This window comes from Toxorhynchites rutilus, chromosome 2 (assembly GCF_029784135.1).
Source record: "Toxorhynchites rutilus septentrionalis strain SRP chromosome 2, ASM2978413v1, whole genome shotgun sequence".
In the NCBI taxonomy this organism is placed as follows: Eukaryota; Metazoa; Arthropoda; class Insecta; order Diptera; family Culicidae; genus Toxorhynchites; species Toxorhynchites rutilus.
Genome location: NC_073745.1, coordinates 125982942 through 126092738, shown reverse-complemented (window position 1 = coordinate 126092738; position 109797 = coordinate 125982942). Strand labels below are relative to the sequence as shown.

Here is a 109797-nt window from a genome sequence, read left to right as displayed (position 1 = left end):
AGCTGGAATTAACAGATGATACGTTATTTTGGCGACTATTATGATATTTCAATGCAAAACAGAGTAAAAAGTAATGACTATCATTCTATCCTTCTAGGAAGTGAAGACAACCTGCGATACACACTTGCATTATGGCTCTTCACTCACTCATGGATGGATTAAAGTGGCACTTGATGTCCTTTTACTCTTAGGCAAGGCGCAAATTGAGACGCATATAGCGCGAGTAACTTGGCGCGATATAGCGCCTGTTTGTGTGGCTAATGAAAACAGATAGAACGGCGCAAATTGGCCAGATGACGCGAGATGGTGGAGCGCTCGTGAGACACGACTCGCGCGACGCTGTGGCTGAACCACAGTTCCTCGTGCTGGTCATGCCGGATATGGTAGTTGTGTTGGTGAACAATCATATAGCGCCGTGGGTTTGACACTGTATGGCTGTACTGGTCGGGTGATTGTGTTAGTAAATAAATATATCGCGCAACTCTGTGTTAATCAGTCATTGTATGCGAGTGGCATGTTATTTACGCTTACGTTACAAACGCTGTGCGATGCGATGCGATGCGATGCGGAGCGATGAATTGGAGCTCATCGCGTGCTATGACATACTGATCGCTTCAGATCGTGCGTTTTTTGATGTTTCATTGCACTCCATTCCACATGTAAACATCCCAGTACAAGGATGCCAGATATGATAACATGTCTTCATTTTGTAAACAGTTGAATTGTGAGATCGTTTATATCTGTGAACATAGCCCTTAAACGCCCTTAACGTAACGTTTTCATTAAATGCATTACGTAAATTAGAATAAAGTTATATAATTCATCGAACAAAACGAAAATAATAATTTAACAACTCAATCTTTATTTGCGTTCGATGAGTTCGATTGTGAAGATATTTATGAAAATCGTCTGGCAACAACCACTTGCGTTCAGTCGCGGCAAAACACTCCACACACAGTTTCGCCGCATTGAAATCGCGTTCGCATCGCGTTTACTATTTCAGGTCCGGGCGGTTTGCATTTGATTTCCACAGTCGTAAACTAAAAAGCTTTCCCGCAAACGATCCCGCGCTCGCGCTCGCGCTCGCATCGTGTCGGGGCGGAAGAGTCGATTTGCACCCCACCACCTCGCTAGAAAAGGAATAAATCATATTTATCCAATTTATTCATAAGTTCGACCCATTCTGCACCCCTAATGTCGTGCACCCTGGGGCGGTTCGCCCCCTCTGCACCCCCCAGTTGACGCCACTGTTTATATGTTCTAGTTAGGCAAACAATCCTCTTTACCTCTTTCATAAATGTGATTTCTTCGATATGGTGAAATAATATCCACAACACCATATCAAACATTTCGTATTCTTCACTGTCAAAATCATAGTCAATGGCACCCATCGGAATCGAATTATCACCGATTCCTCGATTTCCACTAAATGCACCAGAACGGCTGCAGAAAAGAAATGGAATCGGGATCCCACGCAGAATGATTAACGCTTAACCTTTTCGCGTACGATTTAATTTTCAAAAGATCGGACCAAATGCAAACGCTTCGATGGGCACGCATCGAGTAATTTCACTGCTCTGCAGAGTGTCTTAACGCCTTGTGATATGCAAGCGCACCACGAGAGAGATTCGATGTTCTAAGTTTTGGCACAATCATTTCACATCGAGTGACACTTGATGTTGTACGTGAAAGGGTTAAGGCAGTACAGTAATTTACATTTAATGCGACATTTTGCTAATTGGACAGACTTGTAAGGGCATCCGCACCAATGCGTTGTTACGGACATTTTGACAACCCTCACCATAACGCAGCAACCCCACTGGTGGTTGCGGTTCAGGTGTGGGAAATAGTAATCGGCCTCTCGGTGAATAGTGAGTTAACAAATTTGGCAACGCGATAGCAATCGAGCCAAGTGTTGCTATTTTCAACAAACGTCAAACATCTGTTGTGGGTTTCATTCGTCTTGTGTTCGTTTTTTTGTGATTTTGCTCTGAAATATTATTACATTTATCTACCAAAAAATGAACGCGACGAAAAGAGAATTAACTGACACTTGTCATTTCTTCTAGTAATAACAATCGTATTTAGTAACCTGCGGTGCGAAAAAGAAGTGATACTATAGCAACCGCGATAGCAACGACGGGTGCGCAAATCGATGAGTTAATAAATTGGCAACGGCTGAAACTCGAGACTAGAAACCTTGAATAGTAACGCATTGGTGCGGATGCCCTAATGCGACACGTTTAGTTGGACATTTTTACCTCTAATTGGACATTCAATGTTTACAGAGTTCGGGGCCCAAATTATGGCCCCACATTGAAAGTCGTCACCAGACGCCGACACTGTACCACTCTCATCGCCAATTAAATGCATTAAATGCAAATTACTGTATTCTAGTCTAGAAACTTGAAAAAAATCATTTTTTTCTTCATATTTCTGATATTTAGGCATACAACAATATACTCTAGAAAGGACTTTTCGAAAATAACATTATTTATCGAGTTATAGTCATTCTTGTGATGCGGTATTTCATCTAGTACGGCCATAACAATTAACTTCGAGCACGTTTTTCTCGAAACTAGTTTATTCAAACTGGCGTACACGATATCTAAAGTCCTACTGAACCGATTTATGTCGAATTTATATGAATACAATCTGTATGCATCCCTCTATCGCATGAACCAATAAAATTTATAGTTTTTCAACGTTAGAAGTAAAACGTTAAACACGTTAAAGACAGCTTTTTACTTTTAAAACGGCCGCCATTTTTTCAAAATTCATCGTTTTGACTCATCCGAGGTTCATGCGATAGCGGCATCTTTACTGATTCAGAATTTGTCCGACTTTTTTGTTTCAGATAACCAGAAGGAAATCGTGTACGCCATGGCACAATATTTTTTTTAATACCCTCACTTTATCAGTTCGTTACTACACCCGAATAAAAAAATAATACTCAAAATGACCGGAGTGCGACTTCGTGTTGTTTTGATTACTTTGTTACTTCGGACGTATCAAGCGTCAGAGGAAAGTGGTGTCTGACGTAACAGCCGAGTGCTTAAAATTCGAATATGTATATTGGACATTTTTTGTATCGGCGATAAAATGGTGGAAAGGATAAATACTTGAACGATTGTTTTCTCAATACATTCAATGATGAGAACTAATAGAATGCATCCATTAACTCGATTTGTTTACATTTGTTACTTAGGACCTTTTCAAGAGTTACACGAGAAATATTCACAGCACAGCATAATGCATAAGCGTGACCTTCCGCATCTCACATCGCAAATTGGTGCAAATTGAATGGATTTCCGAGTGTGCGCTAGCTTATATACGGATTTATGTGATTTCAATAGCCTGTTTTTAAAGCTATTTTAAAGTTATTTAAACAAGTTTTCGGGTCAATAATTAACAATCATAAAACACTTGAACATTGCGTCGATGTTAATACAAAGGGGACCAAGTCGCAAAATTAAAAATTTCGAGTTATTGATTGCATCAAAATTGTTACGAATGCTAAATAGAAACCCCTTATATAAAAAATGAAATTCGTTTTTCTCGAAATTATAAAAACAGGAAGTGGGTTATATCTAGGGTATAACCGCAATGGTGACGTAGGACTGTCGTTGATTCAGTGATCATTTGTTTGAAGTTGAATCTGAATCCAGTCTGAATGAATGAATAAATGAATATTTGGGGGACTTCGAAAACGAGAGCGTTACGTTGGAGGTAAAAGGTTTTATGCATCCAATATTGGATACGAAAATATCCTACTGATGGGGAAGAATAATCTTCAGAAGCTTTCCTGCTAATTACACTTGATTGAAAAATCACAGAACCGAATGTATTTGGTCGCAGTGTTATATGGTTAGAAAACATTAAAATAAACTCTTTCGCTTGCATGTTATTTTCAATGCCAAGGGGAACTGGCAGATTATTTTGCAGCAGCGATATCTTTCCGGATTCTTCTCGAAGTCCACCACCAGTGGTTAATGCTAACTCGATAACCACCTGTTAATTGCACATGATTGAAAAAACACAAAACCAATTGTATTTGGTCGCAGTGTTATATGGATAGAAAACGTTAAAATAAACTCTTTCGCTTGAATGTAATTTACAATTCCAAGGGGAACTGGCAGATTATTTTGCAGTAACGATCACTTCTTTAAGGATTCTTCTCAATAACCAGTAAACGTAAAGAGTTGCGCGCGTGTATGTGTGTGTGTGTGGCGGTTCCTTCGATGTCTCAAGCGGAACCAATTTTCGATGCTGGTATTCTCTCGGTCGTCTTCTCTTCTTTTTCTGATGGATCGAATTTTCTGCGCTCCGTCACAGTCCTAAACAAACTGAACGCGTTTCAGGTTAGGTCAGGCCAGGTAATGAATCCCTTGATCCCTCACCATCCAGCTCGTCCAGCTCGTTCAACTCGTTCAGTAACGATGTTGTCTTGTCGATGTCCTCACGAAAAATGAATGCGTTTCAGGTAAGGTAAGGTATTGTATCATAGAGACTTTAAACTTTTTCAGTTCATTCGTCTCTAGCCATGAGATAAACCCTTTGAAAACTCTACTCTACTCCAGCACTACCACCTCCCCCCTCTTGCCCGTCCAGCTCGTCCAGCAACGATGTTGTCCAGTCGGTGTCCACGCAAGATGGAGGCTGATGCGTTTCACCACCAGAATATCGCTTAAGTATGCTTTTTGCATGTGACTGAATCGAAAGAAGGTGTGGTTTACGATGGCAATTTGGAAAGCAAACTAGAGGCGAATGAACTCTTTGAGTTTGAAACTTTCGGCGACTGAGCAATAATTGATTGAAAATTTTATGATTTTCGCGACGCGAAACATTTTCCATTGCGCGCAAACTGTATTTGATACGAAAATATTCTACTAATGGGGAAGAATAATCTTCAGAATCTTTCCTGCTAATTACACTTGATTGAAAAATTACAAAATCAAATGTATTTGGTCGCTGTGTTATATGGTTAGAAAACATTAAAATAAACTCTTTCGCATGAATGTATTTTTCAATTCCCAGGGAACTGTCAGATTATTTTTCAGCATCGATCAGATTATTCCAGATTTTCCTCGATACTCAAAGCCCACCAGTGGTCAATGCTAACTCGATAACCACCTGTTAATAGCACTGGATTGAAAAATATTTGGTCGCAGTTTTACATGGTGTGTGTGGCGGATGATCCGATCTCTTCCCGGGGAACCGTATGTGGCATCACTCTCCTCCTGATGGATTCTCTTCTGGCCTAAGGTGCACAAACAAGCTCTTGGTGACACCGTTCATTCGCGCTTTCATGAAAAACGAAGAGCTTCACCACAACAGCGACAACATGCTCCAATCGTTGTTTAATTATAATTGAGTGGATTGCCGAGCGGCGCTCGCTTATATGCCGATTAGTGATTTCAATAACTTGTTTTGAAAGCAATTTTAAGACAATTGGAACAAATTTTGGATCAAAAAGTAACAGGTATATAACGCGTAGACATTTTATCTTTCGAATGAAGTGTTCATCATACCATTTCGTTCAGTTGTTTAGGAGCTATTAACGCTCAAAATCTCGGTCTCCGGCGTAACGCTTTCGTTTTCGAAACTTTGATTTTACACCCCGGTATAGAAATGAAAGGCGTAGTCCTACGTCAAAATGTCACATGGTCCGTTCAAAAATGGTCCGGGCAAAAATATAATCGTTCAAAATCTCGCACTCCAAGCGTCATTCTTTCGTTTCCGAAACTTTGAACTTACACCCCGGTACCGAAATGAAAGACGAAGTCTTACGTCAAAATATTTTTTAGTGTATACTCGAACATATTCGATTATTCTTGGTGCATCTTGCAACACACACAAAAATTTTCCTTGCGGTTGTTTTCGTCTGTCAAAAATTTGTTGTGCCTCTAGCGCAAGCAAAGTAGTAAGAAAATCCCATATTCTATATAACGCTGGGATTATAATAATTTTCTAGTTTGTTGTAGACCTGATAAATTAGGTTTGTTCGATAAAAACATTTGTGTAAAAATGGTGCCATAAAGGGATCTGGAAAATTTCAATTTTCAACTGATGCATGTAGCAATACAGAAACAAAGCCGCCGCTACAACAGACGCACAAACGAGGAAGCGCAGGAATACTGCTTGCCGAAATGAGTACAAACTCCAGTGCAACTGCTACCGCCAATATAGGTCCAATGAATAGTTCAGCCATTCAAGACATTGAGACGGTCACCATCATAAGCGATGATTCCGACGTCGAAATGACGGATGTAACCCCGAAAGGGAAGTCCCGTCCAGGTCCGGGACAAAACGACACAAAAGATGGCGATGAACTTGAAGGAAGGCGCATCAGTCGACGGAAGAAGCCTAAGGTGGAATATTCCGACAGTAAACCAGTCGGTTCTGCTGATTCCTCAAATAACGATAAGAAGCTAGAGACAAAAATCGAACCAAAGGTAAAAAAACGAGAAACTGAACCTACGGTCAAGGACGAAAAGGGTGAGACTGAACCCAATCCCCATCGTGAAATATTGACAGGTTTGGAAGGAGCTGCATTCCAGTCCAGATTACCATTTGAAAAAATGACCGCGTCGGAAGCCGTTTGTTTCCCGGAAATTACTAAGCATGGTCTCGTAGCTCAAAGGGTTTTCCTAAATGTTCGCAATCGTATTCTGCAGATGTGGATCGAAAATCCAACCGTGCAGTTGACGGTAGAAAATGCGCTGAAAAATATTGAGCAACCGTTCGATAGTGACCAAAATTTGGTTAGGAAAGTTCACGCATTTCTGGAACGACATGGTTTCATCAATTTTGGAATTTTCAAACGCTTGAAGCCACTGCCTATTAAGAAACTAGCAAAAGTAATTGTGATTGGGGCTGGCATTTCTGGCCTTTCGGCGGCCCAACAGTTGCAACAGTTTGGGTTCGATGTGATCGTCCTGGAGGCAAGAGATCGGGTGGGAGGCAGGATAGCAACATTCCGTAAAAATTCCTACACGGCTGACTTGGGAGCTATGGTTGTTACTGGCATTTGGGGTAATCCAATAACCATCCTCAGCAAACAAACAGGGATGGAGATGTGTCCCATAAAGACTGCATGTCCTTTGTATGGAGCAGGAGGTAAACCAGTTCCTAAGCATAAAGATGACATGGTTGAGCGGGAGTTCAATCGATTACTGGAAGCTACCAGCTATCTTTCGCATCAACTTGATTTCAATTACGCCGGAAATCATCCTGTGTCGTTAGGACAAGCCCTAGAATGGATTATAAAATTGCAGGAAAAGCATGTCAAAGAAAAACAAGTGCAGCATCTAAACAATATTATAACCTGGCAGCAGAAGCTTGTCGAAAATCAAAAAGCCATAAACGATGCAATAAACCGCATTCAAGACTTGCAAAAGAAGCACAAGGAACTCATTAGCACTAAGCCTCCTAAGCCGGTCGAAATCGACGCGAAATACATTGAGCATGAATTCAGTATTCGGGTTACAGCACGCGAGGAACAACTCGCTTTGAAGGAAATGGAGCGACTTCGGACAAATCAGGATGAGATCGAAACCAAGCTGAAAGAGCTAGAAACTGAGCAGGTTAGCGAGGTATATCTTTCCTCTAAAGATCGCCAAATTCTCGATTGGCATTTCGCCAACTTGGAATTCGCGAACGCTACTCCACTTAGTAATCTCTCCCTCAAACATTGGGACCAAGATGACGATTTCGAGTTTATTGGCAATCACACAACGGTCAAAAATGGTTACTCCTGCGTTCCGATAGCTCTAACAGAGGGGCTCGATGTTCGGGTGAATACGGCTGTGAAGGGCATCAAGTATTTCCCCGGTGGAGTCGAAGTGACTGCTGATCTCAAATCCAACAACTCTAGTGTTCACTACAAAGCGGATCTCGTGCTGTGTACGCTTACACTGGGCGTCCTCAAGGTAGCGATTGCTGAACAATCGTCCCAAATGAATACGGTACGCTTCGAACCGCCATTACCAGAATGGAAGCAATCCGCCATCCAACGGTTAGGGTTCGGAAATTTAAACAAAGTGGTTCTATGTTTCGATAGAATCTTCTGGGACCCAAATACCAATTTGTTCGGTCATGTTGGAAGTACAACGGCCAGTCGAGGGGAGTTGTTCTTGTTTTGGAACATCTCGCAATCGCCGGTACTGCTTGCTTTGGTTGCCGGCCAATCAGCTGCCATAATGGAGAATGTATCCGATGATGTTATCGTGGGTATGTTCCATTCATCCGTTCACTGAATATATTTGTTTTCAGAATATCACGGCGTATCTTTTCCGCTTTTAGGCCGCTGTATTGCTGTGCTGAAAGGTATATTTGGGAATTCGGCTGTTCCTCAGCCCAAAGAAACGGTCGTAACCCGGTGGCGGGCGGATCCTTGGGCGCGGGGCTCCTATAGTTTTGTTTCGGTCGGATCTTCGGGTAGCGATTATGATTTGTTGGCAGCACCCGTTACTCCCCATTTTGAACACGCTGTGAATGACGAAGGTGTCAGCAGTTTGAATGGCACTGCCAATTTGACGTCGAATAGCAACGGTAACGACGACGAAGACGACAGCAAAGCGGACATTCCACGGTTGTTTTTCGCTGGCGAGCACACGATACGCAATTATCCCGCTACGGTTCATGGTGCGCTTCTCAGTGGGCTGAGGGAAGCCGGTCGAATAGCGGACTATTATCTAGGTTTTCCGAATACGTATCCCGATGCTCCGAAGGAGGAGCCGAAGAAGTAGCGTGAGTTATTTTAGTACAGATTAGAAAAATAAGAAATAAATTTTAAATTATTGATGATTGGAAGAACCTTTCACTGTGGTTTTCTGAGTCGATAGCACACGTACACATGAAAGAGCTTTAAAGCAATTACATATAGAATGGGAAGAATAATTATAATGAGATTAGAAAGTTACATGCAGTCATTCAATTAAACAAAGGTAAATCTAAAGACAGAGTCAATTTTATTTCGATCACATTGGGCGCCACGGTGTTTTTTTGTTGACTTTCATTTCTGTAAAGTAATTTATGTCAGTCAGAGGGGACCAAGTCGCATAATTGAAAATTTCGAGTTACTGATTGCATTAGGTTAAGCATTTTTAAGCTACATATCACATTTATCAGATTTGGAAAATCATGCAGGCAGCAGGAAAAACGTATTGAAATTGTTTAGAATGCCCAACAAAAACCCCTTATAGTACCAAACTTCTAGCTCGTTTTTCTCGTAATCATAAAAATGCCGCATGGTCCGGTCTAACTTAACACCTACCAGTTGGGAGAATTACTTTCAAGAATAATTCCTCTGTTAAAAAAAAAATAATAATTCGAGAGGTTGTATCCGGGACACGACCGTTTAGGTCGTAGGACTACGTAATCTTTTTTTTTTGAAATTTGTTGGTTTATCATTTCGGATATTATTTGCGAATACGTCGAAATATCATAAATAACTCTTCCGGGGACTTTGAAATGGTTTAATGGCTTGCGTGGATTTGTAGAATTATTTCGAGAAGCAACGAGTCTTTCTTGCCTTTGCATGAACATACACAAAACACAAAAAGAGCAGAAAAAGCGATCTTTATTGTTTCGGGCACAGAAAGATTCTGAGAACTTTCCTCAGAGGAGATGCAATACTTATACGCTAGCGACAGCTTACTTACAATGCAAGAGTGGAGTTAACTTCGCAAAAATTTTCTTTTCGCTATCCCCCTTCGTTGTTTCTATTCTACTGGCTGCATAAGTTGCCCGTTATTGACAGCTCTGTTCGGGAAAGCACACAAATGGACAGAACAAATGTATGTGGAAATGAGAATGCATCCAATTTTCATCAATTTAATCCATATACAGGCTATGGGATTGTAATGTTTTAGCATATCAAACAAATCTTAGAAAATTTCGGATTCAATTGGTATGCAAATCGTTAGAATCCGTTCGCAGCAAAAATAGTTATTAACGTTAACTATATTTCATAAAAACGTGACTTGTTTTCTGATTTGGCATCCTTAATGTACGACGTAGTTCTACGTCAAAACTGAACCTGAGTCTCCCACTACAATATGGGTAACTCCAACTTCTACTATATTTCGCTTCACGGCCTAGATACAAGCCGTACAACGAATCAATCATTCTAATACGAAGTCATACAAAATCTATTAGATCTATTAGATTTCAAATTTATTTAACGAAATGCCGCATAAAGAGCGACCGTATAGCGAGGTATGGGTGTACTACGCCATGGGAGGCATTAGCCCTTTGCGGTCGGAATTAATTTCCTTGGAAAGAGTTCGCCTCATCTTTCCACGTTTATAATCTTTTGTTTATACCGAGTACAGTTATCTATTATTCATAGAATCGACGTATTAATTCGTGAGCATGATCATTCTACATTAAAATTCGTTTAGAAAAAATGTAAACTGTTACATTGTTGAATAAAGTATTCAGTATAATTCGTAGCTGTGGTGGCTGAGAGCAGACATACGACCACAAAGGGTTGATACAGTATTCGTTGAGGAAGCTCTCGGCAGTCTCTCTCTCTCTCTCACACTCCCTTTGGAATTACTTCCCATACCATCAAACTTCCGCCTCTTATATTGCGAGTCAAAAAGTCCCTCCAATATGAAACAATACTGTCCAGGATGAGTTTCTTTTGATCATAGATGAGCAGCTGAACTTGTGAACCGGACGGGATTTGAAGCGACGTTTATTTTTTCATTCATTTATTTATTGCAGGAGGGAAAAGCCTATTTAAGTGTCGCTTATTCATACCTTTTTTCTTAACCCTTTAACGGGCCGTGAAAACTAAACATGTATTCAACGCAAACAACAATACAACGACATGTTTACATGCTAAAATACACAAAACAAAAATTTAATGATTGGTGGCAACATAGTTCTCACATATAGTTGCCACCTGCCCATCTAACGATTATTTTTATTATATTTGAATTTTTGATGTTGGTTTCAACAAAAACAACTAATAAAGCTGATCAGACTCAGCAGGTCCTAAACAGTTCATATGTATTGAAAATTGCAAAAAATTGACTGTTTTTGAATCACCTTTCGGGAAATTTGCCCTTGCTGCTCTAAAATGGGAGTTGGTACCACGAAAATGGCTCCAAAATGAATAGTTATCAGACCTAGTTACCACATGAGGCTAGAAATGATAATTTAGGCGTCGTACACAAATTACCTCCATTTTTATTCCTAAATAAATTTACGTGCCCCAATATGTTTGAGCAACTGGCTTCAATTCTGGGATTGGGAAGGGTGTGTTTTCTGAGCCAAGAAGATAAAGCACTTGTTGTAATGGGCTAACCAGCAGCCAATAGGCAGGCATCAATTAATGCATCTCGAGCATTTTAGCGTTGCGTAATTTGTGCACCACGCCTTATTCTTAAAGAAGGGGAAAAATTAAATTCGTTGGTGGCAATATAGTTGCTACTACCTTTAAAAGGGTTAAATGGGCATAAAACCTCCTCATCTTTTCACATAAACAGATTATTAAAGTCCTAATGATGCACACAGACTAAAATATAGTAGACTTTTCTCCAACCAATCAGAACGAAGCTCGGGATCAATTGCGAAATAGCGAAAAGAGATAGCACTTCCCATATACAGCGGATAATCGAGGTTCTACTGTATACGATACATCCTTACATTTAACAGCAATATAGCTTATTCTAATTAATATATACTAATCTAAATGAAAGTCAAAAACAATATAACAACCATTGAACACACGACACATGCTACTTATCGGTTCATTTTGCGAAATGAAAAAATCTTTCGAACAGAGAGTTCGACGATGAATATCCAAGTTAAACGTGATCAACAAAGCAGGGCAATCAATGTGCGATTGTAGAACATCAGATACAAAACAAACCTTGGAAATATTTCTTCGGCTCAAAAGAAGATTCAGATCGTTTAGCTGGCAACGGTCCTCGTATCTTGGAAGATTGAAAGGATCGTTCCAAGTCAGTCGTCTAAGAGCAAAGCGAATAAACTTGCGTTGGATTGCCTCCACATGTTTTATACTGCTTTGATAATATGGTGCCCATACAACTGCTGCGTTCTCCAGTGACGATCGAACCAACAAGCAGTATTGAACTTTCAGGCAGTGAACGTCAGTAAATTGTTTTGTTGTACTCTAAAATAAGCCTTTGAATGAGGATTTTGTAGTTAAATATCCTACGTCATCTCTGAAGGTTAGACTAGAATTTAGAAGAATACCCAAATCCTTAACCGTGATATCACTTTTCAGAGACGTATTGGCGAAGGTATAATTGAAGAGATTTTGGGAGATTTGGGATTTATCGGCGTACGAAAGCTTGAAAATTTTAAGTAAAAGTTCACATCATTCACATACAGCAAAAATAAAAAGGGTCCGATATGGCTGCCCTATGGAACACCTGACGCGACTGAGAATGGTTTCGATATACTATCTTCATTTTTACAGACATTGAACGACGAACCAGATAGGAATTGAGCCAGCCGAGTAGCGTATTATAACAACCGAGACAAGTTTTGCTATCAAGATGTCATGATTGAGTTTATCGAAGGCTGTTGAAGCTTCAGATCATCAATGGTTTTAATGATGAAGGATGTGTATGTGAGCAGATTGATACAGGTTGGTCTTTTGGGCATAAATCCATGTTGAGTATCAGAAACGTAGTGAATGTCCGCCTCTCTGAACAACGGTTGGGCGTCAAGCGTTTCATTTGTGAACACGGATGAGAATTGTTACTGCAGTTGGCCGGAACTTTTGCAATTGCTGTCGAAAACTTATTTGTTGGCATGTTTTTCAGTTCCCCGTCGTTCCAGGTTTGTCCAGAAATTCTCGATGAAACGTAGCAGACTACGGAATGACATCTCTCTTCAAGCGGATCATCTCCTCCAGCGACTTTGCCTATTCGGCGGAGGCCGGGTACGGTCAAAATACGACATCTTCGTCCGCATATTTTTGAATGAAAGAGGCAAATTTAGGCATGCATTTTGTGCTGTCAATCTTCACGTTCACTGTAAGTCCCGAACGGAAAAAGAACGGCTTTGACACCCCCTTTTCTCTGATGGTTAGCTACAGAAGCATCTTCTTTGGGAACTTGGTGTGGGAGATGTACTTCACGTCTGGACTTACCTCCTTGGTGGGGAACATTAAGTAGCTGGTTCTCTGACAGTCGTTGCCATCCAGCGTTAAATACGTCTCGTCTCGTCTCGTCCATGATGACCGCGACGTTCCACTTCGCCATAAAAATTTTGTTCTCCGCCACTTTCAGCCTTTGTTTCTGTGTCACAGTTTGCTTATCCGACATGGCCGGTCTTGACCTACGTTTCCGCATCTCCACTAGGTATTTTTTCACTGTTTGGCCCGTTGCTCCGACCTCCCGGCCCAAAGACCGGAACGATTTAGAACCCTTTCCCTCCATCTTCTGCTTCATCATCAGCTGCAGTTTAAGATTGCGTAGCACCATCGACCACCGGAAGTACATTACATTACATTACTTCCAAAAGGAATGCTATATATCGTGGAATAACTGAATACGAAGCCGGGATCTCCATAATTCTCCTGATTATTAGACAGCAGAGGTGAATATGAGTTCGATCATTCTAGACGTCGTTCAGAATTGTGATAATCACTGGTTCTCACGATCGAATTTGTCGTTCTGTTTGAAAAAGGCAGCAAATTTCAAAAAAAGAAAAAGGCAGCAAATTTCATCGGAGAACTCTCGAGCACAGTAACGGCGGGATAAAACAATATCGGACATTCGAGAAATATCAAGAGAAGCAGGAGTTGCGTCGCATTTTTTTCTCGTTGAATTTGTGAACATGGATTTGATGTAATAATCGCTGATTTGAAAATTTTAGCGAAAATCGACATTTTTTCATGAGCTCCAAAAAAGCCGACTCAAAGGAAAGGTTCAATCACCGTCACCCCGACAACGGACTTAAGTTGCATCCAAGGTACAAGGAACAAATTCTTCTCATCATGTAATTCAGAACTCGAGTTTCTCTGTTGTAGTAGGTTCTTTGAAAGATTTCCAGTCGAGTTATAGGCGTTCGAAATCCTTCTGGTAACACATTTGATCATAATTGAGGGGCTTAGAATGAGAGGGGTGTAAGTGATTTGATCGATTTCTCTACATCGACTCTCTCTTTTGGTCATAACTTAAGGCTGATTTAGACGATGCCAGTCAGCGCTCTAGTTGAAGTATCCAGTGAATAGAGAACAGACACTTTGTTTAAGTTAGAGGCCAATTACTTGTTTGATACTGGTACAAGTAACTTGAACAGAGTGTCTGTTCTCTGTTCACTGGAGACTTCAACTAGAGCACTGGCACTGGCATCGTCTAAATCAGCCTTTAGCTGCAAACTCATTCCCAGCTGTATTTGACAATGAGGAAGGTAGAAATCAACACATTTTCGAAATGAAAATTATCAATTAAAATTAAATTTATTGTATCAAATAAACATCTCCATTAGTAATTTGAAAGGTTTCCTGTGAACAATGAAAAAATCTTGAATGAAATTTGTTTCTAATAATGATGTCTAATTGTAATTTCAACAATTTGATCTGTTCTTATAATGTCCTTCAGTAATGGATGAGGAAGGTTCAAAATAATATGTTATGAGCGTTCAATGAAACATTTTGAAATTCTTTTCATTGATCTATCAACAATTTAAAACTGTATTTTATCATAATAATCTTAAAAGCTTATGCTTCATTCATTACCATTTAATACCTTCGTAGATTTCGACACCATATCTTACCAGTACGTGTACGTGTACACCACGAATGATAGAGTCCCCGCCCTATTACAGAAACGATGGAGCGAGATAAGAAAATTCGGATTTGCATCATTATTACCCGTCATATCAATTTTGTCAACTTTACAGGATCATTTTTATTGTCGTTCTGATGAAGTTATGTCGTTACTAATTATCGTGTATTGAAAAAAGGTGTCTTTCTTAAGGGCCCCTAAGAAAGACACCTTTTTTCAATACTGATTTTTCATTCTTTAGCATAATTTATATCCCCATTCGAGTATTACCAAGAAACCCTGCATTACCGACCGATATATTTCCCATTCATACATGGTTTGTTTACATGGACTGTCACATTCTGTGATACATATGTCTCGTTCCGAAGTGAAGTTGCGTCCGATAGAAAATTCGAAATAGTGTGCAAATCCTCAATACCCCGTGAATTTCACGATCAGCATTGCGCGCTTTGCAGTGTTTGCAAAGTACTAAATTTTAAATATGGAAGGTTGATGCGAACGCAATGATGATCTGATTATTGTGATCATATGCTTTCCTATTAATTTCAGATCCAGACGAAAACGATTCACAGAGGGAAATTGTACTGAAAATTGAGAATACAGCTGATTCTGATTCTGAATATTATGAATATATAGAAGAAGCCAATATTATCAGTGAGGATCGTACGGTTCAAGTAGATTACATAGAGGTACTCGATCGCAATGAGGTTACAGTATACAATTGCAACTCATGTGACATGACTTTTCAATCTGTTGAAGACCATATCCGGGATTATCACAAAGACGATGAAGTTCAAATCGAATTCGCTGAAGAAATGTACAACCCAGCAATGATTTATGGGTTTAAGGAAATTATTGTTGAGGAACAAGCAAACTTGTCATTTTGTTTTAAATGTGATATATGCAACACTGAATTGAAAAGTGCAAGGAGTCTTAAACTTCACATGAAAATGCATGAGGGAAAAACATTGGCCAAAACTGTCGAACGTAAAAATCATTGCCATGATTGTAATCGAGTTTTCTCGAGCGAGGAACACTTGCGGCTTCACCTTGACGCCCATGATAACGAAAATCACCAGAAAAAATCAGTGATCGATAGTGTCCCGGAACACATAGGGAATGGTTATCCATGCAGCTTTTGTGGGAAGGAGTTCAAGCGGCCACACGAAAAAGTCAAACACGAGCGAATACATACAGGAGAACGACCATATTCATGTCAGATTTGTGACAAACGATTCAGAGTTTCCAGCTGTTTGGCTATCCATCGAAGAACACATGAATCCATTCGGCCTTTTGTTTGTCCACATTGCAAAAAGAGGTAAGTCGGTACTTTATTCAATAACTTGGAGAAAATGTTCAGAATTTTGAAGGAAACTTTTGTTGTTAAATAACATTCAATATTGTGAGCATTTTATTTGATACTAGAAGGCTCGGGAATCTTTGTACTGCTACAGATTAAATTGAATGTTATTAAATTGGATTTGCGATTACCCTTTAGATGCAAATGAACTGCAAAATTTAAAGCCTCTTTAAAGCAAAGAACGAAACGAATTATCCTTTGATATATCAATCATATTTATGTCAAGGTTGGGGCTTCAATCTGATTGCTCATCAGATAATCATATAATTTCAACGGTCAATTCCAACGAATATAAAAATTCCGTGAGACAGTAAACGACATCATCTTGACTCGTGACTGAATCCACCATTTTGTATGTGTGAAATTGTCCATCAGTTTCACTTCGGATTGTGTAATTCAATTCAATTTATTTTTTGGACTGATATCGCTGTTGCATCTCGTATTCGTGCCGAGGGTTTGGATAAAGAAATTTGTTTTTGGTGACCACGCGATTTTTAGAGCTCATCACTCGAAGAATACTTCGTATGCAGTAGTCATAATGCTTTTTTAAAATATCAAGAATCCAAATTCCCAATCTCCAGTTCAAGACAAAGTGAATTGGTTTCATAATGCTTTAAAAACAGGGCCTTAAATAGTCACTCTTGTTGACAAACCGTCACTGAATGATAAACCTACTGCATTTCAAGTCGCACCTTGTTCATGTTGAAGCAGTATGTTGCTAGTCTCTTTCTACGCTCAATGATGAACATGAATGGTGATGAATGGAGTGTATAATACCAAATTTTATGAAGTAGATTGTTTGGAAACGAAACCATGTTGTTTTTCGGAAATGGTATAAGAGATGAAATCAAAAACTACATTTTCAAATTCTGACGAAACAGAACAATGACTGGCGATTCCTCTATAGTTTGCAAATCTTTCCTAATGCCCTTTTGAAGACTGGGAAAGCACTATAGCAGTTTTTGAATATGATTGATGAAATATTGTCTGGTCTGGAAAAATCTTAATTTCAGAACAGGCAAGTTGGACTCAGCTAAAACTGATTATTGGGAGGCTACATTGAAATTCTGTCATGTATACCGGGAATTTGTGTTTTAAAAGAAATTCTTTATTCATCACCTAAATGATGTATGAGGCCAACTATTCTCTATCAGATTAGTCGGCCCTAAGGGAGTTTTAAATTGCTAAAATTTGCATGAAATTTTTTTCTTGGCGGTATTTATCTACTAGAAGTACGTTGTTCTGAACCTAATTTAAAAACTGTTTTCTATGAATTTTCAGATATTCTCATCAAAAGTTACCATTATTATATGAAATTATCTTTAGACACAATTTTTGTATGATATTTTTTCACTACTTGCAAGCAAAAGTGATTTACATTTACATAGAGTACTAAGAGCACTAATTTGATTTCGTAATACGAAGATCAATGCCATCAACGCGGATTGTTCAGCAGACCGGACAGCCAAGCGAACTAACAGTAACCATTCCAAGCTGCAGTGCTCTTTCGCGTGTCAAAATTTATAATTTCAATGTTTTGCTAATAATTGTTATACCAAAATGTCGAAACATACAGGAGAAATATGTTATACCATGTTTCTCAACAAAACTATATAAATCGAGTCATTTATTCACTAACTATTTATAAAGGGTCACCTGACCCGCTGTGGTAGGAATAGGTATGCATGAAACATCAGTAGGTTTAGTGTTAATACCTCATCAAATTAGTGTTTGATTGTTGTTACCGATAGAGCCAGTATCAACAAAGATGAGATGGAAAGAGCTGTCGAACTAGTTTCGATCGGAACGTTTTCATGATTCTATGCTCACAGGTGGTCCAAATGGGTCCGTTGGCTTTGCCAATTGCGCAACAAACGGTTGGATAACGGGAAAACTTTCTCAATGTTCTGGAACATTTGAAAAAGGTAGCAAAAAGCAGTGTAAACGAATAAGTTTTGCTATACTCGTATACCTTGTAGGTATAATTGCACAACACATGGGGAACATTCGGACAAAAAGGCAATTTTCAAAAATTCGAATAAACCATTTGTCATTGCACCAACGAAACCTCTAACGCGCTTATGTGATACATCGATGTCCAAATAACAACCAGGATGAATTCAAGATTGTTTCTGAAGTTTACAAAAAATAATAAAAATCAAGGGAAATGTACCGAATGTGCCCCACCCCCCCCCCTCTCCCCTACTAAGAATGTCGCGTGAGAAACAAGAGTACAAATATTTGGATACACCTTGAATCCAACTACTTCTTCAGCACTCAGATGAAATCTCTTTGGCCAAATAACACGCTTTGAATTTATTCTGATTGGCAGGTTTTAGAATATGCTCTCTGAATCCAGGTGAATTGAAATGACCAATTAGAATGATGTTATATTAGCAATGGACCGACCTAGACGATACACAACACACGAAGAACCGAAAAGTTGTTGTGACGATGTGTTACCATTGAGCCACGCGTGCAAACACAGATTTTAGTAAAGAAGTTCAATGATGACACCGAAAAGCGCGTTTTTTTCATTTTATGTTACGAAACAAACATGATCCTCTCATCAAAACATATTCAAACAAAAAAAATGTATCTGGCAACATTGTTTTTGCCAGTTAGTTTCAAGCTATAAAATATTGAATGCCATTTGTAAGGTTTCTTATCCATCGATAGAACCAAAATTCAAGGGTACTATTATATATACTAAAATTCTCACAAGAAAATCGTGTCTTTTGAAAGGAGAGCAGGTTAGCACTCCCCTTGACAAGGATGGAACAAACCTGGGAAGGAAGGCACAAATTTCCTTTCCCATCACTTTTTTTTACTCAATTATTTCTTTTGTCATTCGAATTAATAGATTTGCTTTTATTCAGATTCAAAGTACAATCGGCGTACAACCATCACCTCAAAACGCACTCAACGGAGCGCCAATACAAGTGCCCATTTTGTCCGAAAGCGTTCAAAACCGCGGTACAGCTGGGTGGCCACAAGAAAAGTCACACAAAACCGTTTTCATGCTCGGAATGCAATCGTCCGTTCGGTTCTTTGTATGCAGTTCGTAAGCATATGCAAGTGCACCAGCGGGTGGACAATAAGCTAAGTTACAGCTGCGACATGTGCGGTGCGAACTATGCGCGAATATCGGCCCTACGAGATCACCAAAAGGATCAGCATCAGGTAGACGGGAAGTCCGAAATGGAAGTCAGCGGTAGCGGCACAATGATGGAGCAGAAGGTAGAAGCGGAAGAGATAATCGAGGAGGAAGATTTGGTGTTTTAATCAAATCTAGAATGTGTATTATACTAATTCTTTCCGATAATGAAAGACAGATGGAATTTTCTACGTTTATTTTACCTCATTGAAATATTTGTTTTTCTATTAACTGTTATTTTTTCATTACACGAGCAGTAATTCAATAAAACATGGCTTACGCGGTAAGAGCTATTGTATAATTGTCTCATAATCGATATAATTGTGTTATCACATTTCACTAGTAACGGAAAACTGCGATAACAATAACTGCTTAATGAAGTCATAACAGTGTATACTTGCTCTGTACAGATCTAATCCTGATTGATGATTATTTTTCTCACGATGATTGACAATATTAACTAATAAGGAACTGATGTTCCGCTAGAATTAGATATACCATGTAAAATTATTGGAGTGTTTATAATTTAAATAAATAGAAATATACACATGCAGCCGCCTTAGATTTTGTAAAAAAAACTAACGCCAATAATAATTGGAATGTATTTGCCGAGTTCTTCTACTTGTGACTATATACTTAATACGTAAAACACTCAGCTTGCAGTAATTCCTAAATAATATTAAATTTCTGATGATTTGCTTTTTTCCCGGTGATAAGTCAATTTCCTATTTCAATATTTGATAGATCTGTGATCGTGAATTTCCATTTCCATATTTATATCAGTAATGATAAACTTTTTCATTGTGTGTGTGTGTGTGTTGGTTTGTGGATAGACATTGTTCGGAACAAAAAATACTTAGAGTTCGCTGTTTATTGATTATTGGGTCTAGCTGGCAATGGAGGAGCTCCACCACTTCGATTTGGTATCGGAGGAGGTGCGCCACGTCTCACGGGCAGCGGAGGCGGATTGGTCTTCGGTACCATGGGTGTCATTTGAGATGGCATGCCGCTGGCGGCAGGCATAGAACATTGCGGTGATCCAGCACCAGAGCTGCTCGAAGTGCCAGGAGGAGATGATTTGTTGGTTTTGTTGCTGCTTATCACGTCTAGATCGTACACATCACAACGAGGAGGAGGTGGCGGTGGTCCTCGTGGCTCGGGGATGGCCTGAAAAAAAAAATCAATTATATGTTTCCGGTCATCAATAGAATCACAATAATTAATTGGTGTAGTTATTGATTGTAAAATTAAAAAAAGATAAGGGTTTACCCTAATTCCCCTACAACAATACAATACTTCGGTTAGAAATTCTAAGGTCCTTTCCGAAATTTGTAAGTGAGTGATAGGATCTTGACCTTTTGTTTTGGTCATTGCTTTCGCATTATCTGACTACTGATGTACACGATAGTTTAGATATGATGATAGATGGACAGTCTGATGATTTTTGTATTTATAAAACATAGTTTTCATTCTTTTATATTATTTTTTTCGTGTTTGCGTCTCATTTTTAATCCTTCGATGCATTATTCGCGATTTCTGTTATCCGTGATAATCTTGCCGGACTATTTCGAGGATAATCGGGATTTTCACTACGGTTCTGTTCCTCAACCAAACCAGATGCATATTAATTTTACACTGCAAAAGGTTATGGGCCCAGAAGAACTGGTCCGAGAATAAATGAGAAGCTCAAAATGAAAGGGATGTAAGTGACATCATCGATTTCTATACATCGACTCTCTCTTTTGGTCATAACTTAACTGCAAATACATTCCCAGCTGTATTTGACAATGTGGAAGATAAGTCAAAAACTCATCTATCGGATTCTATAGCAAACTCCAATTGAAACGGGTTTGCAGTTGAGTTATTAACTAAAGAAGATCGATCATATCACTTACACCCCTTTCCTTCTGAGCCCCTCAAAATAAATCAAGTTTGGGAGAATAATGAGCCTTAATCCCTTATACATTTCACGGTGAAACGGTATACGGTATATACAGGGTGGTCACTCAATTTGAATTTTGGAATTCCCGCATGATTCTGCGAAATTCACGACTCTCAGAAATGGAAATTTAAAGATATTGTGTCGTTAGTTAAAAACTGATTTTTGAATCCCGAATTGCGAAGATATGTTTACTTGTTTTGTCCCACATGTGACAAAAAATGGTCTGAACAATAGGGAATGCCAGGTGATTTTTTCAAATGTCTCCACATGGTACGAAAAAAATGTCTTCAAATGTCTTCACATCTGAAATTCATAAATTACTTTTGAACAAAGTTGGATAGTTAATTCAATGTTTTTACTAATTGGTATTGTTATATAGCACATTTCATTAAACTTACCTTGAGATTTTGCAGTCTATTTGAATAACAAAGAACAAATAATATATTGGCTTCATAAACCGTTGATTGAGTAAATATAGCTCCAGTTCTTCGACAAAAACGGAACTATGATACCTTTGTTTATTTCATCTTTGAAGGATATGGTTTAAGTAAACCATATCCATAAAACTAATTATTGAAACGGCATGTAACCGATTTTTTTTTCGATTTGTGAAGCGGTCGTTTGAAAGATTCCCTTCCCAGAGAAATATCACAATCATTCGAACTCTAGAGAGCAAATGAACTAATTTCCACTTGAAGTTCTCCAGAATTTGAAGTAAAATTCACTATGTTGCTCAATTCAACATGTCGCGAAATCGATCAAAACATACTTGTAAACGCTGAAATGGGAGGTCCTACCCCACCTGCCGTATTCTCCAGACATTGCTCCGTCCGATTACTACATTTTTCGATCGATGCAACATGGCCTAGTTGACCAGCACTTCTCCAATTTTGATGAAGTCAAAAATTGGATCGATTCGTGGTTAGCCGACAAACCGGCCGATTATTTCCGCAAAAAGGACCCATGAATTGCCAGAGAAAGATGGGAAAAAGTTGTGACTAGCGATGGGCAATACTTTGAATATTAAATTTGTAACCATTTTTGCAGAATAAGGCATTAATTTTTGAAAAAAAAAACAACCCGTGCTTAATTATTTCATTGACATATGAGACGAGATGAAGTAAATAACACGAAGTAAGCAACACTTTTTAATGACCCTGAATCTGACTCCATTTTTACTCCAAGGCCTCAAATATAAGCACATGTTAAGACCCGTATCTACATTTCAACTATCAACTACAGTAATCATTCGATAACTGAACTTGGTTTAACTGGACCGCTCTTTAACTGAGCGAACGTTAACTGGGCTTTGGCCAATTCAAAAGCAGAATTACGTAAACAATTGACGCCATATTCAATTTGAAAATTTGCTACGCGGGACATTCGAATGTAATTTGAGATGTTATAAAAAGTGAAATTATTTTCGCGTGACAAAAACATTGATTAGATTACAGAAAAATATTTTCCCCAAATTATATATCATACCAATTGTCGCACTCAATGCAAAACTTCTAGTGGGAACCTTTTGTTTATCCAATTTCAAGATCAACAGCAATCAAACAATTCATTGAAGTTCCCCTCGATTTGATTTGACATTTCACATGCCGGTCCAGTTAGAAAGCGAATGTCGATAACTGAAGTTCTTTTCTGGTTCAGTTACCGAATGATTATTGTACTATTTTTTTCAAAGATGTGAATGTTCCTATTGGATGCCATAAGAGAAAAGAATGTAAATTAATTGTATTGTGTTCATTAAGCGTATTTGCAAATTCAGCTCAACACTTTTGAATTTTTGATTTTTTTTTTTGCATTTGAATTTTCTCGTCTATCATGGATGCATCTTATCATAGAAGCATCTTTATTTTTTAGCCTCATGTTCCTTCGTTTCTTCTTCTGCTTCCCGCTTTTGTTTTGTAGCGATTTCTTTCTCATCGCTTTCAGTTTGCTTCGCTTCTAAGGACTCCACGTATCTTGAATGAACATTGCACCCATAATGGATGAGCAATTTCGTTACGATAATGTTGACTCAATGGAATTGCGACTTAACTCCTTCTGCATGTGTGATGGCATCGTACACGATTCTCTGTGCCGCAAGACTTGCATCGGTTTGGTTCACTATCAAGCACTCTTCGTTGATAGAAAATCCTCTCTCCAATGATGCATTGCCATGCGATAGAATCAGAACTTTTTTCACAGACAAGGTGAAGTTTGGAAGCTCCTTCTTCGACTGAGCGATAAGTTCCATCCAAAAATTGTTCTACAACTGATTCGGATTCCATTTTCAGTCGTTCGAGCTTCATAATTTTCTCCATAACAGCTCTTTAGGTCATCGAAAAGGAATGAACCATCGATGTCTCTGTCTGATGTTCATGCAAAAACGATTTAACTGTCGATGCTGTCGTAAAACAAAAAGTAAATTTCGTTCCCAGCAGCCTATCATCCACAGCATTGGCGACAATCTCGTATACCTTTGATCGGAAAACTGGTGTAAAACTCCGTTTGAAGTTTGGATGACTTTCCTTAAGCTTTTCCCCCCTTGTTTCCTTGCCTCGCTGACAAACCGTCTGAGGTGTGGTAGCACTTGAACTGCACGTCCCGCAACACGTTCATTCTCCATTCAGGGAACATCACAAAGTATCAACGGAAATACAGTTGAACCCGTTACGGCCGTGTAATCGGCTCTTCTCAGAGAAATGTTTTTAAACAGACTGTACGATGCTGTCATTCAAATTCCATTCGGTTTTCATCAGCTCTACATTGGTAGAATTATGAATGTATACTTCCAATGTTGAGAATTCCGTACGAGTTTGATGTAAGTTCTTGAGCCTCGCTTGTAATATCTGTAGTGCCATCTGAGATACCGTTGGAGCCCCTGTGTGACATCCGAAGTGCAACACTTTTTGTCGCACACGAAAGTGCTTTAGGTTCCATACGAATGCGAATCTATTTGTTCAAATTGAATATACAATTGTTCTGCCTTACTATAACCCTTTTGATGGTCAGGACTATAGACGAGAATTCCATGATTGTTCCAATTTCTATATGAGAAGAGAGCGTGTAGAAAATAAACCAGTTCTTTTCATCTCGAACATTTACGCGTGTTATTACAATCGATTTCCGATCCCACGAAAGTCTCAATTAAAATAATTGAAGCCACATATCCTTAAAAAAAATTCTGTTTACTGCTGGGCCATCCGTGAAACATCGTATTACTTTCATCGACAGAGCAGGATTTTTTTAAACACATATTCACGCTACTTAGAGGGTCGCTAAAACACATACAGTAATATTTTAGAGCGCCAACAAAAAAAAACGCTGAGCAAAAAAATCCCGACTTCGTGAAGCAATTCCCGACTTTTTCCCGGTGGATTTTGATTCCTGACTTTTTCCCACATTTCCAGCTTTTTGTAGCATTGTAGCACACTAATTAACCCTAATTCCAATTTAACACAAAACATCCTGACCCTCATTCTTTCCTCATCCTCAATTCCGCATTCTTACTTATTTCCCATAACCACTTTCCGCATACCATATCTAACAACATATACATAATCTCCACCTAACACTTTTCCGCTTTGTTAGTCAGCAACTCTTGGGATTTCCTTACGGAAATCCCCCAAACTGACTAATTACGTAACCCCGACTGAACGCTAATTATGATGCGCCAGCCTTTCCAAACTTCCCTGTATACGACCTCGAACAACTAACAACAATAACATACCGCCCCGCTCGACGCTTGTTCTAAAGCCATAAGCAACAATAATAAACAGGCAAAAATAAAACACCCAAATGTACACAGGTAAAGAAAACATACGGTCATGTGAACCTAGCTCGTAAGTTAGTTGGTAAGAGAAATACATTGTTGTGTCAGACATCAACTAGTGCATGTCTTCTTAAATCCGAAATCCGAAAACGTGACATGCCTAACGAGCAGGCATGTAACATTTTCCCGAATGGATGGCTACCCTGTATATAAGAAGTGTCTCGAAATAGTCTTAAACTTTCAAGCATCAAAATAAAACTGAAAACGTTCAAAAAGTATTTACAAAAGTTAATTTTATGAAAGAATATTAAGTTTACATAGCAATGAAATGAAAAAATCAAGGTTTTGTTGATTTTTAAAAAAACCATCGAGCTTTAGATTTAACTCCACTCATAAAATTCTGCACAGTAGTCTTTGTGCACTTTCTGGACGCTGCAGACCAATTCTTCTTGAACTCTGACATATTTTTAGACACTGTACCTTCTTTCTTGAATTTGGCTTTGACAATTGCCCAGTAACATTCAATTGGCCTGGGGACAATTAGGTGGGTTGAGGTCTTTTTCGATGAACATGATGTTGTTTTCCGAAAACCATTGTAGAGTGGATTTGGCATAATGTGCCGATGCCAAATCCGGCCAGAATAGAGGAGGAACCTCGTGCTTTCTATAACGTGGAAGCGATCTCTTTTTCAAGCATTCTTCCACATAAATTTGAGCATTTATACTCCCTTTTGTGAAAAAAGTTGACGATCGTATTCCACAAGTGCAAATGGCTTGCCAAACGAGCCCTTTTTGCCCGAAATTTTCCATCGCAACAGTCGTATCCGCTAATGGTACACTCTCTCCAGTCGATTTGCTATAAAATTGAGGTCTCGGCAGCATTCTAAAATCTTCTCTGACGTATGCTTCGTAATCCATGAGAATGCACTGTTCAAAATTTGTTCAATTTACGCTCATATAGCTTTCGAGCTCGTGTTTTAACACGATCTTGCTGCTCCGGTCTTTGTTTGGCCACTTTTTGCTTTTTATAGGTCTTTAGACCATGTGTCTGTTTAATTATCCCAACACTGGTTTTGAAATTCTTGGCCAAATCACGAATAGATGTTCTTTTGAATATAACTTACAATTTTTCGGTCCAATTCGGTATTACTTGGTTCAGGTATTCGCCCACTTCTGCTGAGATCCTCGAAAGAACACGCATTGCCGAACCATTTTCGGGGCACCAATTGTGCAGAATTTTCTTTTTAGTTTCCAAATCAATCAGCAACATTTCGAAAACAACCTTCTGACCGAGACTAAATGACTTGTATTTCTTGACATGTAAACAAAGCGTGCTCTGATTACACTCCTTACTCCACTCCTGTATACGGGAATAAGGTCCAATTTTCCTCAAAATGACAGAGCAGCTGAACAGCGTTGTTGCAAGCGGAGTTGGTTTGACCGCTAGAAACGGAATTTGAGGGGCGCAACCGGCGCCCTGGAAATGGACGAAACAACTTGGTCCCATTCGCGATGAAAATGACGCCTATTCGCGAAGATTCATGGTATGTACTACCAACTAAAGAGGGTCAAGACATCGATGAGGTCAGTATGCGAACGATGGTCGCTTTCTGTTGTGATGATAACAATCGAAACAGAAACTAGAAGACAATAAGAAGCTAATTGGATTCGTTGCTTAGGAATGAGTGTTGTGATCATATCAATCGGTGTATTAAGCAACGCACCCTAGCAATGCATAACAACCTCAGTTGTTTATCGAAATAAAATTTTCATTACTCTTCTGATTATCAATCTTACCAGACGTATATTCTTTTACTCTGCAAAACTTTCCAGAACAGCGGGCTGACAAGATAATTCATGATTCTTATAAACTCGTCGTAGTCTTCTCAGTCACCGAATTTGATAAGTTTCCTCCCAGAGAGTGGACAGAGCAGTACTTATCTGGCCCGAACTCCTATGTGGGCGTCGTCGCCATACCATTTTTAGCGTCATATTGAAGGGGTTCAGTATCAAACAAAATCAACGTGAGCTGAGAAAATCGCCTGGAATATCCTATTTACAGCGTTCTACATTGCACATTTTACACATTTTATCCATCACTGAGGAGCAGAGACGCGCTCTACTGCCTTATTGTATGCCACAGGAACGTTCCGATAGTCTATACAGATTATACTACAACCTCTGGTTCTACACTCCTTGTCCGACTAGTTAAGCCTCGTTGATGGCCTGGTCTATGCGGCCATTTTAGTTGCATCCTTTCTGCTCTTTAAGCAGAATGTTGTACTGTTCGCAGCAAGCAGAAACATTTTCTGTTACGATGCTGCATTTTGTACAGACTCGTTAGGGGCGTCATCGATCTGTATCTTGATTGCTCTAATGTATAGAAGTACCCAGCTATTTGTGGATGAACAACCCACTTGTCTACAGGAACTCTGCAGCTTGGGATCCTAGGGCGCAACTAAAGGCCTGTGTCGCGAAACTGTGAGTTCGCTTCATCATAGAGGAATACCGTATCGTTGGTCTGGCTATGGGTCTTCTGGCCTATGCATCCTTGTTTGAAACAAATGACGTTTTGCCCACATATGAAACCAGATAGAAGATCGACTTTCTTCCCGTTTACACTCTACGGTGAAAACGAAATGAAGTGTATTCGCGATGATAGTTTTCCACTAAAATTTATCATTATAATATAAAATTATCTTCAAATTCAATTTTTGCAGGAGATTATTTTACCCCATGAAAAAAACAAAGTTTTCGATTCACATTGAACAATAATTTGATACGGAGAAGTTAATTTCCATTCATAATTTCTATTTGAAAGGTGTTCATTCTGCCTGAAAACCCATTATTATATTTGACACTAACTCGTAAAAAGTAGTTCAATAGTTGACTATTTACAAATAAAACCGAAGAAACAATAAACTTAACATTCAACCTTCTACATCAAAATGTTGATAATTCCGTCAGAAACAATCAAATAGATGATGGAAAACGATAATCCGCCTTAACCGATCCCTATGCTAGTTCGAGTGTGTTTTAATATACTCACAACATCATCGTTGATTTCTTCGTAAATTGCACCTGTATCCTGAGGCATAACATTGCCGGCAGGTGGTTGTCCATGTGCCGGCGAACCAAGTGCTGGACTAGAGCTGGCATATTCTTCGATCGTTGCTTTAGATTTAGCAGGAGACGGTATTAGCGGCGCTGGAGGAACAGCTGATTTTTGTTGCAATTTTGAAGCCATCAGCACTTCGGCCCCAAGGCTAATGACGCCAGCCTTTGGGTGATGATGGTGATGCTGCTGCTGTTGTTGTGGTTGATGTTTTGGTGAAGCTTGTGGAGATTTCGGTAACGGCGGCCGACCAGGAGGAGCAGGTCGTGAAGGAGGCTGTTGCTGTGATGGGGGACTCTTTGGACGTGAAGGAACTTTTGGAATGCCTAGGCTGTTATAATCAGCCATTTGGCTGTCACAGAAACTTACAGTATTTGGTGTGCAGAGAAGAATTTCCTTCTCCACTCGCTGGATCCATTGTTCGGTTTTCAACTTGATTGCCAAATTAACGCCACAGACTTGAACGAACTGTTTCTGGGCGGCAGTCAGAGCGGATTGCCCATCACGGAATGTAACCCACATTGTATCACCGACGAATCGAACCAATGTCACTTCGCCAATTTGGGTAAGTTCTTGGATCAGTGCACTCATGAGGTTCTCATCGTAAATACTTCCTTCGTCTTCTTCTCCCGAATCGGCATTGTTAGCTGTGTTCGTTGCTTGAATCAGTATAGTTCCGTCCGGGGGTCCCAAATCCCTTATCACATCGCTAAACACTTGCGATCTTCGTTGCTGGTCGATATTAAAAATTTCTATGTCAATTATCGCAATCACCGGTCGGTGATCACTTTGCTTCAACTCTGCTCGTCCATAATGAACCAATCTTCCAGGATTCCAGCTTGCATGTTTGTCTGCATCAGGACTTTGCTTCCGTCGTCGCCATAGCACTCGGTCCGTCCAGGCGGGAGCACGACACTTTTCACTTGTGTCGTAATCATCACTAAACAGGTCATATTTATACGTAGGAGGGAATGATATTTCTCCCTCCAAGAAATCATTGAATACACTCCCTGTGTTTTGCTGAATTCTCAATTGATCGTATTGTAACACCGAACCGATATCATTCTGCTTCAGCAGTTCTTTGAGTTCATCCTTTTCCATGTCGATGCGATAGTTGAAGTCACCACACCAAAAAATGTAATCATGAGACTTCAGCGAGCGTCCCATAGGGAACGCAATTTTTCGAGTGATTTCAGCGTAATCTGCGTTCCGCTCCGCAACCTGTGACTGTCCGGCAGCAAAATGCGCACAAACGAAGCATATCGAGGTTCCGTTGATGACGAAACGAATTGCAGCTGCGCCCTTGTTTCCGGTGGCTCCACCCAAACCAGTTTTGACACAATCAATTGCCACATCTCGAATGTGTTGTGCGTGTTGGGGTCGAATGTAAATGTACAAACATACGCCAACCAACTGTTGATAGGTAAGTAGAACATACTCTTCATCGCGACTTATCACCTTCTGTAGCTCTTCGGCCCATGCTTTCGCGTTGTCGGAACTGTAAAAATGACACGTCACAATCAGGTTGTATGCGTTATTTGAAGAACCCACCTAGCGGCCACAATATTTGATGCATTCAGATCGACAATTTCCTGGAAACCAATAGCGAAAATATCGATTGGAGGTTCTTGGGCACCCTCCTGGTGGCTTACATCAACAAGAGCTGGAAACAGAAATGAATTAAATCGTTTATCCCTAAGGGGGAGACATATTTATACAACTTACATCTTGATCGACCCAAACGGTGACAATCCAGCAACCAATCCGAGAGTGATACATCTTTGTAAGCAACACTGCGGAAATGCTTACCTCCATTAACGTTGTATGTACCACAAGCAATTCGAATGTCCATGGGGCTCACGAACTCCTCGTATCGACGACATAATTCACGAAGGACAGGTGTTGGCGCTAAATAAGAAAAAAAAATACATATACTATGATGTGATGATGATGATGGTGACCAGGTCCCACCTCATACCCCTACAAAGGTTCGAACTGGACGATTCATCTTTAAAATAATAGGATTTAAGAATATAGGGGAAAAGGGGGGATTTTGGACCACCTAAGCAAATCGCCTAATATTTCCAAACCAATACGGTCTAAATAAAAAAGGTCGCATTGTATACTGAGCTACACTTGTTTTCTCTCAATAAATAATGTTTAATCATTATATAAAGCTTCAATCTGCCAAATATATCATAAAATAAAAGAGATGATTTTTGGACATTAAAATTTGATGCGGGGTGATTTGGACCGTCTGTGGGGTGATTTGGTCCAGTATGTGTTTCATCGAAAAAAACATACTTATGTTTATGTAAAGTATTTTAGGATAATTTTACAATCAGTAACAATGTTTTGGGATCAATACCAGGTGTCTTGGCCAGATTCCAGACCAGAAAAGTTGGATTGACACCATCTCGAATTCTGCATGAATCTTTTCACTGTTGGTCGAGCATTTTCAAACACCTTTGATGCTTGGTCAAAGAAAATCCATTGTCGATGGCATGCGTTGCTCTTTCACGCTCCTCCTTCTTCCAACGTTGTCTGCCCATCCTCTTCTTGTAATTCAGCGGCATCTGGAATCAATTAGACCAAAGAAAAGTCTCAAACCTGTAGGACCAATTCACCCCACAGAAACGTGTCCATGTCACCCCACATAACACGCAAAAATTAAAATGCAATTAATTTCATTTATTGTTATCAAACTTACAGTTTCGCTACATCATATTGTTCCTCTTCTGTAGGCGAACATAACTTTACTGCACAATACACGAAAAGTTTGTTTAATCAGCGGGAAAAACCTTAAAACCACGATCGGAAAACTCACATTTTTTTACGCTCAAAGTACTTGATGTATTTATGCTACCGTTTCCCTCTACTTGTGAAGTTTTACCAAAGTTTTTTTTACTTTAGGTACATACGGTTCAACAATAGAAGGAAATGACATTACAGAAAATCCAAGTTGAGCCGTAATTTTTGAGATAAAGGGGTGGTCCAAATCACCCCATATGACCAAATCACCCCGTGTTACCCCACATGGAAACTGCAAATATAAACTTGCTATCAATAGAACAATGGGCTATAGGCGGAAACTGAAAAAAAAAGGATTCCAAGGCTTGTCAAGAAAATTCCAACCCGGGAAGATCCTTGATTGATCGGGAATTGAACCCGATATCTTAAAGATATCTATGATTTGCACTTGGTATTTTTTCCAGCTCACTTGGCATACCACTTGGTAATCGTTTTATTCGAAAGATAAAATGTCGAAGAGTGATGTAGTTGCTACTGATTGATCCAAAAAATTGTTTTTCCAGTTTTGAGGCCGGATAGCCGTATATTCTGCTTTTTATTAGCAAATACAAAATTAAGAGAAACTGCATGTTACATGACATGGTGCAAATAGAGCGTTAAATGTGAGAAAGACAAACACATTTTAAAATATATAGGGTTGGGGAAAAATAAATGTCGTATTTCTGATCGAAATTTGACGCTTTATTTAACATACTTAAAATTATCTGGAAAGGTTGTTTTAACTACTTAGAAGAAGATAAAAATTATCTGATAGCAACCTTTTCAAAGGTTCAGGTTAGACCATTTAGGAGTTCTCGAAACAGACAGACAAAAAATCATCAAAATCAAAATCATCGTACAAAAATATCTTCAGACACATTTTGTGAGAATAACAGTTCATTGCCGTCTTCAACACCTGTTAAACGAAACGGAAGCGATGAAGCTGAATAAAACGTTAATGATATGAATTGATAATAATTCAATTTTAATAACAATTTTGACATGTCAGTTATCACTTTTTATTTTTAATCACGTGTGAATTATGTTTATATGTTATTACTAGCTGACCCGGCGAACTTTGTCCCACCAACAATTGATACTTTCATTAAAATAATTTCTAACACACAAGTCCCCACAGAAATTATTTTTCTGTACGTGATTTATATTCGTGGTATACAATTTCTTTTTAGGCATATAAATCTGACGCAGACTATGACGCATCAAATCTGATACTGACTGTTCAAATCAAATTATCGAATTTTGCTCAAAAATTACTTTCCAATTTTTCAACTTCCATACAAAATTTGCTAAAAAAATTACTTTCAAATTATCAATTGAATCACATACTGAATACAAAAAAAAACAATGACTGTGAAAAACGAATGACTACAAAGTGAATTTAATAATCTGATTATTCTCGCCTCTGTTCATGGATGATTGATTGTGCAATAACCGTTCGATTAATAATCGATTGATTAATCGATTAATCGAAACGACATCACTAGTGAAATGATAATCATTTTATTCGAAAAATGATTAGAATTATATGCTTGCTACTTATTGACCCGATAATTTGTTTCAATAGTTTGGAAAAATATTAAAAATAAATTTGTATATAAACGGGAGCCCGCACTGAAATCCATGTAGTTATAATTGTGAAGCTGATGTAGAATGTTCTCAGCTCGCTCAGTAAGGCACTATTTCTCGTTTCCATTCTTCTGCCGATCTGATGTGAGCCTCTAGTGAAGAACGAAGTATCGATGGTAAATTGATATATATTGCGTGCAAATGATGTCATTGGTTATGGATTCAATATCGGAGAATACGAAAAGTTGTATGTAGAGAATATTCCACCATATCAAAGGGATCGCATTGTTTGACAAAAGCATCGAAATTCTCGATTTCATGTAATGGTTTTAGCTGTACTGAAGAAGTGAAAACCCATTATCGACACCAAGAAGTCACTGAAAACGAAACCATTTTCGGCTAAAATTCACATGAAGAAGTTCAGCAATTCATTGCGAATTGGTTCAGATGCAACTCCAAACAAATTACTACTAAGTCAACGGTAGTCCTACGTCCACCATGCGGTTATATCACAGATATAACTCATACAGGTAAACTTCGATATAACGTACATTTCACTTTCAAAATTGTACGTTGTATCGAATTGTACGTTATATCGAAGCATAAGAAAGTACTCACAAACGTAGTATATAATACTTTATTGTGTTGCTTTTTTAGTAGAGTTAATGAATAACTTCAATCAGAAAACGAAGCCAGCCTTTCTCATAATGTTTCCCTTCGTACTGTTGATTTAAACTTGATTCATTTAGAATCCGAAATCACAAAACCAGCTGTATTTCGGGATTGATTGAAGGTACAAAACTTGTTTTAGCATCACAATACAGATAATTCATTGTTCTATCAGAAAAAAAAATGGAAACAAATTTTCCTTTACACTTTGGAAATGTGTACGTTATATCGAGGTAAAATGTACGTTATATCGAGTGATGTTATATCGCGGGTACGTTATAACGAGGGTACGTTATATCGAAGTTTCCCTGTATCTAGTATTATTTTAGTATCTCTTTTTTTCCTCTTCGAAGTCCAAAGCACCATCTTGCGCACTTAATTTTTTTTAATAAACATTCATTACGTTTGTACTGCTATTAACTTTGCAGCAGTTTTTGTAAAGGTTCTATACAATATTCCCACAGATTTTACACAATAAATACTGAATGTAACGGAGCACAATTTGTACACAAGTTACCAAGTTCGCAACACAAACACAAGATACTTAGCGCATAAGCCATATCATTCTTCCACCCAGACTCACCATGTAGCATATTCGAGGGTAGCAATATTCGCGCCCGATCGGCCAGCTCCGAACTGAGTGTTGATCCGACCAAAAGCACATCGATCGCTTCCTGTTTCGAGTTATCGAGTAAATTGTTCTGAATGGTTCTCGCCGCTGATCGCGCTCCATCCATGAGCTTTGATCCTCCCTGTATAGCGCCAGTTCCGGCGTAAATTTTGCTCACCTCGTTGCCATTATTGATCCACATCTGACGAAAAACTTCCTCGAACCTGGAGCTTATTTGTTGCTTTTTGTCTGACAGTGCAGCTATTTGAGAAATTTGCTCATTAAGAATCTCCAGTCCAATGTAGGTCTGCACGCAGTTCGTACGATCCAAACAATCCAGACAGTTTGTTCGGATTGCTCCCTTCTGTTCCCGGAAAACACTGTCCGAGATGGCGTGAAACAAACCGAAATCGGAACACATTGCATCGATTTTGGCTTTGAGTTTCGAGAGTGCACTCGTGTTACCGCCACGACATTCCTGATGATAATCGAACACCAAGTGTGGCACATCCGTGTGGTTCGACTCTTTATGGTGTCGCTGGAATTCGTTACTCAGCATTGCTTCACCCTCCTTGCTGCCGATAAGGCTTGTGCCAAGGAGGTTTATTATTGCTTGTTTGCCATATCGTGCCTTCATGGTGGTCATATGTTTGTCGAAAGCAGATTTTGACGCTTCGAACCCACGGGACAATTTAACCTTGTGTGACCCAACCTGGACACCCGGCTGCTCCCAGAAAAGTGGGACACTTCCTCGAGTTTGTATGTATGATGATACCTCATTATCTAGGTAAATACATTGTTCAGTTTCAACGAAGTTTGCAACGCACCCTTCATCATTGGTGCCTCTAACGTTGAATCGTGTTCCTGCCCGTTCACAGCTTAGCCGTGAAACAATGGCTGCTCTGGCTTGTTTGCTTCCCGCGTACACAGTCCTTATCTCTACGGAACCACACATAGCTTTCAACAGCCAGAAATTGCACTCCACCCCGAATCGCAACATGTGGATAAACAACATCCGATTCCAGAAAAACCGATTATCCGTCTCCACAGCCCTCCTCCTTCGCTGAGCGGACAGTGTAATGTCGAAGGAAAATCCACCGCTGGCCGCCTGTTGCGCGTTATTGGTTGCATTTGCGAACGAGAAATAAAATGTTCCCGAGTTCAGGACTTTTCTGATTTCGGAGATGCGATCCTCGCTCGTGGGCTGATATTGCAGCGAAACAAATTGTGTCTGGGTGATACGAAAGATCTCACTGTCGAGTATTTTGCCAACGGAGAAACAGCCCGTAACCATGACCAAATATAGCAGGGAGCTGTCACCAGCGTTAAGCTGGAGCACGCCAAGACAGCCATACGCGTCCAGCACTTTGGTATACTGCTTCCGAACGATTTCTGTTTCCTGAGCGGCTGGGAATTGAAAAAAAACAATGATTATTAGTGTGCATTGATTATGGATTATTGAGGCGATTATGAGGCAAATTATAATGGGATAGATAATACGCATCGTCTGAGATATCGTACAGTGTGTGATGATGCTTGGGTGTATTTTATGAGCCGGTGGAATCATTCGTCCGCATTTCTTTAAACATGATGTCGGCAGAAGAACCAGCCCAGGAGGCTGAAGTCTCAAATATATATATATGCAGCCCCTCCATGCCAAACCGATATAGATTTTTTGAAAATTGGTAGTTTTGTTCTTTATCGCAAAACATTTGACTAGTATTTTTTTATTTTTTCATCAAGGTGCTAATTTCTATTTTAGGGTGGTGAAAAAATCCATGTTTTCCCCTTTTTTCCAAAAATGACTTTTTTCAAAAATTCATTCAAACTACTGGACCGATTTGGATGATCGATATATCAAATTGAATCATTTGTGAATATTGTCTTAAAAACCATTATAGTTGCAAAAAGTTGGATTTTGTTTTGGTAATTATTGATTGTATTCGATTTTTGATGTTTTCATGGCTTTGAACTAGAGTGTGCTTTTTTTTTTATTTTTCTTAATAATAATAATTTTTTACATAAAATATCCAAAAATCAGAAAAAAATATAGTACCCTCTATCTTTAACCGAGAAAACTATGAAAAAAACTAACACAATCAATAAAACGAAAATCCAAATTTATCGCAAATGCAAAATTTTTCCAAGAAGACTAGATCATTTGGTCGAGGTTCTGCCAAAACGAACCAAGCACCAAAAACATTATTTCGAGATATTTCAATTTGAAGTTTGGGCTCCCACTAATTGATTGTGTCGGATCAAATTATGTTTCTGCTAGACACGCAAAACTTCGTTTTCTTTGCAGCCAGAGCGAACCAAGTCCTTACTACCTATTAACATATTATCATTACATAACACATTAGTATTTTGTAACGGCTCTTGACTAATTTCATGAATGGTATATATATTGACTCACTTTTGCTGTTTATGACAAAATAATATCTTAATAAATAATAATAAATTGATTTAAGAATGCATTACACTTGGTTCGATGTGGTTGAGCGGAATTTTGAAAAATGCAGACCAGCGCTTCTACACTTCATTGCAACCCGTCCGAAGCACAAAAATCTGTTGAAGATTCGGATCTGACTTCTTGGAGAAAACGATCACTTTCATCCGATGCCATATTGTGGGTTTATTGTTCGCTTTGGTTGAATGCAATTTCGTTTTTTTACAGTCTGCTACACAGAAATTTTGTTTTGGAACTGTTGTCAATTATCCGAACGACATGGTCAATTTACAGTCGATAGATCATCATTTTCTGCATCCATTGGTGTAAGTAACTCAATTTAGAAAAAAAAGGTGCTTGGTTCGTTTTGGTAGGACCCCGATCATTTGATATGTCGATCATTCGAATCGGTGCAGTTGTTCAAAAGTTCTGATTTAAAAAAAAATCACATCTTAAAAACGAAAAAAATCACATCTCTGATTTCTGAATATGTCGTGTAAAAAATCATCAGCCGTCAAGAAAAAATTTAAAAAATATATAGCGCCCTCTAGTCTAAAGTCATGAAAACAACAAAAAACAAATACAATCATTGAATACAAAAACAAAATCCAAATTTTCGGCAAGCGTAATATTTTTCCAAAAAAGACTAGCTAATTGGCTTTCATTTGATAAATCGATCATCTGAATCGGTTTAGTAGTTAAGAAGTTATGAATTTTCAAAAAGTCTTTTTTGGGAAAATGGCGAAAAAAATGATTTTTCGGATCACCTTAAAATGGAAATGGGCACCCATTGTTTTTTGATGGGAGAAAATAATGAAAAATCAATGCAGTGGTTGACGAAATGTTATTTCACTTCTTCTCCTTCGAGAACAAGGGTTTATCGGTTGTTTAGTGAATTTAAAATGGGCCGTACAAGCACCACAGATGTATCTCGCTCTGGAAGACCAAATGAGGCTACGAATCCAGAAATCGTAAGATAAGTGTATCGACTCGTTTTGAACGATCGTAAAGTGAAGTTACGCGAGTTAGCCGAGGTCGTAGGCATTTCAAAAGAACGAGTGGGATACATTTTGCACGACATTTTGGACATGAAAAAGCAATCCGCGCGATGGGTGCCATCTCTATTCTGCTCTAGCTCTAGCTGTGAGAGAAAGTTTTTTTTTTTTTTTAAATTCGTTTATTTTTGCAGGTTCAGTTACTTAAGTTTAAAGGAGCCGAATTCTTAAATATATTTTTAAAACTATATATATATAGAAACAATTTTCTTACATCTATGGTTAGTAAGGTGGAAAACCGATTACTCGCGGTGTACTCGAGTTTAGAAGGGTGACATATTTTTAGGAGAAGGATGGGATATAAGGAAATTGTAACAATGTTGATGAGCACTCAATTCTTAAATCTATTCGTATATCTATAGTTTATTTACATTTCAACTTATTCTACTATTTATAGCAAGGGGACGAATTACCCGCAAAGGAAGGAAACGAGGGTATAAGGATGTAGGGACAATCACACACGAAGATCTATAGCTTTAAGGAAAACATATATATGGGATATGTAATCAAGGTCTAACCGAGCCAACACATCTCTCACCGGCACATTGGGCTGTCTTCCTCGGGCCCGAAGGGAGTTTTCTAAATTCGATCTGGCGACCAGATACACCTCGCACGACCAAACAATGTGCTCGATGTCGTGATAACCTTGGCCACAAACGCAGAGATTGCTGCTGGCAAGATTGAAACGAAAGAGTAGTGCATCTAACGAACAGTGATTGGACATGAGTCGGGAGAAGGTGCGGATAAAGTCCCGACTCAAGTCTAGACTTTTGAACCACGGTTTGAGGCTAACCTTAGGGATAATCGAGTGAAACCACCGGCCCAATTCATCTTCATTCCACTTGCGTTGCCAGTTAGCGATGGTATTTTTGCGAACTAAAGAATAAAATTCATTGAAGGCGATTTGACGCTGATAAATATCGCCTTCAATTGCACCTACCTTTGCCAATGAGTCTGCCCTCTCATTACCCGGAATTGAGCAATGTGAAGGGACCCAGACAAAGGTAATGACATAACAGCGTCTGGATAAAGCACTCAAAATTTCTCGTATTCTCTCAAGGAAGTACGGCGAGTGCTTTTCCGGCCTCACTGAACGGATAGCTTCGACAGAGATAAGACTATCCGTTACAATGTAATAGTGTTCAACAGGTCGTGAGGCGACGCTGTCCAGCGCCCAGTATATCGCTGCCAATTCAGCAATATATACCGAGCAAGGATTCTGAAGACTGTGTGAGGTGCTAAAAAATACGTTGAACACTCCAAATCCTGTGGACTCATTCATAGAGGACCCATCAGTAAAGTATATATTATCACAATTGATACGCCCATACTTTGCATTGAAGATTGTAGGAACGAACCCCAATCTAAGATAATCTGGATTTTCATGGATTTTCTCCTTCATGAACAGATCGAAATGTACAGAGGAATTGATGTAGTCAGGAAAACAAACACGGTTGGGAATATACGAAGAAGGAACAACCTGCATAGAGGTGAATTCATGATATGAATTCATGAATCCAGAATGAAAATTTAGCTCGATCAATTGCTCAAAATTTCCGATCACCAATGGATTCATAACCTTACACCGGATGAGGAACCGAAGAGATAATAAATTGAAGCGATCTTTTAGTGGGAGTACGCCTGCCAAAACCTCGAGACTCATGGTATGCGTTGAGGGCATACATCCCAACGCAATACGGAGACAAAGATACTGAATTCGCTCGAGTTTAATGAGGTGTGTTTTGGCAGCTGATTGAAAACAGAAACTGCCATACTCCATCACTGAGAGAATAGTTGTTCGATACAACATAATAAGATCTTCGGGATGGGCTCCCCACCAGGTGCCGGTAATTGTACGGAGAAAGTTTATTCTTTGTTGACATTTTTTACTCAGATACCTAATATGGGCCCCCCCAAGTACATTTGGAGTCGAACCAGACCCCAAGATACTTGAATGACATAGCATGAGTGATCGGTTTACCCAAAAGTTGAAGCTTTGGTTTTGCTGGTCTATGCTTCCTAGAAAAAAACACCATCTCTGTTTTCTCCGTGGAGAATTCGATCCCTAGCCCAATGGCCCAGGTTGAAAAATTGTTCAAAGTATCTTGTAAGGGTCCTTGCAGGTCGGATTCGTTTGATCCTACGACAGACACCACTCCATCATCTGCAAGTTGTCTTAGGCTGCAATTTTGTGTAAGGCAATTGTCGATGTCGCTTACATAGAAGTTGTACAAAAGGGGGCTTAAACATGAGCCCTGGGGGAGTCCCATGTAAGAGACCCGACTTACTGCCGAATCTCCGTGAGAAAAGTTCAAATGTTTCTCACAAAGCAAGTTATATAACATATTATTCAATAGAGGCGGCAGACCCCGAGAGTGTAATTTGTCTGACAAAACCTCTATTGAAACAGAATCAAAGGCCCCCTTTATGTCCAAGAATACTGAAGCCATTTGTTTTTTTGCGGCGTAAGCCATTTGAATTTCTGAAGAAAGCAACGCAAGACAATCATTCGTCCCCTTGCCCCTGCGGAACCCATATTGTGTATCTGAGAGTAGGCCATTCGTTTCAACCCATCGATCAAGGCGAAACAAGATCATTTTCTCCAACAATCTCCGTATACAAGACAGCATTGCTATTGGGCGGTACGAATTGAAGTCGGACGCGGGTTTTCCGGGTTTTTGAATAGCTATAACTCGTACTTGTCTCCAATCATCTGGAACAATATTATGTTCCAGAAACCGATTGAATAAATTCAATAAGCGATGTTTCGCCACATCAGGGAGGTTTTTCAACAAGTTGAACTTAATTCTATCCGTTCCTGGAGCCGAATTGTTACATGAAAGGAGAGCAAGAGAGAATTCTACCATCGAAAACCCGGAATCAAGATCGCACCTATCTTGTGGTATATCTCGAACAATTTTTTGCACAGGAGCGGAATCGGGACAAACCTTCCGTGCAAAATTAAAAATCCATCGATGTGAATATTCTTCGCTTTCATTCGTTGAAGAGCGATTTCTCATGTTTCGAGCCACTTTCCATAATTTTTTCATTGACGTTTCTCGTGACAAACCTCCCACGAAATTTCGCCAATAAGCACGTTTTTTCCCTTTGATCAAATTTTTAAATTGATTTTCAAGGTCCAAATACGTCTGAAAATTTTCAGGGGTTCCACGTTTCCGAAAAGCTTTAAATGCATTCGATTTTTCTACATAAAGCTTGGAACATATGCTATCCCACCATAGATTGGGAGGCCTTCGACGAATAGTGGAACCTGGGATGGGTTTCGTTTGAGCGCGAACCGCGCTGTCATAGATCAAACGAGAAAGGAAGTTATACTCCTCCAATGGAGGTAAACCATCTCTGGAATTGATGGCTAGAGCAATCGCGTCCGTATATTTTTTCCAGTCAATGTGTCTTGTGAGGTCATATGCCATGTTTATAGATTCAGAAGAATTCGACCCAATGGTGATGGAAATTTTGATTGGCAAGTGATCACTACCGTTGGGGTCCTGGATTACATTCCACTTGCAATCTAACGATAGTGAATTCGAGCAAAGCGAGAGGTCAAGAGCACTTGGTTTAGCAGGAGGTTTAGGAACACGTGTTGTTTCCCCAGTATTCAAAACGGTCATATTGAAGCTGTTACAAAGGTCATATATCAACGATGAACGATTGTCGTCGTACTGTTCCCCCCAGGCAGTTCCGTGAGAGTTGAAGTCTCCCAACAAGTTGCTTGCGGCTAACCGCAGCTCTCGGAGGCCAATACAAGCTGACAATACAGAGGTCTTTTCCTCTGATGTTTGCATGACAAGCAACAGCTTCAATCCCTCCAATAGGTGAAAGGTCAATTCGAAAAAATGAGTGGCACTTATTGATCCCCAATAACACCCCTCCGTATCTGTCATCACGGTCCAAGCGTATAATATTGAAATCATGGAAAGAGAGATCATCTCGCGAAGAAAGCCAAGTTTCGGACAGAGCAAAAACATCACAATTGAACTTATGAATCAAAAATTTGAATGTATCCAATTTAGGGATAAGACTACGACAATTCCACTGTAAAACAGTGATATCTCCGACCTCTCTATTTGAATTAGACATCAAGAGAGATAATCATTGCAAGCAGGGGCCATGTTTGCATCAATTGTTGCAAAATTGTCTTTAATACTGGAAGCATTGAGATGACAATGGTTCTGATGGAGTCGGAAACATTAAAACACTTGAAGATTTGATCCAAAAGGTCAGACAACTTTATAAATCCCGATTGGGAAGTTGAGCTGGACGGAAAAAAAGGGACAGTTGGGGTTTTTGATGTAATATAAATAAAAATGAAAGGCCAAATGTGTTGCTAAGCGCAGAACTCGAAGAAGAAATGTCGTCGGCATACACAAGCCAATTGATACGCTTCAGAACGAAGGAGTCGGCAGACCAAAATGAGAGCCTTGTGGGTCTCCCCAAATGACTTTTACTGAATTTGAGGAATAATTTTTAAAATGAACAATTTGTTCACTTGCATTGAGCCAGTTTAAGAATCCTCGTTTCATTCCTATTTTTCTTTCTTGAAGAGTAGTAATGTAATGTCGATGGGGTCAAAAACCTTTTTTTTCTCTTCCAAACGATTCCGTGGTGAAAATTTTCACTGAATAATACAACTAATCACTGAATAGGGGTGAATGAATTTTCAAGTTTAAAACCTTTATGAAATAAGCTAAGAAGAACCACTGACGGTTGACTAACATTCAAAATCTTGAAAGATATCTTTTCAAAACAATCATCACGATCGTCGGTGTCACCCCTTTGAGGGTGACACCCGTGGCGGACTACCTGCCTCGCCCCTATCACTACCAATTACAATTTATCACTGCCCGAAATGCTCCGAAAAGTTTTTATGTCTGGATTGTTTTAATAAAAGACATTTTACGAGTTTTAAATAATGTTATAAAAAATGTAATTTCGAAAAAATAAATTGCTTTATAATGATTTTTATCGATATTTTGTTCGTCTACCTTGAGTTGGGGCCGCGTGTGCAGTACTACACACGGGTAGTTATATGGCAGATGGCGATTTCATGCTAGATGGGTTCCTGGCACCATCTAGTATAAGAATCATCGATAACAATTTTGATGTCGTGTTTAGCGCAGCGATCACAACAAATATTAGCGTGAATTCCCAAGAAAGTCGAATATGAAAATGTAACAAAATGCGACCTTCATTTTAACTACTCAATATTTGTTAAAGTCAAATCTATCCTGGAAAAGAACTGAGTTCCGTATTCTAAGTAGACCGGCTTTTGTCGTGCGTTAAAAACCTCACCTTGGTTGAGAATAGATCCAGAAAATGGAATTAGCTTTGTTTAGGTACAGGTCATTATGTCTACTCGGTTCTAGATCATCGTAAACTAATGTTAAACAAAAGCAAAATGCGATAACGCCCAAGAAGAACATTTTCAAGCTCTTTTCTTTGTCTTCTCAGATGCACTACGTCTTTCAATGCTGTAAAAAATTTGTTGCACATTGTGAAGCGTTTTACGTTTCGCGTTTGCGTTATTCTTTCGATCGACCCGTTTTTTGACCATCCGCGTTCGACAAGCGTTATTCTTTTTTTTTTTAATACGGTACACAGACGTACGAAATTATTTGGCGTTTACGATGGCAAATCGGGTAACGAATTCGTATTAACTGCGCCGGTATCGCATTTAATCAAACTAAATAGAGGCGAACGAACTTTATAGTACAAGCCTCTTAAATAGAAAAACCGAACCCATCAGACCAATAGAGGCGAATGAACTGCAAAGTTTAAAACCTCTTAAAAACAAAGAATCAATCAATCAATCATCAGACTTAATATGACAGGCAAGCACTAGTTCATATAATAACAGTAAAAAATGAATTGCATCATTTTACACCAAAGTACTTACATAATGCTGCAACGGCTTGCGATTCGAAAAGTAGTGTTTCTGATTTGTTTCGATGCTCTAGCAAAATACTGTGCGGTGATGGTGGCTTTGATTTCTCGAGCACCCGAAATCCTTTTGACATCGCCATCCCTTCCTCACTGCGGTATGTTTAGTTGCTACGGACCTACAACCAAAGTAAGATAAAATCTATTAGTAACCATATGGAACAAATTAATCGATATGCGCGAACTTCGCTAACTTCCGATTTTGTTTAACGAGCAATAGAAAAAAATGCTTCGATTAATTCACGCGACGTACAGCAGTGCTAAATTTGCCATCTCCGTCAAGAATTGAAATCAAAGCGGTTTGTTTTCTTCGCTTTTTGCTAAAATATCTCACGACTTGGACATTTTCCCACGGCTCATGTTAATTGCAGACCGGTTGCAGTGCAGCCAATGTTTTCGATTTGTTTCACATTTTTTTAAATGTTCTTGTCGAGGATAACTTAGAATTTTGTTTACTTTTCTGCCAAGCCAATGGAGTGTTTTTTTGAGAAAGAGTTAAATATTGTGAATTGTCACGGAGAGCAACTACGAATTGTACAGTCTACCCAAGCTCAAGCTCAAGAAAGAGTTAAATATTGTGAATTGTATATTGTATAAAACAAGATCCTTTATATGTATTGTAATATCATCTGTGATTTTTTCTCAAAACATTGAAAAAAAGTCGTTGACCTGTGGTTTTGGTAGTCCATTAAAATATGCTTCCAAACCGACAATCGAATTTAAATAACATAGTTCGGTATCCTGCACTTTTTACATTTCAATATGTGATCAGCAAAAAAGGAATGTTCACTAGCAACGCTGCCCCAATATACATACCTTTCGTTTTCGTTTTTGTTGCGTTCTTCCGCCTTCCGATTCGTGGAAGGAGAAATACGCCCCCGCGACCAATTTCCACTGGCTGGTAGATCCTACAACAGCAGGTGCCGATTCGAATTGGAATCCAAAAAATACACAATGTACGGATGAAAAACACACTTTCTTCACTTTCGATATGAAATTCACCCAGCCGTGGATAGCGGAAAAAATAAGTTTCCAGCGATGCAGAAAATCAGCAGTGATGCAAGAATGATTGCTTCGGTCGCTGATTTGATTCCGTCTACACAGTGATTCCTAAACTTCCCTTCGCAAAGACGATGACCATTCTTCCATTAGGAATTTCATTTGGAATGGTGAAGTATTTCAGTACTCTTTTTCCGTGAAAAGAGACTCAATCTGTTGGCGTTTACATGAAAGGGATTGTAACACACAGCCACGGAAGCATAAGGATCACAATTTGTAAATATTTTCACTTGCGGACGAGCAAAATATGTTTGCGCTGCTTGGGTGTTTGACGTTTCGCGAATGAAAAATCGATTACGATCCGTGGACTTGTACCCGCGATGTTGCATCCATTCGGAGAGTGAGAGTCAAGAGATTTTTTATGTGGTTGTGTATGGTATTTTTTGTTGTGACGAGGGGCGTCAAGTTGTTATTATTCGGCTTTTTTTGTAATAGAGCCACAGGAAGTATTGCCAGCTTGTCGTCTTGTAACAGATAAAAATACACTCGACGAAAAAATAGAGGAACAGAATGCGAATATTTTTAAAAGGCTATTTTGAATATTCAACGAATACGTTTGACCATCTTTCCAGTTGATCCAACTAAGTTTTGAGTAAATTTGCAGAGTATTTCATCGCAAATTCTACAAGAAATACAAAATTCTATTCATACACTTGGAATGAACGATTCGTAACATTCGTTGACATGAGATTGTTGGTAAGGCATGTGTGTATATCAGGGTTACCATAACTACAGAATAATCTGTATTTACATTTTAGATACAGATTACAGATTTTTTTTTAGTTTTCATACAGATTTACATTTTTTTCAAAATAACGATCCAATACTAGTTATGACTAGATCTCAACCAGAGTTGCCACATTTAATTCTGTAAAATGTTCTGAAAAATTCTGTATATCTGTATTCTTAGAAAAAGAATCTGTATAAAAATCTGTATCGAAAAATTAAGTGATAAAATGAATATAAAGGTTTATTTTCATTTTGATTATTTTTTTATTTGAGGGGCTTAAAAGGAAAGGGGTGTAAGTGATTTGATCGATTTCTCTTCATCAACTTTTTCTTTAGTTAATAACTCAACTGCAAAAACATTCCAATTTGAGTTTGTTTTAGAATCCGATAGATGAGATTCTGACCTATCTTCCACATTGTCAAATACAGCTGGGAATGTGTTTGCAGCTAGGATATGACCAAAAGAGAGAGTCGATGTAGAGAACTCGATGATGTCACTTACACCCCTTTCATTTTGAGCCCCTCATTTATGAGTTGTTGAAGTCGTATCAATGCAAAAAAAATAAATCATAAAAAGACTTTCCTCTATTCCTCGGAATTGTAGATGGTTCCTCTGGATTTTCCCAAGATCTTTGACACTTGGGATTCTCGTTTTGTTGGTTTTGTTGAATTTTGTCTTCAAATTTTTCGTCATTTTCATCCATGAAGCTCTTCCTTGAACCGATACATCATCTGATGGATCTAATCAAAATAGTCTTTTCTTATCATGCCTTTCGGCACCCAGCAGCTGGGACCAAGTTATATCTGAGTCACTCAATTTTCACCCCATAAGATTCCTCTTGAGTAGCCTGAATTCGTTATCCAAGCCTTGTCTATTATTGTAGTCTGCTTCAACGAGCTGAGGATATTGGCGTATCAAACCTTTAAGATTTAGTAGCTTGACGAAAATTTAAGGGTTTACCAAGGCCGCAGTTCTGATAACCGGATCGCTGAAATCAAATCGCTTTGCAATATGTTTCACGAGTTCAATATAGAAGTCACAAAAAATCAAATTGAAGGTCAGCTTCCTAGCTGAATCCAATATTTTTTCAGCTTCTTTTTCTCGATACCAACGTAAACATTCTCAGGTTTCTTTAGACGGTCTTCGAAATCTTTCACATCCAGGTCAACATCAGCGGATCGTTGCACGTAGTTCTCAAAACATATGTTACTAAACATGATCAACAATAACATACTTGTCTCATCATAAAGTTCTCAAAATTGAGAACTTTTTGATTGAAAAATTCAATTGGCGTTATTGTTCTACCGTTATGAGCGGTAGAAAAAAGTTTAGGAACAGCATAATCGGTTTAGTCATAGGATCGTTTAACTGAGTCAATGCACAATTGGCGGATTGATGTATGGTATCTATGTATGTACCTAAAATTTGATTAAAAAAAACTGTAAATTCTGTATTTTTGCTGAAAATCTGTTATTCTGTATATACAGATTCTGTATCTGAAACTTGGCGAAAAATCTGTAAAATACAGAATATTCTGTATATGTGGCAACCCTGTTCCTCACCAATTTTTTCTCATAAGGCATTCGAATCAGTCTGAATGAGAGTCATTTTGACATTCATATGTAGCGTGTAGTACTGCTTTTTCATGTTCAATCTAAGGCGAAAAGATGCAAAAGTCTGCGTCATCGGCTAGCTTTACAATAAATACATAACACTGTTTATCTTTTTCCTACTAAAGCACAGTGAATACGAATTCTTACGTGGATACCATCAACATCGTCAAATTCATCATAACCATACCAGTCAATTATACTAAAGCTAAGATTATGCTTCAAGATTGAATTATAAATTTAACCCCTTCTGTCTTATTCGACATATGTGTCGTACTGGTCGCAATGATACAGATTTCGATGCAGATTTTCTGAGAAAAAACACAGATAAAAAGATTTTTTGAGACCAAAAACACAGATTTTATTATGGCAACCCTGGTGTATATGTCGGAATGCGTATGTAAATTTGTGAGTATCATCATGCCTTGCAATCCTCAGATGTCTTGTGTTGTTGCTCATTACATCTGGATATTTTTTTTGCTTTACATTTTGTTTTCGTGTGTACTACTTTTTTATATTTTTCAAGCAACTATGAGTCGAGTTAACCTCTATTCGACCGTCTTGATTAATTTGGTGTTGCCGACCCGGTGAACTTTATTCCGTCCAAAAATGATTTTTTTGATTTGAAGAACAAAACTATCATTCACGAATCCTCCACAATTATTTTTAATCGTAAATTGGCGATCGATCACATATGAGGGTACCCGAATATCAATTAGTGATTGAATGAAATACTTTCAAATTCGATTGAATTTAATATCTTTTATTTTCTTTGTAAATAAAAAGGTTGAGCAAATCACATGTAAGATTACGTTATTCAGTTCGAGTAAATGTGACGGATAAGTGTGGATATTTATTATTCTTCACAATATGTCATAGAATTTTGGTCATATTTATTCATATACCGAACCTCCGACATACAGGATGTCAGGCAGTTGACTCCGAATCTCGTTTCTCTGGTGTCGGTCTATTCACGATGAAAAGGCAAATAAAACTGTACCCAAAACAAGCAACAGCTAGCGGACATATCAAAAAGTGTTGCCTATCAGCGTGTGACATTTTCGGAGACGAAACATCAATATCGACTTTCCTCTCAATCGTTTCGCTTCGAGTAGGACTACTTCGACATTTACCGTCAACATGACTAGTTCATCAGTCATCCTCACTCTTAACGCTCGTCAATTCGATTCTAGTCAATTCAATTCTACCAAATGGTTATTCTAAAGCCGGCTCCACACGATTCATCCTACATATGACTCGAATGTTGGACTCAAACATTTGACTCAATCAATCGACAAATGATGTGTATTTTTGATCGAATGTTTATGGTTTATATTTATCATCAAAAACGTTTGGAAATTGGATGACGATGCGAGTATTGGAATTACTGCTGTAGCAATTATACTGATATCTGGCTGTAAAATATTTGAAAAAAACATTTGAATTTTGAGAGTCAATTTCATAGTTCCTTTCAGGGTTGCCACATATATAGAATATTCTGTATTTTACAGATTTTTCGTCAAATTTCAGATAAAGAGTGTGTATGTACAGAATTACAGATTTTCAGCAAAAATATAGAATTTACAGATTTTTTTTTAATTTCAACTTTGAATATTGAATTTTTTACAGCGCATACATAGATACCTTGATTTATAAAAAAGCTCGAAACGCAACGAGATGGCTTTCGTTGGAGGCAGTTGTTAAGCGAAATCTTGAGCGATTTGAAGAGCTTAAACTTTTCTTTTCGTTCCAAGTTAAGTATGACCATAATCAATCCGCCAATCGTATATTGACTCATTTAAACGGTCCTATGACTAAACCGATTATGCTGTTCTTCAAACTTTGTTCTACAACTCATCAAGTGAAGTCAATTCTCACAATCGTTCACGTATCTATCCTTTTTACCGTTTAATAAAAAAATGTCCAATGTACAGATTCGGATTTCAAGAACTCGATTGTTACATCGGACGCCACTTTCTTCCGAAGGCCGATATGTCCTAAGTAACAAGAAATCAAAACAACACGAAGTTGTACATCGATCGTTTTGAGTTTTTGTTTCTTTCGGGTGTTGGTATCGTTTTTAGTACAATTCAATGAGTGATAACAATAATGATCTGTCTTTCAATTTCAATTTATTCACAAAATCAACAGGCTGAACATAGATGCCCTAATGCTTTCAATTAAATCTACTTATATACTATTACTGCCAACTAATTTAACAATCATAAAAGTCCTATTACTATTAACATTGAGAAAGAGTGATACTGAGTATTTTTTTGAGGAATGAACGCGAAATATGATAGTTGAAATTAGTGCTACAACATCGAAACATCGTCTCTAGCACGAAGTGTAGGTATTTGGATTGTTTTTCAGTAGTTTTTTCCAAATGCTTATCGTGCAACGTAATTTGTCCAATGTACAAACGAGGTCAGTCGAAACGTCCAATGTAACATTTTTCGTTACGTGGCTTCAACTTAAACATAAAATCACGAAACAATAGTTACGATTGGTTTTTCAGAGTTATTATTAATTATTAGTGGTGAAAGTTGTGATAAAGATCGATTCCTTTTAAAACAATTCGTGGAAAAATGATCCGAGCTTCAGCTTCAAAGTTACGCGAGAATTGCACTTTTCAATCAGAAAGTTTATAGTTTTGCGAACTTTATATTGAAACAAGTATATTTATAATATTGAATAACTTATGTTTTGAGAGGTACGTGCAACGATTCGCTGATGCTGACCTTGATGTGAAAGATTTTGTGGACCTTCTGAAGAAGCCTGAGGATATCGAGAAGAATTAGCTAAAAAGAATAGAAAACTGACCTTCAGATCGATTTGTTGTGACTTCTATATTGAACTCGTTGATTTTGAACTGACAGATTCCGAAAGGATTTGATTTTATCGACTCGTTTATCAAAACTGCGGCCTTGATAAACCCTCAAATTTTCGTCAAGCTACCAAACGTTAATGGTTTGATTCGCCAATTTCCTCAATTCGTTGAAGTAAGTAATAGACAAGGCTTGGATAACGAATTCAGGCTACTCAAGACGAATCTTATGGGGCAAAGATTGAGTGACTCAGACTCAGACTCAGATGTCAAAAGGCGTGGTGAGAATGTTTTGTATCCATTGCTATGATCGTTTGTAGGTATGTGTCGAGCGAATATTTTCGCTTTACAATGCCAATGCCAAAGTCCGGAAATCGGTTGACCCCCACAATTACAGACTCTCTTTCGAAAGTGAAAAACTATGTATCGGCTCAAGGATAAGCCGCAAGGTTGAAATTGGCAAAAATGTGAAAGCAAAGTTCAACAAAACCATGTATAAACATCATACAATTCAGAGGATTAGAAGAATGGTTTATTTTGTTTTATGGTTTATTTTGTTGCATCGATACTACTTCAACCATCCATAAATAGAAAAATAAATTCAAAATGGAAATAAACTTTCATTTTTTTTCACTTAATTTTTAGATACAGATGCGTCGAACCATCGAGCGTCCAACATTCGGAGATGTTCGTTGCATCGTGTAGCGCCGGCTTATTTGATGTAACGAATGAATACAAATATGACTCTTTATTCAACCTAACTTCAATCCGCATCTACTTTTTCACCCTGACATGTACCTCGTTGACCACGTACGCAATCTTATTTTAACGTCCATATAAAGTGAAATGAAAAACATGATTTCTGGTGCAAAAAAACAGGAAGTGTGTTATATCTATAGTATAACCGCAATGGTGACGTAGGACTATCGTTGATTTAGTGATCATTTGTTTGAAGTTGAATCTGAATTCATTCTGAATGAATGCATAAATTAATATTTGGGGGACTTCGAAAACGAGAGCGTTACGTTGGAGATACAAGGTTTTATGCATCCAATATTGGATACGAAAATGTCCTACTGATGGGGAAGAATAATCTTCAGAAGCTTTCCTGCTAATTGCACTTGATTGAAAAATCACAGAACTAAATGTATTTGGTCGCAGTATTATATGTATAGAAAACCTTAAAATAAATTTGTTCGCTTGCATGTAATTTTAAATTCCAAGGGGAACTGGCTGATTATTTTGCAGCAACGACATCTTTCCGGATTCTCCTCGATTCTTCTCGAAATCCACCAGTGGTTAATGCTAACTCGATAACCACCTGTTGATTGCACTTGATTGAAAAATCACACAATTAATTGTATTTGGTCGCAGTATTAAATGGATAGAAAACATTACAATAAACTCTTCCGCTTGGATGTAATTTTCAAGTCCAAGTGGGACTGGCAGATTATTTTACAGCAACGATCACTTCATTCCGGATTCTTCTCGATAACCAGCGAACGTAAAGAGTTGCACGCGTGTATGCGTGTGGCAGTTGCTTCGATACCTCAAGCGGATCCAATTTTCGATGCTGGTACTCTCTCGGTCATCTTCTCTTCTCCTTCTGATGGATCGGCATTTCTGCCCTCACTCACAGTTCCAAACAAACTGCATGTCTTTCAGGTCAGGTCAGGCCAGGAAATGAATCCCTCGATCCCTCGCCGTCCAGCTCGTCCAGCACGTTCAGCTCGTTCAATTACGATGTTGTCTTGTCGATGTCCTCACGAAAAATGAATACGTTTCACCACCAGAATATCCCTTAAGTAAGCTTTTTGTGCGTGATTGAATCGAGAGAAGGTGTGGTTTACGATGGCAATTTGAAAGGTAAACTAGAGGGGAATGAACTCTCTGAGTTTGAAACTTTCGGCGACTGAGCAATAATCGATTGAAAATTATATAATTTTCCCGACGTGAAACATTTTCCGTTGCGCGCGCATACAATATTAAATACGGAAATTTTCTACTTATGGGGGAGAATAATTTTCAGAAGCTCTCCTGCTAATTACACTTGATTGAAAAATTACAAAATCAAATGTATTTGGTCGCTGTGTTAGAAAACATTAAAATAAACTCTTTCGCATGAATGTATTTTTTAATTCCCAGGGAACTGGCAGATGTTCATGTTCAGCAACGATTAGATTTTTACAGATTTTCTGCGATACTCGAAGCCCACCAGTGGTTAATACTAACTCGATAACCACCTGTTAATAGCACTTGATTGAAAAATATTTGGTAGTTGGTTATATGGTTAGAAAACATTAAAATAAACTCTTTCGCATGAATGTATTTTTTTTAATTCCCAGGGGAACTGGCAGATTATTTTTCAGCAACGATTGGATCTTTCCGGAATTTTCTCGATGCTGAATGGCATCCAAACGGAAATAATTCCGCGCGTGTATGTGTGTGTGTGTGGCGGCTGCTTCGATGTCTTCCCGGGGAACAGTTTCTCGACGCTGATACTCTCTTGGTCACCTTCTCTTCTCCTTCTGATCGATCGGCTTTTCTGCCTTCACTCACAGTTCCAAACAAACTGCATGTCTTTCAGGTCTGGTCAGGCCAGGTAATGAATCCCTCGATCCCTCGATCCCTCGCCATCCAGCTCATCCAGCACGTTCAGCTCGTTCAATTACGATGTTGCCTTATCGATGTCCTCACGAAAAATAAATGCGTTTCACCACCAGAATATCGCTTAAGTATGCTTTTTGTGCGTGATTGAATGGAGAGAAGGTGTGATTTACGATGGCAATTCAGAAGGCAAACTAGAGGGGAATGAACTCTCTGAGTTTGAAACTTTCGGCAACTGAGCATTAATCGATTGAAAATTATGTAATTTTCACGATGCGAAACATTTTTCGTTGCGCGCGCATACAATATTGGATACGAAAATTTTACTTTTACTTATGGGGAAGAATAATTTCAGAAGCTTTCCTGTTAATTGCGATTGATTGAAAAACCACAAAACCAAATGTATTTGGTTGCAGTGTTATATGGATAGAAAACATTACAATAAACTCTTTCGCATCAATGTATTTTTCAATTCCCAGGGGAACTGGTAGAGTATTTTTCAGCAACGATTAGTTCTTTCCTGATTTTCCTCGATACTCGAAGCCCACCAGTGGTTAATACTAACTCGATAACCACCTGTTAATAGCACTTAATTAAAAAATATTTGGTCGCAGTGTTACATGGATAGAAAACATTAAAATGAACTCTTTCGCATCAATGTATTTCTCAATTCCCAGTGTGCACAAACAGTGCACAAACAGGCTCTTGGTGACACCGTTCATCCGCGCTTTCATGATAAACGAAGAGCTTCACCACAATAGCGACAACATGCTCCAATCGCTGTTCAATTATAACTGAGTGGACTTCCAAGCGGCGCTCGCTTATATACCGATTAATGATTTCAATAGCCTGTTTTGAAAGCAATTTTAAGACTATTGAAACAAGTTTTTGGATTAAAAAGTAACAAGCATATAACGCGTAGACATTTTATCTTTCGAATGAAATGTTTATCATACCGGTTCGTTCAGTTGTTTGGGAGCTATTAACGCTCAAAATCTCGGTCTCCGGCGTAACGCTTTCGTTTTCGAAACTTTGATTATACACCCCGGTATAGAAAAGAAAAACGTAGTCCTACGTAAAAAAGTAGTTTTAATATGTGTTTTATGTGATAGAGTAACACAATTTCTGCAGGGGGTAGAAAAACTAGTACTGAAACTGTGTCTGATAATGATTTGAGAGAGCAGTTAGTTTTGACGTAGGACTACGTCTTTCATTCCTATACTGGAGTGATAGATCAAAGTTACGAAAACAAAAGCGTTACATCGGAGGTGTAAGGTTTTGAGCGTTAACACCTATTTGCCGACTGAACTAAGTGATATGATAATCATTGCATTCGAAAGATAAATATAAATATTTCGATAGCTCAAAACTGTTTTGAGAGGAAACTATTGGAATCACAGAAAAATTCAAATATGGGTATCTGCTTGAATTACATCTCATTCATACCTAAAACATACGAGGGCGGTCCGATAAGTACTTAGCCTCATCGCCCGATGGTGTCAGTATCGCAAGAGATATTACTTATTGTGTAGTACATTCTCGTATACGGCTACTGTCAAAATTTCAGCCGAATCGGACTCGTAGTTGGGTTCTGACCGTGTGTGGAAGCGGGCGTGTCCGCGGATTTTAGAAAAATGGAAATTCCGCTGTCGTCACGGCTAAATTGGTCGAATTGCACTACGAACTGCTACCCCATCCACCATATTCTTCAGATTTGGCCCCGTGCGACTTTAGACAATAGACAAATATATCTGGCGCTTGCAATCAAGCTGCATGATTACATGTTATCTAAATTAACCCATTAAAGGGCCGTGAGAATTAGACATGTAATCAACGCAAACTACAATACACTCATACCTCGCTATACGGCCGCTCTTTCTACGGCATTTCGCTATACTGGCCCTCTTCAATTAAAGCATGTTTTCGATTTACGGTCTAAAATGTTTCGCTATTACCGTAAAAAAGCTATTTTCGACGTACAATTATACAATTGATTCTTTATACGGCTTTTCGATTCACGGCCAAGTTTCGTGGAACGTATCTAGGCCGTAAAGCGAGGTATGGGTGTACAACGACATGTTTACATGCTCAAATACACAAAACAATTGAAAACATTGAAAAAATTGGTGGCAATACAGCAGCCACTGTCCCGCAAAAGGGCTATTGTAAAATGTTGGTGGCAATATAGTTGGCTCCTGCCCGTCTAGCGGTAAATACTTGATGGTGAAAATGATTTTTTGATATTTACATCCATTACATTACAAACCGATATAGTGGTTCCATCAAAATTTATAGTTTTGTTCCTTATCGCAAAATATTAGACCCCTATTTTTTTTATTCTTTGTTAGAGTGACCATTAGCTAGTAAATTTTAGAAAAATATCATACTCGCAAAATTTTTTGAAATATCTCAAAATCAGAGGCGTGTTCTTTTTCATTTCAAGTTATGATTTTAAAAAGTTAAGCGATAGTTTGGAATAACAATTTTTTTCCCTTTTTCGCATTTCGAAAATTCATAATTTTTGAAATACTAGACCGCTCCAGATGATCGATATATCAAATTGAAGCCAACGAACTAGACTTCTTTGGAAAAATGTTATATTCGCGAAAAAAAAAATGTTTTTGTTTTAGTGATTATTCATTGTATCTGTTTTCAATAGTTTACGTGGTTTCGGGAGCACATCTCTAATTCTTCGATATATTATATTAGGTAAAAAATCCTCAGCTTTCAAGAAAAAAATATAAAAAACTGAGGAGCCCTTGGTCCCGAGACCATAAAATCTATCAAAAAACAAAATTAAATTTTTTTGCAAGTATAGTATTTTTTCAAAAAAAACCTGGCTTCAATTTGATATATCGATCTTTTGAATCGGCCGATTAGTTCAAAAGATATGAATTTAAAAAAGACTCATTTTTGGAAAAAGATTAAAAAGTTGATTTTTCAGACCACCCTGAAATGGAAATGGTCACCCCAATAAAAAAAATACGGGTCTAATGTTTTGCGATAAAGAACAAAATAACCACTTTTCACAAAAATCTGAGACTTGGAATGGATATTTGAATTTTTTTATGTTGGTTTCTACAAAACAACAAACAAAACTCATGATCAGAATCAGCAGGTCCAGTTCATAAGTATTGAAAACTTCAAAAAATTGACTGTTGAGTAAACTGGGAGTTGTTGTCACGAAATGGCTCCAAAATGAATAGTTTTTTTATTTTTTAGCGCTAAAAAAATTCAGGCATGTTGCTAGATATCAGAACTAGTTACCATATATGGCTAGGAGTGATAATTTATTGTTAAAAAAGAGAAAAAAAAATATTGTTAGTGGCAATATAGTTGCCACTACCCGTAAAAGGGTTAATAGAGTAGTTCAGTACAATTCAATATAGTTCTAATATAGCCTTACCATTGCAAAAATATGTATGCTATCAACAATCATAATTCTGCGAAACAATCATAGTTATTCAATGTGTATGTTCTATCCAAAGGGAAAAGAAGACACTCAGTATTATTGTTGTTTCACCATAGTTTTTGTTTTGCTACTGAGTTGAATGGACGTGCAAAATTTGTCGTCTTAGAATGCTGTAAAATCAAAAATGTTCACCGCTACGATCAGGGATTGTGGCATCACGCGATATCCGTCGCTATCCGTTGCGTGCGCTGCTGTTCCAGTCAGACGCTGGATGGCCATCGCGAGTCTATTATGCGGCCAGTTTGAAGACACCATAAGAAAAACAGAAGTCATGATTTTTCATTACTTTATTTTCATTGCAGCAATTTTTATATTTTATTCAATTTACTGTGTTGTGTGGTTCGCAAATTTGTTTAAAAATATGCGTGAGTACTAATTTTTGTTTTATAAAAAAAATTAGATATAAATAAATATAATAAATAAATATCTCACTAAGCACTATCACTCATTCTGTGATAATATTTTTTTATGTACATGATTGAGCGTCAGAATAATAACTTATCTAGAGAGTACATATAACCAATTGGGAATAGTTTCAATCAGAATCACTTATCACCTCCGCCTTAATGGTATCAATCACAGGGATGAGATTACTGACAAGGGGAATGTCCTGGCTAATATCATTCATTCTTGATTCTTTCACAATATCATTAGAGAACTGAAACTGCTGCGAGGATCCGAATCCAACATCATCACTCACGCTGACCGTGCTGCTATATTTCTGCAACATGTTGTTCAGATCATTCAACGCCTCAACAAGTGAACAAACGATTTGTTTTTCGTTGTTGAACCTCTCACGTTCGACACTCAACCTATTGCGCGATATCGCTAGGTTATCACGTTGTAAGGTCACTAGCTGCCCAAGTAGTGCTTTGAACCCTGCCTGTTTCGGTGCAACTGGTGCATTCGAGTGTACAGGAGTAGGGTCCGGTTTGTTTTGAGTGACAGTCATAAGACTCGTGGTCGGCGTTACAACTGGCTTTGGCTGTATTGCTATCTGAGTCGCTGGAGTAGTTTTCACGATGGGCGTTGCTGTAGTATAGATTTGCTTTGTTGCAGGTGTGATAATTTGCTGTTTTTGACCACCGCCAGTGTTGACGAACAATAGCTTCATGGGTTGTACTGCAGAAGCCGATGAGACCGTCATCGTTGTTGGCATACTGCTTGCAATAGAAACGGTAGGTTTCGTATAGAGTTGAATTGGCGAGTTGAAACTAATTTTCGGGGCTTGCGGCTTGAGAAGAAAATTGGTAGGCACGAGTGAAATTTTCCCCGCGGTGCTGCTTGTTGTGACCGTTGGAGTGGCCGATACAATCGCCATATTTTGGCCAGAAAGTGATGCGTTTATGTTGGAATTGGGAACTATGGTGGATATATTGAGGCCCGGTTTTCCAGTGTAGTTTATTATTTTTATGGTACTTTGTGACTGCGTTGGTGCTTGCGCTACCGTCGGTGCGGGGGTGGATGAAGTTGCAGTTGAGCTCACAGTGGTGATTACGACTGGTGCTTTTACATTCTTTTTTGTATTCGCTTTAGTTGATTTACGTGATGCTCTTCTTCGAAGACGGGCACGACGACGCTCACTGTAAATACAGAGAATGAATACCGACTGGATTAATACTAATGAACACAAGAATTCACGAGTGCATTCTCAAAACATGAAACATTGAAATCATCATGTGCGCATCAAAGATTGTGCGCAGAATGTGGTTTTCCTCTTGTTGCCGGTATTCATTTGACAACAAACAGTAGGACACAGCGATACATTCGGGGCATGCGCGGAACATGAAGGACAATATAAACATAGAAGGATGTTTACATCTTTTTACCCCTCTCTCTGCTATGCCCCGGCTATAGACGAAAAGGAAAAATATATCTGTGTTTGAAATGCAATTGAAAATACTCACTCGTCGATATCGAAGTCCGATTCGTCACTATCATCGCTAGGGCTATCCTCTTCATCATCACCATCATTTTCAAAATCGGGATCGTTTGGATCATCATCATTATCCTGTTCCATTGGTTCATCCTTTGGAATGAGCAAATTCGGCTCCTTGAGTTCAACTTGTTCGGCATTCTTCAGCAACTCTTCCGTTCTTATCTCTTTATCCTCATCGGTTAGAATCTCAAGCTTAACATCTACTTGATCACATATTTGACTTTTGCCACTCGATGGACCGGCTTGAGAATCAGAATTGGGCAGTTGTTGTAGACTATTTCCAAAAATCGGACGTGTCATAATTTCATCCATCGCTTGGAAATGTTTCCAAGAAGTTTCATTGATTACGTTAGTTTCAAGATCTTTTTTAATACGGTTGTAGAAACATTTCAAGTTTTTAATTCTCGTATTTATCTCCTCCGTCGATCGGTTATATCCATATTCACGCATCTTGGTGGCTAGCTTAGCAATGACAGGATGTTTCTTGTGGGTTGTGACTAGAGTTTTTTGAACTGTAGGATCGCCCCATAACGATATTAGCAGCTTTGTTTCTTCACAGTCAAAATTTGGATTCCTGCTGTGGGGTCTTTTCGGTCCCCCAACAGACCCAATAAGCACTTTGTTAGTTGATACCCACATAGTGAACGAATTTCCGTCCGATGCAGCGCGTTTGGGGCGTGTACTCATAATTCCGCCACTAATTCATCGGATTACGAAAACCGACCTGCGTTTAAAAACTATGCTTTCCCGATTATGCAATCCATAATCGCATCAAACTTTCACAAGTATTTTACACAGCGCAATGTGAACAAACCCGACTAGAAAAATCGATATTTTCGCTCTCCTGCCCCTGTTTCACCAGCTAACGCTTGCGGGACAGAAGATGAAAATGTGCGCTATCAGCGCTAATGCACCACTCACACTGGCTTGCGTTCACAGGCAGGCTTTTTAATCAAGCTTGGAAAATCAACCCTTGTTTGAAGGGTGATAATAAACTTGTGGTGCGCAAGACGCACATGCCCAGAAAACCGAATCGCTTTTCTCTTTTTCGATGAAGCATCGGGAGGCGCACGTGCTATGCGAAAGCATACACAGAGCGTCACTCCAAGCATGTTATAACATGGGGGATGAATAGGGATTGTTCATCGAGTGAACATATATACGAGTTCATTACGGTACTGACCGGCTTTCAGAATGAATCAAAACATCTGATTGCAATATGTTTAACTATACACAAACGAATGCTGTTTCTACTCTCTTGTGTATTCAACATTCAAGTAGTTGTGTCGGACCTATTTTGTTTATACCCCTCTAGCCCTGTCACTACGAAAGACGTTGTTTAAATCACCAACAGTCTCTCAACATAAAGGATGTCTATTAAGTTCCGAGACTCAATCTATTATCTTAAGATGTTTGTTTCACTTGACTAGACGATTACTGGAGAATATTATCTCAGAGTTTTGGAGCATTTGTATTCGACAGAAATATCACAATCCAAAAAATTGGGCTGTTCTAAACGATGATGCGGTAAATCATATGTCACATGTCACTGAAATTTTGGCTCTAGATCACGTATGGGGCTGTCCACATACCACGTGGACAACTTTAGGCGGGGGGGGGGGGGGGTGAGGATGATGGTAGGGAGTAAAAAAATGTCCACTCTTGCCATGGAGAGGGGGGAGGGGGTACAGACTGAGTCCACGTGGACAGGAAGAATTTTCTCTCCGTATATATCAATAAACGGATTGAGCCGCCTGAGAGTGCTGCCCAGTCAACGTTCATATATTTTTCCTCATATCATGGATCTTCTTCAGTGAAATCTGTATTATAAAAATATCTCACGTAAATTGTGAATGGCCAACTCTTCCCTATGATCGAACTTTTATAGTTACGGGATATGAATAGCCCTCATAGCCAAAACTATAAAAAATAAACGATTCCATAATGGTTAAGTTCCCATGATATGCGTAAATGTTTTTCCACAAATATAATTTTCTATACATTTTGTTATATCTCGAGAACAGTATATGATAATAATGTCTGTATAGTTTTTCATACAGAATTGCGTGTAAAATCATTTTTCCAAAGTATTTTCATTCCATTAATTTCTAGGAATCAATATTTACATTTGCATGAGATTGTCTATGCATCACTAGTCGTCAACTTAAAACAATTGAGCCAGTGTTCTGATAAATTATAGAATATTTCAGGAGATGATAGAGGATCATATTTGATGAAAAAATCCTACGCATGTGGTCAATTCTTAACTAGGACATTGTTGAACTTTTCTTAAGTCTAATTTTATGTCTTGAACTGACTCTAATTTAGAAAGTACGTTCCTTAGAATAATTATACTGTTCATTTGAAAGATAAGAAAATTTTGCACAGAATGCAGTTGTAAAACTTTCAAATTAATGGAACCTAGAATAAACTTTCATATGTAAAGAAGAAACTTCAAATTTTGTGTTTTTAATTATTTTCCAAAAATGCATGATAAACTGGATTGTTTCTATCAGCCAAATTGAAGCTCTCCGACCACTCTACAGTTCCTTCCTTGACACCACACTATTATCCTTCTTGTTATCTTCCACTAATTTAAATGTGTTCACAACAGAATTTTGTGCAAAATTTCCTCAAATGAAAGCAATTCAATCGTGCAAAATAGCGCACTTTTTGAATTAAAGTCAGTTTAAGGCCAAAACCGGTCTCAAGGGAAAGTTCAATAATTCTTTCGTAGTTAAGATTTGACCATAAGCGTGGAAGATTTTTTATGATCCTCTATCTCCTAAAATATTCCGGAGCCTATGTATAACAATATTTTAAACAGATATATTAGTTTTCGATATTTTATTCAATACATGAGAAAGTTTTCTCAATAGTTTCAACATTTATAAAAAATATAATAGAAGGTTAATAGATTGCTCAAAAAAATTGTTTCAATCGGGCAACAAGCTTAAAGGCTATTTTTGGATTTTTTTTTAATAAAATGGGGAGGATCAGGGCAGCGGAGGATTTATTTGGCGTTGAATTGTTCTCTGGTAAACTGTGACGTTAGTGACTTTTTGATAAGGATTTAAGCGGAGGAAAACTAAAGAAACAAATAACTTTTCGAGCAAGGTTAGTAAAAAATAATTGAGTGGTAAGTTTTCTGATGTTTTTCTCCCCACGAGCATTTTGGAAGTTATCTAGACACTCAATGCAGAATGGTTAATAAGCAGTTGAAAAATAAAAAAAATATATAGAAATTGAAATTTTTTTTAATAAGGTATTAGTACCCTTTGAAAATTCCCCGAAAAATATATAGAAATTGAAATTTTTTTTAATAAGGTATTAGTACCCTTTGAAAATTCCCCTATTGTGGAAAAGGTTTGTATTGCGCTGATGACTAAAAGTGAATTGATTATGTAAATGAACCGACATTTCCTGTGGCGAAAGTATTCCGAAGTAGGCAAAAAACTACACTCGACAAAAAAATAGAGGAGCAAAATGTGACAAAGAAAGTTTTGAGTGATCTTTGTAACTCTGTTATGAAATAATGCATTCGTCAAAGCAACAACTGAACCATGTATTAAATATTTCCAAGATTGCGATGAGTAGATTTGACCATCGAATTGCTGTGCGTTCATTATTCCATGAAATATTCTTAATTCAAAATTAAAGGATAATTTTTCATTCGATAAAGAATACCTCTATAGTAAACAGTTCTACTGAAACTCTCTATGCATCAAATGGAAGCGAAATAAGCATGTTGATTGGAATGCTTTTAAGAATGTATTTTCAAAATCCAGAGAAACTTTGAAAAAAAACCCTAAACGCTTTATCTTTTCTTGCAATATATTTTGTCTACAACACATATACGCATCACACACTAGAAATTTGTAGCTTGCAGTATTTTTTATTTTAATGTCATCATTTATATCGAAGATACAGGCGTTCCGAAATCGCTGAAAAATTTTGACCGTTTACTCTTCAACCCTTTGTCAAGTGAAGATCTATTGGTATCAGTGCATGCCTCCTACTTTATCTTTTGGTTTTTTGAAATTCTTTTTGATTGATAGAAAAATAATCTATGTATATAAAACAGTTTTGTTCGTTTTTGTGCGCTTCAAAAACTCGAGCTCTGATGGAGCTCATATTATAACACAACATACGAGCCACTTCAAAATTTGTTGTTGCTACTGCCAAAGCCTCAAGAAGCTTTAAGATTTCCAGATGAAATAAGCACACTTTTGAAATAAAGCTGTGAAAGGAAATTAACTTTCTTGTATTGAATATGTATTCTATGCGATAGCAACAAAATTCTTTGCATGTGTTGAAAAATCGTGATTTAAAATTGTATCTGATAACGATTTTAAAACCATTTATTTTTATTCGATTGGCTTTGCTCAATATGAATCCTTGGAATTTTGTAATTTATGTTCGGATGCGGATTGTTCAACTGGATATTGCACGTTTCCGTGTTGACAAACCAGATAGCTTTTATATCTTCGAAGATAAAAGAAAACCAAAGTATTACAAGTATTTCAAAATTAAACTCATATGGAATATTTGCTTTGTTTTACTACTCATTTCTCTGTCATAAAACATCAATGAACCACAGCACATGTGGCAGGGTTCAGCAAGCAAAATTTGAAACAAAATAAACTTGTTTAGTCCCAAACAACAATTTATGCGCAATTCAGTTATTTCCTGAATTATTCTAATAAAATAAAGAAAAATGTCCACGTGGACAACAGGGGGAGGGGTATGAAAATGTCCACGTTTGTCCACGGAGGGGGAGGGGGAGTCCAAAATCGTGATTTTTCTGCCCACGTGGTATTTTGACAGCCCCTATGTGCCCTAAATCATCCGTCGTATTCACCTGATTAGGCGCAATGGTTTTTTTTTATTTTCCCAAAAATAAGGATAAAGTAAAAGGACTTTTTTTATGGCCACATTCGAACGGAATCTACAAAATGAGCTCGTCTTAATTAGTATTAGCAGTTTGCAGCACCATCTCAGATAGCAGTGCAACAATAAATAATAAACGTTGTGGGTGATCGTGCTTCAATTAGTTGTTATGAGAAATTCTTTGAAGTTGCGGAGATTTCAATCAACGAAATGCGGACTTTATCACTGATTTTGACAATGAATTTATCTTGCTTCCAGTTGTTGGTGATAATAAGACTCTGCAATTTATTTTCGATAAAATAGCCGGTCTTGGGTTGAATCAAATAAATAATGTTTATATTCGACAGAAATGCTTCTTGAGTTTCTTGTTGACAAATATGACCGAAGATTTTTGTGTGCCTGAATCATTAACTTCACTTTGGAAAAATGAAGCTTTCCACACAGCTAGCGAATATTCTATATTTATACAGGGTTTTCCATTTCGGGCTTCCGAAAGTATACAGCCAATACAACCAAAGCGTCATATCGTTAGTTGAATATCTGCCATTTTACAATATGGATCGTTTTAGCATCGCACAACGTGTTAATTTTGTTAAATTATACTATAAAAATGATGAAAAACCGGCAAATGTTTTTCGAGCATTACGGATGGATTTTGGTCGTCATGTACGGTCTACAGAGCACACAATCGCTAATGTAGTGCGTAAACTCGAACAAACTGGATCCGTAGCGGATATTGTAAAACCTGTGCATCATCGTAATGTGCGTTCGGCCGAAAATATTGCTGCTGTTGCTGCCAGTGTGGAGGATGACCCGAATGTTTCGATTCCACGGCGTGCTCAGCAATTGGGCTTGTCAAACACATCATTGTGGCGAATTTTGCATTTGGACTTGCACCTACATCCATATAAAGTCCAACTGGTACAAAAATTAGAGCGTGGTGACCATGGAATGCGTCGGACATACGTCGATTGGGTGAACGAACAACAGCAGCAAAATGCTGAATTTTCGCATCAAATTTTCGTCAGCGATGAGGCACATTTCGAGCTCGGTGGCTATGTGAACACCCAAAATTTCCGTATATGGGACTCAGAAAATCCACACGTGATTGTTGAGAGGCCATTGCATCCGCCAAAAGTCACTGTTTGGGGCGCATTATGGTCTGGTGGAGTCATCGGGCCGTATTTCTTTGAAAATGAGGACGGCGAGACGGTAACTGTGAATGGTGAGCGCTATGGCCGCATGTTAACCGATTTTTTTGCCATAAATTGAAGATATGGATACGGATGACATGTGGTTTCAGCAGGACGGCGCCACGTGCCACACAACACGACCGAACATGGCCACATTGCGAACGAAATTTGAGGGACGCATAATTTCGCGTTTTGGTGATGCCAATTGGCCGTCCAGATCATGCGATTTGAACCCGCTAGACTTTTTTTTTTGAGGGGTTATGCGAAAGACCGTGTTTATGCCAACTCTCCGCAAACTCTTGAACATTTGAAAGACAACATTCGTGAAGTTATGACCGAGATACCTCCCCATATGTGCCGAAAAGTCATCGAAAATTACCTGTTCCGAATCAAGGTGTGCGAAGAAGCCCTAGATGGACATTTGAATGATGTTGTATTTCACACATAATGGCATAAACTAAACTTTAATTTGAAATAAAAGTTTCATCGAAATTCGAATTCTAAGTGTGTTTTATTTCAATTTACTTTCGGAATTTAAAGTTGGAAAACCCTGTAGATAACACCCAAAAACCATTTGATTATGAATTCGAGGAAGTCTCTGATTACACTAAAGAAAATTACCAATCAATTAGTTGTAAGCTTAACTATATCAATTGGCAGGATTTATTTAGAAGTGTGGAAAACATTCAAGTAGCATTGACGACTTTTTACTCGATGATCAATGAAATTATAAAGGAGGAGATACCAACAAAACGGAAAAGGAGAAATATAAACACAGAATATCCGATTTGGTTTAATCAAAACATAAAGAATCTAAAAAATAAAAAACAGAAGGCACATAAAATTTATAAGAAATACAAATCTGACGCTAATCTCGAAAAATATCTGAACATTTGCGAACAGCTCAACTCAACTATTAAAAGCGCTTTTGAAGATTACACCTTAAAAACAGAGTCGGACATAAGATCTAATCCGAAAAGTTTCTTTAATTACATAAAAAGAAAATTAAAAAGCAATGGTTTTTCATCACGCATGCACCTTGACGATACCGTGGGGAATGACCCAGGAAAAAATTTGCAACCTCTTTGCAACATTTTTTTCAAGCAGTTTATATTGTAACAGCTGAGGAGGACCGAGATCGTGACTTCTTTGCATTTCTTCCAGAAGTTCCATGTGATGTTGGAGTCAGAAACTTACATTGAAATTTTTGACATATTGAATAGGCTTGATGCCTCGAAAGGGCCAGGTCTTGACGGAATTCCATCGGTTTTCATAAAAAAATTGGCATCTGAATTACCTATCCACTTGTATGGCTTTTCAATAAGTCATTGGAATCAGAAAGGTTTCCAAGAATATGGAAAAACTCTCTTCTTGTACCAATCTTTAAATCTGGCAATAGATCTGATGTAAGAAATTATAGTGGAGTCGCAAATATTACTTGCATTCCAAAACTCTTTGAAGCCATAATAATACAAAACTTTTTCAACAACTAAAAACACCAATTACGAATAAACAACACGGTTTTTTCAAAGGGCGCTTAACAACAACAAAATTGCTGGAATTTGGCACATTCACTTTGAATGCAATTTAGTAAAGCTTTCGATGGTGTTGAAAGCCATTACTCCTCCTTCAATTTCAATAGGAATAGAAGTAAAGCTTTTCAAATGAATAGAATCATATTTGATTGACCGCATGAAAATAGTGAGATTTGAGGGGAAGTGTATATGTGTATATGGAAATAGAGAATGAAGAAGACTCTCAAACATTCAAAAATGAAGTTGACATATTCTATAATTGGTGCACTAAGAGTTTATTACAGCTCAATGTTAGTAAATATACTTTGATGACTTTTACAAGAAGAAGAACACACTTGAACAATGGTGTTAAGGTGGGAAATCAACCCATCAATAGATGTCAACGAGTAAGAGACTTAGGCGTGGTCTTAGATTCGAAACTAACCTTCGCACGCTGTATGCTAATCAACATTAAAAACCTAAAAGCACATCGGAACTCTGCCATGAGTGGACTCAGAAGAAATATTAGGAAACCTAAATTTTTACGCACCGATTGGGCACCTGAGAAACCCTAACATTTTCTACATAGATTAAACGAAGAACGAATTATGCCAAATATAGTCCTATTAATCGTAGATGAGCCTCTGTAACGAACACAGTTAAATAATTGATGTAACCATGTCAAGGTAAATGCTTAAAGACTATCTGAATAGAATAAGATATAGTTAAATTTCACTGTAATATTTGGGCAGCATATTTAGTCTACGCTGGTTAGACGAAATAAATAAATAAATAAAAACTTTTTTTTATATTATGTAACTTGTTAAAATCCTCCTCTAAATTAAACGGATAAATTATCCAACCAGCTCTCTTTAGTTTTTTTAGTTTTAAGTAAGTAGTTTTAAATGGTATTAAGAATGTATCGGTCTACAATTTTGATTGACGACAATAAATAAATAAATAAAATACGTTGGTAATTTAAGCAACTTTACATACTTGAAATATTTAAAAAAGAATGGAAATAGAGAATTTTGAATAGGGCCAAATTTTTTTCTTTTTTTTTTTTTTTCCAAAATATATTTTTTATTAAGGCACATGTGGCGTTAGCCTGACGGGGCCGGGAGTCCAATATTTTGACAATTTTTGTCTTACAACTATGTTAGTAATATGTAACCGATTACTCGCGGTTGGCTCGAGGTTAGTATTACAAGTGTTCTCATAATTGGTATGTTGCAGTCTTCGATGCTCTATACGTGTGCCCGACACGGGCTACTTCCTATTGGGATGCAGCTGACCATTAATCAGCAACGGCCCCCTAGTCTGTACCCCATATCTAGCGTGGTGCGTCTTTCTCGACTCGAGGAATCCAGGATAGAATGGTCACTAGCCGGCGCAATCATCAGTTCGTGTAGAGTTGTCATGAGCGGTACAACCTTTGGCTCTTGTTGAATGATCAGTGGACTGCACAACCTTTGGCCCGTGCATCTGTAAAGAGTGTGTGTATGTATTGCCGTGACTAAGTAAAAGTTTATCGATCGGATAGGAGGGATATGAAACGGGGACACAACGAAGGAAACATCATTAAACGTTGACATCGGCGTTTCTGAGGAACAGGTATAGATGAAGCAGAAGATCAGGATCCCGGCTACCTAAGATATCCCGGACGGGGATATCCGATTGTCTGCCTTTTGCTCTCAGTGCTCTAGAGAGCTGAGAGCGAGCAGCATGGAACCGGATACACGACCAGACAACATGCTCGATGTCGTGGTAGCCATCGCCACAATCACAAAGATTGTTTGCTGCGAGCCCAATGCGATAGAGATGCGCGTTTAGGTTGTAGTGATTGGACATAAGCCGAGATATCACGCGAATGAAATCACGACCGACATTCAATCCCTTAAACCAAGCTTTCGTCGAAACCTTAGGGATAATCGTGTGTAACCAGCGACCGAACTCATCTTCACTCCACATGCGCTGCCAACTAACGAGTGTGTCCTGACGAGGAATGTGAAAAAATTCATTATAGGCAATTTGCCTTTCAAAAAGTGTGCCTTCTGAAGCGCCCACCTTAGCTAGCGAGTCCGCTTTCTCATTCCCCGGAATCGAGCAATGAGAGGGAACCCATGCTAAGGTAATCTTGAATAATTTTTCGACCAAAACACTCAATAGATGTCTTATTCTTGTTAGGAAATGAGATGAGCGTTTATCAACTTTCATTGAGCGGATTGCCTCTATTGAGCTGAGACTGTCTGAAAAAATAAAATAATGGTCGATGGGCAGTGTTTCAATGATCCCTAGAGCATAGTATTTTTTTTTTCTTAACTTTTTACAAAAATTTATAACTCAAAAACTATAATACCTACAAAATTTTGATCAGAGAATAAAAAGTAGGAAATTATTCAGATTGTCATAAAAAATATCGAACTCAGTGAATAAACTATCGACTACAAGCGTTGAATGCATTGCACTTTTTACGTAATTTTGACGTAGGACTACGTCTTTCATGTCTATACCGGGGTGTAAAATCAATGTTTCGAAAACGAAAGCGTTACGCCGGAGACCGAGATTTTGAGCGTTAATAGCTCCTAAACAACTGAACGAAATGGTATGATAAACACTTCATTCGAAAGATAAAATTTCTACGCGTTATATACTTGTTACTTTTTGATCCAGAAACTTGTTTCAATAGTCTTAAAATTGCTTTCAAAACAGGCTATTGAAATCACCAATCGGTATATAAGCGAGCGCAGCTCGGAAATCCACTCAGTCCAAAACAGCGATTGGAGCATGTTGTCGCTGTTGTGGTGAAGTTCTTCGTTTATCATGAAAGCGCTGATGAACGGTGTCACCAAGAGCCTGTTTGTGCACCTTAGGCCAGACATGAATCCATCAGGAGGAGAGTGATGCCACAAACGGTTCCCCGGGAAGATCTCGAAGCAGCCGCTACACACACACACACACACACACATACACGCGCGGAATTATTTCCGTTTGGATGCCATTCAGCATCGAGAAAGATCCGGAAAATAATCTGCCAGTTCCTCTGGGAATTTAAAAATACATTCATGTGAATGAGTTTATTTGAATGTTTTCTATCCATGTAACACTGTGACCAAATATGTTTCAATCAAGTGCTATTAACAGGTGGTTATCGAGTTAGCATAAACCACTGGTGGGCTTCCAGTATCGAGGAAAATGTGGAAATATCTAATCGTTACTGAAAATAATCTGCCAGTTCCTCTGGGAATTTAAAAACACATTCATCTGAAAGAGTTTATTTCAATATTTTCTATCCATGTAACACTGTGACCAAATATGTTTCAATCAAGTGCTATTAACAGGTGGTTATCGAGTTAGCATAAACCACTGGTGGGCTTCCAGTATCGAGGAAAATGTGGAAATATCTAATCGTTACTGAAAATAATCTGCCAGTTCCTCTGGGAATTTAAAAACACATTCATCTGAAAGAGTTTATTTGAATATTTTCTATCCATGTAACACTGTGACCAAATATGTTTCAATCAAGTGCTATTAACAGGTGGTTATCGAGTTAGCATAAACCACTGGTGGGCTTCCAGTATCGAGGAAAATGTGGAAATATCTAATCGTTACTGAAAATAATCTGCCAGTTCGTCTGGGAATTTAAAAATACATTCATCTGAAAGAGTTTATTTGAATGTTTTCTATCCATGTAACACTGTGACCAAATACATTTGGTTTTGTGATTTTTTAATCAATCGCAATTAACAGGATAGCTTCTGAAGATTATTCTTCCCCATCAGTAGGATATTTTCGTATCCAATATTGGATGCATAAAACCTTGTACCTCCAACGTAACGCTCTCATTTTCGAAGTCCCCCAAATATTCATTTATTCATTCATTCAGAATGGATTCAGATTCAACTTCAAACAAAGGATCACTGAATCAACGATAGTCCTACGTCACTATTGCGGTTATACCATAGATATAACCCACTTTCTGTTTTTGTTCTGGAAGTTATGCTTGTAGTAATGTGATTAGATCAGAAAACATAGTGAAATCAGTATTCAAAATTTATCATTAAACATAAGTTTTTTTTTGTTTTATGTTAGATGAATGAATTCGATGTGTGCGATGAATGAATGCTCATTCGCGGCGTATGCGTTCGGAATCTTCTCAGTTTTGTTTTGATCTTTCAACCACCACATGTTTCCATGCTTTGCTTTCGATTTATCCAATTAATTTCAATTCCTCTGAGGTTATTCTATTCGGGCCAGTCAGTGTAGGAGAGCATCTCGCAAAACATCGAAAACCATGTTTGTCTCTGTAATCGTAAATATATAATTACCCTAGATTTCCTAAAAGGTCCTTGCACCCTTGTAATGCTAGATAAGCAGCAAAATTCTTTGAGTTCGTAGAAAAGTTTTGATATTTTTGTACTTTTATGTAGAAAGGTAAGATGTTGTTTGCTAATGAAGCATTGAATATTAACATACATGCTTTAAACGTGAATACTGCGAATCAGCTTATAACATAAAGGGTGTGTCACATCAAATTGCATCACGGAAAAAACGCTGTAGAAATTCGCCCAGTAGAGCGATCCTTTTGAAAATTTTACACAGTAAAATAAAAACTATTAAACAACTTTTGGCATTTTCTTTTTATTCATACTTCGAGTCCAAGCCCGTATGCTCGCACCTTCCTCTTTACCCCCTCCATAAGGTTCTGTACAACATCAGGTTGTAGTTTTTTTTTGAACAGAAATCCATTTTCTCTTGAAGTCCGCCTCCGATTTGACAACTTTTGGGTTTATCCGGAGGGCCTGCTTCATAATCGCCCAATATTTCTCTATTGGGCGAAGCTCCGGCGCGTTGGGCGGGTTCATTTTCTTTGGCACGAAGATGACCCCGTTGGCTTCGTACCACTCCAACACGTCCTTTGAATAGTGGCACGAAGCGAGATCCGGCCAGAAGATGGTCGGGCCTTCGTGCTGCTTCAATAGTGGTAGTAAGCGCTTCTGTAGGCACACCTTAAGGTAAACCTGCCCGTTTACCGTGCCGGTCATCACGAAGGGGGCGCTCCGCTTTCCGCAAGAGCAGATCGCTTGCCACACCATGTACTTTTTGGCAAACTTGGATAGTTTCTGCTTGCGAATCTCCTCCGGAACGCTGAATTTGTCCTCTGCGGAGAAGAACAACAGGCCCAGCAGCTGACGAAAGTCCGCTTTGACGTAGGTTTCGTCGTCCATTACCAGGCAATGCGGCTTCGTCAGCATTTCGGTGTACAGCTTCCGGGCTCGCGTCTTCCCCACCATGTTTTGCCTTTCGTCGCGGTTAGGAGCCTTCTGAACCTTGTATGTACGCAGGCCCTCCCGCTGCTTGGTCCGCTGGACGAATGAAATTGACAAATTCAGCTTATTGGCGACATCCCGGACTACGCTTAACTACGCGCTTGTGATCTTTTTCACTGACGGAGCATCCATTTTTGCCGTTCTTCACCTTCCGGTCGATGGTTAGTTTCTCGAAGTATCGTTTTAGTACTCTGCTGACCGTGGATTGGACGATTCCCAGCATCTTACCGATGTCCCGATGTGACAACTCCGGATTCTCGAAATGAGTGCACAGGATTAATTCACGACGCTTTTTTTCGTTCGACGACATTTTTCCAAATTTACGAAAAATTGACAGTGAAGCATGGCCAACGTGATCTATACACTCTTATCTGATTATAAACGAAAGCTGAAGATATAATTCCTAAAAATTAAATTTCTACAGCGTTTTTTCCGTGATGCAATTTGATGTGACACACCCTTTAATATTAGGTTGGGGGCAATCCAATTATTTTTGGACGAAATTTAAAATCTTTTTTCATATGCAGTTGATATAAAATAAATCAACTTCATGATTTCATGTGTATTTCACCTCAAATAATTGTAAGTATTTTCAATTTGTTTTTTGTTTCTTCCCCATGCATTTCATATTCAATGTAATCATTGACGATATTTTTTTTTTGTTTACCGATCCACATATACCTCATCTACCATTCCACCCTGTTATGTCTCACACTGGTATTCATTAATCATTTTGAGTTAGACAGTTGAACTTCCTGCCAGAAGTTAATTTTCTTTTTTTGTTCGTTACAAACCGTTTGACGGTCAGGCCATTTCAGGGCTACTATTTGGAGTTTCAAAAGAGTTAAACTAACAGATTTCTGAACAATGAAAAGAATTGCATTAAAAAACCAACTGTTCTGAACAATCACAGTTCTACGTCAAACTTCCGTCCGTGCCCCTAGGCTCAGACCCTTCTACTTTTTTAAAACTTTAATACAATACGTGTCATAACTTCAGAACCACTCGGTTTTTTGAGTTTCCAGAGATGTGTAAGATATCGGTTGAAATGATGTATATTGAGTAAGGTATAATAACTATTTTCGTTTATTTCGATTGGTAAAAACGGTGCCTTATGCCTTAGACTACGGTGATACTGCCTGCAGCTTCTTACGAAAATAAGGCTGCACGAAACGCATACAATCGTGAGAAGCAAACAACTACATAGAATTGTATTGGCGTGGTTACATTGTTTCCCACTTACTTCGTTCGAACTCGTCAGCTTCTACACCCAAAGTTAATTTTTAGCACATGTTCTGGCATCCCGATTTATTACATTAAATGAGCTGAAAGATAACATAAAATGTTCTATTCCCCAATACATGTATTTCATTTGTATAATATATATGCTAGAGCCAATATGAGGGAGCGAAACAGGAGACACATTTAAATGAAAGCATATGAAAGCTTTTCGTATAGTTTGCCAAATGCACGGCCCAGACAGAGAAAGATATATTCTCGTTCATGTTCTTTTTTGGTGGTGGTGGTGGAGCGCATATTCAGTCGCAGTTTGGTGTAAATAACGTGACACTCGCATACAACGTCTGATTCACACAGATTTGCGCGATATATTTATTTACTAACACAATCACCCGACCGGTACGACCAGCACGAGAAACTGTGGTTCAGTCACAGCGTCACGCGAGTCGACACTCACGAGCGCTCCACAATCTCGCATCATCTGGCCAATTTGCGCCGTTCTATCTGTCTTCATTAGCCACAAAAACAGGCGCTATATCGCGGCAAGTTACTCGCGCTATACGCGTCTCAACTTGCGCCTGGCCTAATCGTACAATCAACTTTCCGTGCGTAATGTAACCTTAGCCTTATTCTGTTTTTTTTTTTTTTTTTTATTCTTTATTTGAGAGGCCTCCTGGGCTGGTTCGCCTTTTTATCGACGGCATTGCCGCAAGGTTTCGTTAGGAACAGATTGCACATAAATTATCACATAAAAATTGGACGTAAAAATTTAACACATATAAATCCTTTTGCGAGACATGACTTAACAAAGAACTTGCTGTTTGCTTGTTGGACCAGATGGAATGGATGTCCTCGGACCATGGCTCCAGGCCAGTGGAGAGGAAGCCGTGCCGTTGAAGATGCCGGCGTGTTCTTATTCCCCTTCATCGTGGAGGGGAAGGAACAAGGATCTTCTTGACTGATCCATTGTTCAGACGCTAGATCTTAAAAAATAGTTCGGCATCTTTTAGGTAGCAGACAAGCGCTGCTACTCTTGCTGGATCGTCCTTCAAGATGTCCCTTACACTCCCGCTGATTCCATGCAGGTTTCGTAGATCATCGAATTTCGGGCAAATTCGAATGCCTTATTCTGTTGTAATAATCAAGACGGGTCTATGGTCTATGCATACCCTTAGAAAAATCCTCGGTCGAAAACTACTAAATACATTTGGTAATGCAAAATTAGTAGAATGTACAAATTTTTTGTACATATTGTCAACAAACCCGCATCCCTACCAGAGATTAGTATATTTTACTCGATAACATTAGTAAGCTTGGATATTGTCATATCTGAAAATTGGTGAGAAAAGCGCGTATTAACCATTTTCATTGTTCCCATAAGGCGCAATACGGAGGTATAATAAGGATATAATTCTGATACGTGCATGTTCGGCGAGAAAATGTAGCCGATATTGGGCTTCCGAATCATGGTTCTGCTTGACATATGTGTTTATTAGTACGGTCGAAAATGACTATAGATTGGTAGTATTTACCAAAAAATTCGTTATATTTACTAATTATTTCTCTCAGTGTATACTTCTAGGCGCCTTGGTAATAATCAAGGCGCCTAGAAGTATATCCCAAGGTGGGCCAACTTGCTAAAATCACTCATCAGCCATCTTGGAAGTCTACTGTGTTTTGTTGGTAAACAAAGCACAATACGCCTGTGCCCAAGCTCGCTCATGATCAGTCTGTCTCTTTCACGCTTCAAGCAAATAATTCCCCTTCTGCTTTCTTCCGTACTGTTTTCATATACTACTCCCCTTAACCAACTTAGTGACGAAACGGCCTCACCTAGTACCATAGACCCGTCTTGGTAATAATGTGAGAGAGGGCAAGGTGACTATATATAAATATACCAGGTGATGCAATCATGCGATATGTACTTTCAGCCATATTGGAATTGCTGGCGGTATTGTTTACAAACAGACTGCCGCCGTCTTTGTCACCCATATAATACAGATTTGATGCTTCACAATCGAGTTCGCAGCCCAAGTTTTCCTTTAATTTGTGAATTATCGGTTTTGTTACAAGTTGTCTACAAATAAAAGTGTTATTCTTAAAACCACACCGGTTCGATACGACGAATTTAAATGGAACTAGAAAATCATATGTGATTGATTCGATGCATTCGATGTTAATCTTAGCTACAAGGGTAAACTGCAATTAAATGAAACATGAACTATGTTTTCTCCTTTTTGAATTATGCCATTAGGAAAAGAGGCTGCCGGCAAAGCTATTTAAGAAACGTTCATCTGGATGAATGAAATTCCACTAGAAGAGTGAGATGGCGTCAACCTACTTCGCATGTTAGATTATCATTGCAAACAGTATTTGTTATTTGTATGCATATTCAACAATGACCAATGTAGCTTTTTCCCTAACATATGCAATGAGAAATTTCGTCACAATTTGCTTCCCGCTCACCATCAACGGGAGAAATCAAAAGCTATGCTGCAGAAATTGAACAGTTCTCCTACAACATTTCCGAGAGCTGTTCTTTTGTATCAACAAAATAGACGAAGAAGGAAACAATACTTTGAGAACTCCGGTTTCCGCAAAGGAAAGATGATTTGGATACTCCTGGAAGTCCGTTATTGAGTAAGAAAAACCTCGCAGACGGAGTTTGATGAAAGACATACAAATGGTTACGATCGGGTGAGGATGTTATGTTTTTCTTATTGTGTAAACATTGACTGATAGATTATTTAATTTTTTTTTATTTTTTATTTCAGGAGAAAATTCATAGAAAATTGAGAAGTGTGAAAGAACATTTTTGCTCAAAATTCGTTTGCAATTTGGAGCTCATAATTGTGGATATAGTGGAGTACATCGGAATTGCTGCAAAATATGATGTACCACCACCGAACATGAATCTGGATCATGCATTCATTATTATTATATGAATATGAAGAATATTTTGAATGGATTACCTCCTTTAGTGTAGTGTTTGTGACTGTACGGTTTACGTGGCTGTTTCGGTGTGAATACGAAAGAAAAATAATATGTACTGAGCAACTATTTTTTCAGCAACAATTTTTTGCATAAGAAAGCAACAGTTTATGTTGTGTGTTATCGCTATCACTAAAACTCGACAGGTTATATGATAATAACATAGTTTCACTTATGTATGTAGAGCCTACGTAGAATGTCTTATGGACATTAAACGCGATGCTACACCATTATAGAATTCAGTAATTTACAGTTACAAAAGTCAGTAATTAGTATCAGTAGAAGCCCAATTATCCGGGAGCGGTTGACCCGCGTTGCGGATTTTCCACGAAAGCGAGTTCAATAGTAAGTCTATAGAGCTTTCCGAAATTTGTCAGTAAGAAGTAGGTACTTGCTCTTTTGTTTTAGTCATGGCATGACATTATCTGATCACTGGTGTACACGGCCTTAGAGATGGATAGTTGGATGATTTCAGTATTCATAAAATATAGTTTTTCATGCTGAATTATCTTTATTTGGTTTTAGCACTTCATTTTTAGCCCTTTATCGCGTTATCCGAGATTTTCGTTATTCGCGATGACCTTGCCAGACTATTTCGCGGATAATCGGGGTTTTACTGTACTACGTAAATGTTTGATTCGTAAAAAAGAAATTCAAATTTATATTTTCATATCACATTTATTTTTATGTTTTATGTTGATAGAATAATATGCGTAATGAGCTAAAACAAATAACTTATAATGATAATGCTCTAGAGTAGAGATAGAGAAAATCCGACATATTTTACAGTACTACTATGACAAAGGCAAAAATGCATCTCAAGCTGCCAATAAAATTTGTGCAGTTTATGGACCCGATACAGTTTCCATTTCCACCGCACAACGATGGTTTCAACGTTTTCGTTCTGGTGTAGAGGTCGTCGAAGATGCGCCACGCTCCGGAAGGCCTGTCGTCGAAAATTGCGACAAAATCGCTGAATTAGCCGGGAAAGACCAGCATAGTAGCAGCCGTAGCATCGGCCAAAAGCTGGGGATAAGTCATTAAACCGTTATTAACCATTTGAAGAAGCTTGGATTCACAAAGAAGCTCGAAACAAAGCACACGTTGACGCAAAAAAACATCTTTGACCGTATCGACGCATATGAATCGCTGCTGAATCGCAACAAAATCGACCCGTTTCTGAAGCGGATGGTGACTGACGATGAAAAGTGGGTCACTTACGACAACGTGAAGCGCAAACGGTCGTGGTCGAAGCCCGCTGAAGCGGCTCAGACGGTGGCCAAGCCCTCATTAACGGCCAGGAAGGTTCTACTGTGTGTTTGGTGGGATTGTCAAGGAATAATCTATTATGAACTGCTTCCCTATGGCCAAACGCTCAATTCGGACCTATACTGCCAACAACTGGACCGCTTGAAGGTAGCACTCATGAAGAAGAGGCCATCTTTGATAAACAGAGGCCGCATTGTCTTCCATCAGGACAACGCCAGGCCACACACTTTGGGACGCGCCAGAAGCTCCGGGAGCTCGGATGGGAGGTTCTTTTGCATCCGCCGTATAGTCCGGACCATGCACCAAGTGACACCACCTGTTTTTGTCCATGGCGAACGAGTTAGGTAGTCAGAAGTTAGCCACAAAAGAGGCCTGTGAAAATTGGCTATCCGAGTTTTTTTGCCAATAAGGAAGCGAGCTTCTATAACAGGGGTATTATGAAGTTGGCATCTCGTTGGGAACAAGTCATCGAACAAAACGGCGCATATTTGACTTAAAACAGATGATTGTAACTAATTTTATGAACAAATGAAAATTCAAAAAAAATACCGCAAGACTTTTTTGACAGCCTAATACTTTCCATTAAAATATTAGTCATTCAATAAATTGGTTCCGATAGCACACCTTATACAGTAGCCAGGATTCGTCATTCCCACCGAAGCGTATCCACATTTCCTCGTTTTCTCGTTATTGCGTGGGAACCTCGAACGTTGGTTATTGTGGTATTGGTATACAGCACAATAATAGGCCATCTGCAAAAAAGTTATGAGGCAATACTCAAATGTTTAGCAGACTTACTTGCTCTTGAATTTGAATAGTGCGTCTCAATTTCTTCTTCCTAGTTCGATTTCACTTTTGTAATACACACTATTCTCGCACTTGTGAACGCAAGTGTCGTTTCATACAATAACAAAACAAACAACCCTCTTCCTACTAAAGTGACGATGATGCTTCACCTGTTCTACATATATATAGCCACCTTGAGAGAGAGGACCCAGCTGAATGACAGATAGTTTGTTTTCTACTTTCTACCAAGGAAAGTGAAGTTGAAGGTAAAACGTAATGTCAAAATTGCCGTTCAGGCGCTACTCACGTATGTTTGAATTTGTTTACAAATATAGAACGCATCTAAACAACTCTAAAACACTTTGAAGCTTTTTCGTCAACGAAATTTCTCCGGACAAACGTATTTTGGAGCTTGCTATGTGAGTTCTGAGTGAGTTCAAGGCGTGTTATAAGGAAAAATAAAGCTCAACTATGTACTATTGAAAAACACACTGCTAGCTTTATTACAGCTTTCTGTTATCCCGAATAAAACTTATCATCCAAAACGTACGGTAAATAGGATCTTCGCTTCCCACAAGATTCTTGTTTTTGGTGTGTAATTTTTCAAATGTTTTAAGGCTGCAGTGCTGACTTGTACCGAATGACGAATCGTTCTGTGTGTTTAATAGTTAATTGTAATAATATGACAATCATCGTCGAATGCCAGTTCCTGTCCGCCGTATGGAACGTAGCAAGTGCCATGTGACGGCTGCACTTCACGGACCGTTTGAGTTCTCTCGTGCGATACACGACCGACGAACAGTGGCTCTCCGTCCTCACATTCTCCTACCGGAATAGCATTCGGAGGGACGTTACTTCCGCTGGCCGAAACAAAGGTACCAGTTGTATCACATAGAACTTCATATTCGGCAATTGTATTCTCAGCATCACCCCATGGAACGTGACACATTCCATGGGAGGCGATCAACTTTCCCGGAATGACTGCGCCTTAATGGCGAGTACTCTTCTGGCTCGGCACGGTTTTTTCGAATAACGAATTTGGTGTTCTTCCATCCTCCGTTGAATTATTATATTGCATGTAATCTTAAACTGATTTCGCCAAACAAAAATCATATACCAAGTTATCTACATGCTACAACTTTGAGATCATTGCTGTCCGGCTTGAGTTACAATCAGCTGCGTTTTTGTTTTCCTTCTTCGAGGAATTGAAACATAACCATAACAACGTTAGGAACTATTTAATAACAAATCCAAACACTACCGTTCCACCAACCTCAGACGTCTTCTCTAGCAAGACGGGTCTATGGTACTAGGTGAGGCCGGTTCGTCACTAAGTTGGTTAGGGGAGCGGTATATAAAAAAGTACGGAAGAAAGCAGAAGGGGATTTTTTTCCTTGGAGCGTGAAAGAGACAGACTGATCACGAGCGAGCTTGGGCACAAGCGTATTGTGTTTTGTTTACAAACAAAACACAGTAGACTTCCAAGATGGCTGAAGAGTGGTTTTAGCAAGTTGGCCCACCTTAGGATATACTTCTACGCGCCTTGTTCTCTAGATAGTGTCAATTACGAGCCACCTGTCAGTTCCACCATCTTGCTTTCTACTTTTACGCATTCTCATCAAGAAAATTCAAATCGGACAATTTTAATCAAGCAAGTTGTCATTTTTTTTTATGAGAAAAGTGTTTAAACTTGAGTTGACCTTTTGTTTGTGAGTTCATTTGTGCGTTTTTATCCCCGATTTGATTTTTGAAGTAGAACTACGTCTAACAGGAATATATGGGGGTAAAAAATTTGAACACTGATCATGTAGGAAATGATAAAAGATGTACCAGGTCAGTCCAGGTCATGGCATCGGCCCATTCAAACAAATGACTTTTAATAATTTCGATATAGTTGTCCAGAAGAATTATTTCGATGATTTCTAAAACAATATCAGAAATAATAAGCAAACTGCTTTTTATGATTTGTTTGCCAGTGGAAATCTTTTGTGAATTTATGGGTGTTTTGGGCTCATTTGTGACTTTTTCTGATCGTTCATTCTGTTTTCGCGAATTATTTCATTCTTTCATCCATTCTTTCACTGGTTTATTACATTGGTTCTCCCAGGTGCACTTTGGGAGAGTTTTGTTTGTGTTCGATGGAAATAAGAATAGGTTGACTAAAAAGGATGCTGTGTCTGCATTTTTAATAGATAGTGATCACGATTCGGATGAAGTTGAGAGTTATACTACCAGCCTCTTGACGTCTTTGCTGTTATATTCTTGCCCATCGTTGGTGGACCATTCATATGCAAATTTCAAATTTGATATGCAGTACCGGAGGTCCAATCGAATTGACCGATAGTGAAGGTGAACCAATCAGTCTTGTCCACAAAACTAAAGGGTCAGGGGTTGTGTGTGATATAATTTCTATACCATTTCCAATAGACAACACATCTTTCGCTTTCAATTAGTCTACATAAATGTTGCGCTCACTCTGCCCTTCCTCACAACACCCACTTCCCGTTTGTGAAATTGTTGAGTGAATATCGTTTATGCGAGTGTCGAGCAAGAATGAATTGTCTTTCTCGAGATTTATTGTACTCCTAATAAGTTCTCGAAAGATGTAATCTTACGATGATCGCACTTGATCGAACAAATTACAAAAAGAATGTATTTGACCGCAGTATTTGATAAACTCTTTCTGAAAAGAACTGAATTTGATTGGCTGAAAACACTATCATGTTTTCCCTCGTGTTGTGCGTTATGTGTGACTACGGTATTTTTATTTCGAAGCTGCTGCTGATTTCTATGGCTTTGGCGTTTTAGGCTTGTATGCAGCGATTTTTGAGGATTTGTTTGACTTTTGCTTTCGGGTAGCCACACCAGCAGTAGCAGAAGCTTTCTTCTTTGCCTTCTTAGCGGTACTATTCTTCTCTTAGGTGGATTCCTTTTTGGCCTTGCTTGAACGAACACGACGCTCCAGTGCCTTTCATTTGCACAAACATGCTCTTGGTGGTAACTCCGTTTATCAGCGCTTTCTAGATGAACGAAGTTAGCTTCGCCATATCAATCTTGAGCTGCGATAATATGATCCAACCGCTGTACAATTGAGGGGCTTAGAATGCAAGGGGTGTAAGTGACTTGATCGATTTCTCTTCATCAACTTTTTCTTTAGTTAATAACTCAATTGCAAAAACGTTCCAATTTAAGTTTGCTATAGAATCTGATAGGTGAAGTTCTGACCTATCTTCCACATTGTCAAATCCAGCTGGGAATATGAATTATCTTTATTTGGTTTTAGCACTTCATTTTTAGCCCTTTATCGCGTTATCCGAGATTTTCGTTATTCGCGATGACCTTGCCAGACTATTTCGCGGATAATCGGGGTTTTACTGTACTACGTAAATGTTTGATTCGTAAAAAAGAAATTCAAATTTATATTTTCATATCACATTTATTTTTATGTTTTATGTTGATAGAATAATATGCGTAATGAGCTAAAACAAATAACTTATAATGATAATGCTCTAGAGTAGAGATAGAGAAAATCCGACATATTTTACAGTACTACTATGACAAAGGCAAAAATGCATCTCAAGCTGCCAATAAAATTTGTGCAGTTTATGGACCCGATACAGTTTCCATTTCCACCGCACAACGATGGTTTCAACGTTTTCGTTCTGGTGTAGAGGTCGTCGAAGATGCGCCACGCTCCGGAAGGCCTGTCGTCGAAAATTGCGACAAAATCGCTGAATTAGCCGGGAAAGACCAGCATAGTAGCAGCCGTAGCATCGGCCAAAAGCTAGGGATAAGTCATTAAACCGTTATTAACCATTTGAAGAAGCTTGGATTCACAAAGAAGCTCGAAACAAAGCACACGTTGACGCAAAAAAACATCTTTGACCGTATCGACGCATATGAATCGCTGCTGAATCGCAACAAAATCGACCCGTTTCTGAAGCGGATGGTGACTGACGATGAAAAGTGGGTCACTTACGACAACGTGAAGCGCAAACGGTCGTGGTCGAAGCCCGCTGAAGCGGCTCAGACGGTGGCCAAGCCCTCATTAACGGCCAGGAAGGTTCTACTGTGTGTTTGGTGGGATTGTCAAGGAATAATCTATTATGAACTGCTTCCCTATGGCCAAACGCTCAATTCGGACCTGTACTGCCAACAACTGGACCGCTTGAAGGTAGCACTCATGAAGAAGAGGCCATCTTTGATAAACAGAGGCCGCATTGTCTTCCATCAGGACAACGCCAGGCCACACACTTTGGGACGCGCCAGAAGCTCCGGGAGCTCGGATGGGAGGTTCTTTTGCATCCGCCGTATAGTCCGGACCATGCACCAAGTGACACCACCTGTTTTTGTCCATGGCGAACGAGTTAGGTAGTCAGAAGTTAGCCACAAAAGAGGCCTGTGAAAATTGGCTATCCGAGTTTTTTTGCCAATAAGGAAGCGAGCTTCTATAACAGGGGTATTATGAAGTTGGCATCTCGTTGGGAACAAGTCATCGAACAAAACGGCGCATATTTGACTTAAAAAGATGATTGTAACTAATTTTATGAACAAATGAAAATTCAAAAAAAATACCGCAGGACTTTTTTGACAGCCTAATACTTTCCATTAAAATATTAGTCATTCAATAAATTGGTTCCGATAGCACACCTTATACAGTAGCCAGGATTCGTCATTCCCACCGAAGCGTATCCACATTTCCTCGTTTTCTCGTTATTGCGTGGGAACCTCGAACGTTGGTTATTGTGGTATTGGTATACAGCACAATAATAGGCCATCTGCAAAAAAGTTATCATGATGCAATACTCAAATGTTTAGCAGACTTACTTGCTCTTGAATTTGAATAGTGCGTCTCAATTTCTTCTTCCTAGTTCGATTTCACTTTTGTAATACACACTATTCTCGCACTTGTGAACGCAAGTGTCGTTTCATACAATAACAAAACAAACAACCCTCTTCCTACTAAAGTGACGATGATGCTTCACCTGTTCTACATATATATAGCCACCTTGAGAGAGAGGACCCAGCTGAATGACAGATAGTTTGTTTTCTACTTTCTACCAAGGAAAGTGAAGTTGAAGGTAAAACGTAATGTCAAAATTGCCGTTCAGGCGCTACTCACGTATGTTTGAATTTGTTTACAAATATAGAACGCATCTAAACAACTCTAAAACACTTTGAAGCTTTTTCGTCAACGAAATTTCTCCGGACAAACGTATTTTGGAGCTTGCTATGTGAGTTCTGAGTGAGTTCAAGGCGTGTTATAAGGAAAAATAAAGCTCAACTATGTACTATTGAAAAACACACTGCTAGCTTTATTACAGCTTTCTGTTATCCCGAATAAAACTTATCATCCAAAACGTACGGTAAATAGGATCTTCGCTTCCCACAAGATTCTTGTTTTTGGTGTGTAATTTTTCAAATGTTTTAAGGCTGCAGTGCTGACTTGTACCGAATGACGAATCGTTCTGTGTGTTTAATAGTTAATTGTAATAATATGACAATCATCGTCGAATGCCAGTTCCTGTCCGCCGTATGGAACGTAGCAAGTGCCATGTGACGGCTGCACTTCACGGACCGTTTGAGTTCTCTCGTGCGATACACGACCGACGAACAGTGGCTCTCCGTCCTCACATTCTCCTACCGGAATAGCATTCGGAGGGACGTTACTTCCGCTGGCCGAAACAAAGGTACCAGTTGTATCACATAGAACTTCATATTCGGCAATTGTATTCTCAGCATCACCCCATGGAACGTGACACATTCCATGGGAGGCGATCAACTTTCCCGGAATGACTGCGCCTTAATGGCGAGTACTCTTCTGGCTCGGCACGGTTTTTTCGAATAACGAATTTGGTGTTCTTCCATCCTCCGTTGAATTATTATATTGCATGTAATCTTAAACTGATTTCGCCAAACAAAAATCATATACCAAGTTATCTACATGCTACAACTTTGAGATCATTGCTGTCCGGCTTGAGTTACAATCAGCTGCGTTTTTGTTTTCCTTCTTCGAGGAATTGAAACATAACCATAACAACGTTAGGAACTATTTAATAACAAATCCAAACACTACCGTTCCACCAACCTCAGACGTCTTCTCTAGCAAGACGGGTCTATGGTACTAGGTGAGGCCGTTTCGTCACTAAGTTGGTTAGGGGAGCGGTATATAAAAAAGTACGGAAGAAAGCAGAAGGGGATTTTTTTCCTTGGAGCGTGAAAGAGACAGACTGATCACGAGCGAGCTTGGGCACAAGCGTATTGTGTTTTGTTTACAAACAAAACACAGTAGACTTCCAAGATGGCTGAAGAGTGGTTTTAGCAAGTTGGCCCACCTTAGGATATACTTCTACGCGCCTTGTTCTCTAGATAGTGTCAATTACGAGCCACCTGTCAGTTCCACCATCTTGCTTTCTACTTTTACGCATTCTCATCAAGAAAATTCAAATCGGACAATTTTAATCAAGCAAGTTGTCATTTTTTTTATGAGAAAAGTGTTTAAACTTGAGTTGAACTTTTGTTTGTGAGTTCATTTGTGCGTTTTTTCCCCGATTTGATTTTTGAAGTAGAACTACGTCTAACAGGAATATATGGGGGTAAAAAATTTGAACACTGATCATGTAGGAAATAATAAAAGATGTACCAGGTCAGTCCAGGTCATGGCATCGGCCCATTCAAACAAATGACTTTTAATAATTTCGATATAGTTGTCCAGAAGAATTATTTCGATGATTTCTAAAACAATATCAGAAATAATAAGCAAACTGCTTTTTATGATTTGTTTGCCAGTGGAAATCTTTTGTGAATTTATGGGTGTTTTGGGCTCATTTGTGACTTTTTCTGATCGTTCATTCTGTTTTCGCGAATTATTTCATTCTTTCATCCATTCTTTCACTGGTTTATTACATTGGTTCTCCCAGGTGCACTTTGGGAGAGTTTTGTTTGTGTTCGATGGAAATAAGAATAGGTTGACTAAAAAGGATGCTGTGTCTGCATTTTTAATAGATAGTGATCACGATTCGGATGAAGTTGAGAGTTATACTACCAGCCTCTTGACGTCTTTGCTGTTATATTCTTGCCCATCGTTGGTGGACCATTCATATGCAAATTTCAAATTTGATATGCAGTACCGGAGGTCCAATCGAATTGACCGATAGTGAAGGTGAACCAATCAGTCTTGTCCACAAAACTAAAGGGTCAGGGGTTGTGTGTGATATAATTTCTATACCATTTCCAATAGACAACACATCTTTCGCTTTCAATTAGTCTACATAAATGTTGCGCTCACTCTGCCCTTCCTCACAACACCCACTTCCCGTTTGTGAAATTGTTGAGTGAATATCGTTTATGCGAGTGTCGAGCAAGAATGAATTGTCTTTCTCGAGATTTATTGTACTCCTAATAAGTTCTCGAAAGATGTAATCTTACGATGATCGCACTTGATCGAACAAATTACAAAAAGAATGTATTTGACCGCAGTATTTGATAAACTCTTTCTGAAAAGAACTGAATTTGATTGGCTGAAAACACTATCATGTTTTCCCTCGTGTTGTGCGTTATGTGTGACTACGGTATTTTTATTTCGAAGCTGCTGCTGATTTCTATGGCTTTGGCGTTTTAGGCTTGTATGCAGCGATTTTTGAGGATTTGTTTGACTTTTGCTTTCGGGTAGCCACACCAGCAGTAGCAGAAGCTTTCTTCTTTGCCTTCTTAGCGGTACTATTCTTCTCTTAGGTGGATTCCTTTTTGGCCTTGCTTGAACGAACACGACGCTCCAGTGCCTTTCATTTGCACAAACATGCTCTTGGTGGTAACTCCGTTTATCAGCGCTTTCTAGATGAACGAAGTTAGCTTCGCCATATCAATCTTGAGCTGCGATAATATGATCCAACCGCTGTACAATTGAGGGGCTTAGAATGCAAGGGGTGTAAGTGACTTGATCGATTTCTCTTCATCAACTTTTTCTTTAGTTAATAACTCAATTGCAAAAACGTTCCAATTTAAGTTTGCTATAGAATCTGATAGGTGAAGTTCTGACCTATCTTCCACATTGTCAAATCCAGCTGGGAATATGAATTATCTTTATTTGGTTTTAGCACTTCATTTTTAGCCCTTTATCGCGTTATCCGAGATTTTCGTTATTCGCGATGACCTTGCCAGACTATTTCGCGGATAATCGGGGTTTTACTGTACTACGTAAATGTTTGATTCGTAAAAAAGAAATTCAAATTTATATTTTCATATCACATTTATTTTTATGTTTTATGTTGATAGAATAATATGCGTAATGAGCTAAAACAAATAACTTATAATGATAATGCTCTAGAGTAGAGATAGAGAAAATCCGACATATTTTACAGTACTACTATGACAAAGGCAAAAATGCATCTCAAGCTGCCAATAAAATTTGTGCAGTTTATGGACCCGATACAGTTTCCATTTCCACCGCACAACGATGGTTTCAACGTTTTCGTTCTGGTGTAGAGGTCGTCGAAGATGCGCCACGCTCCGGAAGGCCTGTCGTCGAAAATTGCGACAAAATCGCTGAATTAGCCGGGAAAGACCAGCATAGTAGCAGCCGTAGCATCGGCCAAAAGCTAGGGATAAGTCATTAAACCGTTATTAACCATTTGAAGAAGCTTGGATTCACAAAGAAGCTCGAAACAAAGCACACGTTGACGCAAAAAAACATCTTTGACCGTATCGACGCATATGAATCGCTGCTGAATCGCAACAAAATCGACCCGTTTCTGAAGCGGATGGTGACTGACGATGAAAAGTGGGTCACTTACGACAACGTGAAGCGCAAACGGTCGTGGTCGAAGCCCGCTGAAGCGGCTCAGACGGTGGCCAAGCCCTCATTAACGGCCAGGAAGGTTCTACTGTGTGTTTGGTGGGATTGTCAAGGAATAATCTATTATGAACTGCTTCCCTATGGCCAAACGCTCAATTCGGACCTGTACTGCCAACAACTGGACCGCTTGAAGGTAGCACTCATGAAGAAGAGGCCATCTTTGATAAACAGAGGCCGCATTGTCTTCCATCAGGACAACGCCAGGCCACACACTTTGGGACGCGCCAGAAGCTCCGGGAGCTCGGATGGGAGGTTCTTTTGCATCCGCCGTATAGTCCGGACCATGCACCAAGTGACACCACCTGTTTTTGTCCATGGCGAACGAGTTAGGTAGTCAGAAGTTAGCCACAAAAGAGGCCTGTGAAAATTGGCTATCCGAGTTTTTTTGCCAATAAGGAAGCGAGCTTCTATAACAGGGGTATTATGAAGTTGGCATCTCGTTGGGAACAAGTCATCGAACAAAACGGCGCATATTTGACTTAAAAAGATGATTGTAACTAATTTTATGAACAAATGAAAATTCAAAAAAAATACCGCAGGACTTTTTTGACAGCCTAATACTTTCCATTAAAATATTAGTCATTCAATAAATTGGTTCCGATAGCACACCTTATACAGTAGCCAGGATTCGTCATTCCCACCGAAGCGTATCCACATTTCCTCGTTTTCTCGTTATTGCGTGGGAACCTCGAACGTTGGTTATTGTGGTATTGGTATACAGCACAATAATAGGCCATCTGCAAAAAAGTTATCATGATGCAATACTCAAATGTTTAGCAGACTTACTTGCTCTTGAATTTGAATAGTGCGTCTCAATTTCTTCTTCCTAGTTCGATTTCACTTTTGTAATACACACTATTCTCGCACTTGTGAACGCAAGTGTCGTTTCATACAATAACAAAACAAACAACCCTCTTCCTACTAAAGTGACGATGATGCTTCACCTGTTCTACATATATATAGCCACCTTGAGAGAGAGGACCCAGCTGAATGACAGATAGTTTGTTTTCTACTTTCTACCAAGGAAAGTGAAGTTGAAGGTAAAACGTAATGTCAAAATTGCCGTTCAGGCGCTACTCACGTATGTTTGAATTTGTTTACAAATATAGAACGCATCTAAACAACTCTAAAACACTTTGAAGCTTTTTCGTCAACGAAATTTCTCCGGACAAACGTATTTTGGAGCTTGCTATGTGAGTTCTGAGTGAGTTCAAGGCGTGTTATAAGGCAAAATAAAGCTCAACTATGTACTATTGAAAAACACACTGCTAGCTTTATTACAGCTTTCTGTTATCCCGAATAAAACTTATCATCCAAAACGTACGGTAAATAGGATCTTCGCTTCCCACAAGATTCTTGTTTTTGGTGTGTAATTTTTCAAATGTTTTAAGGCTGCAGTGCTGACTTGTACCGAATGACGAATCGTTCTGTGTGTTTAATAGTTAATTGTAATAATATGACAATCATCGTCGAATGCCAGTTCCTGTCCGCCGTATGGAACGTAGCAAGTGCCATGTGACGGCTGCACTTCACGGACCGTTTGAGTTCTCTCGTGCGATACACGACCGACGAACAGTGGCTCTCCGTCCTCACATTCTCCTACCGGAATAGCATTCGGAGGGACGTTACTTCCGCTGGCCGAAACAAAGGTACCAGTTGTATCACATAGAACTTCATATTCGGCAATTGTATTCTCAGCATCACCCCATGGAACGTGACACATTCCATGGGAGGCGATCAACTTTCCCGGAATGACTGCGCCTTAATGGCGAGTACTCTTCTGGCTCGGCACGGTTTTTTCGAATAACGAATTTGGTGTTCTTCCATCCTCCGTTGAATTATTATATTGCATGTAATCTTAAACTGATTTCGCCAAACAAAAATCATATACCAAGTTATCTACATGCTACAACTTTGAGATCATTGCTGTCCGGCTTGAGTTACAATCAGCTGCGTTTTTGTTTTCCTTCTTCGAGGAATTGAAACATAACCATAACAACGTTAGGAACTATTTAATAACAAATCCAAACACTACCGTTCCACCAACCTCAGACGTCTTCTCTAGCAAGACGGGTCTATGGTACTAGGTGAGGCCGTTTCGTCACTAAGTTGGTTAGGGGAGCGGTATATAAAAAAGTACGGAAGAAAGCAGAAGGGGATTTTTTTCCTTGGAGCGTGAAAGAGACAGACTGATCACGAGCGAGCTTGGGCACAAGCGTATTGTGTTTTGTTTACAAACAAAACACAGTAGACTTCCAAGATGGCTGAAGAGTGGTTTTAGCAAGTTGGCCCACCTTAGGATATACTTCTACGCGCCTTGTTCTCTAGATAGTGTCAATTACGAGCCACCTGTCAGTTCCACCATCTTGCTTTCTACTTTTACGCATTCTCATCAAGAAAATTCAAATCGGACAATTTTAATCAAGCAAGTTGTCATTTTTTTTTATGAGAAAAGTGTTTAAACTTGAGTTGAACTTTTGTTTGTGAGTTCATTTGTGCGTTTTTTCCCCGATTTGATTTTTGAAGTAGAACTACGTCTAACAGGAATATATGGGGGTAAAAAATTTGAACACTGATCATGTAGGAAATAATAAAAGATGTACCAGGTCAGTCCAGGTCATGGCATCGGCCCATTCAAACAAATGACTTTTAATAATTTCGATATAGTTGTCCAGAAGAATTATTTCGATGATTTCTAAAACAATATCAGAAATAATAAGCAAACTGCTTTTTATGATTTGTTTGCCAGTGGAAATCTTTTGTGAATTTATGGGTGTTTTGGGCTCATTTGTGACTTTTTCTGATCGTTCATTCTGTTTTCGCGAATTATTTCATTCTTTCATCCATTCTTTCACTGGTTTATTACATTGGTTCTCCCAGGTGCACTTTGGGAGAGTTTTGTTTGTGTTCGATGGAAATAAGAATAGGTTGACTAAAAAGGATGCTGTGTCTGCATTTTTAATAGATAGTGATCACGATTCGGATGAAGTTGAGAGTTATACTACCAGCCTCTTGACGTCTTTGCTGTTATATTCTTGCCCATCGTTGGTGGACCATTCATATGCAAATTTCAAATTTGATATGCAGTACCGGAGGTCCAATCGAATTGACCGATAGTGAAGGTGAACCAATCAGTCTTGTCCACAAAACTAAAGGGTCAGGGGTTGTGTGTGACCAATAGACAACACATCTTTCGCTTTCAATTAGTCTACATAAATGTTGCGCTCACTCTGCCCTTCCTCACAACACCCACTTCCCGTTTGTGAAATTGTTGAGTGAATATCGTTTATGCGAGTGTCGAGCAAGAATGAATTGTCTTTCTCGAGATTTATTGTACTCCTAATAAGTTCTCGAAAGATGTAATCTTACGATGATCGCACTTGATCGAACAAATTACAAAAAGAATGTATTTGACCGCAGTATTTGATAAACTCTTTCTGAAAAGAACTGAATTTGATTGGCTGAAAACACTATCATGTTTTCCCTCGTGTTGTGCGTTATGTGTGACTACGGTATTTTTATTTCGAAGCTGCTGCTGATTTCTATGGCTTTGGCGTTTTAGGCTTGTATGCAGCGATTTTTGAGGATTTGTTTGACTTTTGCTTTCGGGTAGCCACACCAGCAGTAGCAGAAGCTTTCTTCTTTGCCTTCTTAGCGGTACTATTCTTCTCTTAGGTGGATTCCTTTTTGGCCTTGCTTGAACGAACACGACGCTCCAGTGCCTTTCATTTGCACAAACATGCTCTTGGTGGTAACTCCGTTTATCAGCGCTTTCTAGATGAACGAAGTTAGCTTCGCCATATCAATCTTGAGCTGCGATAATATGATCCAACCGCTATACAATTGAGGGGCTTAGAATGCAAGGGGTGTAAGTGACTTGATCGATTTCTCTTCATCAACTTTTTCTTTAGTTAATAACTCAATTGCAAAAACGTTCCAATTTAAGTTTGCTATAGAATCTGATAGGTGAAGTTCTGACCTATCTTCCACATTGTCAAATCCAGCTGGGAATATATTTGAGGCTAAGCTATGACCAAAAGAGAGAGTCGATGTAGGGAAATCGATCAAATCACTTACACCCCTTTCATTCTAAGCCCTCAATTATAATTGAGTGGATTTCCAAGCTGGCACCTGCTTATGTACAGATTTTTGTGATTTTAATAGCTTTCAAAGCAATTTTTGAGTTATGGAAACAAGTTTCTGGATCAATAAGTAATACACATATAACACGTAGACATTTTATCTTTCGAATGAAGCGGTTATCATACCATTTCTTTCAACCAGCAAAGAGGTATTATTGCTCAAAATCCCGTTTCTTCAATGTAACACTCTCGTTCTCGAAGGTTTGAACTTACACCCCCGTATAGAAATGAAAGATGTGGTCCGACGTCAAAATTTCTTTTCACATGTCACATGTTTCACAAATGTCTTGCAAAAAATGTCATGCTAAAAATTTCTACATAATTAAATACTTCCCCTTGGTTCACCGTGACTGGATCGCGCTGACATAAGAGGGATCACAACAAACGCGAGCTGGCTTCTCTCTCTCAGGGAACTCCGCTTTTTTCATTCGTGTGATTGGAAAAGTCATTTGAAACAGTCCTTTCTGAAAAAGTTCCTCCCAAAAATTATTTTCCTAAATTTCTTTTCTTTCATTAATAAAGAAACAAAATCTAACATGAAACAAACATTAATTGGAATAAGGGCAATCGAGGTAATTACATGGTAATTTTTAATTCAAAAATATCCAAGAATGTCCACGCTTGTTTCTTTCCACGTTGTGTGTGGACGATCCCTGAATCAAACAGCGTTTAGCGTAGACAAGAAAACTGGCAACACTCACTATTTTGGTTGCAGTGTCAAACCTGTTTGTGTGTTCGGTTTGTTTATCAACAACTTTATATTGTAAACAATATTCAAAAAAGTGAAGAAATCAAACTCTTTTCGTTTTAAATTATGGTTGAAGAGACGGCTCCGGTAGCTAAATCCAAGGTAAGTATTCGCGATGTTTTCAATGCGAACAACTACATATGTTAACTTGTACATTGTATGGTTTTTTCATTCAGACGAAAGCAACACGCCCGAAACCAGTTTATATGTGGACAGTTGCCGACACCCAGAAATGGCTCAGAAGACATTGCAGTGAACGATGTGGAAAATATAGCGAAATTTTTCAAAAGGTATTTGAAAAATACATGAAATATGAACCTAATTTCAGTGATGTATTTTGGCAGCATGAAATAACCGGCCGTGCCCTGTTACGATTGACGGACAATTCACTGTACCGAATGGGGATAGATGACGACAAAGATCGGGAGGATATTTTGCGTGAGATGATAAAACAGCGACTCAAGACGGATATCATGGAAATTCGTGACATGGAACTCATGAATAATGTTTACGAGAATTTATATTAGAAATATAGGGCTCGTTTTAATCATAACAGTTCTTTTTTTACAAAGGTGCTTCAATAAATGCTATTTCTCTGTCTGCTCTTCAATTCAGTATATCCATTCAATTAGACGTTACAATCAATAATTAAATAATGTTCAGTAATAAATTAAATAAATTATAAATCTGAGAACAAGAAAAAAACAAATTGCTATGTTGGAATGTACGGACAGAGATATTCACTGCTCTTCATTATCACTAATCACTTCTGTCTTGACTGGCTCGGTTGTGGTGACTGCGGTCTGATGTTGGGTCTCGGTGCTATCACCTTTGCGTCTTTTCTTACCAGCAGGTTGGTCACTATCCGGCTGCAGATTTTGGTTTACCTGTTGACTTCTTTTCTGCTGTTGGTGCTGTTCTACGAAACCGTTAAAGAATCCACTCAAGCTACGGATAACATCCACCAAAGGTCCTCCTATTTGTTTCTCGAACACCAGCCGCTCCCTTTCGACCGCCAATCTTGCTCTTGAAACGGCCAGGTTTTCATTTTGGATTGTAACCAATTGACCGAGCAATGCTTTGAATCCGGACGATTTTTCGCCGTTGAGGAAGGCTGGTTTGGATTTTTGTGCTCTCGCTGCGGCTATAATGGGAGGAGTGGCTTGTTGCGGTACATTTATCGACGGGATGCTGACCGTTGGAGGTTTGGGCGCAATCGGGACTACGGCTGGTTTAGATTGTAGGATGGGAGCTGGTCGCATCTGTGGCATGTTTGGAACTTCCGAAGCAGGAGTAAGAATTTGTTGGGTTTTTCCATCTTTAGATACAGTGTTCACCAGCAGCAATTTCATTGGGTGCATTCCGGCGGTTGAAGACGTCAGAGTTGCTTGTGGAGCTGCTGCTATTGCTGACGAAGCGCCAAGGCTGACTGTAGGCTGAGTGTAGATTTGAATCGGCGGGTTCATGTTGATGCTTGGTGCGGGAGGCTTCAGCAAAAGATTCGTTGGGACAACCGATATTTTCGCTTGCGATGGGGCTGCCTGCGTTAGTGTTGGAGGTTGAGGAGTCTCGCTGCTAACGGTACATGTTGTCTTATGAGTGGAATTTGTTGGCGAAGCCATGCTTGTGGAAGATGTCGCTATGGTGGTGACAGCCTTTGTTTTCGAAAGTATTTCATCTAGTCCATCGTTGAATTCACTGGAAATTTAAATGAAGAACAGATTTAGTGATACAATTTCTATTTAAGTGGGAATAAATTCACATTGCACAGCAGAATAAATGAAACCAATTCAAAGTAATACACAGAGTTAACATATTGATACTCACTTCTCAACATCGAAATCACTGTCATCGTCATCCTCATCATCCTCCTCATCTTCATCAGGCTTCTGATCTTCTTTAATGTTAAGCTCATCTCTTTCCAGCGCTGCCGCATCATCGGGTGGATTGGTGTCAATCGTCAGTAAGTCCTCGGCCCTTATCTCCGTCGAATCATCATCACTCATCACCTCCAGCTTGACGGGAAAACGTTGCATTTGTTCCTGCTGTTCGAGGATTTGATTTTTTAGTTCCTCCTGCTCTTGCTGCTGTTTCTGCTGCTGAATCATATGCAGCCGATGCGCATTGCCGAAAACCGGTCGGCTGATTATTTCATCCATCTCGGAAAAATGCTTCCAAGTCGTTTGATTTATGATCCCGGCAGCCATGTCCTTTTTGATACGGTTATAAAAACATTTTAGATTTTTTATGCGCGTGTTGATTTCCTCCGTTGAGCGATTATATCCGTATTCACGCATTTTCCGAGCCAGCTCTGCAATAACCGGGTGCTTTTTGTGGGTGGTGATGAGGGTTTTCTGCACTTGCGGATCGCCCCACAGCGATATGAGCAATTTTGTTTCATCATAGTCGAAGTTTGGATTACGGCTGTTCATGCGCTTTGCACTCATACTGCTGTTAAGAATTTTATTCGTCGATACCCAGGTTTCCTTGTGGGCCACATCACGCTGAACCGCCTCAGCCGAATCTATAGTACGCCTCCGTAAACCCATACTCATTGGAAATTGTACCGTTTGGTTAATCCACAACAAATCAGATCGATTTTTTCCTCTAACACACTTCACTCAAAATCATACAATGAGACAACGAAGGACGCGCTGAGCCGCAAGTGGGTTGCTGCGGTGAAGCGCAGAAAAAAATAATCGATAAACTTGAAGCCACCGCTTGCTATGATGCTTTTGTTTAACCCCAACTGTGCGTTTTCCTATTCCTCGCGAGCGCACGTGTGCTGTGTGTCCCTTCCGATAGGATCGCCAAACTCAAACTGTTTGACTCAGCCTAATCGGCCTCCTTTGCTTCTCGCTCGTCACCGAAAAAAAAGCGCTCTGCTGGTTCAGCTACATTTCACAGGCAAATCCAGCTTTCCCCTCCTTTGCTAATAATGGTGCGATATGTGCTTTTGCTTGTGGTAGGATGGAGGGAAAATTCAATTCCGGCAAGGTGCGCATGTCTGGTTTTCTTCCTTCATTCGCGTACCCGAGAGTACGAGAATCAAATGCAGTTCAAACCCAACACAGAGTGAGCGCAATAAAAAGGATACACGCAGAACACCAACAATATAAGCAGCAGCAGCAGCAACAACAATAACAACAGTAGCAGCAGCCCAAAACATAAAGCATGAAAAAAGGACGAGATTTACGTCCCTCGTAGTCTTACTATATTACGCTCTACGGTAAACAGGCCTAGCGCCTATCTGGCTGAGCGTGTATTTATAGTGCGAGTAATTATTTCAAATCGGAGGGAACATTTGGATTGGGACGTTGACGCACAAATACAGCTTGGGCTGTAAGTACGGCATTTATCATGAAATCGATAAAGGTGTTTAGTGGGGTACATTTATGCTATTCTGTTGAGCGGAGTTTAATTACTCTTATTGGGTTGGCATTTCTACTCAAATGCTGTACAATTATTGATTTCTGAATTCATAGATTGTGACTTTTTAAATTGTATGCGTCATTTTATTTTTTAATATATTTTTTTATATAAAGAACTACTATAATCATTGAATGACGTGAGATGGCTCAAGTTACAGTATTCCCGATTGCGAATGGGGTGACTATAATTCGTAATAAGACGGACGATATTTGTTGTGTTTTCGACTCGAGTATCAAATAGAAGTGAGGAAATAATTTAGCTTTTAGAATAAAACGAGAACTATCCCTATCGTCACCCGTGACGCAGAACAAAGGGGGAATATAAGTGGATTTGGATTTGGAATCTGTTTTTGTTTCATTCACTACAGATGCACTGCCGTGATCTCGGAAAGTGACGCAAGCGCCAAAGTGGACATTTTACTTTTTATGTTATAGATCGATAAAGAATACCAAATCCTTTCAAACGACTGCGAAGTTTTACAGAAATGTGAAAAAATGACCCCGTAAAAGCTTGAAAACAGAATGGCGTAAGCGCCATTTGGAAAATGGAAATGATGGAAATGATGGAAATGATGGAAATGATGTTACGTAATTTGAATGTGATACGATGTGATTTTTTATCTGTCTGATGGCATAGAACGAGCAGGAACAACAATATATATATATATATATATATATATATATATATATATATATATATATATATATATATATATAAATGGATTTCTTTCTGTCTGTCTGTCTGATTTTGAGGACTCGGAAACAATTACATATCGACAAGCGTTGTTAGTTCATTTGATGTTTGCGCTAACGAAATTGATCTTCGTTCGAAAGTGGATTTTAATGTGCTAAAACGCACTCCTATTTCGTCTTCTATCTATATAAATCAAAATGGGTCGCAGAATGTGTTGATGAGAGCAAAACTCGAGAAAGGAATTGTCCGATTTCGGGCTGTCTTTATTGTATCATATTTTCTGTATCAAACATTTATTCCATGTAACAGAGAAACATGTTATTTGCAACTGGTTGAAAAATCTTGAACGAGAATTGTGTCTGAAAATAATGTTATAGTACTAGGAATTTTATAGTAAAATGTAATTTTAAAGGGAAGACTAGAAGATCAATCGATGAACAGTGTTGCGATTGGACCCATGAACGTGCGCTTAGTAAGAAAACGTGGATGTGACAACAAAAAGTAAATTTTGGGCGGGACGAAGTTTGCCGGGTCAGCTAGTTTCACATAAAACATCAATCAAGGAACAAAGCATCCTGAAGATGTTCAACTCACTCGCTCAATTTCTTTTTCCTCACTCGCTCAATTTCTTTTTCGGGTGAATTGAAGCTGAGTGTTGATCGAAGGGTAAATGTCGGATTTTGGTGAACAGCTGCACTCTTCTAAATTCTCCATTGAAACGTATCTTATAACAAAACTGTATTTGCTTTACATCGGATAATTTCGGACGGCATTATCTTATTTAACACGGATGTTTTCAATTTCATTTTGGATTGGAAAACAGGTGCTGTCCATAATTGTTACAATCGGGTTCTCAACTACGTTAGACAGATTCTCCCATACTTTGATGGATGAACGCCAATCGTTGGTAACATAGCTTAAATAAAACGGGTTTTTTTTAAATCAAGCCGATGTCAATAATATTCCATTAAGTGTACACATTCTGTACAGATCCGATTTACGCAATGCACGCGTATGCTGATTATACATGTAATTTTTAGAAAAGCCTCGTACTGAAAATTTTCCCCTCTGGCGCTTGCGTCACTTTGCGAAATTACGGCAGTGCAGAGATTTGGTTTTGATTTACCGTTACGGTTGTATTTTTGTTGAATCGACTTAAGAAAATATTGATATGATATATCTGTGTTGATGATGAACGTATTCCGTTGAAGCGAAATTGCGATCATCATATTTTAAGCTATTTTTTTTTTTTCCAAAATATATTTTTTATTAAGGCACATGTGGCGTTAGCCTGACGGGGCCGGGAGTCCAATATTTTGACAATTTTTGTCTTACAACTATGTTAGTAATATGTAACCGATTACTCGCGGTTGGCTCGAGGTTAGTATTACAAGTGTTCTCATAATTGGTATGTTGCAGTCTTCGATGCTCTATACGTGTGCCCGACACGGGCTACTTCATATTGGGATGCAGCTGACCATTAATCAGCAACGCTCCCTAGTCTGTACCCCATATCTAGCGTGGTGCGTCTTTCTCGACTCGAGGAATCCAGGATAGAATGGTCACTAGCCGGCGCAATCATCAGTTCGTGTAGAGTTGTCATGAGCGGTACAACCTTTGGCTCTTGTTGAATGATCAGTGGACTGCACAACCTTTGGCCCGTGCATCTGTAAAGAGTGTGTGTATGTATTGCCGCGACTAAGTAGAAGTTTATCGAACGGATAGGAGGGATATGAAACGGGGACACAACGAAGGAAACATCATTAAACGTTGACATCGGCGTTTCTGAGGAACAGGTATAGATGAAGCAGAAGATCAGGATCCCGGCTACCTAAGATATCCCGGACGGGGATATCCGATTGTCTGCCTTTTGCTCTCAGTGCTCTAGAGAGCTGAGAGCGGGCAGCATGGAACCGGATACACGACCAGACAATATGCTCGATGTCGTGGTAGCCATCGCCACAATCACAAAGATTGTTTGCTGCGAGCCCAATGCGATAGAGATGCGCGTTTAGGTTGTAGTGATTGGACATTTGTTTGCTCCTCCGTAAAATGGAAATCTGCAATAGTTGCGCATCAAACATGACATCTGCTGAAGTTGTCTGTGGTGGTTTCTGTAAAGCGTCTTTCCATTTTAAATGCGCCAGAATAACGGATACATTATACAAGGAAATCTCTGGAAATCCCGCTATTTTCTGGATGTGTAAAGGATGTCGCGACATCATGGCAAACGCACGCTTTAAGAACACGATAACATCGATGAATGCTGCCACCAAGGAACTGAACGATGTGTACCAAAAGGTTGTCGATAATCTGAAGACGGAGATAAAAGACAGCTTGATTGCCGAGCTGAGAGTGGAGATACAAGGAGGCTTCAATAAAATTTCTCCAGCGGTATTGTCGCCCCTGCCTCACCGTTTTCAATTTGGCAATCGATCAACACCGAAAAGAGCCCGCGACGAAGATCCCGAACGACCTGAACGGCCAACGAAAATGTTTCGTGGTACAGGTTTGATGGCGAACGGAGCAACTATCGCAGCCACAGAAAGATCAGATAACAGATTTTGGTTGTATCTTTCGAAAATTTCACCCGAAGTTTCTGAAGTGGAGATCCAAAACCTCGCCAAGGAATGTCTGCAGACGGATGATGTAGTGGCAAAATCGCTTATTCCAAGGGGCCGACCGTCAACCACGTTGACGTTTGTGTCGTTTAAGTTGGGAATCAACCAAAACCTGAAGATGAAGGCAATGGACCCCTCTACTTGGCCGCAAGGAATTGAATTTCGCGAATTCGTGGACAATGGCACCTCCACACGGCATTTTTGGAAACCTGTGCCAATAGCCGACCCGGGAGCAACGTCGACGTAACAATTCTGCCAACCTCAATCAGCACTCGTGATTTCTTGACCATTTATTATCAAAACGTCCGTGGTTTACGTACTAAAACGAACGCTTTGCTTCACTCGTTGCTCTCCTGTGATTTCGACGTGGTAATTTTCACCGAAACGTGGCTTCATTCCGACATTGCGAATACCGAGTTGGCAGCTAACTATACAATCTATCGTTGTGATCGGAACTCTCGCACCAGCTCATTTCAACGCGGCGGCGGCGTTTTGATTGCTGTCAATCCCAGACTTAATTGCAAATCTGTGCATCTGTTAGACAGTGAGAACCTTGAACAAATTGCCGTACAAATTGTTCTTCTACATCGATCGCTCTTCCTATGCTGCATCTATATTCGTCCCAACAGCCATCTGGATATTTATACCAAACACGCCGAGTCTGTGCAACAACTTATAGATATGGCAAAGCCTCATGATTCAACTATCGTCGTGGGTGATTATAACCTACCAAATCTAGTGTGGAATTTCGAAGAAGACATCAACGGCCTGTTGCCACTCAATGCATCGTCTGAACAAGAACTTGCTCTTGTCGAGTCCATTTTGTCCGTTGGACTCAAGCAAATCAACGATCTAGTCAATGTGAATGGCAAGTTACTTGACCTGGTATTCGTTAGCGATTCAGACGGTATTGAGCTGTTTGATCCACCATCTGCTATTTTAAAAATCGACGATCATCATAAGCCGTTACTTTTAAAACTTGACGTCCATTCGCCTGGCCAGATCCGCCCGCCCGGTGTTCCAGCAGCTCGCAGTGAGTATGACTTTGCACGGTGTGACTTTAACGCTATCAACGAGCGAATCGGCTCGTTGAATTGGACAGAGCTTCTTGACCTCTCTGACATTGATGCAGCCGTCTCTGCCTTCTACGACAACATATATCAAATAATTCAAGACACCGTTCCTGTTAAAAGATGTAAGCCTTCCCTAAATTTCACACAACCATGGTGGAATTCCGAACTCCGTAATCTGCGTAACCGTCTGCGAAAAGCTCGGAAACGTTATTTCCGCTCCAAAACAGCTGCTAATAAAACTGCTGTACAGTCGGCTGAAGCCGAGTATAGTGGTTTACATGAACTTAGCTTTCGGCAGTACATTGACAATTTGCAGAGTAGTTTCAAGATAAATCCATCATCTTTCTGGAATTTCGTAAATTCCCGAAAAGGCTCTGCACGTATTCCAGTGGACGTTACATACTGTAGTCAAAGCTCCTCTGACGCTGCTAGCTCTGCTAATCTCTTTGCGGAATTCTTCCGAACCGTTTACGAAGTCGATCAGGCTCCGACTCCGCAGGAATACATCGATAACTTGCCGAGTTTTGATATTCGTCTACAGCAAATCACCTTCAGCCACGACGATATTTTCAAAGCCCTCTCTTCTGTTGACGCCTCGAAAGGTCCTGGTCCGGATCGAATTCCACCTTCCTTCATTAGGAATTGTGCTGCATCATTGACCATCCCTGTGAAGTTTATTTTCAATCGATCACTTCTTGACGGCGTCTTTCCTGAGTCATGGAAGCTAGCATCCATAACCCCGATCTTCAAATCTGGAAACATTCACAGCGTGGAAAACTACCGTCCAATCTCGATACTGGACTGTTTGGCGAAAGTCCTGGAAAGACTGCTACACGATAAGCTGTACACGGCAGTCCGATCGTTAATCTCGGAATTTCAGCACGGGTTTATGAAGAAACGCTCCACCATTACCAATCTGATGACCTTCACTAACACTCTGGTTGGTGCCATCGAGAAGCGTCGTCAAGTTGATGCCGTGTATATCGATTTCTCCAAGGCGTTCGACAAAGTTCCGCATGGTCTCGCTATCACAAAACTGAGCCGCCTCGGTCTTCCTTCGTGGATTGTTCGCTGGATAGAATCGTACCTTTCGTCCAGGAAAGCTTTCGTGAAGGTTCACGATGCCACATCGAATGCGTTTCAACTACCGTCCGGGGTTCCTCAGGGTAGTCACCTTGGTCCTCTCATCTTTATACTTTTTTTAAACGATGTATGCGACCACCTAAGCTGCTGCAAGCTCTTGTATGCAGATGACCTAAAACTCTACCGCATTATCAAGACGACGGTTGATTGCCTGGCTCTGCAAGCTGATATTGAACGCTTGTCATCGTGGTGTAAGATGAACGGAATGTTGGCAAACCCAGCCAAATGCAAAATCATCACCTTCAGCCGAAGTCGAACACCGGTCACGTTCGAATATTCGATGAATGAGTCACCGCTTGTGAGAGTATGCTCTATCAAGGACCTTGGGCTACTTTTAGACAGGAAATTGAGATTCAACGAGCACATATCGATGACAGTCACTAAAGCAAACTCCATGCTTGGCTTCCTGAGAAGAAATACAGCGCAATTTGACGACGTACATGCCATGAAGTCACTGTACTGTTCTCTGGTTCGCAGCGTATTAGAGTATGGAGTGCAGATCTGGGCCCCGTATCACAGTGTGCACGTAACACGTATCGAAAAAATCCAGAAACGTTTTATAAGAAGTGCATTACGGCGGCTCCCATGGACAAATCCCGACAATCTACCGCCTTACGAACATCGATGCGCGCTCATCGGACTCCAAACTCTGTCGAGCCGGCGTAGTTTTCTGCAAAGGCTGTTCATCTACGACGTACTAAGCAACAACATCGACTGCGGCAGCATACTTGCAAAATATTAATATTCACGTTCCGAACCGCCAACTCCGAAGCACTTCCTTTCTCAGAGTTCAAGGGCACCGTACTACATACGGATATAACAATCCGCTAGATAGATGCTGTAGGCTTTTTAACGATGTGCACGATATTTTTGATTTCAACATAAGTAGACTAGTTTTTAAAGATAGAATTAAGAATGTCTAAATAGTCTGTGTGGTCTGTGACCAAAGATGGTAAATAAATAAATAAGCCGAGATATCACGCGAATGAAATCACGACCTACATTCAATCCCTTGAACCATGCACTCGTCGAGACCTTAGGGATAATCGTGTGTAACCAGCGACCGAACTCATCTCCACTCCACATGCGCTGCCAACTTACCAGCGTGTGCTGACGAGGAATGTGGAAAAATTCATTATAAGCAATTTGCCTTTCAAAAAGTGTGCCTTCTAAAGCGCCCAGCGAGTCCGCTTTCTCTTTCCCCGGAATCGAACAATGGGAACCCATGCTAAGGTAATTTTGAAAAAATTTTCGACCAAAACACTCAATAGTTGTCTTATTCTTGTTAGGAAATAAGATGAGGTTTTATCAACCTTCATTGAGCGGATTGCCTCTATTGAGCTGAGACTGTCTGAAAAAAATGAAATAGTGGTCGATGGGCAATGTTTCAATGATCCCCAGTGCGTAGTATATCGCCCAGTTCAGCGACATACACGGAACAAGGATCTTTGAGTTTGAAAGAGGCACTGGAATTTTCATTGAAGATGCCGAAGCCAGTGGACCCGTTTATGAATGAACCGTCAGTAAAGAACATTTTATCAGATCTAACTTTCCCATATTCTGCCGAAAATATCGGCGGAATATAATCGGAGCGTAGATGATCTGGGATTCCATGGATTTTTTGTCGCATGGACAGATCAAAAATGACAGAGGAATTGCAAAAGTATGGGAAGCAAACTTGGTTGGAGATGCCTGGTGAAGGGTGCACGTCGTGGGTAAGGAAATCATGGTATAAAGACATAAAACTTGACTGAGGAGTCAGCTGGAGTAGATTTTCGAAGTTATCAATCACCAATGGATTCATGATCTTGCAACGGATGAGAAATCTGTAGGATAATTCTGTGAACCGAAGAGTAAGCGGGGGTACTCCTGCCAAAACTTCGAGACTCATCGTATGTGTCGAATGCAAACACCCCATGGCTATACGCAAGCAACAATATTGTATCCTCTCCAGCTTGAGAATATGAATCCTGGCAGCTGATCGGAAGCAAAAACTGCCATATTCTAACACTGACAATATCGTTGTTTTGTACAACTGAATGAGGTCTCCTGGATGGGCACCCCACCATGTTCCGGTTATTGTTTGGAGAAAATTGATTCTTTGCTGGCATTTCTGTTTCAAATACGCAATGTGTCTCCCCCAGGTACATTTAGAATCAAAATATACACCCAGGTATTTGAAAAACATAGAGTGTTGGATCGTTCTGCCGGATAGGTAAAGCTGGAATTGGGCGGGTTCGTGCTTCCTAGAAAAAACGACCATTTCAGTTTTCTCCGTAGAGAATTCGATACCCAGCTTGAGGGCCCACGTGAACAGATTGTTCATGGTATCTTGCAACGACTTTTGCAGAGCGACGGGATTAGTACCCGTGATGGAAATAACTCCATCGTCTGCAAGTTGTCTCAGCGTGCAGTCTCTAGTTAGACAATCATCCATATCATGGACGTAAAAACTATACAAGAGGGGGCTTAGGCAGGAGCCTTGCGGTAGGCCCATAAAACTGTAACGAGAAGATTTTGAGTTGCCATGAGAGAAATTCATGTGCTTTTCTGACAGTAAATTGTACAGGAAATTATTCAGAATTGGTGAAAGTCCACGATTATGAAGCTTCTCTGAGAGAATTTCCATGGAAACTGAATCAAATGCCCCTTTGATATCGAGAAAAACGGAAGCCATTTGTTCTTTGCGAGCAAATGCGATTTGGATTTCAGAAGATAGCAGCGCGAGACAATCATTCGTCCCTTTACCTCGGCGGAAGCCAAACTGCGTATTTGACAGCAAATTGTTCGTTTCGACCCACTTGTCTAAACGAAGTAGAATCATTTTCTCTAACAATTTGCGAATACAGGATAACAGAATCTTCCCGACTTGGCAAAACAGCGTTTGCTGAACTTGTTCAACAAGTTTCTGGAGCTGAATATTGTCCCGCATGGCTGGAGACAAGTGAGAGTGATAGCCATACGAAAACCCAACAAGCCGGCTTGCGATCACAACTCGTATAGGCCGATATACGAGTTGTGATCGCAAGCCGGCTTGTTGGGTTTTCGTATGGCTATCACTCTCACTTGTCTCCAGTCATGCGGGACAATATTCAGCTCCAGAAACTTGTTGAACAAGTTCAGCAAACGCTGTTTTGCCAAGTCGGGAAGATTCTTCAACAAGTTGAATTTAATCTTGTCCGACCCCGGAGCTGAATTGTTACATGAGAGGAGGGCAATTGAGAATTCTACCATCGAAAAATTCTCATAATCGCATTGGAGCGGAATATCGCGTACGACGCTGTGCAGGAACAGAATCGGGACAAACCTTCCTTGCAAATTTGAAAATCCAACGGTCAGAGTATTCCTCACTTTCATTGGTATGGTTCCAGCCACGCATTCTCCTAGCCGTATTCCAAAGAGTACTCATAGCGGTCTCCCTTGACAAACCATTGACGAACTTCCGCCAATATCCACGCTTTTTTGCTTTAATCAGACCTTTTAGTTTGGCTTCTAGAGCTTGGTACTTTCGAAACCATTCCACTAATCCAGTTTTCCTGAATTTTTTCAAAGCGGATGATTTTTCAAGGTAGACCTTTGAACATTCCTTGTCCCACCAAAGTGATGGAGGACGACGTCGGAAAGTGGTAGCCGGTACACGTTTCTTTTGAGCTTGAAGTGCGCTATCGTAAATCAAACTTGATATAAAATTATACTCTTCAAGGGGAGGAAGTTCATGCATCGAAATGATTGCTTCAGATATTAATTCTGCAAATTTTCTCCAGTCAATATTCTTCGTGAGGTCATACGCAATATCGACTGACTCACTAGATTTTGATTCATTGGCGATCGATAAAATTATTGGTAGGTGATCACTACCGTGGGGATCTTGGATTACCTTCCATGTGCAATCCAGGGATAATGAAGAAGAGCAGAGAGATATGTCTAGCATGCTTGCCCGTGCAGGAGGGTTGGCTATCCTAGTTGCTTCCCCAGTATTTAAAACTGTCATGTTGAAGTTGTCGCACAGATCATAAATCAACGTGGCACGGTTGTCATCGTAGAGTGATCCCCATGCTGTTCCATGGGAGTTGAAGTCACCTAAGATTAACCGCGGCTCCGGCAATGCCTCGATAATATCAAAGAACTGATGGCGGCCTACCGTAGTCCTGGGAGGAATATATATCGAAGCAATGCAGAGTTCTTTGCCATTGATTTGTATCTGGCAAGCGACAACTTCAATGCCTGTAATCGATGGGATAGTGACTCTATAGAAGGAGTGACGTTTTTTGATCCCCAATAGTACGCCACCAAACGAGTCGTTACGATCTAGGCGAATAATGTTGAAATCGTGAAAATTCAGCTCGTCGGCTGAACAAAGCCATGTTTCACAGAGAGAAAATACATCACAGTTAGAACTGTGAACTAAAAATTTAAATTGGTCTAGTTTAGGGATGATACTTCTGCAATTCCACTGTATGACAGTGGTCAAATCCTTGACCTCTTGCGCTGAATTAGGCATCGAGGGAAATGAACGCTGCTAAAAAGCCACATTTTTCTTTCAAAAATGTTCTCACAACCGGAAGCAAACATAATACTATGCTTTTAAGAGGATCATTTATATTTAAAGCATTTAAAATGTTATCCACAAGGTCTGAAAGCGCAAGCAGGCCAGGTAGTGGCTGTTGCTTCGACCGCGAAAATGGAACAGACGTGTTCGTTGTTGTTCCGGGAAGTGCTGAGGACCCCTGGTTGGTAGCATGACCACGTAAACCGGGAGGTACTTGCTTCGGCCTATTATCAGAACGTTCAGTTCGAGGCTTCATTCCAACTTGGGAAGTTTCGGTATTTTTTCTGGGGAGTGATGGAAAAGAAGTAATTTTTCTTTTCCTGATGGCACCTTGCGATGTACCGGAACATCCGGCATTGGGAGCGTCAGCAACAGGCTCGTCGTTCTGCAGAATGGAGTAGGGATTGTCCTGTGTCGTTGGCACGGAACTCTTAAGCATTTCTGCAAAAGTCCGCTTGGAACGTTCCTTTAAGGAACGCTTGAGTTTTTCCCCTCGTTGTTTGTACACCGGGCATTGAATAAGATCATGAGGAGTCCCGCCGCAATGAAGACACTTGTGCTCTTTCGCGCAAGGATTCTCATCATGGCTCTCTCCACAATCTGCGCAACGTTTTTTATTGCAACATAAGGCGGCCGTGTGATAGTTGCATACATTTGTTGCATTTCATTACCCGGGGTACAAACAATCGAACAGGTAAACGAAGTGCCCCTATTGCAACGTAATTTGGAAGGGCGGAACCCTCAAAAGTCACACGAAAAGAGTTTGTCCGATTGAGAATTCTTTTGTCATTTTTATGTGACACAGATTTCAGTCGATCACATGCAAGAATCTTCACAGTTTTTAGTGTGGAGTTCTTGAAGCGACCGACACCATCGATTATCTCTCTTCGGGTCAAACCCTTTTCGGTTATTACGCCGTCTATTTCGACGTTGCAACAGGGTACGTATACACGATACTCAATCGCAAAGAGGTCGCAGCGCGTTATTTTGTTCGCTTGGGTCCTGCTTGAGACGACAACTCGTAGTTTGTCTGGCCCCATCCGTATAATTTCGGTAACGTCAGAAAAATGTTGAGTTAATTCCTTCGAGATACGAATGACATTGAGAGGTTTGGATTTTCGTCTAAAGTACACAATGAATGGGTCTTTGGAGCCTTCAGGGTATTCTTTAGGACGAAAATCCTGTTTCTCGTCGATTTCCTCATCTTCGGAACTATCAACTTCGTAAACAGAATTTTCTAACTCAATTTCTGCTTCATCCTCCTGCTCTTCAGGAGGAGGTTCGGTATCAGAAATATTCAATTGCGTCAACGGGGGGTCCTTTCCGCCCTCAGCCATATTAGAGAAATCGGCCAACTGTTCGATATGAACAGAATATAATAATTATCAAAATGAATAAGTAAAAAAAAAATATTATAAGGTTATGCTGCGGATAATATTTATATTAATTTATTTTATTTATATAAAATTCTAAAATGAAAAAAAAGTTTCAATAAAATTCAACGGTAATGTAACCAAGAAAAAATAAACACCCCTAATGCCAACGTTTGCCGATTTGGTAAACACACAGATGAACAATGGTGTAAATCGAGCACAGATGGTAGAAGGAATGATAGGAGGACAAAAGAAAAATAAACTTATACTTGCCGCTGCTGTGTGGCGTGTGTGATAAATCTGTATGAATTGTATCCTCTGCGTCTCGGTCGCGCACCACTTTGAGCTTCGCTCTACTCGCAAGCGCAACCGATGAAAAAAAACACAGTCTGATTCGATGTGGAAAAAAAACACCTTTGTTGGATCGTTTCGAAAGCCTAACCGATCTACTTGCGAGTTATCGAACGATTTTAAGCTATAACCGCTATAAGCTGTTATAACTGAAGGGTCATTTGTTGGCGACTTGACACTTTTGTGTGAAAGAACCCTTAAAACATTTTAATGATCTGTCAATGTCAAAACGATGGCCAAATCAACATTTTCATCATGGTGAAGTACATTTGCATTCTGAAATTTGCATTTGCGTTCTGAAATTTGTTGGAACTTGAATACATTTAGTTCAAGAGATTACATTATTATTTATTAACATTTTATCATTAACGTGTGATTTATATATATATATTTTTTTTTTTAAAATGAATTGCCTACTCCAGTATTTGTATTAAAATATTTATGATTAAAATATTTTTTATATAATTTTACATTTATTTATTTTGTTGAATTTTGATGAGAAAATGATGTCAAGTCAAGATATCCAGATATCCAAATATCCAGACCGTCTTTTGTCTAGTCCAGACTTTCCGCATTTTTCCCAAATTTAAAAAGGAGACCAGACTAAGCTGGCTTTCTCAGAGTACCAATAAGCATGCTGGTTTCTACAAAGTATATAGTAAATACATAAAGTGTCTTGGAGGATTTAAGGCTTTCTTGAAGCATGCTGCGACTGAGAAGTACATAAGCGACTGCTGTGATCACGAATGTTCTCGGAGATGGTCAACACGAGGAGCCCATTAGACATTTGCGAAGCAATCCGTTCAGTTTGATTGTCGACGAATCGATGGATTTGTCGTAAAAATATAGGGTGTGTCACATCAAATTGCATCACGGAAAAAACGCTGTAGAAATTTAATGTTTAGGAATTATATCTTCAGCTTTCGCTTATAATCAGATAAGAGTGTATAGATCACGTTGGCCATGCTTCACTGTCAATTTTTCGTAAATTTGGAAAAATGTCGTCGAACGAAAAAGAGCGTCGTGAATTAATCCTGTGCACTCATTTCGAGAATCCGGAGTTGTCACATCGGGACATCGGTAAGATGCTGGGAATCGTCCAATCCACGGTCAGCAGAGTACTAAAACGATACTTCGAGAACCTAACCATCGACCGGAAGGTGAAGAACGGCAAAAATGGATGCTCCGTCAGTGAAAAAGATCACAAGCGCGTAGTTAAGCAGTTTAGACGTGATCCGAGAAGTTCGGTCCGGGATGTCGCCAATAAGCTGAAGTTGTCAAGTTCATTCGTCCAGCGGACCAAGCAGCGGGAGGGCCTGCGTACATACAAGGTTCAGAAGGCTCCTAACCGCGACGAAAGGCAAAACATGGTGGGGAAGACGCGAGCCCGGAAGCTGTACACCGAAATGCTGACGAAGCCGCATTGCCTGGTAATGGACGACGAAACCAACGTCAAAGCGGACTTTCGTCAGCTGCCGGGCCTGTTGTTCTTCTCCGCAGAGGACAAATTCAGCGTTCCGGAGGAGATTCGCAAGCAGAAACTAACCAAGTTTGCCAAAATGTACATGGTGTGGCAAGCGATCTGTTCTTGCGGAAAGCGGAGCGCCCCCTTCGTGATGACCGGCACGGTAAACGGGCAGGTTTACCTTAAGGAGTGCCTACAGAAGCGCTTACTACCACTATTGAAGCAGCACGAGGGCCCAACCATCTTCTGGCCGGATCTCGCTTCGTGCCACTATTCAAAGGACGTGTTGGAGTGGTACGAAGCCAACGGGGTCACCTTCGTGCCAAAGGAAATGAACCCGCCCAACGCGCCGGAGCTTCGCCCAATAGAGAAATATTGGGCGATTATGAAGCAGGCCCTCCGGAAGAACCCAAAAGTTGTCAAATCGGAGGCGGACTTCAAGAGAAAATGAATTTCTGTTCAAAAAAAAACTACAACCTGACGTTGTACAGAACCTTATGGACGGGGTAAAGAGGAAGGTGCGAGCATACGGGCTTGGGCTCGAAGTATGAATAAAAAGAAAATGCCAAAAGTTGTTTAATAGTTTTTATTTTACTGTCTGAAATTTTCAAAAGGATCGGTCTACTGGGCGAATTTCTACAGCGTTTTTTCCGTGATGCAATTTGATGTGACACACCCTTTAGTCACTAGCCTTAAGGTAGCCGTACACTGTTTGTCCGGAGGCCAAATATATATCGAAACTTTTTGTCAGATAAAGATTGGTCTGAAATTTGTACAAACACTATTTTGTTTGCCGCTCTTCACTTATCAATAGTGGCGAACAATGTCAAACATCGAACATGAAAAAAAATCGACTGAAATATTTAAGGTAACCTAACCATGTACCGACAGACAAAAAAGTATTTTAGGCATCCAGTAACTGTATATTTGCTCGTCTTGTTTTGATTCAAATATATTGATTAGGTATGGGGCTGATGAAGCAAGGACCATCACTTCACCAGGCAACTCTCTTGGCGCTCTGCATAAAAAAAATTGGCCATCGCTTTTCATTATGAAGTATATTTGCTATAGTTCTGCCTTATGCTCTTCGTATGCGTGTAAGCATATTCCATATGAAATTGAGCAATCCAATAGCTGTCCTTTCTGTACTAGTAAGTGTGATGGGATTCAGGAAATTCTTGAATGGAAACCTTTGAAATTGCTGCATCCATGCGAGACTAGATGGTTTTCATTGGAAGCAATGGTGCAAAGAGTACTTGACAGATATGAACCACTATGAATCTACTTTGGATTTATGAAGCTTATTAATCATGTTGAGAATATACACATACACACTCAATCACTTTGAACAAGCTATTTCAAAGTGTGAGTCCTACCGATTCTTCATTCGAGCATTTCACGACTTTTCAGCACGATATTGGATATTTTTTCCATAAATGATCAACAAAATTACGAGAGCTTGGAAAATGTGTAGGTTGGGACAACGGCTGAAACACTCATTTCATCAGGGAGTACGTAAACGATGGAAAAATATCTGCTGATCGGCTCAGCGAATTTAAGGCTAATACTAATACATCAACTTCAACGACTCGGTTATGATAAATCTGACAATGCAGAACCCGTCCAGTGTCATCAGAAGAGCATCAAACCATTCTACCGCTTATTGAAAATTTTCCAAATCTGATTCCCATAGACATGATTCAGGCAGTTCATAAGGAATTCAGAGAACTGCACAATGTTGAATTTTCAATTTTTTTCTGGATGAACGAACCAATGTAGTCATGTTTTGGGGTGAAGTTCTAGCTACAACTACCCGTGGATAGGAATATTTTTACGCCTAAATGGCTAATGTGTAATAGATAAAAATTGTGTATCGATGAGATAGGAATACTTTTACGCCTATATGGCTACTGTGTAATATACAACATGAGAAAAAATGTACACGATAAATTGGACTATGTTACAGCTGAATTGCTGGATGAGCCTAAGAATAAAAATAAACAGATGGAATAAAAAAAACTACCCGTGGTGCTGAAATGGCATTCCGACAATTCAGAAAATTTATCCCAAAAATTTACTGAACACTGAAGATAGTGGTTTGGTGCACATGTCTGCAACCATTAAGTTTAAGTATAATGCGTCGATGTTTTACAAATCAGACGTAAAAATGTTGATTGATTGATTGTGATGAATTATAGAGACTTGAAACTTTTGCAGTTCTAGTCCTGAGAAGGGCTCTTCTGGACAAACTCAATCCAAACTTCTTCACCTGTCTCGAGAAAGACACTTCATTGTCATTGCTCGTCAGCAAACCGTGTCCGCTTCCACAAACGTCAAACGACGTTCTCGTGAAAATTTTCAATAAAATTCACAATTAAGTATAAAAAATGTCGACAACAATCCAAACATTCCAACATCCAGATTTCTGTTCAATACAACTGGCAACCCTGATCCTTATAAGGCCGTGGGAACTAAGCAAGGAAGAGACTCCAACTTCAGAGATATCTTTAAAAAAAAAAAACAGTTGAAACAGTTGTTGAAAATTGATGGCAATATAAAGGGTGTGTCACATCAAATTGCATGATGGAAAAAAACGCTTTAGAAATTCGCCCAGTAGACCGATCCTTTTGGAAATTTTAGACAGTAAAATAAAAACTATT

The 109797-nt window shown here is 39.3% G+C and overlaps 6 protein-coding genes, 3 long non-coding RNA genes and 1 other non-coding gene across 11 annotated transcripts; 4 read left to right on the top strand and 6 right to left on the bottom strand.

Moving 5' to 3' along the window:
* Nucleotides 1-5885: 5885 nt before the first annotated feature.
* On the top strand, nucleotides 5886-8959 carry LOC129766441 (possible lysine-specific histone demethylase 1). The gene is made up of 2 exons (XM_055766972.1): nucleotides 5886-8232; nucleotides 8305-8959. The coding sequence occupies exons 1-2, from the start codon at nucleotides 6150-6152 to the stop codon at nucleotides 8748-8750; spliced, it is 2529 nt and encodes an 842-aa protein (XP_055622947.1). The 5' UTR covers nucleotides 5886-6149; the 3' UTR covers nucleotides 8751-8959.
* Nucleotides 8960-15127: 6168 nt separating this feature from the next.
* On the top strand, nucleotides 15128-25170 carry LOC129764981 (zinc finger protein 699-like). The gene is made up of 3 exons (XM_055764698.1): nucleotides 15128-15268; nucleotides 15330-16098; nucleotides 19020-25170. Exons 1-3 carry the CDS (start codon nucleotides 15262-15264, stop codon nucleotides 19423-19425), a joined length of 1182 nt encoding a protein of 393 aa, XP_055620673.1. The 5' UTR covers nucleotides 15128-15261; the 3' UTR covers nucleotides 19426-25170.
* Nucleotides 18872-18966, top strand: LOC129772432 (U6atac minor spliceosomal RNA). The gene has a single exon (XR_008742627.1). It is a non-coding gene; the product is annotated as a U6atac minor spliceosomal RNA (small nuclear RNA).
* LOC129764980 (synaptojanin-1) lies at nucleotides 19479-44593 on the bottom strand. 2 transcript variants are annotated; one of them, XM_055764696.1, is made up of 7 exons: nucleotides 44054-44593; nucleotides 43194-43356; nucleotides 33746-35179; nucleotides 29842-30024; nucleotides 29668-29779; nucleotides 28051-29614; nucleotides 19479-20464 (listed from the first exon to the last, which is right to left on the bottom strand). In XM_055764696.1, exons 2-7 carry the CDS (start codon nucleotides 43318-43320, stop codon nucleotides 20168-20170), a joined length of 3717 nt encoding a protein of 1238 aa, XP_055620671.1. In that variant the 5' UTR covers nucleotides 43321-43356; nucleotides 44054-44593; the 3' UTR covers nucleotides 19479-20167. The 2 variants fall into 2 exon arrangements, with proteins under 2 accessions (XP_055620671.1, XP_055620672.1); XM_055764697.1 differs by lacking the exon at nucleotides 44054-44593 and adding an exon at nucleotides 43491-43617.
* An 11221-nt stretch (nucleotides 44594-55814) lies between these two features.
* On the bottom strand, nucleotides 55815-58462 carry LOC129767938 (uncharacterized). Its single transcript, XM_055769241.1, has 2 exons — nucleotides 57450-58462; nucleotides 55815-57125 (listed from the first exon to the last, which is right to left on the bottom strand). Exons 1-2 carry the CDS (start codon nucleotides 58166-58168, stop codon nucleotides 56078-56080), a joined length of 1767 nt encoding a protein of 588 aa, XP_055625216.1. The 5' UTR covers nucleotides 58169-58462; the 3' UTR covers nucleotides 55815-56077.
* A 16845-nt stretch (nucleotides 58463-75307) lies between these two features.
* LOC129769297 (uncharacterized) lies at nucleotides 75308-76869 on the bottom strand. Its single transcript, XR_008741858.1, has 3 exons — nucleotides 76706-76869; nucleotides 76532-76659; nucleotides 75308-75664 (listed from the first exon to the last, which is right to left on the bottom strand). It is a non-coding gene; the product is annotated as an uncharacterized LOC129769297 (long non-coding RNA).
* A 3251-nt stretch (nucleotides 76870-80120) lies between these two features.
* Nucleotides 80121-81696, bottom strand: LOC129771046 (uncharacterized). The gene is made up of 3 exons (XR_008742264.1): nucleotides 81521-81696; nucleotides 81344-81471; nucleotides 80121-80477 (listed from the first exon to the last, which is right to left on the bottom strand). It is a non-coding gene; the product is annotated as an uncharacterized LOC129771046 (long non-coding RNA).
* Nucleotides 81697-84933: 3237 nt separating this feature from the next.
* On the bottom strand, nucleotides 84934-86509 carry LOC129771041 (uncharacterized). The gene is made up of 3 exons (XR_008742263.1): nucleotides 86334-86509; nucleotides 86157-86284; nucleotides 84934-85290 (listed from the first exon to the last, which is right to left on the bottom strand). It is a non-coding gene; the product is annotated as an uncharacterized LOC129771041 (long non-coding RNA).
* A 3894-nt stretch (nucleotides 86510-90403) lies between these two features.
* LOC129767555 (protein aveugle) lies at nucleotides 90404-91047 on the top strand. Its single transcript, XM_055768571.1, has 3 exons — nucleotides 90404-90539; nucleotides 90614-90727; nucleotides 90782-91047. Exons 1-3 carry the CDS (start codon nucleotides 90504-90506, stop codon nucleotides 90962-90964), a joined length of 333 nt encoding a protein of 110 aa, XP_055624546.1. The 5' UTR covers nucleotides 90404-90503; the 3' UTR covers nucleotides 90965-91047.
* LOC129767554 (uncharacterized) lies at nucleotides 90955-93396 on the bottom strand. The gene is made up of 2 exons (XM_055768570.1): nucleotides 92265-93396; nucleotides 90955-92135 (listed from the first exon to the last, which is right to left on the bottom strand). The coding sequence occupies exons 1-2, from the start codon at nucleotides 92990-92992 to the stop codon at nucleotides 91178-91180; spliced, it is 1686 nt and encodes a 561-aa protein (XP_055624545.1). The 5' UTR covers nucleotides 92993-93396; the 3' UTR covers nucleotides 90955-91177.
* Nucleotides 93397-109797: the final 16401 nt, after the last annotated feature.

Bases quoted from the DNA above. Each gene is read 5' to 3' on its own strand.
- LOC129766441 (XM_055766972.1), top strand. From the start codon at position 6,150: ATGAGTACAAACTCCAGTGCAACTGCTACCGCCAATATAGGTCCAATG. The intron at 8,233-8,304 runs GTATGTTCCATT...TTCCGCTTTTAG, and splicing joins ATCCGATGATGTTATCGTGG to GCCGCTGTATTGCTGTGCTG.
- LOC129764981 (XM_055764698.1), top strand. The intron at 16,099-19,019 runs GTAAGTCGGTAC...GCTTTTATTCAG, and splicing joins TGTCCACATTGCAAAAAGAG to ATTCAAAGTACAATCGGCGT.
- LOC129764980 (XM_055764696.1), bottom strand. From the start codon at position 43,320: ATGGCGATGTCAAAAGGATTTCGGGTGCTCGAGAAATCAAAGCCACCA. The intron at 29,780-29,841 runs GTAAGTTGTATA...TTCTGTTTCCAG, and splicing joins CCGTTTGGGTCGATCAAGAT to CTCTTGTTGATGTAAGCCAC. The intron at 29,615-29,667 runs GTGGGTTCTTCA...TCATTTTTACAG, and splicing joins TCAAATATTGTGGCCGCTAG to TTCCGACAACGCGAAAGCAT.
- LOC129767938 (XM_055769241.1), bottom strand. From the start codon at position 58,168: ATGAGTACACGCCCCAAACGCGCTGCATCGGACGGAAATTCGTTCACT. The intron at 57,126-57,449 runs GTGAGTATTTTC...CTGTATTTACAG, and splicing joins TCGGACTTCGATATCGACGA to TGAGCGTCGTCGTGCCCGTC.
- LOC129767555 (XM_055768571.1), top strand. From the start codon at position 90,504: ATGGTTGAAGAGACGGCTCCGGTAGCTAAATCCAAG. The intron at 90,540-90,613 runs GTAAGTATTCGC...TTTTTCATTCAG, and splicing joins CTCCGGTAGCTAAATCCAAG to ACGAAAGCAACACGCCCGAA. The intron at 90,728-90,781 runs GTATTTGAAAAA...GTATTTTGGCAG, and splicing joins ATAGCGAAATTTTTCAAAAG to CATGAAATAACCGGCCGTGC.
- LOC129767554 (XM_055768570.1), bottom strand. From the start codon at position 92,992: ATGAGTATGGGTTTACGGAGGCGTACTATAGATTCGGCTGAGGCGGTT. The intron at 92,136-92,264 runs GTGAGTATCAAT...TTAAATTTCCAG, and splicing joins AGTGATTTCGATGTTGAGAA to TGAATTCAACGATGGACTAG.